Source organism: Pseudophryne corroboree, chromosome 12, assembly GCF_028390025.1.
Source record: "Pseudophryne corroboree isolate aPseCor3 chromosome 12, aPseCor3.hap2, whole genome shotgun sequence".
Taxonomy (NCBI): Eukaryota; Metazoa; Chordata; class Amphibia; order Anura; family Myobatrachidae; genus Pseudophryne; species Pseudophryne corroboree.
The window spans coordinates 139,965,226-140,109,404 of record NC_086455.1 but is presented as its reverse complement, the minus strand read 5'-3'; the positions used below and the strand labels follow the sequence as shown (position 1 = coordinate 140,109,404).

Genomic DNA, 144,179 nt, shown 5'->3' with positions numbered 1-144,179 from the left:
TATTGTTTACAAATACATTTTGTGATCAATGGGCACTTTTCAATTTGATGACAGTTGATGACACCCTGTTTAGACCGGGAGAATGGACATTCTCTGACTTTTCACTGCGCTGTATTGAATAGCCCGGGAGCTAATTCCCACCGCTATTCAACTGTCATCGAATTGAACCGTGCCCAATGTGTACATATAATCACAATATTACATTGCACTAATGTCCTTGTAAAATTAGTTCCGCTGAGTAATAGCAGATATCCATGTGAACAAAGTCACGGGCAAACGTTAGTGTGTGTGTGTATAAATTAAAATATAATTTGTTTTAGCAAGGATTGCTGTAGCAGTAACATAAGGCACGCACAGTCTTTTTGAGGGGTTTCTGGGGGTGCGTAGTCTCTAAAGATTGGCTTTCATTTCTTACAAAGCAGAGAACCCCCCACCCTGACAGATGCCCGTACCACTGCTGTCAGCAGCACGAGTATGTACAGGGTGCTAGGGGCAGTGGCGTAACTAGGCATTTTAGTGCTGTGTGCAAGAAACGACAGTGGCGCGCCCCCCATGTAAGATAGGGGCAGTGCGCGGCGTAGGCGCGCCAAAAATTTATAGGGGCGTGGCCACACAGGAAGGGGCGTGGCCACAAAATAATAGCAATTCATACTACGGTGCACAGTAGTCTACATTATTCAAATTACGCTGCACAGTAGCGCCACTACACCAGGTAGAGCCCCTTTTATACATTACAGCAGACAGCATCCCCCTTTTTACACATTACAGCAGACAGTCTCCCTTTTAACACATTGCGGCAGCCAGTCCCCCTTTTTACACATTGCGGCAGACAGCGTCCCCTTTTTTACACATTACAGCAGACAGCGTCCCCTTTTTTAACATTACGGCAGACAGCGTCCCCTTTTTTACACATTACGGCAGACAGCGTCCCCGTTTTTACACATTACGGCAGCCAGTCCCACTTTTTACACATTGCGGCAGCCAGTCCCCCTTTTTACATATTGCGGCAGCCAGTCCCCATTTTACACATTGCGGCAGCCAGGCCCCCTTTTTACACATTGCAGCAGCCAGTCCCCCTTTTTACACATTGCGGCAGCCAGTCCCCCATTTTACACATTGCGGCAGCCAGTCCCCATTTTACACATTGCGGCAGCCAGTCCCCATTTTACACATTGCGGCAGCCAGGCCCCCTTTTTACACATTGCGGCAACCAGTCCCCCTTTTTACACATTGCGGCAGATGGTGTCCCCCTGAGAGAGAGAGAGAGAGAAAGAGAGATACATACTTACCATGTCAGGCTCCTCATGCAGCTCCCATTTGGAGGATACAGGGGTGCCTCCAGGTAAACTAGCTCTCAATCTGGATATGTTTTGTATGTGCCATTATCATGTGGCCATACATTAAGCAATTGTATAACCCATAGTGGATGTTATTATTATTATTATTATTATGCTGTGTATGGGTTCGGGGAGTGGTACCCCCCGGGTCTGGTGGGGCTGGGCCACCTTGGGGTAGCATGCCATATTATTTATTTAGCACTTATGTAACACTACTATTTTTTCACTAATATTACCCTTTTGAGTATTTTATTAACACCCTTATTTTTGTAGCACTTTCTAACCCATAGCTTCTGCTTCTTTCTTAACACATTTTAACACTTTAGTATTTCAATGGTGTGCTGCCCTAGGGTGGTCGGCCTGAGCCGACTTTGTGGGGTCCAAGCCCTGGACCTATGCTTAGATAGGGACCTCCAGTAATAGAGCAGCCGTGAAGTGGCCTGGAGGCTTATCATATCTTTTGCAAAACATATGTAACGAAGAGCTCTAAATTTCCTATTATTACATAGTATATAGCTCTTCTTACTAACAGCCAGCAGAGTGCGTGGGAAAAATCCCTTTTGTATTTCTTGTCTAGAGTAACCCCCTCCCGCAGCACCTGGGGATTGTTACCAGCTTGATTAGAGCAGTTTTCCACTATTTATTGCAGTTCAGAGAGGCATAGATGGAGCCAGCATTAGGAGGGCATGCTGGGTCCTGTGGTGCCATTTGGAGGATACAGGGGTGCCTCCAGGTAAACTAGCTCTCAACCTGGATATGTTCTGTATGTGCCATTATCATGTGGCCATACATTAAGCAATTGTATGACCCATAGTGGATGTTATTATTATTATTATGCTGTGTATGGGTTTGGGGAGTGGTACCCCCCGGGTCTGGTGGGGCTGGGCCACCTTGGGGTAGCATGCCATATTATTTATTTAGCACTTATGTAACACTCCTATTTTTTCACTAACATTACTCTTTTGAGTATTTTATTAACACCCTTATTTTTGTAGCACTTTCTAACCCATAGCTTCTGCTTCTTTCTTAACACATATTAACACTTTAGTATTTCAATGGTGTGCTGCCCTGGGGTGGTCGGGCCTGAGCCGACTTTGTGGGGTCCAAGCCCTGGACCTATGCTTAGATAGGGACCTCCAGTAATAGAGCAGCCGTGAAGTGGCCTGGAGGCTTATCATATCTTTTGCAAAACATATGTAACGAAGAGCTCTAAATTTCCTATTATTACATAGTATATAGCTCTTCTTACTAACAGCCAGCAGAGTGCGTGGGAAAAATCCCTTTTGTATTTCTTGTCTAGAGTAACCCCCTCCCGCAGCACCTGGGGATTGTTACCAGCTTGATTAGAGCAGTTTTCCACTATTTATTGCAGTTCAGAGAGGCATAGATGGAGCCAGCATTAGGAGGGCATGCTGGGTCCTGTGGTGCCATTTGGAGGATACAGGGGTGCCTCCAGGTAAACTAGCTCTCAACCTGGATATGTTCTGTATGTGCCATTATCATGTGGCCATACATTAAGCAATTGTATGACCCATAGTGGATGTTATTATTATTATTATGCTGTGTATGGGTTTGGGGAGTGGTACCCCCCGGGTCTGGTGGGGCTGGGCCACCTTGGGGTAGCATGCCATATTATTTATTTAGCACTTATGTAACACTCCTATTTTTTCACTAACATTACTCTTTTGAGTATTTTATTAACACCCTTATTTTTGTAGCACTTTCTAACCCATAGCTTCTGCTTCTTTCTTAACACATATTAACACTTTAGTATTTCAATGGTGTGCTGCCCTGGGGTGGTCGGGCCTGAGCCGACTTTGTGGGGTCCAAGCCCTGGACCTATGCTTAGATAGGGACCTCCAGTAATAGAGCAGCCGTGAAGTGGCCTGGAGGCTTATCATATCTTTTGCAAAACATATGTAACGAAGAGCTCTAAATTTCCTATTATTACATAGTATATAGCTCTTCTTACTAACAGCCAGCAGAGTGCGTGGGAAAAATCCCTTTTGTATTTCCCCTCCCTGCACCTATGGTAGCTACGCCCTTGTATATAATACATGTAACTGTGACAGGGAAGGTGGCCCCTCTCAGCTCTGGGCCCCATAGCAGCTGCACTCCCTGCACCTATGGTAGCTGCGCCCTTGTACATAATACATGTAACTGTGACAGGGAAGGTGGCCCCTCTCAGTTCTGGGCCCCATAGCAGCTGCACTCCCTGCACCTATGGTAGCTACGCTCTTGGTTGGCCCCCTCTGCATGATAATGGCATATTGCAGTTGGTGATTGGTCCACAAAGCACCACCATGGCCCCCAAGCTGGCACTCTGGTCCTCCCTTCCAGGATCTCTCAAGGAGGAGCAGGTATTTTGAATGCATTGATAACCTATCACTTGGACTACTCCAACTTCCGTTATCTGCCCTACCAGTGTCACACATTTACCCTTTACAGTCTATAATCTCCAAGTTCATCTCTCTCATCACTACCTGTCATCCTCATAATTCTCATGACATGCTCATTTATTTAAAGTCAAGCATTACCCTTAGCTGTCACTTGCTATATTCCATCTCCTACAGTATTTCTCCATATGTTCCTGAATGTACTCTTTCTTCGATCAAAGCTAATTCTATTCAACATCATTTTCCACCACTGCTAACCTGCGCAATAAATCGTTCTTGGAATTCTGTCTTGAACAGCATCTAAATGTAACCCTGTTCATCTTCAATTCATGGTTTTAAATCGATAGCACTGCCACAATCGCTGGCTGTCACTGTATGCACCAGCGAGGGTATACTCCTCTAACCTTAACTTTACTGCTCGCTGTATGTCTCCCACTCAGGGGCGTAACTCCCAGAGGCAATGGAGGTGCCTGCCTCCGGGCTCCAAGCCTAATGGGGCACCTGCATGTACAGCATCACCTGTGTGGTTCATGGCGGGATCCAAGTGCGACCGCTGCTCTTCCAATAGAGCTCTGGGCACATCCGCTGCTGAATAGTTAATTGGCTCTATCCCAGTAGCCCTGCTAACACCTGCAATAGGGGACAGGACGTCTCCCATCTGGTACCGCTCAGCCTGTGATGCAGCAAGCGACAGTGCATTTTCCTCTGCTGCTGGACTGTGAGATGGGACCCGCCGTGACTGCTGATTCTTCATGATGCAGACAGATAATTATTGAGTCTGACCCTGATCCACTGGCTGTTGTCACATAGCGTAGCCAGAGCCCTGCCAATTCACTGCGGGTTCCAGGCCTTGTAGACCAACTGAGAGTGCTACAGTATCTACATACATATACACACACACACACACACACACACACACACACACACACACACACACACACACATTTGTCTTCCACTTTTTTTTAAGGGGTGAGGCTTCAAATTGCCACACGAGGACTGGGATGAACTTATGCCCCTGCTCCCACTATTCACTTAGATTGTGAGCTCTTATACTTTTTATTCCCTGTTGCACTAGCAGTCTATATTTTGTATTGCTCGTCTTCAGTAATTTGGTTTAGCAATAAGACAATGTATGGTATCATATATAAATGTATTCATACTGTACATGCAACATAGACATGGCTCCATTAACATGGTGACCCAGCAGTGACTTACCTTTTTCCAATGGCTACAGCATGGCTTTGGGGTCCCAGCAGTCAAGTGACTGTGACTTATGGATCAGACTTCCAATCTCCAGGGTCTGGAGAAGTATTTCTCCCCTAACATCTACACTTCTCTATAGTGTCTATCCCTAACCTTCCTCCCACAGCCCAACCCTAACCTTCCTCCCCCGGCCTAACCCTAACCTTCTTCCCCCAGCCCAACCCTAACCCTCCGACCCCAGCCTAATCCTAACCTTCCTCCCCAGCCCAACCCTAACCTTCCTCCCCCAGCCCAACCCTAACCTTCCTCCCCCAGCCCAACCCTAACCTTCCTCCCCCAACCTAACCCTAACCTTCCTCCCCCAGCCCAACCCTAACCTTCCTCCCCCAGCATAACCCTAACCTTCCTCCCCCAACCTAACCCTAACCTTCCTCCCCCAGCCCAACCCTAACCTTCCTCCCCCAACTTAACCCTAACCTTCTTCCCCCAGCCTAACTCTCTTGCATAACCTTACTCTATTGCATAACCCAAAATCTCCCACCCGCAGTCTACCCCTAATGTTGACAATCTGACAATGTTGAATTCTTGAGAATGTCATCAAGTTGCCTATGTCGGCATTGTAACTGTTAATATTATGTGTCAACATTGTCATTGTCAACCTTTTGCCTACATCCAATAGCTACTAGGTGGCATACTTCTAACAGTCAGCTGGGAGGATCTCGCGGAACCTTTTCACTGGGGGTTATTTACTGTAGATGTTGTTGGAGTTCCCTCCTGATGCGCAAAGAATCGATTATCGGTACTTTAGACAGGATCCGTTCTGTGCATGCATGAATGGGTCCTGCGACATAGGTGTCAGGGCCGACTGTTTTGTGAACCCGTTAACCCTGGACCAACCGAAGGTGTAGGTGCTGGAGTATGGTGAAAACAGGGAGGACGAAGAAAATTCCGTTTCATATATTTATTAAGGACAACAATTCCAATAATGAGTTAAATGACAATCATTAGTCACCGTATGTAAACAGACGTACTGCAATGAATGGCATAATAAGCAGGAAAAGTATTATAGATGCATTGTAGAAATGTTCATACAACTGAGTATGCAGGCTTGAGAATGAATAAAGAATTGTCCATATGAAGCAATGATTGGTGCCAAACTGTAAGGGGTGTTAACTGGATATTGTAGACATAAATGAATAACTGTAGAGACTTGTACTGAAGCTTAAAGGTTAAACTGGAAGGCTGTGATGAATTGTCCTTGGATGAAGCAACAATGAAGATACAATAATGCTTACAGGTTGAAGATAACACTTGAAGCACTGTGTAGCTGCAGCAGAAAACAATGGTGAAGAATGAGTTAAACTGGATGATGAGAGAACGAGAACCAGGATTAAGTAGAACCCTCCACAGACTGTGTGATTACAGCAGGCAGTCACTGAACAGGAAAATCTCTCACAGGACTCCGGGAATCCACTTGTTTGCCACTTGGAGAGCGATTAACTGACAGTACAGCAGGGAGCTGATGGATCTCTGCAGGCAGACCCCTGGGAGCGGAGGCGATATCAGGACCACTGGAACCACACAGGATATCATGGAGAGAGCACAGAACTAGGGCATAGAGTAAATACAACAAAGCACTGGCTCAGAGTAACATAATCCCAGCCTACTTAAAGGCAGCACAAGCACGGGATTGGCTAACACTTACCCTCAGGTGTTTCACAAGTGCTCACAGGTGCTCATTTGGTCTCCAACATGGCCGCCTCCTATACTGCAGACACACAGCGGTGCCTGCTGCCATTCGGTCCCCACACTCCCGGCTCACAGTACCTGCATCACCTCTGCCGCTGACCACACCGCATCCCCACACGGCCGCACAGCACCGCGAGCAACCACGCCGGCAATGGATGGACCCCAGAACCCGCAGTGGTGAGTGATTGGTTCGTGAAAATAGGAAGCAAATAGCAGCAGACTGTCAGTGATTGACAGTCTGTTGGCATTTGACAGGTGGGAAGGGGGAGGCAAGAGCCTTCCTATGTGAAAATGGAGGCCTGTCGCTGCCATTTAGGGGAGGGAAGAGGCCAGAGATCTGTTGTAGGATGGAGATTTCCTGGCCTCTGTGACTGGCGGCTTGCACGGCACCATGGGTACCACAAGCCATCCAATGGTGAGTCCAGTGATCCAATGGTGCGTCCCAGGATGAAAGTCGGATCACCACTGCAGAAGGAGGCGTCTCTGCATGTAATAGAATACAATTCTGTCCCAAAAAAAGCATGCTTCTTATACATGTACTGGATGTTGGTTTGGCCACATCTCCAGATACCTCCAACTCCAAAACAGCAACATTTCTGTGTCAGGCTGCAGCATACTGTACACTTCCTCCTGATGGTAGCATATAGATGTGGCTGGACTATGGGGGTTATTCCGAGTTGTTCACTCGCTAGCAGATTTTAGCAGCATTGCACACGCTAGGCCGCCGCCCTCTGGGAGTGTATCTTAGCTTAGCAGAATTGCGAACGAAAGGTTAGCAGAATTGCGAATAGAAAATTCTTAGCAGTTTCTGAGTAGCTCGAGACTTACTCCTACACTGCGATCAGTTCAGCCCGTTTCGTTCCTGGTTTGACGTCACAAACACGCCCTGCGTTCGGCCAGCCACTCCCCTGTTTCTCCAGACACTCCCGCGTTTTATCCTGGCATGCCTGCGTTTTTCCGCACACTCCCTGAAAGCGGTCAGTTTCCGCCCAGAAACACCCACTTCCTGTCAATCACACTCCGATCACTTCAACGATGAAAATTCTTCGTCCGGACGTGAGTAAATCTACTAAGTTTTGTGCTAAAATACTTAGCGCATGCGCACTGCGTACCATGCGCATGCGCATTTTTGCCTTAATCGCTCCATTGCGAAAATAGGCAACGAGAGATCAACTCGGAATGACCCCCTATGTTAGCAGTAAGTACCAAGGTCACAACACCCTATTTGTACACAATAAAATAATGTCACGTCATACAGACAAGTGAGAATAGTGTCTAAAAGAGACGCAATTATAAAAATAAAATGGAATGGAATACAAACACGCCCTTACATCCATTGTTTATCCCTTTATAAATCCAATGGAAATCGTTTTCCTTCAGTAGCCCAAAAAGAAATGACAATTAAGTAATGCAAAAAAAAGACATCAAAGATCTGATATACTGTAATATAGCCTTAATAATGAATTATTGTAAGTACTGGTTGCTGGAGGGGTCAATACACAAACAGCCAATCAGAAGCTGCTAGATCGTGTGATTGGTGTTGTCACCATCATATATCATCATTATAATGTGTATTTTACACCAAGACTATGAAATGCAGAAATGTAAATACAGCATCATTTTGGTGTGCATAATCAAAACAGAAATGTTGATACTGTATATTGCACAAAGATTGGTGCACATCCAAATCTACATCAGCCCTTCATGAATACATACAAATAAACAGATGAACAATGTTCTCTGTGTGCAATAACCTGTCATATGTTTTAGAAAGCTATTGTATAAAAATACATTCAAAATAAACCTTATGGTATTTATAAGTATACTTGGCAGGATAAGGATTGGGTGTCTAGCTTTTTCTACATGCAACTGGAAGCATCTGTTCTCCAGTCTAAGTTTTCAAGTGGGGGAATTGGTATAAACGTATGAAAATGGAGGATGTGGTCACATGACACAGGGTGTAGTAGTCATGCATCAACGGGGAGTGACCAGTACTTGCCACATGCTTTACTGCATGGCAGTCATAACAGCCTTGTATGCCCTGGGCAAAGCAATGCACTGGGGCCCCTACACACCAACATCGGAACCAATTAAAAAAAATAACATGCCCCTCCTGCAGTCCTGCAGCGTCTCTCAACTTACTTCTATACAGTGAGTGGCTGTCAGCACTCTAATTGGTGGATAGCTCCAGTCATCCACCAATCAGCATGCTTATAACCATTCACTGTCTGGCTGCAGGCTAGGAGGCAGGTCAGAATGCTGCCTCACCGAACTGATTGTGTGACTACTACCTACTCCTGCTCGAAGGCCCCTTATAATTGTGGGGACCTGGGCAGCTGCCCAGTGTGCCTATACTGTATGTTAAGATGACCCTGCTTTACTGCCCCAACCCACACACCATCCATTAAATTCACCTTTTGAATGTTGTATGCATAGTACAACAGCATATATGGGCTGTACTAGGAATGAGAATCAAAAAGATAGTATTGTTTTAATATTTCCACCATTGATTAAAAATATTGACTAAGCAAAAACATTGGTTACGGAATATTAATTTTAACATACAATACTTGAAAATCAATATGTACACTAACCAAAGTGTGAATCAGTTATTATTTTCTTTCAGACACTGTCTCATACTGACTGCTGCTGTCACATTCTTTTCGGATGGTGATGGTCATACAGTGCGATATCATATACGAATGTATGATTTCGATGTGTCATTCTTACATATTTTCATTACTATTACTATATAATACGCTACCCCGTGAGTTGAATGTAGCATCAAATTATCATATTATCCGTCGGAATCGTGTGCACATCGTACCTTGTTTTTGCATATATACAATACATCATATGATGGAAAATGTGATCAGTGTCATTTGAGTGACATTTTCCAGGACACTCCCACCCTCGATCTTGCTGATGCGCCGCCAAGGAGAGCTGACGAGCATAGGAGACAGTACAGTGGTATGTATTTGTTTTTAATGCACACTGTCCACCAATGTTTTCTCAGGCCTAAGACATACAGTACTTGCCTACTTTTGAAAAATAGTTTCAGGGAGATTCCAGGTGGCAGCGGACTGTGCCGTTGAGGGGTGCGTCTAGCGCCACCCAAATAGCTTGTCTAGCTCCACCTATGGGCGTATTTATTACCACTCAGGGGTGTGTGTCCTGCAATGGCAGGTGAAAACTATAGCACTAAAAGCAAAAAAAAAAGAGTAAAAATATAGGTACACTATATAACGTGTACATTTGTGAGAAGAGACAGAGAAATAGAAAACCTATATACACTGGTGCGGGATTGATATATATTACACCCACATATACAGTAAATACATATTATACCCATTCCACACAGAACCATAATAAATTACATTAAACACAGCCCCTCTCCCACTTATTACACCCAGTACCAGGGCCAGCCCGAGGCTAATTATTTTGGTAAGTGAATATATACTTCGCTGCCCCTGGAGTACTTTTGCGCACACCAAAGGCGCATTCCTGAAAAAATAAAGGGGGTGTGGTCTCACAGAAAAGCCCAGTTGTAGTGCTCCTCACATGTTATGACCACATCAGTAGTGCCCCTTACATGTTACGCCCACATCAGTAGTGCTCCTCACACGTTCTGGCCACATCAGTAGTGCTCCTTACACATTACGCCCACATCAGTAGTGCTCCGTATACATTACGCCCACATCAGTAGTGCTCCTTACATATTATGTCCACATCAGTAGTGCCTCTTACACATTACGCCCACGTCAGTAGTGCTCCTTACACATTATGCCCACATTAGTAGTGCTCCTTACACATAACACCCACATTAGTAGTGCTCATTACACCTTATGCCCACATTAGTAGTGCTCCTTTCACCTTATGCCCACATTAGTAGTGCTCCTTACACATAACGCCCACATTAGTAGTGCTCCGTACACATTATGTCCACAGTAGTAGTGCCCCTAACACATTATACATTACTTTCAGGTGTGAGGACACTTGATGGTACTGGGAGCCTTGCCCGCTGACTCGAGGGGTGCCGCCCACTGCTGCCACTGCTAGCATATGCATGCAGGCTCAGCGGAGTGCTCAGGTCAGGGACTCCTCACAAACCACCCGCCGCAGTCCAATGTCAGTGTGACATTGCAGCCAGCTAAGCAAAGGAGCCACGGTTTGCTCACAAACACAATAACGCTCTGCAGGCAGCTATGACACAGACTGCCACTTTCCCCGCCAGAGCTAATTTCTGCATGTGGCTGACCGGGACTGGGTCAGGGCGCCCTACTCTGGTGCATACCCAGAGTATCTATAGAACCGTCCCTGTCCAGTACACACTACATTATACACAGCATACAGTACACAGCCCCCCCATATTACACCCAGTACATTACATTAAACACAGCATACACAGATCCCCTCCCCCATATTACATTATACAGAGAATACAGTACACTACACAGCCCCACATATTACACCCAGAACATTACATTAAACACAGCATATACAGATCCCCTCCCCCATATTACATTATACACAGCATACAGTACACTACACAGCCCCCCCATATTACACCCAGAACATTACATTAAACACAGCATACACAGATCCTCTCCCCCATATTACATTATACACAGCATATGTGGCACCCCACTGCTGGGGGACCCATGTGGAGTACCACTGGTGACTGTAAGCAGTAACTGTCCCCGGGCTACTTATAAACTTAATACACTGGACGCGGGACGTGCATTTCCAATCTGGTTGCTAGACAATCCAGGTGATACAGGGGAAGGTAACCTGGAGGGTGTAGAGACCCAGAGGGGACCGAAGACGTCTGGAGAGTGAGCGCGGGAAGACTAGGAGTGGTGCATTGGCTGGTGCCGAATGGCTTATCATGACCAATCTGGTCATTTTGGCATCCGGAAGCTAGAAGCCACACTATGATGTCAGTTTTATTGGGTGAATATGAGGGAGTATATCGAAGAATGAAACTCGAGTTGCCCAAACTGTGATATCAAGAGGAATACCCCTCCCTTTCGAGCACCTGAATGATATCACTAAGCTAATTGAGCATCTACCAATATATATGTTTGTTGTGAGAGGCAGAGAGGTTCCTGCATTAGGAGGAGGTGCAGGCCCTGACATGCCACATTGAGCATTATGGGGTTGCTCCAAGGTAGGTAGCTCTTAGCTTAGACATATTGTAGTAAGGAGCCATTATCATGTGGCTCCTTGCTGGTTAATCTTAGACCCAGATTGGGGTAATGGAGGTGTGAGGTGTGAGGTGTGGTGCCTCTGGACTGGCTGAGCTGGATGGCCTTAGTGTGGCATACCTTTACATTCTATTAACACTTTTCACTTATTAACTTTTTAACACTATTTCTCTATTTTAATTGCATTTCATTTTTGTATCACTTTCTCTATAGCTTCGGCTTCCTAAATACTAATTTATTAACACTATAGTTTTTTCACTGGTATGCTACGCTGGGCTTTCTGGCTTATGCTGGTGTTTTGGGGTGCCACACCCTGCACCTAGATAAAGCGCTAGGGACCCCAAATATACAGAGATGCCTTGATGCGGCTTTGGGGCTTATTCACACATTTGCGCAAATATGTGTAACGAAGATCTCTGAATTCTATTATCATGTGGAATTTATATCTGGTTACGGTTATCATTCAGGGTGCTGGGGGAAACAAATGCCTTTTTTTCTTGCTTAGAAATACCCCTCCCTTTCGAGCACCTGAATGATATCACTAAGCTAATTGAGCATCTACCAATATATATGTTTGTTGTGAGAGGCAGAGAGGTTCCTGCATTATTATTGTTTTTTTTTCCTTCAATAGCTCGCTTCCACCCCACCATGTGTTTTTCCTGTAATGTTTACCTCCACTGATTGCACACCTTTCCATTGTGCCCTACATGCAGGGTACATCATACTACTACATAAGCATCAGTTTTCCCATATATGAACTTGGCCCTTGTATGGCTCACCTCACACAGTGTAACCTTCAAAGTGCGCCCAACATGGCTTCCCCATATGGTACACTTGTGGATGGGATGAAAAATACATGGACCTTGTGGTTTTGTTGGAACCCTACTCTAAACTGTAGGACTCTGAAATCACCCCCATTTTGTGTCATCTCTTCTAGGGGTGGACTATTCCACCCTGGGTAATCCTACGCTGAGCGCCCAAGATGGCTGCCGCATTTGGTACCTGTGAGGGTGGAATACACAACCCTTGGAAGTTATTACCCAAAATGCCTACACCAATCCTGCATTATGCTTTCTGTGTGCTTAAGCTTTTCTTTTATGTCTGTGTGGCTTATCTATTGTTGTATTACTTAAATCCTCTGTATCATGTGTATTGTTTTTGATGTCTGTAAAGCGCCTTGAGTCCTGTTGGAGAAAGAGCGCTATATAAATAAAATTATTATTATTATTATTATTATTATTAGGAGGAGGTGCAGGCCCTGACATGCCACATGGAGCATTATGGGGTTGCTCCAAAGTAGGTAGCTCTTAGCTTAGACATATTGTAGTAAGGAGCCATTATCATGTGGCTCCTTGCTGGTCAATCTTAGACCCAGATTGGGGTAATGGAGGTGTGAGGTGTGCTGCCTCTGGACTGGCTGAGCTGGATGGCCTTAGTGTGGCATACCTTTACATTCTATTAACACTTTTCACTTATTAATTTTTTAACACTATTTCTCTATTTTAATTGCATTTCATTTTTGTATCACTTTCTCTATAGCTTCGGCTTCCTAAATACTAATTTATTAACACTATCGTTTTTTCACTGGTATGCTACGCTGGGCTTCCTGGCTTATGCTGGTGTTTTGGGGTGCCACACCCTGCACCTAGATATAGCGCTAGGGACCCCAAATATACAGAGATGCCTTGATGCGGCTTTGGGGCTTATTCACACATTTGCGCAAATATGTGTAACGAAGATCTCTGAATTCTATTATCATGTGGAATGTATATCTGGTTACGGTTATCATTCAGGGTGCTGGGGGAAACAAATGCCTTTTTTTCTTGCTTAGAAATACCCCTCTCTTTCGAGCACCTGAATGATATCACTAAGCTAATTGAGCATCTACCAATATATATGTTTGTTGTGAGAGGCAGAGAGGTTCCTGCATTATTATTATTTTTTTTTCCTTCAATAGCTCGCTTCCACCCCACCATGTGTTTTTCCTGTAATGTTTACCTCCACTGATTGCACACCTTTCCATTGTGCCCTACATGCAGGGTACATCATACTACTACATAAGCATCAGTTTTCCCATATATGAACTTGGCCCTTGTATGGCTCACCTCACACAGTGTAACCTTCAAAGTGCGCCCAACATGGCTGCCCCATATGGTACACTTGTGGATGGGATGAAAAATACATGGACCTTGTGGTTTTGTAGGAACCCTACTCTAAACTGTAGGACTCTGAAATCACCCCCATTTTGTGTCATCTCTTCTAGGGGTGGACTATTCCACCCTGGGTAATCCTACGCTGAGCGCCCAAGATGGCTGCCGCATTTGGTACCTGTGAGGGTGGAATACACAACCCTTGGAAGTTATTACCCAAAATGCCTACACCAATCCTGCATTATGCTTTCTGTGTGCTTAAGCTTTTCTTTTATGTCTGTGTGGCTTATCTATTGTTGTATTACTTAAATCCTCTGTATCATGTGTATTGTTTTTGATGTCTGTAAAGCGCCTTGAGTCCTGTTGGAGAAAGAGCGCTATATAAATAAAATTAGTATTATTATTATTATTATTAGGAGGAGGTGCAGGCCCTGACATGCCACATGGAGCATTATGGGGTTGCTCCAAAGTAGGTAGCTCTTAGCTTAGACATATTGTAGTAAGGAGCCATTATCATGTGGCTCCTTGCTGGTCAATCTTAGACCCAGATTGGGGTAATGGAGGTGTGAGGTGTGCTGCCTCTGGACTGGCTGAGCTGGATGGCCTTAGTGTGGCATACCTTTACATTCTATTAACACTTTTCACTTATTAATTTTTTAACACTATTTCTCTATTTTAATTGCATTTCATTTTTGTATCACTTTCTCTATAGCTTCGGCTTCCTAAATACTAATTTATAAACACTATAGTTTTTTCACTGGTATGCTACGCTGGGCTTTCTGGCTTATGCTGGTGTTTTGGGGTGCCACACCCTGCACCTGGATATAGAGCTAGGGACCCCAAATATACAGAGATGCCTTGATGCGGCTTTGGGGCTTATTCACACATTTGCGCAAATATGTGTAACGAAGATCTCTGAATTCTATTATCATGTGGAATTTATATCTGGTTACGGTTATCATTCAGGGTGCTGGGGGAAACAAATGCCTTTTTTTCTTGCTTAGAAATACCCCTCCCTTTCGAGCACCTGAATGATATCACTAAGCTAATTGAGCATCTAGCAATATATATGTTTGTTGTGAGAGGCAGAGAGGTTCCTGCATTAGGAGGAGGCGCAGGCCCTGACATGCCACGTGGAGCATTATGGGGTTGCTCCAAAGTAGGTAGCTCTTAGCTTAGACATATTGTAGTAAGGAGCCATTATCATGTGGCTCCTTGCTGGTTAATCTTAGACCCAGATTGGGGTAATGGAGGTGTGAGGTGTGGTGCCTCTGGACTGGCTGAGCTGGATGGCCTTAGTGTGGCATACATTTACATTCTATTAACACTTTTCACTTATTAATTTTTTTAACACTATTTCTCTATTTTAATTGCATTTCATTTTTGTATCCCTTTCTCTATTGCTTCGGCTTCCTAAATACTAATTTATTAACACTATAGTTTTTTCACTGGTATGCTATGCTGGGCTTTCTGGCTTATGCTGGTGTTTTGGGGTGCCACACCCTGCACCTAGATATAGCGCTAGGGACCCCAAATATACAGAGACGCCTTGATGCGTCTTTGGGGCTTATTCACACATTTGCGCAAATATGTGTAACGAAGATCTCTGAATTCTATTATCATGTGGAATTTATATCTGGTTACGGTTATTATTCAGGGTGCTGGGGGAAACAAATGCCTTTTTTTCTTGCTATCAAGAGGAAGCCCCCTGCAGATCAGCAAGCGACCCTGCACCCCATTGTGATGCATCATCTGCTAGAGTTGGTCTCCATCGACCATGTGAAGCTAGAGCCTAGTCAGAGTGGCTACCAGTATGCAATCACAATTACTGACCACTACTCCAAGTTTGCGGTCGCCCTCCTTGTTAAGGACCTGACAGCATCGACGACAGCTGAACATCTATGGAGAGCTATCGTGAGACCCTATGGCTACCCAGAGAAAATATTGACAGACCAAGGGTCTGCCTTCGAATCACGCCTGTTTCAAGAGCTGTGCGATCTATATGGCTGCTGTAAATTACAAACGACTACATACCACCCCCAATGTAATGGAGTGTGTGAACGGATGAGCCAGTCCCTCATTAATATGCTGAGGTCAATACCCACAGAGAAGAGACGAGATTGGTCCAATCTCCTGTCCGAGATCACGTTCCTATATAACGATACGGAGCACAGCACAACTGGATATACCTATTCTACCTCCTGGTTTTTAGAGGATGATTGCCTGTGGATGTCCGGCTATTCCTCCCGGAGGAAGTCATCGAAGGGGATATGCCTCAAACGGATTGGCTGCTGGAGCATCAGAGACGACTTAAGACTGCCTATGCCATCGTTAACCAGAGTACTGAGCAGGGGCAGAGGCGACAAGCTGTTGATTATAGCCACCATGCACAGGCCGAATCCCTTACAGTTGAAGAGCTGGTGTGGAAGAAGCAAAATCATCACAGTTGTAAACTCGATGGGCATTGGGAGACTACCGCTTACTAAGTCATCGAAATTCCATATCTAGAAAGAGATGTGTATAGAATTGCAAGCCTTGAAAACAAAAGGTGGATGGTTGTTCTTCGCAACCAGTTGAAGAAATGCCTGTCTAGCCATAATGAGGTGGAGAGGCCAAAGCCTCCATCGGCAGAGAGGTCAAGTGCACCTGAGCCCTTATGCAGCAACGACCCTATATCTGAGATGTTGAATGTTTTATGGCCAGTATGGGGACTACAACACCCTACTGTCATGTCTGAAACTGTATCCCCTCTGTACTAGAAATTGATCATGCTGATGTGATAGATGTGAGTTCTGTGTCAAATGTCCTAGTTCAAGATACAATGGGGTCAGCTGACACTAGGGAAGTAACGGAAGCACCAGAAGTGAGGAGGTCAGTCCGCACCACGCGGGGCCAAATGCCAGCCCGTTATAAGCGCTAATGTGACTTCATTTGTTGACTACTTTATTTGTGTGCCGTAAGGCATGAAGACTTGCCTCCTTTCAGGAGAATTTGTGGCACCCCACTACTGGGAGACCCCTGTGGAGTACCACTGGTGACTGTAAGCAGTAACTGCCCCCGGCTACTTATACACTTAATACACTGGACGCGGGACGGTGCACTTTCAAACTGGTTTCTAGGCAACCCAAGTGATACAGGGGAAGGTAACCTGGAGGGTGTAGAGACTCAGAGGGGACCGAAGACGCCTGGAGAGTGAGGAAGACTAGGAGTGGCGGATTGGCTGGCGCCAACTGGTGACATCAGATGCTGGAAAAGTGTGTGAGGAGAAGAGAGACGGAGCCTGAGAAGAAGTGAGGAGAGAGGTGCGGGACTTGCGTTCCCCTGACCCCCGCATCTGTGACCCAAAGTGAGCTGGTGGTAAGAGTGACGAGTAGTAACGCCTACCCCACTGCCTAAGGCATTTCCCGGTGACCAGCTGAGTATGGCAATGCGGCTGCGCCCTTACTGGCCCAGGAGAGGGAGAGGAAAAGCTGCACTTGAGCGTGGCAAGAAAGGGGAGTGACTTTGGAGCCGGAGGTTAAATATTCCGAAGTAAAACCATGGCAACTTGTGGCCACCAATAAGTTTACAATCATCTGCTTTGTATTGAGGAGATAGGTATTGAGCCTTGATTAGCCCAGACCTCGCTGTGGATAGTGACTCTGCTTACCCCAATAACGGATAAAGCCGGGCTTGTTATCCAAGGTGACTTTTGCACATTGATTTGGAATAAATCATTCTTGAGGAAACACTACCAGAACATCCTATGGATAGGTCGGACTCTTGAATTCACGTCCTTAAGTGACAGAATAAGAGGGTACCTGGTGTTAGGGTGATACACTGCATGCAGTCGTGGGTCATTCTTTTGTATTGATATTGTGTGAAATTTATGGTGTTATTGACAATCAGTTAACTGACTCCTGTGCTACTGTTACGTTGAGTCAGGATCAGCATGACTCCTTCCTCTACTATACAGGTGGAGTATAATTTAGTGCCACTTTACCTGATGCGTCACCTGACCTTGCCTAACAGTATCAATAGCATCACAAAGGAAAAGAGTATGGTTACAGAAGAAATGTTGATCTCATGTGTTATGTGATATGGAATATTGAAACATGTTTTGCTACACTAAAGTACTTACCTGATATGTGCAATTGTCCCAGGGTCAGTCTACCTAAGGCTAAAGTTTCTACAACCCCTTATTGCTTAAAATAAATTTGAAGCAGTTAAGCATTTGTCGTCGGTTATTCATCACGAATACACGAGCCAAGGTGATACTTACCTCTCTGCGAAGAAAAGCGGTCAACATCGGTCAAGATACATGCGGTAAGACAAGAATCTGTAGTATCCCTTCCAGAGTGTCACACATACAGTACATAACACAGTCCCCGCCCTCATATTACATTATACACAGCATACAGTACATAACACAGTCCCCGCCCTCATATTACACCCAGTACATTACATTAAACACAGCATACACAGATCCCCTCCCCCATATTACATTATACACAGCATACAGTACATAACACAGTCCCCGCCCTCATATTACACCCAGTACATTACATTACACACAGCATACACAGATCCCCTCCCCCATATTACATTATACGCAGCGTACAGTACACTGCACAGCCCCCCCCATATTAGACCCAGTACCACATTACACTGCATTATATACAGCCCTACTGCCCCCATAGTATACCCAGCACTAGATTACATCACATTATACACACATTATATTACACCCAGCCTCCATTTTCCCACGTTACCCCTAACACTCAACTGGGTATGTTGTTCATTCCAGTAAAGGTTGGGAGCCGACCCCGGGACAATGTGGAAGGCAGTACAGTGCAGACACCCCCAGTGAGAGGCAGGAGACGGAAGCTGAGGCTGCTGCTGCTGGGCTGATCCACACTGCAGCCCAGAGTGTGGTGGGAGGGGCTAGTCACAGGGAAGCAGAAGCAGAGCCCTGCTGCAGTGTGCAGTATGACCACCACTACACAGTACACTCACCCTACACACAACCCTGCGGTGGCCGGCCCGGAAGTCTCCTGTCCTGCCCCCCCCCTCCCATCTCTCTGCCGTCCATATTTTCAGGCAAGGACGTTTAAAAACTGGGAGGGCTGTCACGGTATCCAGGGCAGCGGGAGGCTCATCTAAAAATCGGGAGCTGGTAGGCAAGCCTGGCCTAAGAGGATGTATTTTTGGACAGCACCCTCTGATCACCACTGTCCACCAATGTTTTTTTGCAGTACTGACACACCCAGATATAGCAGTTTACATATACTGCAAGTGTGCACCCTTGTTTTGCACGGCCATATACTGTATGCACATACGGTAGGCCAGTTTTTTTTTACTAGTATATTCCTAATTGTTTGATTTTTATGCTGATGTTTTCTTTGCAAATGTGATTTTGCTACCGTACCCCAAATGCATATGTACTTTTCATGTGGTCTCATTTTGTATTATGGTTTTCAAATATAATTTTTCTACTATACCCCAAATGCATCTGTGCTTCACATGCAGTATTGTTATGTATGCTGACTTTCACATGTCATTTTGCTACTGAACCCCAAATGCACATTACCTGCTAGTGTCTTCTCAAGTGATTTTTCTATGCTCAAGTGGTGCAAACGGGATTTTACATATACTGTCTGCACCCCATACTAGTCAGGTACATATAAGTTTCATTTATCAAATATAGATTCCATTCACACAAAGGAGACTGTTTGTTAATTTTTATAATATATTTTTTTAAATTGTCCTTTGTGGCAGTGAAATTAGTTGGCACATTTCTATACATAGGCAATCATCTACATTTATATAAATTGACACCTGTAAAAACCAATAAACTTTATTTAGAAACAAAAAAACTAAAATACAGTTTTAAATTTGTTCACGCTAGGGGGTTGCCAGAACACCAGTCTTTTTAGGGCCTCATTATTTTTGGCCCACACTTTTCTAATTTTGTAATTTTGTAATGATGTCCATTAATATAAAAAGTCTCTTTTATTTTTAGATATGTCACTGGATACAGAGCACGATTTTATTACTGGCTTCATTGACCTATACCGACAGCATGAATGCCTGTGGCTAGTTATATGCAGAGATTATGTCAAGAAGGTGAAGTGCACCCAGGTATATGAGGAGATTGCTGTATACATGACGTGGCATCCGTCCTCTGGGTGTACAAAAAGATTCAAATTCTCTGGACTGTTCCAGAAGGAACATAAGAAAATAAAAGAAGCAGGGAAGGAGGACATCTACTACACAAACTTCTGGTACTACGACCAGCTCATGTTTCTCGTCCATCAGGAACCGGTCCAGAGATCGTTTGCAGTCATGGCCGAGAGTGAGGAGGTCGGTGCCGGGGAAGAGGATATTGTTGAATCGCCTAATGCCTCTTCAGTAAGTACAGTCCCAACAAACTGATGCACCAAACAATTGTTCCAAAGTCCCCTCCACTTCCCCTTCTCTTTATCGTATGTACTCCTCCTGCCATGGCACCGCACCATCCCCGTTGAAGTAGGTCATATAATCCTCTCTGACCTTTTTGGACAGAGCAGTCCCGGTTTCAGCAACTGGTGGTAACGCCACTGAGAAGAATGGTGCAACCTTTTCTGGATGGTCTGGGTCTTCAGCCAAAGCTGTGCCCACTGTCCTTTGCTGGGTGGCTTTCTTGTGTAGGAAGTTGTGCAGGACACCAAATGCAGTAACGTCCCAGTAATCTTCTCCACCTTCAAATTAATTGCCCTGTGAAAGATCCGGAATCGGTTGCTCAGGATCCCAAAGGCTTTCTCTACAATGCGCCTCGCCCGAGACAGCCGGTAATTGATGACCCACTTCTCTTTATTGAGGGACCTTTGCGGGAATGGCTTCATGACATGCTTGTGAAGGGCAAAGGTCTCATCAGCAACAAAGACGTAATTTAGGCAGTGTTTCATTGCCTCTCTATACGACAAATGCAGGGTCTTGGTGGTGGGCTGGTCATAGAATGATGTGTTTGTAAAGGAGCCACTGTCAGAGGCACAGGCATTCTTCCCCACATCTATGAACAGAAGCTCATAATTGGCATTCACTACTGCCATTAGAACCACACTGAAGTACCCCTTGTAATTATAGTAGAATGACCTGCCATTGGCAGGTGGGGTAATGCGAATGTGCTTGCCATCGATGGTTCTCAAGCTCATCCGCAATGGCTATCCACTCTTCTGTTCTTGTAGGGAACTGTAAAAGAAAAGATTACAAAAAATCTATATTAATGCATGTATTTGCTTTTCTTTTCTCTTTTAACAGACACCTATCATCCCCAGCCCTCCTGAACTGAGTCCCTCAATGATTCAAACCATCCCCCTGCCCAAGAGGCAGCACCAGAAAAAGACAAACACACAAGAGGAGGACCCACAGCTTATACAAGCAAGGTCTGCTTTACTAAAGACCTCCGATGAAAGTGATTCTTTTGGCTAACATGTCAGCAAAGCTCATAGAGCCATGGACAGTCAACATAAGTTGCTATTTGAGAGACTCACATCGGAGCTTATTTTTAAAGGGTGCAACTGTCTTGAGACAAACATCACATCTGGACCCGCTGTTCCACACCCAGCTCCACTACTAGCCCACCTCCCCCCTACTATTACACTCAAGCATACCCCCAGACGTAATTACCACCAATGCCCGACTACACACCCACCTCTTAACAACCAGCTCCCCCACCAGAACCCTCCTACCAACCTGCTCCCCCACCGACATGCTCCAACACCCACCCCCTCCTACCAACCTGGTTTACAAACAACCTTCTCCTATCAAAGTGCTCCCCCCAACCGCGTCCACAGCGCCCCCCCACCACAATGATACGCATGCTGTAGGTGCAGCTCAATGGAACCAGGCCATTGAGAAGGCACCTGCAGCATGCGTATCGTGGTCCAACCTGAAATTTGTGCCAACAACACCGAGCAGCCGAACGCAGCATATTTATCAAGGATTGGGATACTTGTACATACTTTTTACAAACCAAACATTTTTGGATACCAAATATGTGCCATGTTGGCAGTTTAACCTAGTTTTAAATTTTAAAAGTATTGGCTAGCATTTTATATAGCAATATATATATTTATGCACATTTTAAGCAGCCGTGCTGCCCACAAACTTAAGAAAAAAAAAAGTTACAAAAATATTTTTCACTGAGGTTTAAAGTCATAATAACTTTAATAAATGGTATGGTGTGGTTTTTTTTTTATTTTATTAACCTTACAATAACAGAATTGCAGCACCTTGACGATAGTCTTGCAGGCAGAGGCGGATTTAGACCTCACAGGGCCCTAAGCAAGACATCGATTTTGGCACCCCTTCCTCCAACAATTCATATTACTACTGTTTATTGGCCTAATTCATTATTGCATGCTGCGCCTGATGTTCACGTAAGTGAACGATTACTGTCAGACTGCGCATGTGTCTAGGTGCCTTTGTGATCTCGCTCGCAGTAAGGGGTGTGTGTGTTGATCTCTACAGCTATTGCTATGAAATAATAAAGTGAAATTGTAAAGCATCTCCAAAGAGTGCAGAGAGTTGGGTATTAGGACAGGACTGTGAGTAATGAGAGGGGGGTTTTAGGACAGAGCTGCGAGTGCAGAGAGGTGGGAGGGTTAGGACAGGGCTGTTAGTGCTGATGGGGGAGGTGGGTTATTAGGACAGGGCTGTGAGGGCAGCGAGGGGGGGTATGACAGGGTGGTGAGTGCGGGGTGGGGGTGTTAGGACAGGGCTGTGAATACAGATGGGGAATTAGGACAGGGCTGTGAGTGCAGATGGGAAGGTATTAGGACAGGGCTGTGAGTGCAGCGGGAAGGGGTTATGACAGGCTGTGAGTGTCCAGGGGGGGTAAGGAAAGGGCTGTGAGTGGGGATGGGGAATTGGGACAGGGCTGAGTGCAGATGGGAGGTATCAGGGTGTTCCTGTGATGTCAGAAAGCAGATTTCAATTTAAAATAGTGACAGGTACAACGTATATTTTACAAATAGAAGCTGGCAGTGCATGCATCCATACTGGGACTTGTAGTTCCACCTCCATAGCAGCTAAAATTGTGCATACCAGCATACCAAATAAGCTGCTCAGTACATGTGCCTTAGTATCAGCAATGTGCTGTACCTCTGTGCCCATGGGTGCTTGCACTCTTCCCATTCGAATATATTACAGGTGCACAGTCAGATCCCCTGGGTCTTACCCAATGCATGGTCGCACATCCTATCCTGCTGTCAAGCCCCAGTGGACAGCTGGATGATGATTCCTGGTCCAGTTAGGGAGACTGTTGTAATAGCCGGCTTGTATGCTCTCGGTCAGGTTGATTAATGCATTTCCCCACCTTTGACCAGTCTCAGCGGCTTCCTCAGAATCCAGTGTGACGGCTATTACAACAGTCCCCCTAACTGAGCAATTATCAGGAGCTCCGTATTACATAATATAGCGGTACACTGATGGGATCGGTAAACGGGTCACTGCTGCCGTGACATGTCTTACAGAGAAGCATCCTGCGGGGAAGTGCTCTGCCGCTATCTCACTGCTCCTGGGACACCATGCTCCCAAGGCAGCAGCGGCACAGAACGCGCTGTACCAGCTGCCAAATTGCGGGCAGCAGCATGGATGAGGTACCCAGGTGCCCGGCACTGTGGCTACAAAGGCGGCAGCCAGGGAAGGGGAGCTCGGATTAGCTCCTGATTGTGCCCATGCCGCGGTAACCCCGAGCCCAGCGACAGTGAGCGGGATGGGATGGCAGAGATGCCTTGGTGAAGCGCCGGTCACAGGTCACGGCTCTCCGCAGAGCCGCACCGGGTCCTTGTGCCTGCCTGGTAGTACCATTAAGTGTAAAGGGCCCCATACACTACAACGATATGTCTGAAGCTGAAGTTGGATGTATTTTCCCTTGAACTCCCCCGGGACCTTCCCGGGAGTGATTCCATACGATTTGGTACTTTTGTGATATTTTTGCATAAGATATATCACATTCGATTGATGAAGCTGCTATGCATCGCATGCAATATATCGTACGGCATACAGTTGTACTATGAGATATATCTGATGGGCTGGATAGAGGGCTATGGGGGCTGGGAGTGTCCTGAGAATGACAGTCAAACTTCCCTGTGATATATCACATGCACACTTTTTTAATCCGATTCCATCCAATTCCGATATATCATTAGTGCAGCACCAACAACCTAGGGGATCCTATCCGACAGCCACGGGGACGTGCATCAGATTGGATATGATCTAAAACACATACGATTGTACACAATTTCATACAATATATCAAACGGATATATCGGAATTGTATGAAATCGTGTAAAATCGTCCTAGTGTATGGGGCCCTTTAGACACATCTGACAGGGGCTAGAACACCAGCAGTCGTAGGCGGGTGGGCAGCGGGTGAATTAGCTGACACTACTGGCACTGGTGTAAGCAGTAATGGATTTACCGCCAGGAAATGCAGGCCCCAGGGACTGGCTAGGCCCTGGGCGACGGTTTGCGTTGCCTAGCGGTAAATCCACTACTGCTTTCAGGTGTCAGGGATAATGCGCCCCAAAGCATGAGCAGAGATGCTGGTCCCAAACTTAAGGTCTTCAAACAACCATACAATAGGCAGGTAGCGCAGCAGAGCCACGAGCCTCTGTTCAACAGGGATGGCCCTCTGGAAATTGGTGTCCTGCCTCCGGATATATAGGGGGTCAGCAACTCCTGGAAGGTGGCGTCGTCTGTTAGGAAATGAGGTCTGAGACAATTAATATAGCTATGCCTCATTTCCTGTGTCAAATATGTACGTTTTATACCCATATCCATATACATCCAATTCATCTGTTTGTTTATTCTCCATAACATATCCATTGCTGCTCACCCAATACTGTGTTTAAATCAACCTTGATATTGTTAATATATGCAATTGTGTTATGTTATGTTATGTTATCTGTTACCCTTTAGATAATGTATTTATGTTAGACCTATAGTTTCCTATTGTTTTCATACACCACAGTGGACACTCAAAGGGTGAGTCATATAAGGTACCATTGTCCTTTTTTGTTTACTCCCTATAGTCCAAAAGTGAGCTGACCAGACAGAGTGATGTAATCACCTTGATTAGAATATGTAGTGTATTCCAATGCTGTAAGATCCTAAGACAAAGAGGTCACACACACCCCTGTAATATGAAGCTTCTGGGGGTTTAAGCAGAGCTACCCAGGGAGCTGAAGGAGAGATTCATTGACGCTAGGCTAAGAAGTGATGTTCTGCCAGGGATCCGCTGTGGAATCCATTATATTGGATTTATCTGGGACTCTGTGTTGCTGGGAGAGATTTTATGCTCCTTGACTAAGAAGTAATGTTCAGTCAGGAGATTGTGGTGGGAACTGTCATGTGGAATTGGATTACAGAAATGTGCTGAGCTGTTATAACCCATTTGTTCAATAAACAACTGTTGGTTTTTCATCTACCACCGTGCCTGAGTGATTTGGAACCTGGTATCTTCATATCGTCCATTCGCAGGAAGTTGCGGTAGTCCTCTGGGTTATTCTCCCTAATTTCCAGCAGCAGGGGCATGTAGGAACGACTCTACCTTTCCAGCAACCAATCCTTGATTCAGCAGGACCTCTCCCTCATCATCCATTGTGGGGCCCTCTCTCTCTCTCCTCACTCAGCTTGAGCACAGCATAGAACATCAGAGCTCTATAGCGACAGGAATCCATCACCATCAGGAAATAGAGCAGTATAATGCTAGGCAGAATAAAGCAATGCACAGTAGCTAGCAATGTGGAGTGTTCAGCAGGGTAGAAACCAAGCTTCACTAGTCACACAGCAAAATAGAAGTGCACTGAGATAAAATGGTGCCTGCTGTTATATCCTCTAGTGAAGCCCAGTCTATTATGTTAATTTAGCTCATATCTGATAGTGATTGCGTGTTTTTTTGTGAGGCATACGACATGTCGTAAAACGAACTGTCATATGGGGTCATACGACGGGTTGTAAGATTGTATGCACATCGTATGTGCATCGTGTGTCCAAAGAAACATCAAATAGTCTGTCCAGGAGCTGCCAGGAGGCTGAAGGGAAATCATGTTATGAATTGCATCGCATGAGGGTCGTCCTGATGTGTTGCCAGAGTTACACTTTAGTTTCTCCTGTCTGACTACAGTGGTGGCCCCAGAGCCCTGCATTTTGCGGGTGATGGCACCGCTCACACACCCCTAGTTACGGCCCTGTTAAAGTTTGAGCAGGGAATGCTTACACGGAGTTGATTTATAACTATATTGATATTGTGCTATGTAAGCATCCTATCAATGACAGTCCACTAATGTGGCTATGAATATTTCTAATTCAACCAATCCCTGTACACAGCTATAATTGCATCAAGTTGGAGATTTTTAAATTTTTGGAGCGCGATAAAGCAGAGAAGTTGCCCAAAGAAAACATAGCAATCAATCAGATTCAAGTTATCATCTTTATCTAGTACATTCTGTAGAATGATAGCTAGAATTTGATCTTCACTTGTTTCTTACATCTCCCCCAGTTACAGAATATTCTGTGTAAAAGATGTGGCTCTGAATAGATTATGGCCCTCGTGTGTGTGTGTGTGTGTGTGTGTGTGTGTGTGTGTGTGTGTGTGTGTGTGTGTGTGTGTGTGTGTGTGTGTGTATATATATATATATATATATATATATATATGTATGTATGTATAGGGTATGTCTTTTTATATATATGTGTGGTACTTCGGGTGTTGGTGTGGGCACAGATAAGTTGGGTGTAGATGGTACCTTAAAGCTGAGACAGGAGTTCCAACAGATCTTCCTCCTTCTAAGTAAATTACTCCACAAGCCTTATGCCCCTCAGGATGTTGCAGAGAAGCTAGCTCCATACCCACAGTAAAATTACATAACGTGATAGCCTCGATTAATAAAATAATAAAGTAGAATTATGAAAGTGGGTAAGAGGTCCAGGGAGGGTCACTGTATGACAAAAATAATGATCACTATATACACTGTAGGACTGGAAATTGCAGCACAAAAGGAATATAGCAATCTCAACAGTCGTTTGCAATACAGTAGTGAATAAACAATGGGAAATTACTTTCAAATATTTAAATAGGCTTCTTAACTGCTGCAGCATCTCTCACTATAACTAGTGAAAATTCAGTTTCTCAATTGCCTCATTACACTATACTTTAAAACACACATCTATATTTTAAACACATTAACATTTGCAAAACACAGATATAACATAATAGCAACACAGATTATTACTCAGTAGATTTAGGAAAAACCTCAAATGTATCAGTATTTTACGCACACAAAGTTCTGTCATTGGTGTACTGTGTTTTGTTGCTGGATAGTTTCTGTCCTATAACATGTATACGTAATCCACAATAGGTAAAAGTAATACAGTGTAGGTTTAGCATCTAAGGCTGGTCTTTCCTGATTCCAGAGAACAATAGCTTTGGTATTCTAATAATGAGGCACAATGGCCCTCATTCCGAGTTGATCGCTCGCTGCTAATTTTCGCAGCGCAGCGATTAGGTTGAAAAATGGCATTTCTGCACATGAGCATGGTACGCAGCGCACATGTGCTAAGTACTTTCACACAAAACTGTGTAGTTTTACAGAAGCTCAAGCGACGCTCGAGTGTTCGTTGTTTGATTGACAGGAAGTGGGTATTTCTGGGTGGCAACTCAGCGTTTTCAGGGAGTGTGCTAAAAAATGCAGGCGTGCCAGGTTAAAACGCAGGAGTGGCTGGAGAAACGGGGGAGTGGCTGGCCGAATGCAGGGCGTGTTTATGACGTCAAACCAGGAACTAAACAGATTGCAGTCATCGCAAGCTAGGAGTAAGTCTTGAGCCACTCTGAAACTGCATGAAATTTTTTAGTTGCAGAACTGGTAACCTTTCGTTCGCACTTCTGCTAAGCTAAGATAAACTCCCTGAGGGCAGCGGCCTAGTGTTTGCATTGCTGCTAAAAGCAGCTAGCGAGCAATCAACTCGGAATGAGGGCCAATAAACAATATCCGTTTGGATGGTCACCCATGTGAAGGTCAACAGTCATTAGGTCGGCCACTATTGGTCGACATTGACATGGTCGACATGCACATGAAAATGGTCGACACAGAGCAGGTTGACACATGAAAAGGTTGACATGGCTTTTTTTTTTAAATAGATTTTTACATTTTCATACTTTACTATCCACATGGACTACGATTGGGAATGGTAACCTGTGCCGAGCACAGCAGTAGCGGAGCGAGGCACCTTGCCTGAAGCATGGCAAGCGAAGTGAGCCATGCAAGGGGACACGGTACTAACTGGGGTTCCTGGTCATGTTACGGAAAAAATGACACCAAAAACAGTTAAAAAAATACATGTCGACATTTTCATGTGTCAACCTGCCACACGTCGACCATTCTCATATGTTGACTATTAGTCCATGTCGACCATGTATATGTCAACCAATAGTGGTTGACCTAATGAATGTCGACCTTAGCATGGTCGACCATTCATACCAGAACCCAATAAACACAGTTCCACTTTCAATATGGCAATTATCTTCAGCACTTTACAGTATAAATAATTCTGTCCCAAAGTACTCATTAATCAGCTTATGCTTCACAAAATCCTCTCTTTACACAGTTAAACTCAGTTACTGTTGCACTAGTTGCTCAATACAGATGTAAAGCATGCTGTCTGCACAAACTCAGAACCTGATTCGCAGATGGATTCAATGTCGAATTTAAACATACTGAAGCGCAGCGTTTTTTTTTTTGCCACTGTGGATGGGTCTAAGTTGCAATGCAAATGTGCTGCTATGGTTGCAGTGAAGTGATAACAGGGGAGTGGTGACTCAAATACAGGCGTGTAGAGATTGTTTTGGTGGCATGTCATAGACTGAAACTGCGATACTGAACACAATTACAAGGTCTCAGGCGTCTTACGTATAACGGCCACATAGGCAAACCCAGGGAGGTTCCGGTTGCAAGGAAACCCCCCTCCTTTTGGCCAGTGGCACAAATTATGACAATAGCAATAGTATTTAATCTGATTACTATAGCTGCCACCACAAAATGCAGTTTAAGGGATGGAGCTGCTGCACATGGCCCAGTAGTAGCAGCTTCTTCTACCAAGTTTGTTGTGAGTGTGGATCTGAGCACTTAATCAGTGCACTGGACCAGAGAGTAGCTACCCGGAAGAAGAGACAGGCGCCTTACCATGACGTGGGAGAATGTGTGCTTAGAAAGTGCAGTTCTGTCTCCTACTGGTTCTTTTATGGTTGTGTATTTATATTTTATGGGACGTTTAATCTTTTCCTGACCACCTATGTTATTTAAATTAGTTAAATATGTTTCCTATACTATGAACCATCTATAGTGTTCATTATTAATACTGTATTCCATATACTATCCAGTGTATAAAAAGACGAATGTGTACATTTATGTCCGGGGTCGTTACCATGTTCTTCTACTGCTTCCCTAGACTCCCGAACTGCTGCAATGTCCAATAGAGTGAGAGATTGTGGATTGCACTTGGAAACCCCCCTCTAGAAATCCTGCGTTTGTCCCTGGGCCATGCTGCTTGACCATAGAGTTTCTCAGACAGTTAGTGATTGACTGATGTGCGTCTGCTGGTAGCACCTTTGTACATAAGTGGTGGTTTAGAGACGTCTTCAGTGGGAGTCTCAATACAGCTGCGACATTAAAATTTACTCGCACAGCTGCTTACAATTTTACAGCTGCAGTGGCATTAGTGTACAGTACATCTCTTAATTATTCCCTTAGTCTCTTGCACGAGTCAGTACTTTAAATATGCTTCTTAATATCCTTTCAGCAACTCTCAGCAGATCTCAGTATCTCTCAATAAATCCTAGTATCTTTTAATAGTTCCCAGTTTCTCTCATATACTCTGAATAATGTTAAACAGTTGTCAGTATCTCTGAAGGGATTTCTCCTTTTTACAGCTTTTGCTCAAAACAGCCTCCACGGATCTCAGCTGTGGAATCCGTAATTACATTTATCTATACACCAATTGCATATTAATTGCACAGGTAGTGTGAAACTGTGGGTGATTTGTGAATTCATCGAACGACTCGAGATAGCTGTCCACTAATATTTTCTGTATTACCTGTGCTTTTGTCGTTGATTTTAAATCATTTTTTAACATATACTAATAAATGCTAAGTATTACTAACCATAAACTGCAAATAAGGTAGGTGAGTGCACCGCCAAAAGAGTACATACCCTTTTCCTTCATATCCCAGTGAAGTATATTTCTATACTCTACAAGGAGCATCTCCACAACTAAGACATCATACACCACACCAGGTATTACTATTTACACATGTTATATTAGTGGATATACCTACAGAACCTTTCTCTTTCAATTCAATAATGATTGGTTTGCTTAAGACACCAGTGCGCTGGTCCTCTCTTTACCCTTACCCCTCTACAATGCACCTTTACAATGGATGCACGCAAACAAGTAGGTGAATGCTCATGTGACCCACTGGTTTTTGCAACCATTTAAGTTTGAGGTTCAACACCACCCTGGGAAATTCCACCTAAATGCAGACACTCTCTCAAGGAAATTTATGAACCCCTATCCTACAGACAGCCATGTGGTGAAGATAGGGGAGGGGGGAGGAGAGGTTGAAGATGAGAAACTCTGGAAAGGGGTAGAGAAGGGGTGCTGTTCTTTCAATTTTGAAGGGATGTAAATATTATGTGTATTTCATCTGATACACTAAGTTTCCTTGATCTACAGTCCTCAATATTGCCTGTTTATTTGCGCTTCAATGCTGAGAAATACAGGCAGGTACTTATCATGCAGTACCATCAGGGAGGCATCTGATTGGCTCTAAATTTATTCTGCAGCAGGACAACAACCCCAAACATACACCCTATGTCATTAAGAACTATCTTCAGCGTAAAGGAGAACAAGGGTTCTTGGAAGTGATTATATGGCCCCCACAATGCCATGATCTCAACATCGAGTCTGTCCGGGATTACATGAAGAGACAGAAGAATTTGAGCAAGCCTACATCCACAGAAGATCTGTGGTTAGTTCTCTAAGAGGTTCGGAACAACCTCCCTGCAGAGTTCCTTCAAAAACTGTGTGCAAGTGTACCTAGAAGAATTGATACTGTTTTGAAGGCAAAGGGTGGTCACACCAAATATTGATTCAATTTAGCTTTCTGTTCTGCTCATTTTCTTTGCATTTTGTTAATTGATATTAAAAAATAAGATTTTACTCACCGGTAAATCTATTTCTCGTAGTCCGTAGTGGATGCTGGGAACTCCGAAAGGACCATGGGGAATAGCGGGCTCCGAAGGAGGCTGGGCACTCTAGAAAGATTTATGACTACCTGGTGTGCACTGGCTCCTCCCACTATGACCCACCTCCAAGCCTCAGTTAGGACACTGTGCCCGGACGAGCTGACATAATAAGGAAGGATTTTGAATCCCGGGTAAGACTCATACCAGCTACACCAATCACACCGTACAACTCGTGATACTATATCCAGTTTGACAGTATGAAAACAACTGAGCCTCTCAACAGATGGCTCAACAATAACCCTTTAGTTAGCAATAACTATTTACAAGTATTGCAGACAATCCGCACTTGGGATGGGCGCCCAGCATCCACTACGGACTACGAGAAATAGATTTACCGGTGAGTAAAATCTTATTTTCTCTGACGTCCTAGTGGATGCTAGGAACTCCGAAAGGACCATGGGGATTATACCAAAGCTCCCAAACGGGCGGGAGAGTGCGGATGACTCTGCAGCACCGAATGAGAGAACTCAAGGTCCTCCTCAGCCAGGGTATCAAATTTGTAGAATTTTGCAAACGTGTTTGCCCCTGACCAAGTAACAGCTCGGCAAAGTTGTAAAGCCGAGACCCCTCGGGCAGCCGCCCAAGATGAGCCCACCTTCCCTGTGGAATGGGCTTTCACTGATTTAAGATACGGCAGTCCAGCCGCAGAATGCGCCTGCTGAATCGTGTCACAGATCCAGCGAGCGATAGTCTGCTTAGAAGCAGGAGCACCCAGCCTGTTGGGTGCATACAGGATAAATAGCGAGTCAATTTTCTTGACTCTAGCCGTCCTGGAAACATAATTTTTCAAGGCCCTGACTACGTCCAGTAACTTGGAATCCTCCAAGTCCCTAGTAGCCGCAGGCACCACAATAGGTTGGTTCAAGTGAAAAACTGATACCACCTTAGGGAGAAACTGGGGACGAGTCCTCAATTCTGCCCTATCCATATGGAAAATCAGATAAGGACTTTTATATAACAAAGCCGCCAATTCTGATACACGCCTGGCCGAAGCCAAGGCCAATAACATGACCACTTTCCGCGTGAGATATTTTAGATCCACGGTTTTTAGTGGTTCAAACCAATGTGATTTTAAGAAACTCAACACCACGTTGAGATCCCAAGGTGCCACTGGAGGCACAACCGGGGGCTGAATATGCAGCACTCCTTTCACAATGTCTGAACTTCAGGTACTGAAGCTAATTTTTTCTGGAAGAAAATCGACAGAGCCGAGATCTGTATCTTAATGGAGCCTAATTTTAGGCCCATAGACACTCCTGCTTGTAGGAAATGCAGAAATCGACCTAGTTGAAATTCCTCTGTTGGGGCCTTTTGTGGCCTCACACCAAGCAACATATTTCCGCCATATGCGGTGATAATGTTTTGCAGTTACATCTTTCCTGGCTTGAATCAGCGTAGGAATGACTTCCTCCGGAATGCCCTTTTCCTTTAGGATCCGGCGTTCAACCGCCATGCCATCAAAACGTAGCCGCGGTAAGTCTGGGAACAGACAGGGCCCCTGCTGCAGCAGGTCCTGTCTGAGCGGCAGAGGCCATGGGTCCTCTGATATAATTTCTTGAAGTTCTGGGTACCAGGCTCTTCTTGGCCAATCCGGAACCACGAGTATCGTTCTTACTCCTCGCCTTCTTATTATTCTCAGTACATTTGGTATGAGAGGCAGAGGGGGGAACACATAAACCGACTGGTACACCCACGGTGTTACCAGAGCGTCCACAGCTATCGCCTGAAGGTCCCTTGACCTGGCGCAATATCTTTTATAGCTTGTTGTTGAGGCGGGACGCCTTCATGTCCACCTGTGGCCTTTCCCAATGGTGTACAATCCTTTGGAAGACTTCTGGATGAAGTCCCCACTCTCTCGGGTGGAAGTCGTGTCTGCTGAGAAGATCTGCTTCCCAGTTGTCCACTCCGGGAATGAACACTACTGACAGTGCTAACACATGATTTTCCGCCCATCGGAGAATCCTTGTGGCTTCTGCCATCGCCATCCTGCTTCTTGTGCCGCCCTGTTGGTTTACATGGGCGACTGCCGTGATGTTGTCTGATTGGATCAGGACCGGCCGGTTTTGAAGCAGAGGCCTTGCCTGACTCAGGGCATTGTAAATGGCCCTCAGTTCCAGAATATTTATGTAGGGAAGTCACCTGACTTGACCAAAGTCCCTGGAAGCTTCTTCCCTGTGTGACTGCCCCCCAGCCTCAAAGGCTGGCATCCATGGTCACTAGGACCTAGTCCTGTATGTCGAACCTGCGGCCCTCTTGAAGATGGGCACTCTGCAGCCACTACAGTAGAGATACCCTGGTCCTTGGAGACAGGGTTATCAGCCGATGCATCTGAAGATGTGATCCGGACCACTTGTCTAACAGGTCCCCCTGAAAAGTTCTTGCATGGAACCTGCCGAATGGGATTGCTTCGTAGGAAGCTATCATTTTTCCCAGGACTCGCGTGCAATGATGCACCGATAACTGTTTTGGCTTCAGGAGGTCTCTGACTAGAGATGACAGCTCCTTGGCTTTCTCCTCCGGGAGAAACACTTATTTCTGGTCTGTGTCCAGAACCATCCCCAGGAACAGTAGACGTGTCGTAGGAAACAGCTGTGTCTTTGGACTGTTTAGAATCCAACCGTGCTGTTGTAGCACTTTCCAAAATAGTGCTACCCCGACTAGCAACTGCTCCTTGGACCTCGCCCTTATAAGGAGATTGTCCAAGTACGGGATCCTTAAAAACTCCCCTTTTTCGAAGGAGTATCATCATTCCGGCCATTACCTTGGTAACACCCTCGGTGCCATGTACAGTCCAAACGGCAGAGTCTGGACTTGGTAATGGTAATCCTGTACCACAAATCTGAGGTACTCCTGGCGAGGATAGTAAATGGGGACATGCAGGTAAGCATCCTTGATGTCCCGGGATACCATGTAATCCCCCTCGTCCAGGCTTGCAATAACCGCCCTGAGCGATTCCATCTTGAACTTGAATTTTTTTATGTATGTGTTCAAGGATTTTAAATATAAAAAAGGGTCACACCGAACCATGCGGTTTCGGTACCCCAAACCGTGTGGAATAGTAACCCCGTCCTTGTTGAAGTAGGGGCACCTTAAGTATTACCTGCTGGGAATACAGCTTATTAATTGCCTCTAGCACAGCCTCCCTGCCTGAGGGAGTTGTCGGCAAGGCATATTTGAGGAAACGGCAGGGGGAAGACATCTCGAATTCCAGCTTGTACCCCTGAAATACTACTTGAATGAAACAGGGATCCACCTGTGAGCGAGCCCACTGATCGCTGAAATTTTTGAGACGGCCCCCCACCGTACCTGGCTACACCTGTGGAGCCCCCGCGTCATGCTGTGGACTCAGAGGAAGCGAGAGAAGAATTATGATTCTGGGAACAGGCTGACTGGTGCAGCTTTTTCCCTCTTCCCTTGTCTCTGTACAGAAAGGAAGCGCCTTTGACCCGCTTGCTTTTCTGAAGCCGAAAGGACTGTACCTGATAATACAGTGCTTTCTTAGTCTGTGAGGAAAACTGAGGTAAAAATATTTCTTCCCAGCTGTTGCTGCGGATACGAGGTCCCAGAGACCATCCCCAAATAATTCCTCACCCTTATAAGGCAGAATCTCTATGCGCCTTTTAAAGTCAGCATCACCTGTCCAGTAACAGGTCTCTAATACCCTCCTGACAGAATGGACATTACATTCATTTTGGATGCCAGCCGGCAAAATATCCCTCTGTGCATCCCTCATATATAAGACGACGTCTTTAATATGTTCTCATGTTAGCAAACTAGTATGTTTGACAGGGTCACCGACCACGCTGCAGCAGCACGCTCTGCAGGTTTCAGTCTAGTACCTGAGTGTGTAAATACAGACTTCAGGATAGCCTCCTGCTTTTTATCAACAGGTACCTTCAAAGTGGCCGTTCCTAAAACGGCAGTGCCACCTATTTTGACAACCGTGTGAGCGCCTTATCCACCCTAGGGGATATCTCCCAGCGTAACTTATCCTCTGGCGGGAAAAGGTACGCCATCAGTAACTTTTTAGAAATTACCAGTTTCTTATCAGGGGGAACCCACGCTTTTCACACACTTCATTCATTCATCTGATGGGGGAACAAAACACTGCCTGCTTTTTCTCCCCAAACATAAAAACTCATTTTTAGAGGTTAATGTCAGAAATGTGTAACACATTTTTTATTGCCGGGATCAAGTCACGGATGTTCCTAGTGGATTGTGTATATGTCTCAACCTTGTCGACACTGGAGTCAGACTCCGTGTCGACATCTGTGTCTGCCATCTGAATGAGCGGGCGTTTTTGAGCTCCTGATGGCCTTTGAGACGCCTGGGCAGTCGCGGGCTAAGAAGCCGGCTGTCCCACAGCTGTTACGTCATCCACCCTTTTATGTAAGGAGTTGACACTGTCGGTTAATACCTTTCACCTAACCATCCACTCTAGTGTCGGCCCCACAGGGGGCGACATCACATTTATCGGCATCTGCTCCGTCACTATATAAGCCTCCTCCTCAAACATGTCGACACAGCTGTACCGACACACCGCACACACACAGGGAATGCTCTGACTGAGGACAGGACCCCACAAAGCCCTTTGGGGAGACAGAGAGAGAGTATGCCAGCACACACCAGAGCGCTATATAATGTGGGGATTAACACTATAACTGAGTGAATTTTCCCCCATAGCTGCTTGTACTGTATATACAATATTGCGCCTAAATTTAGTGCCCCCCCTCTCTTTTTAACCCTTTGAGCCTGAAAACTACAGGGGAGAGCCTGGGGAGCTTTCTTCCAGCTGCACTGTGAAGAGAAAATGGCGCCAGTGTGTCTGAGGGAGATAGCTCCGCCCCTTTTCCGCTGCCTATTCTCCCGCTTTTTTCTGGATTCTGGCAGGGGTATTTACCACATATATAGCCTCTGGGGCTATATATTGTGGTATTTTTGCCAGCCAAGGTGTTTTTATTGCTGCTCAGGGCGCCCCCCCCCAAGCGCCCTGCACCCTCAGTGACCGGAGTGTGAAGTGTGTATGAGGAGCAATGGCGCACAGCTGCAGTGCTGTGCGCTACCTTGGTGAAGACTGATGTCTTCTGCCGCCGATTTTCCGGACCTCTTCTTGCTTCTGGCTCTGTAAGGGGGACGGCGGCGCGGCTCCGGGACCGAACACCAAGGACTGGGCCTGCGGTCGATCCCTCTGGAGCTAATGGTGTCCAGTAGCCTAAGAAGCCCAATCCGGCTGCAAGCAGGCGAGTTCGCTTCTTCTCCCCTTAGTCCCTCGCTGCAGTGAGCCTGTTGCCAGCAGGTCTCACTGAAAATAAAAAACCTAAATCTATACTTTCTTTCTCAGGGCTCAGGAGAGCCCCTAGTGTGCATCCAACCTCGGCCGGGCACAAGATCTCACTGAGGCTTGGAGGAGGGTCATAGTGGGAGGAGCCAGTGCACACCGGGTAGTCATAAATCTTTCTAGAGTGCCCAGCCTCCTTCGGAGCCCGCTATTCCCCATGGTCCTTTCGGAGTTCCCAGCATCCACTAGGACGTCAGAGAAAAACCTATTAACACTTCTATTTATGAAAGCATTCTTACTTTGCAGCATTTTTTTTGCGTCGGGCAGAACTTTGACCCAGGGAGCCTGTTCTGGGCCTTTCACTGGATGGATTTGAAAGAAAACTTTACAGTGGTAACATTGGATCCCAGAAGACCAGTGACGTGCGGTGGGGTGAGGCAGAACCTTTCCTGTCATACTAACGTATAGACCAGAGTTTTGACTAAATAATGTATATGAAAAATACAAATATTATATTAGAACTATCTTCTTTGTATTATTCTAATCATTTTTATAGTCAAAACTTTGGAGTAAAAAAGACTATAGTAGGTGAGGCACTGCCTACCTTTTCTGCACATCAAAACTCACCAAATTTTTAGCAGTTTATACCGCTACACCTCTGTTTAATGCCCACATGTACCCTTGGGATCATATATTGTGTGTAAATCTGGCTCTGGTACTAGCCAGTGTCTTCTCAGCCATTTACCTCACTGCACGTCCCTGCAGAAGACATACTAGGGGGTTGGGTTCCCAGTTGGACCTTACCTCTCACATCCTGGGTCCCTGTGTACTCAGCTGATGGTTTCAGAGATGAGATTAAAGGATCGGACTGCCACACTAAACGAGAAGGATGAATATAAGATTTCCTCATATATCGCTAAAACCGAGTGTTGACGAGACCTGCCCAGAGGCGTGGAGTCTAACCCACCGTAAGGTTTTCACTAGTGACCCCCTCCTATGGGGATTTGGGTTTCCGATAGGCAGGTCGTGGCTCCCTGGACAGGCACCGGAAATAGCTGAGGAATCCTATGAAGAAATAACTAGTGGCAGACTGATCAGGAGAGAGTCTGATGAAATTGAAGGACTATAGTACTCAATACTTGGGAACTGGAGAACTTGAAAAAACACTAGAAGAAACAAATATGGTTAATCGAAGGCATGAGAACTGCTGAACTTGAAATAACTTTAATAAATAATGCTTGGCCTATGGCACACGGTACTTAAGAACAGGTGAACTTGGAAACACTTGAAGAAATGATTGATGCTTGACCGATGGCACACGGAACTTGAGAACAGGTGAACTTGGAAACACTTGGAGATGTCCGATAGTAATTGGCACTGGAGAACACGTAGAGAAATCCGATGGTAATCGGCACTGGAGAACACGTAGAGAAGTCTGATGGTAGTCGGCACTGTAGAGCACGTAGAGATGTCCAATGGTAATTGGCACTGGAGAACACGTAGAGATGTCCAATGGTAATTGGCACTGGAGAACACGTAGAGAAGCACTAAGTGATAAACACGTAGAAATGCTCTGGGAAACACGTGGAGATACAGAGTGGAGCCTGCAACCTAGAGCAGCAACACACAGAATCATGCACTGAAGGAAGACAAAGTTGAACAGGCCCCTTCCTGTTCTTGGAGACCAGATTTATACCATTAGGTAAGCTGCCATTGGAGGAAGGAGTCAGCTGAGGATAGTAGCACTCCTATTGGTAAAACAGTCCGGTCAGCTGATCAGGTAACATGGCTGCTGGAAATAATACACAGAGAGACCTAAATGATGTACACAGTATCTTGCCAGCTTTCACACAGACGAATCCTCACACAGGTGGTTTAATTAGAAGTGAGCAACACAACACATGCTGCAGCTGAAAGCTGAGAACTGCATGGCACCTTGCCGGACTGAGAGAAATCCCTGCAGATCAAAGACCAAAAACAAGACTAAACAGTCACCTCACTGGTGTATTAGAAGAGCTATTAAGCTACTAATTGTTTTTAATATGTTGACAATACATCCAACTCATTGACAACTTAATAACGGGAAAATTTAAATAATTGAATGTGTATATCACAGTATGGGGGCATAAGATTAAGTGGCAGGTACAGGGGGTGTAGTCACACAATTAATTACAACATCAGTGCAATGGGGGGGTGGGGGATGATCACATCAAACTGCACCATCATACATCTCCTCACTCATCTCAAAATATCTCCCTACCAGACCTCTCCGCTCTGCACAAGATCTGCGTCTCTCATCCACATGTATTACCTGTTCCCACTCAAAATTACAGGACTTTACCCGGGCTTCACCCACTCTGTGGAATGCACTCCCACGCACAATAAGACTCTCCTCTAGTCTCCAAACCTTTAAACGTTCTCTGAAAACTCATATCTTCAGACAAGCCTACCAAATTTCAGACCCACACACATAACCTTCACAGATTCCCTATCAAGTTACATCCCCTCTGTACAGTCCACATAAACTCACATTTTGTCTTCCAACATTGCTGGGTGATCATATCATATACAACCCATTAAGAACCTAGCAACCTGGGGAACCATTATGTGACAAGTAGCATCTATCCTTGTGTATCAATGCCTATTTCCCTATAGATTGTAAGCTTGCGAGCAGGGCCTTCCTACCTCTGTCTGTCTGTCTGTCTTTACCCAGTTTTGTTCTATAATTGTTGTTCTAATTGTAAAGCGCAACGGAATATGCTGCGCTATATAAGAAACTGCTAATAAATAATAAAATAAGCCCTTAAAATCTGGGAGCCTCTAATACATTCTGTGAGATTAGTATAGATTCAGCAGTGAGGTAGAGCTTAACTAAAATGCATACATTATAATGCCATCCGAATACAACCCCAAGTTTTGAACCTTACCACTAACATAGAACCACTTGGCCCATCTAGACTTATTGTAGAAGCTTCTACTGTCACTTAGCATATTTGTTTTCTTTCCATAGATTCTGTTGATATACAAGAGCGCCACATTCACTTTTTATCACCACCTAGTAGTGCTGGGGGTGGGGGTGTGGCCATGCCTCAGGCAGGTGTGTTCATGCCCTGGTGGACTTGTTTTTTTTTATATATATTTTTTTTTTTAAAGAGGACACCTGCCTCCATAGAATGTGTCAGTTCAACAATCTCCAACCAGGAGTCCTGATCGTGGAACCATGGGGAAGTCCTCCAAACTTGGGACTGTCACAACCAAAGCAACTTGCTTGAGAGCTATGGTAAATGCATTTGATGCACATACAATAAGGTCAGTGTTCTTATCCTCTGCCCTCAAGAAACACTAACAGTCCAGGTTTTAAAGATACCCATGCTTGAGCACAGATGGTTAAATAAAAATAACTAAGGTACTAATCAAATCACCTATGCTCAAGTATGATTATCGTTAAAACCTGGAGTGTTAGTGTGCCTTGATTGAGTACAGAGGTTGGGAAACACTGGTTTAGATCATGGGCGCAGGTGGGATGTAAGTGTCCGCCTCCTCTCCTAATATCAGGTTTCAGACAGTACACTCAGATGATACATCGTTAGTTTATTACATGGTCAGTTAGCTGGCAGAGCAAGGACATGGATTAACAGATTAGAAGATCATGCACTGTGATATTCTAGGGTGCAACCACCAGAAGAGCATGGGGTGGAGCTGTGAAGGTCCCACCTTCCCTGTGTAAGTTATGTGTGTTATATACATTTATCCCCATTGGTCAGTACGTAGGGGCCCTTACAAACCTTTGCTATGGGGCCTATAAATATCTAGTTATGCCCCTCGTGGTATCCATCTTGTCTGCATATAAGCCCTCTATAATGGTGGGCCACATTCCTTAACAATGGCCCCTACCACTGTGTTCCCCTGATGGACCCTTCATGTCCCAGTTCGACACTGCAACATAACATTAATCTAGAGTTTCAATTAAATGTTTTGTTAAGGAGCTAGAGAAACCGGTTCCGGTATGAATGGTCGACCATGTTATAGTCGACAGTCATTGGGTCGACCACTATTGGTCGACATTGACATGGTCGACATGGACACATGGTCGACACATGAAAATGATCGACACATGAAAGGTCAACATATGAAATGGTCGACATGAGTTTTTTAACTTTTTTTGGTGTCGTTTTTTGCGTAAAGTGACTGGGAACCCCAATTAGTGCACCGCGTCCCCTCGCATGGCTCGCTTCGCTCGCCATGCTTCGGGCATGGTGCCTTCGCTCCGCTACCGCTTCGCTCGGCACACTTTACCGTTCCAATCGTAGTCCATGTGGATCGTAAAGTATGGAAAAGTTCCCCAAAAGAAAAAAAAACTAAAAAAAACTCATGTCAACCTTTTCATGTGTCGACCTTTCATGTGTCGACCATTTTCATGTGTCGACCATGTGTCCATGTCGACCATGTCAATGTCGACCAATAGTGGTCGACCTAATGACTGTCGACCATAACATGGTCGACCATGTGAATAATACTGAGAGAAACCACCATGAGTTTAAGAAGGGCAAAGTTTATTCAGGTGACTGAAGCATCGAAGCTTGTAGACTGGGAAAGAGCGCTCTTGAATAAAATCACGCAAAGTAGAGAAATGTAAAAATTATTTGAAATGAACATTGCTATAAGTACATATCACACTGCACAAAAGGTCTAGGAATAAAAGGCAAACAATGGGGTTAAACAGAATTAGGAGTGGAGGGCACCAAGGGAAAAAAGAACATTTAAATTAAAGCCTGAAAATGAATTACAGAAATACAATGAATTTGGCAGCAAACGTATGTTAAAAAGGAAATCAGGTTACCAAAGATTAAAGTTGAAATAATGAATAGCAAAAGATAGTCATTTTAATCACACAGTGTTTTTAAAATATATAAACCGCCAAAATATTAAACAATGGTAAATTAGGAAAAATAATTAAAAAAAGATAAAGGGAACACTGATCTTTTAAATGTGATTTGATTTAGTATTCACAAAGGAGGAAAGAATACTGGAAATAAATTGTGTAACAGGCTCTGTATAGCTTAGCATTTTTACTTGTCTAACTGAGGAGTAGGTGTAAATAGACGTAAGTCTATTTATGAAGCTGTCACCACACAATGTAACCCCAGAAAATATTTAGATCTCTCCGGAGCAAGGGCGTAGCTACCATAGGTGCAGGCAGTGCAGCTGCTATGGGGCCCAGAGATGACAGGGGCCCACCTTCCCTGTTATAGTTACATGTGTTATATACATTTTTCATCATTGGGTGGTACATAGGGGTCCTTTCAAACTTTTTCCTTGGGGCCTGCAATATATCTAGGGATGCCCCTGGACATGCTCATTTTAGTGTGGTATAAAATGAACTGGAGGGCATTTTAATGTTATGTAATATGAACCGGGGCACTGTAATGTGGCACAATATGAACAGGGAATTGGGGGTATTGTGCGGCATAATGTGTACTGTCAGCTCTGAAATGTGTCATAGGGTGAACTTAAGCACTACTACGATTCATAAAAGAAACTAGGGCACTACTATGGGGCATAACATTAAATAAGGCTCTACTATGGTTCAGAAAATGAACTAGGGCACTATTACAGGGCATAAACTTAACAACTGTTGCAGAGAAGTGTCTCTCTAGAAGCATTGGGATGGGGGCCCCTTCAAAATGTTGCTATGGGGCCCACAAAAATCTGGCTACGCCCCTGCTCCGGAGTTAAACATATTTACACTGCTAACCACCGTCCTCATAGACCTTTATAGTAGTGATGAGCGGGTTCGGTTCCTCAGAATCCGAACCCCCCCGAACTTCACCCATTTTACACGGGTCCGAGGCAGACTTGGATCCTCCCGCCTTGCTCGGTTAACCCGAGTGCGCCCGAACGTCATCATCCCGCTGTCGGATTCTCACGAGATTCGTATTCTATATACGGAGCCGCGCATCGCCGCCATTTTCACTCGTGCATTGGAGATGATAGGGAGAGAACATGTGCAGCGTTCTCTCAGTTGTGTTCAGTGTGCTGCAAATATCTGTGCTCAGTGTGCTGCAAATATCTGTGCTCAGTGTGCTTTCAAATATCTGTGCTCAGTGTGCTGAAAATATCTAGGTTCTCTGCCTGAAAAACGCTCCATATCTGTGCTCAGTGTGCTGCAAATATCTGTGCTCAGTGTGCTTTATTGTGGGGACTGGGGACCACCAGTATTATATAGTAGGAGGACAGTGCAGAGTTTTGCTGACCAGTGACCACCAGTATTATACGTTCTCTGCCTGAAAAACGATCCATATCTGTGCTGCATTGTAGTATATAGTAGGAGGACAGTGCAGAATTTTGCTGACCAGTGACCACCAGTATTATATCAGTACGGTACAGTAGTCCACTGCTCTACCTACCTCTGTGTCATCAAGTATACTATCCATCCATACCTGTGGTGCATTTTAGTTGTTGTGCACAGTATATATAGTAGGAGGACAGTGCATAATTTTGCTGACCACCAGTATATAATATATAGCAGTACGGTACAGTAGGCCACTGCTCTACCTACCTCTGTGTCGTCAAGTATACTATCCATCCACACCTGTGGTGCATTTTAGTTGTTGTGCGCAGTATATATAATAGGAGGACAGTGCATAATTTTGCTGACCACCAGTATATAATATATAGCAGTACGGTACAGTAGGCCACTGCTCTACCTACCTCTGTGTCGTCAAGTATACTATCCATCCATACCTGTGGTGCATTTTAGTTGTTGTGCGCAGTATATATAGTAGGAGGACAGTGCATCATTTTGCTGACCACCAGTATATAATATATAGCAGTACGGTACAGTAGGCCACTGCTCTACCTACCTCTGTGTCATCAAGTATACTATCCATCCATACCTGTGGTGCATTTTAGTTGTTGTGTGCAGTATACATAGTAGGAGGAGAGTGCAGAATTTTGCTGACCACCAGTATATAATATATAGCAGTACGGTACAGTAGTCCACTGCTCTACCTCTGTGTCGTCAAGTATACTACAAAAGTTCAGTAAAATGACCCAAAAATCAAAATTAAAAGCGTCTGATGAGAAGCGTAAACTTGCCAATATGCCATTTACGACACGGAGTGGCAAGGAACGGCTGAGGCCCTGGCCTATGTTCATGGCTAGTGGTTCAGATTCACATGAGGATGGAAGCACTCATCCTCTCGCTAGAAAACTGCAGTGCCACTCCTAGATGGGCCAGGTGTTTGTGTCGGCCACTTGTGTCGCTTAGTTTAGTCCCACAGCTACCTCATTGTACCTATTTTTTTCTTTGCATCATGTGCTGTTTGGGGACTATTTTTTAAATCTGCCATCCTGTCTGACACTGCAGTGCCACTCCTAGATGGGCCAGGTGTTTGTGTCGGCCACTTGGGTCGCTTAGCTTAGTCACACAGCTACCTCATTGCACCTCTTTTTTTCTTTGCACCATGTGCTGTTTGGGGACTATTTTTTAAATCTGCCATCCTGTCTGACACTGCAGTGCCACTCCTAGATGGGCCAGGTGTTTGTGTCGGCCACTTGGGTCGCTTAGCTTAGTCAGACAGCTACCTCATTGCACCTCTTTTTTTCTTTGCATCATGTGCTGTTTGGGGACTATTTTTTAAATCTGCCATCCTGTCTGATACTGCAGTACCACTCCTAGATGGGCCAGGTGTTTGTGTCGGCCACTTGGGTCGCTTAGCTTAGTCATCCAGCGACCTTGGTGCAAATTTTAGGACTAAAAATAATATTATGAGGTGTGAGGTGTTCAGAATAGACTGGAAATAAGTGGAAATTATGGTTATTGAGGTTAATAATACTATGGGATAAAAATGACCCCCAAATTCTATGATTTAAGCTGTTTTTGAGGGGGTTTTGTAAAAAAACACCCAAATCCAAAACACACCCGAATCCGACAAAAAATTTTCAGGGAGGTTTTGCCAAAACGCATCCGAATCCAAAACACGGCCGCGGAACCGAATCCAAAACCAAAACACAAAACCCGAAAAATGTCCGGTGCACATCACTACTTTATAGAGACAGTGGCCTGAGTCAAATGAAGAAGCGCTGAAGTCTCAGCTTTTCTGTTCTAGTAACGCCATCTCAAGATGAGGTTAGCTATGCCAGCCAATGGAGAAGAGAAAAGCTGGCGAGACTTCGCTGGATCCCCACAAGGCAATATTATGAAGGGCATGCATGCACAGGCTGATGGTCGCCATGAGAAACCCATTGCTGAGGAGAAGAGTTTTTTCTTATGGCAACTAGTAAATTGCAGTTCTTTAACAAAATGCAGTTAAAAATACATAAAGATAGTTACCCCTGTCCAAAGCCCAGCAATGTTAGATAGACCCCTATGATACAAAAATCTGGCCCAGGTGGCTTCTGCTTAGTAGTCATTTATCCAATGGTCAAAAGGGTTTGTTTTTACTATATATAGGCCCCCATTTATCAAGCCTTTGAGAGTGTGAAATAGCATGGTGATAAAGTACCAGCCAATCAGCTCCTAACAGTTTGTGTTTGAAAAATTACATGTAGTAGCTGATTAGCTGGTACTTTAACCCTGTGCTATTTATCACTCTCCAAGGCTTGATAAATCTGGGCCATAGTACTCATGAGTTACTGCTGGTGATAATCCCATTGGTGCAACAGCAGTCCATGCTTTTGCATAGTATATAGCAGCTTTATGAATAATTATATCAAATACAATATTAACCCATGAGACCCATCTAGCAGAGACTTCCTCTAGGTCACTGCAATTTCCAGGAATACCAGTAATTATCACTAGCAGAGACTTCCTTTATGTCACTGTGATTTCCAGACAGACCAGCCACAACCAGCAGACACTTCCTCTATCACTGTGATTTCCAGGAATACCAGCAATCATCACTAGCTAAGACTCCCTCTACTTTACTATGATTTCCAGACAGACCAGCCATCACCAGCAGAGACTGCGTCTAAGTCGCTGTGATTTCCAGACAGACCGGCCATCAACAGACTTCCTCTACATCACTGTGATTTCCAAATAGACCTGCCATCGCCAACAGATGCTTCCTCTACGTTGCTATGATTTCCACACAGACCTGCCATCACTAGACTTCCTTCACATCACTGTGATTTCTAGAAAGACCAGCCATCACCAGATTTCCTCTACAGCTTTGTGATTTCCAGACAGACCAGACATCACCGGCAAAGCCAGTTGTCGACCTGAGCATCCAAGTCATTGTTGAAAGTAGTAGTTTTGTTCCGAGTTAGATGACCAAGCAGATCTGCCTTCCAAGCCTTGACAGTTTCTTAAAACACACATACTGTACTTCCTGCATTTATAGTTTTACAACATTCTTTGCAGCAAAATATAAAAAAAGTGTTTAATGAAAAGAAGGAAGTTGAATTCCATGATTAGAGTGCAAAGATGGTAAAATGTTGTGTTCAACTTCTTGTAAAGATGTAGTATTCATTTACAAGTGGCTATAAGAATTTCCTGTTGATATGTCTTATTGTAGTAGAACAACAAGCGCAAGCACAGTTTAGGCCAGACTGTTTATCCTTAAGCAGGTTTGAAGTTGTATTCAGGATAACAGCTGTTGCCAATGGTAACTGAGTGTAGTAAAGAGTAATCTGTTACGTTACCAGAGACAGTGGTAATGAGAGCACTAGTGGTGATACCATACCTCCCAAATGTCCCAATTTTGATGGGATAGTCCCATTTTTCTAGGACTGTCCCGCTTTCCCACCCATGGATCGCAGTGTCCCAAACTGGGTAATGGTGCAGAGGCACTGGAGTTGTCGTGGATTTCAGGTAATTTCAGGCCTCTTTGGAGCCACTGTGATGCTCTAACACAGTAAAGAACAAGATGGCTCATTTACATGTCAGTGGCCATCTTGGGATAGGGCATGAAGCCTCCCTAGAGAACATCAGAAGATGAAACTAAAGAAAGGCAATTAAGAACAGTTTACTGAATGGCCAAGGAACATGTTATAGAAACAGTATTTTGGTCCCTGATAGTGCTGCAGGTAGCTATAGCCTTTTTTAGTTTTAGCTTTTGAAGTTAAAGTGTGCGGTTACATTCTGCAGTGGTTCTTGCATATGTTAATTGCTTAAAAGTTTTCACACGTTCCATACAATTTTATTTCTAACAGAAAGCTAATGGAATTAACAAGCTTCCTTATCAGCACCATTCCTGTGACTCTGGCAGAAACAGTAGGAGAAAATCTGAAAGAACTCCACAGTCTTTAGCATCAATTGTGATGAATCCTGTGATATAGCAAACCGCAAATAGCTATTACTGTGTGTCTATCTATCTATCTATCTATCTATCTATCTATCTATCTATCTATCTATCTATCTATCTATCTATCTATCTCTTACTTATGTTACCAGCGAGGGCTTTGGGAAAACAATAGAAGCGGACATTGCTACTATTGAGGATGGTAAAGCTAATATAATTGTTATTCCCATACTTCATACTTAAAAACATGACATTGATATTGAAGTGGTGGGTCTTGGCACAGGCAGAGCTTCTGTCATGATGGGAAGAAGAAATGGTGTAGGGGTAACGGTGCGTACACACGGTGCGATTTCGGCTTATGGCCGATATTGGCTAGAAACTACCTGGAGGCATGAGCCTCCGATCTAGCCAATATCGGCCCTGCCTGCACAGTCTATTTTTTCTTACAATGCCGATCCCGTGGGAGCACGCATCGGCATCGCAAGAGCATACACACGTTGTGATTTGCACTAACTTTTCTTACGATTTCATAAGGGCAATTTCAGTGGCGTCACTAGGGTTGGTGTCACCCGGTATGGTAACTCATGGTGTCACCTCCATGGACCTCCTTCTGTATCACATAACTTTAATAATAAAATATTACATTACAGCACGCATAGCCTCCCCTCCCCCATACTACTCCGTACACACAGCACCCCATATTACATTACAGTACACTCAGTACCCCCATACTGAATTACAGTAAACACAGCACCCCCTCCCCCACAGTACAGAGAGCACCACCTCACCCACACTACTCCACAGTACACACAGCACCCCCTCCCTCACACTACTCATTTCACACAGCACCCCCTCCCCCACACTACTCAGTACACACAGCACCCCTCCCACACACTACTCCACAGTACACAGAGCACCCCCTCCCCCACACTACTCAGTACACACAGCACCCCTCCCACACACTACTCCACAGTACACACAGCACCCCCTCCCTCACACTACTCATTTCACACAGCACCCCCTCCCCCACACTACTCAGTACACACAGCACCCCTCCCACACACTACTCCACAGTACACACAGCACCCCCTCCCCCACACTACTCAGTACACACAGCACCCCTCCCACACACTACTCCACAGTACACACAGCACCCCCTCCCCCACACTACTCAGTACACACAGCACCCCTCCCACACACTACTCCACAGTACACACAGCACCCCCTCCCCCACACTACTCAGTACACACAGCACCCCTCCCACACACTACTCCACAGTACACAGAGCACCCCCTCCCCCACACTACTCAGTACACACAGCACCCCTCCCACACACTACTCCACAGTACACACAGCACCCCCTCCCTCACACTACTCATTTCACACAGCACCCCCTCCCCCACACTACTCAGTACACACAGCACCCCCTCCCCCACACTACTCCACAGTACACACAGCACCCCCTCCCCCACACTACTCAGTACACACAGCACCCCTCCCACACACTACTCCACAGTACACACAGCACCCCCTCCCCCACACTACTCAGTACACACAGCACCCCTCCCACACACTACTCCACAGTACACACAGCACCCCCTCCCCCACACTACTCAGTACACACAGCACCCCCTCCCACACACTACTCCACAGTACACAGAGCACCACCACCCTACTCCTCAATAAACACATTACCCCCTCCTCCTCAGTACACATAGCCTCCCCGTCCCATATTATTCCCCCATTGTACCTGGCTGTCTTGCTTCTTCCTATACAGAGCAGGTAGCCGGCATAGCACAGCACAGGTAGTCCAGAGACTCGAGCGATGAGCAGGAAGAGAGGAGGGCTGGGCACACAGACGGACGGACCCTACGTGTGTGGGGTGACGGCTGCAGTGCCGGCTGGGATCTTTTGCTTTAGTTCAGGTGCGGGGCTGACAGCTGCATTCCCGGCAATTCCGCTCCCCCCTGATAGGAGCTGTTCTCCATTTGCGGCAGTTTGTGAACTGGTCCGCAAGGAGGGTGGGCTGCTCAGCTGAACGGGGAGTGTTCTGGCCTCCCGGCAGACCAATCCGCTCCTGGTACTTGCTGGGCCGGTCTTGCAGGAGGTGGCTGTGTTACTTTGAGTCGGCGGGGGTGCGATCATAACTGCAGTGCTTGGTGCCAGGGAGGAGGAGGAGGGGGTGTGGATGCAGGTGTCACCCACCTCATGGCGCCACTGGGCAAATTGCACCGTGTGTACGGGGCTTAAGGCTGTTGTAGGAACGTGCAATACTCTGTGCGGCCCACAGAGGGCGTGATTTAGATGTGAACGCAATACTGATGTGTGCCGTTCTGAGCATTTTTTTTAAATGCGCATGTGTTACAGTTGTACTGCGCATACACCAACTTAGATTACTGATGACGGTCGCAGTAAGGTCGCAGTGTGATAAGCAGGGAGCATTTTTAGGAGGTAACAGGGTGGTGTTGAGTGAAATGCAGTCATGCTGTGACCATTTTGGAGGCGTCTAAACAATCAAAATAATGACACCTATGGCGTTGGCATCTAAAGGAGCAAAGATCTTACAGAAAATACGTCACCAAACTTACAGTATATAAATATACAGATGCAAAAGAAGTAACAAGCTTGGGGTCATGTCTGAGCTTGTGACTGCGTCTTCACATACAGTCATAGAGGCTCTGGCATATTAGTTCCAATAGACATTCAGAGCAATCAAAGGGTTGCTCAGATGATCGATGCTGCTACCGATGTTTGACCGATGGTGCACCATAGAGTTGCAGAGATGTTCGATGCTGCAACCGATGGTGCATTTTTTTAGGCAGCAGTGGATCAAAGAAGCCGGCAGTGGGCGGTTTCTACACAATAAGCCTCCTGCTGCTTTTACATATTCTAGCACAGCCTCAGCCTGCAAAGATGCTGCCAGTGTTCCATTGCGTCCATCCCTGAATCTGCCCAGAGACTCTTTAGCCCTCTTTCAGGCAGCCAAATATAGTGCTGAGGTGGAACACATAGAATGGACACTGTCACAGGCGGATCCTGTTTTCAATAACAGTCCTGTTAGGGGATCATGGGTCTGTGTACTAAAGCCTTGGAGAGAGATAAAGTACCAATCAAATAGCTTTTAACTGCTGTCTTTGAAAAATGACAGTTAGCAGCTGATTGGCTTGTACTTTATCTCTGTCCACTTTCTCTCTCTACAAGGCTTAGTACATACATAGACCCTGCAGTCTTTTATGAGAGCCTTTAAAGACATTTATTCATTGCGGACTCTTTATCATCACCTGAGGGACACTAAATGGACATCATATAGATCCTCCAGCGGAAAGCTCCTAAAGATTGTGCACAGTTTGAGGACACCCCTAGGGCACTTCCATCTTGGAATATTGCTGCATGCTCATTCATTGGGGACCACATCTTGTTGGACAACGTCAGCCATTCTTGTGCCTACAGGAGGAATCCAGAGAAGGTCCTAAGTCCATATGGTGAATATTACAAGGAGTCAGATATGCAATGCACTTTTAACACATGATACCTGTTTAAAATCTTTTAAAATTATTATATATTAATAAAAACAATATTTTATACTTACCGTTTAGCAATATCTATTAATTCATTTTTAATATATTAGCGCTGGTCATTTTCCATAATATTATTTATGAGAGTGAGTCGCAAAATAAATGACAGCAGACATTAAATTAAAAGAACCAAAACAGATGGCTGAGCCTCTATGTAAATGATGCTAAAGCCATAGAGCTACTAGTACAAATGAAAGTACCTAGTATTCTTGCTCTTCTTTCCCTCATTTTGAGGCCCATAAAGAAACTTAAAACCTTTGCTCTCCCTTAAAATATGGCTGGCAAATCCATTGTATAGTACTGTATCTTGCAAATGTGCAATTGGGCTGTCTGTGTTATGTAATATTCATCTAAATGTGATCAATTTCCTCTCCAGACCTCTTCCCAGTACGGTTCATTAAATCTCCAGTGAAAAGATAAAAAGTCAATAGGTTGACCCCCCAAATAGTTGACACGCAAAAGGTCGGCATGGTCAAAAGATCAACATGAAAATTGTCAACACAAAAAAGGTCAACCAAAGGTTTTTTTGGGAGGGTTTGTGTCATTTTAAGGACCGGTTCTACACCTTGTGGCGCCCAGTGCGAAAGTTTCCACTGGCGCCACCCCCCCGCCGCAAAACAGCTAGTTCGTGAAAAATAGGGGGGAGGCTTCATAGGGGAGGGTCGTGGCCACAGTTATGCCCCCAGTAGCTGTGCCCCCAGATTTGCCTAAAGTAGTTGTGCCCCCCAGTCAATTTGCCCCCACTAGATTTGCCCCCTGTAGCTGTGCCCCCTGTACTTGTGCCCCCCTGTAGATTTGCCCCCAGTTGCTGTGCCCCCAGTTAATTTGCCCCAAGTAGCTGTTCCCCTGTAGCAGTGCCCCTAGTAGTTGTGCCCCCTCTAGCTGTGCCCCTTGTAGCAGTGCCCCCTGTAGTAGTGCCCCCAGTAGCTGTGCCCCCAGTTGATTTGCCCCCAGTAGCTGTTCCCCCTGTAGCAGTGCCCCCAGTATGTGCCCCATGTAGTTATGCCCCCTGTAGTAGTGCCCCCTGTATGTGCCCCCTGTAGTAGCGCCGCTTTGAAACACAAAAAAAACCAAAACTATACTTACCAGCCTCGCTCCTGCTTCTGGACCGCTGCTGCTGCTGTTTCCGGGCGCCGGCTCCTCTCAATGGGAGAGACGTCATAACGTCTCTCCCATAGCAGTGCCGCACTGACACTAGAGGTCGGCTGCAGCGGGCACACACGGCGCTCGCTGCAGCCGGGGAGCAGGGAGGGAGGGAGGATTAGTAGCGGCTCTTGCCACGGCGGCGGCGCCCTCAGGGTAGCGGCGCACCGGGCAAAAAGCCTGCTTGCCCGTGGCAAGAGCCGCTACTGGTCATTTTGTATACTGTATTTTGCCATATCTGAGCCAAAATAGCTCACCACGCTTCGGACATGCTACTATTCCCAGTAGTAGTCCACATAGATTTTAAATAATGAAAATGTTGAACAAATGTAAGACAAACTTGTGTCGACCATTGTCATGTTGATATTTTGAATTTGAACCTGCCTACTATAAGCACTATCTCCATTTTACTTGTTGACCCTTTGACCCCATTGACCTTTTAAACATTTCAACCTTTTGCATGTCGATCATTTGGGGTCAACCTATTGACTGTCTATCTTTGTATTGTAGATACCGGATACCACATCTCCCTTTCTCTCTGTTCTGTCCAGGTCCCCCATTACCATTATCACCTCCAAAACCTCTCTGTCACTTAAAGTGCAGTGACGTGCTACATGAGATGATTACATCATGGAGAAAACCAGAGAGGTGGCCACTACTTAGTGCTGCTGTGAGGCAACGGCTCCAGTTTCAGGTGGGACCAGGTTACAACCGGATACCACAAAGAGACATCAGCAAGGAGACATCGGCCCTCATTCCGAGTTGATCGCTAGCTACCGTTGTTCGCAGCTCCAGCGATCAGGCAAAAAAAAACGGCAAATCTGCGCATGCGTATGGGGCACACTGCGCACGCGCGTCGTACTTTCACAAAAGCCGATGCAGTTTTACACAAGCTCTAGCGACGCTTTTCAGTCGCACTGCTGGCCGCAGAGTGATTGACAGGAAGTGGGTGTTTATGGGTGGTAACTGACCGTTTTCGGGGAGTGTGTGAAAAAACGCTGGTGTGCCAGATAAAAACGCAGGCGTGGCTGGCCGAACGCAGGGCGTGTTTGTGACGTCAAAACAGGAACTAAATATTCTGAAGTGATCGCAAGCTAGGAGTAGGTCTGGAGCTACTCTGAAACTGCACAATTTTTTTTTGTAGCAGCGCTGCGATCCTTTAGTTCGCACTTCTGCTAAGCTAAGATACACTCCCAGAGGGCGGCGGCTTAGCGTTTGAGGGCCATCATGTGAGATGCATTGGGGCGGTAATGTGTTATTAGCAATGTAATACCAAAATATCTGACAGTCGCCCCTGCTGGTGTGGGATCTTAGGCTGCAGCCTATTCAGCCTACTCTTTATTTTAACAATCTTAACAATCTTATATATCGATATAATCAGATATATCAGGCGCAAAATATTATACTGTGTCACAGTGCCATATTAAGTTCCACATGGGCCTGGAGCTGAAATTTACAAAGGACCTATTATATATGACCGCCGAGGATGTGACTAGTGATGTGGTGGGGCATGACCTGTAGCACCCACTATTACACTCTCACCGCAGCACCTGTTACTACACTCTCACCGCAAAACCTGTTACTACACTCTCACCGCAGCACCCGTTACTATACACACACGGCAGCACCCCTTACTACACACACATTTGCACCCGATACCACATTCACACCACAGAATACATTACCACACTCGCTCCGCAGCACCCCTTACTACACACACAGCAGCAGCAGCCCTTACTACAATTACATGGCAGAACCCCTTACTATACTCACATAGCAGAACTCCTTACTGCACTCACACAACAGCACCTCATACTACAGACACACACAGCAGCACCCCTTACTACACACACACGGCAGCACCCCTTACTACGCACACTTGCACCCGATACCAAACTCATACCACAGAACCCATTATCACACTCACTCCGCAGCACCCCTTACTACACACACATGGCACAACCCCTTACTACAATCACACACAGCAGCACCCCTTACTACACTCACACGGCAGCACCCGATACTACACACACACACAGCAGCGCCCCTTACAACACACAGCAGCACCCATTAACTACCCCCACCTAGCACTCATAAGCCATTCATTAATGAATTTCAACATCCCAGTACCCACTAACTCATTTACCTCCCCACACAACCACATATACACGCACACAGTACACACACACAAAGTCCACCCACCCATATGTACTCACACTAGACACATAAAGTACACCCACCCACCACATACAGTATAGACCAGAGGTTCCCAAACGCAGTCCTCAAGGCACCCCAATGGTCCTGGTTTTAAATGTATCCATGCTTGGCCACAGGTGACCTAATTAGCACCTTAGTCAATTTGATTTAACCATCTGTGCTGAGCCATGGCTATACCTAAAACCTGGACTGTTGGGGTGCCTTGAGGACAGCGTTTGGGAACCTCTGGTATAGACACACAGTACACATATAAAAGTACACACACCCCCACCACTACATATACACACTCAGTACACACACACACACAAAGTACACATACCACATCTACACACACATGAAGTACACACACACCTCCTCCACCACCACACATACACACACAGTACACATTACATACACACACATAAAGTACATACGAACTCCCCCACCACCACATCATACCTCCCAACATTTGGATTCCTGAAGCAGGGGAGAAAGGGGGCGTGTCTTCGCGTGGATGACTCAATCGCAAGCCACACCTTCAATTTCCGTCATAGTGGGGGCATGGTTAGTGCTCTGTGAGCTGCTGGGCATGCCCCCAGTCCCTCTGCCACACTGGAATAGACGCTGTGGGCATGCGCATAGTGTCTGGTCACCACTGTGAACTGAGCAGCGAGTGATAGGGAGCCTGCCAACTGGTAAAAAGAGGGAAAAATGTATTCCTTAGGATGTATGGGGGGACGGTCACTCGATTTTCTGGGGCCTCCCAGCCATTCCGGGAGAGTAGGCAAGTATGATTTTAAATGTTTCTTGTTTTTGTCATGTACTGTCTATGTATACCGGTATTAGGACCACCAGCATTATATAAACCATGTAAACTGTAAATAATATTGTGTTTTTATGCTTTAAAACATAATAAATTGGATTATACCAGATTTTAAAAGTAGACTGAATATGTGATATTATTCATTTAGGATAAACCCTGGGAGTTATATATGCTAAGTATCCAATTTCTAAGGGCAAGTGGAACCCCTTCCCTCCTCAGCTGCTACTCATATAACAAATAGGTATTAGTGCAGCCCTCCCAAACATAGCATATACACACAAACCTCCATCACCACATATATACACACACTACACACCACATATACACACACACAATACAAACTACACACACTGTATACCCCCACATATATACACACCAGCACATATACACACACATGCCCCCACCACCACATATACACACACAAATCCCCACCATCACATATACACACACACCCTCACCACCACATATACACACACACATCTCCACCACCACATATACACACACACAAAGTACACACAAACACCCCCTCCACCAGATATACACAGTATACACTTTACACACACAGTACACACTACACACACACACAAAGTACACACATCAACCACCACATATACCCACACTCCCACCACCACATATATAAACACACGCACACACAGTACACACACCACCACATATATACATGCACACACAGTACACACTGGTGGTCATTCCGAGTTGTTCGCTCTGTTTTTTTTCGCATCGCAGCGATTTTCCGCTTATTGCGCATGCTCAATGTTCGCACTGCGACTGCGTCAAGTAAATTTGCTATGCTGTTAGGATTTTTACTCACGGCATTACGAGGTTTTTTCTTCGTTCTGGTGATCGTAATGTGATTGACAGGAAGTGGGTGTTTCTGGGCGGAAACTGGCCGTTTTATGGGAGTGTGTGAAAAAACGCTACCGTTTCTGGGAAAAACGCGGGAGTGGCTGGAGAAACGGAGGAGTGTCTGGACGAACGCTGGGTGTGTTTGTGACGTCAAACCAGGAACGACAAGCACTGAACTGATCGCACTGGCAGAGTAAGTCTCGAGCTACTCAGAAACTGCACAGAGAAGTCTTTTCGCAATATTGCGAATCTTTTGTTCGCAATTTTAAGAAGCTAAGATTCACTCCCAGTAGGCGGCGGCTTAGCGTGTGCAATGCTGCTAAAAGCAGCTTGCGAGTGAACAACTCGGAATGAGGGCCACTATACACACACCCACCACTACATAGTACACATAGTACCCACACCACACACAGTACACACCACCACATATACATACAGTACACACACATTCAGTACACACACCACACAAACAGTATACACACATTAATCAAGAAAACACTTGCTAAGCTTCCTGCAGCAGCAGCTCCCCGTACAGTCTGGGGGCGGAGCTTAGCTAAGTGGCAGCAGGACCCCCAGTGAAGGAGAGACTGGAGGAGGAGGGGCAGCCAGCAGACTGCCTGCACGGCACCATGATATGTCAGGCGAGAGTGCTGGAGGCGGAGACATGGGAGAGAGGAGGCAGCTGGCAGTTTTTTTCGTGTCAACGCTGTCAGTTTGCTGTGGGCCTATTTACAATGGGGGGCCTGGAGCTGCAGATTCATCCGCCCCATTGTTAATCCGGGTCTGCCCACTCTCAATTTTTGAGGGTTTGTAGAGTTACAAGTGATGTACAGGAAATGAAGAGACAGATATTATGATGGAGAACATTATATGGAAAGGGAAACCCTAGAAACCAGCTATTAACCACTTGCCTGGCATGGTGGCATCATATGCGACCACACCAGCAAGTGCTTTATCTGACCTGGTGGCACAGGATGTGACTAGTCAGACAGACAGTGTTAGCAGCTGCAGGGAAGAGAAACTTCATGTTTTCACCTAATTCACTCATAAAAACCCGACAATCTCTGAGCGTCTTTTTGGGGGAAAAAGTGACAGTTAAGGGCTAAAGGCTCAGTACACAAATGGTTCAAAGCAAGTGCATATATATATATATATATATATATATTCATGAGTGTGCTGGTTTAAAGAGAGTGTATGTGTGTGTATATATATATATATAGATAGATAGATAGATAGATAGATAGATACACACACACATATATATCTACATATCTACTGTATGTATAGGCCACCATACACCATACAACTCTTTAAACCAGGACACTCATGAAGTGTGTGTGTGTGTGTGTGTGTGTGTGTGTGTGTGTGTGTGTGTGTGTGTGTGTGTGTGTGTATATATATATATATATATATACATATTTATTTGTATACTTAATTTTTCTTAAAACTGGGTTTATGTGGTTTTGTTTAAATCTCCCAGAAGGATATGATGTAGGAAGGTTGCATGTAATTGTGCATCAACACGGATATCTACACCTGTATGGACTGATGAAATAAACAAGCTGGACATTTCTCCAGGCTGGTGCTGATGGCTGGTGATGATGTCAGTCAGCCAGTACACTGTGACATCACAAACACTGTATAATCGGCTGCTGCTGCCTCTGGAACCTCACTTCTCAATACGAGTTGCTTGGTGAAGGAGCTTTGAAGAGAGAGAGAAATTCAATATAGCGAATTATCAGCCTGAGACTGAAGATGTCTCTAGGTGAGAGGAGACCGCCCGGCCTCACTCTAATAAAAGAGGCGGACATGAACGATGACATTTACCTTCAAATGGTCACTTACCACGCTGTGACGTTCAGCACAATTGTAACATCGTATGTCAGTGCTGAAATGGAAGATGCCCCAAATGTGGTATACTACAATGGGGAGGAAGAAGAGGAGGAGGAAGAGGATGATGCCACCAGTGAGACGTGCTCCGATGGTTATTATTACCCAACCGTCTATACTGGTGATGATAATGATGAGGATGATGGCAGAGAGGCAGATACACCTGATGGGGATACAGATGACACCAGTGCAGAAGAAGACATCTGCAATACTGAGACCTTTGACACCGTTATCATACTCGATGACAGCGATGAGGAACACATCATTGAGGCAGATTATTACTACCCTAAGGTGACATTTTATGTGTGGGATGGATGGCTGAAAAACACCAACAAGAGAACATCTCCAGCCAAGAAAAGACCTCCCGGCCTCATTCACATAAAAGACACTGAGCCACAAATAAATGATTGGCATGACGTTCTGGACAACACCACCCAGAAAACATCTCTAGGTTGGAGAAGGCCTTCCAGCCTTAATCTCATAAAAGTGGCCGAGACACATACAAACATCTGCCATGAATGTCCTTACACCACCACCCAGAAAACATCTCCAGGTGAGAAAAGACATCCCGGCCTCACTATTATACAAGAGGCCGAGCCGCACACAAGCGCCTGCCACACTCCTGACAAAACCACCACTGGTGCTATAAATTATAAGGCCAAATACAATGTCAGGACCTGGATACAGAGCAAGCTGGGGAGGAGATGTAAGGAGGAAGACACTGAGAACGCCCACAGCACAGAGAAAACATCCAAGAGAAATGTCTTCCAGTGGATAAGAGCAAAGCTGGGCAGAAAACCAAAGAGATCCGACTAACACGCTTACAGCGAGATACTTACATCAGCTCACCATCTTCCAGATGTAAGTAACAACGGACTTATTATTTACCATCCTCATATACCAACTGTTTAACATCACAGAATAACATCTATAAGTTGTACTATACTATATTGTACTATAACAACATCTAAATACAACTATAATATAACAACTTATAACATCTATATACAACTATAATATAACAACAATAAACTAAAATAACAACTACAATCGTGTTTGAGTGTTTATGCTTTGTGACTGTTACTACCATGTATGCTGGTATAGGCTCCAATTGCCACTATGTTATTTGGGTATAAATACAGGAGTCTGGTAAGGTGACAGGGTGATGGGTATGTGAGGGGCATGGTACAATGGGGTGGTCTTCAGTATGCCGGCTGTCGGGATCCCGGCGCACAGTATACCGGCGCCGGGATCCCGACAGCCGGCATACTGACACTTATTCTCCCTCGTGGGGGGTCCATGACCCCCCTGGAGGGAGAATAAAATAGTGTGGCGCGCGTAGCGCGCCACCGTGCCCGTAGCGTGGCGAACCCGCAAGGGGCTCATTTGCGCTCGCCACACTGTCGGTAAGCCGGCGGTCGGGCTCCCGGCGCCGGTATGCTGGGCGCCGGGAGCCCGACCGCTGGCATATCGTAGTGAACCCGGTACAATGATATGGGCGATTGCTGGGATTACAGATAACGCTTATCACCCCTTTACAAAAAGTACAAGGTAAACTTCAAATGGTTAGAACTCTCCAGCTTGGAATTCTCTAGCTTTCTATGCAAGGGCAGATAGCTCAATGAATAGTGTGTCCGACTGCAATGTCATAGGCAATGGGTTTGTATCCTGGGCACATCAGCATCCTGAAATGTAATGAAGGACAGTGCGACTGAACAACAAGGAGCTCTCAAGTCAAGTCCATAAATGCTGTATAGGTATTAGCGACAATAGGGGTGGGGATAGGAGACAGGGGCGGTCAGTAGATGCTGGGCTTCAAAAAGGGAGGAAACTGCAAGTGAAATTAATTAGATCATTTATAATTGACAAGTGCTGTCAACAGCTCCCCCTACCCTGCAGCGCTATGTGCGGAGCACACACCTAGTTACGGCCCTGGGTACAGGTGTATTCTCACTGACACATATTGGAGCCTTGTGTAGGTGAGGGGCATGGTACAATGATATGGGAGATTGCTGGGATTACAGGTAACGCACTGCGGACAGCACCGTGCAGGATATACAGGTACGTGGGACACATGTCAGGGTGGTGTAGGTGTATTCTCATGAACACATAATGGAGAATTTGGTAACTGGAATAAGCAGGTAACTGAAGCATTCCCCCTGATTTATGCTATAACACGGTCACAGCACCTATGGTGCTACGGGGAACACCTCTATAATGACATAAAGCAGCCAATCTGAAGAGGGAAAGGCCTGCAGAGAGGGAGGTATGATGGACAGGAAGATAGAGTAATGGACAAGCCTACACACCCAGAAAGTGGATGGTCCCAACCTTCTGGATGGAACTGGTCAGTCGCTGATCCCTTTACTTTCCACTGGGACTCCTCCATACCCCCGGTTCTCCACACCTGAGCATTAGACTTGCATTGCTTCCACTCTGAGCTCTTCATCTGCATGCCTGGAAGAGAGACACCAGCCGTCAGGACATCACATCATATAAGCCCCACAGAGAGCAGCATGGACATAGTATGGAAGAGGTAATACATATATCACAGAATTGCTGGGGCTTTTCAGATGGACACGGACAGTGCACCCACTATTCAGCAGAACAACCCCCCACAACTAATAGAGATAGAGGGGCCACATGCCCAGACCCCCAATGCAGTTATATAGCACCAGCATGCACTGTTGCCCTGTACAACTCTCACCATCCTGGTGCTCCAGTTCCGCTAACTTCCCTCCATTTTCACTAAGGCCACAGCCCCCTACTCTAGTTCGCTCATTCTCCTCCCTTATCATTTCAGACCACCTATTGTACCCAGACAGCTCTCCCTTCCACCCGCAATCACCCCCATTCCCCTCCCTCTAACAACCCCACTACCAATCACCTCACCCTCCATTATCGCCAATTTGCCTCCTTCATCCACCCACCCTCTATTACCCCAACTTTCATTACTTTTACACTTCTGTCCCCTGTACTAACCTCAATGTATAATTACCCTTTACCACTCCACTACACCTCCCATCCTTCTATTATCTCTTCATCCTTTATTACCTCCATTCCTGTTCCAGACACCTCTCCCATACCCTAAGGAAACCATCATCCGCCTTACTCTATTACCCCAATGTACTCCCCTCTGATACTCCCATGGCTCCACTCTTACCACCTATGTCCCGCTGTCTCAATTTCCCTTATTCATCTTTCATAAAATCCAAGACCCATTCTCTAGTTCCTCCATTACCCTTCCCTGAAGTTACAGAGCCCAATTCCCTTCTACTACTGCTCCAATCCCATTTACCCCACACCTATTATATCATTCTCCCTCCATTACCCCTCTAATACCACACTGCGCTTTCTGCTGTTTCAATCCCATTTACCCCACAACTATTATATCATTTTCCCCCCTTTACCCCTCTAATACCCCACTGCTCTTTCTGCTGCTCCAATCCCATTTACCCCACACCACACCACCTCATCCTCTCTCCATTACCACCTCAATTACAGTTTAATGCCAAAAAAATGCAAAATCATGCACTTGGGGTCTCAAATATCCAAAGGCTAAATATAGTATTAATGGCATTATACTGGGAACTACTGAGGAGAAAAGGGATCTAGGAGTCACTATCTCAGGTGACATAAAGGATAAATATAGTATTAATGGCACTATACTGGGAACTACTGAGGAGGAAAGGGATCTAGGAGTCACTATCTCAGGTGACATAAAGGATAAATATAGTATTAATGGCACTATACTGGGAACTACTGAGGAGGAAAGGGATCTAGGAGTCACTATCTCAGGTGACATAAAGGATAAATATAGTATTAATGGCACTATACTGGGAACTACTGAGGAGGAAGGGGATCTAGGAGTCACTATCTCAGGTGACAAAGGATAAATATAGTATTAATGGCACTATACTGGGAACTACTGAGGAGGAAAGGGATCTAGGAGTCACTATCTCAGGTGACATAAAGGATAAATATAGTATTAATGGCACTATACTGGGAACTACTGAGGAGGAAAGGGATCTAGGAGTCACTATCTCAGGTGACATAAAGGCAGGTAAGCAACGTAACTAATTTGACTAGAAGATTTCACTTCGCGCTCACCGATACGGGCATATTGTTGTGGGCAGCAAGATTGTAAGATGGGGCTTCCCAAAACCTCCCTATAAAATACTAACCGTGAAATGGATTGTAACTGCGCCTGTCAGGCAATGAATATATGGATGTGCTTGAAAGACTTGTAAGAGAGGGAAAAAAAAATATTTACTAAGTTCGTTATCGACAGACAATTCTAGATGTCACAAATCACATAACAATCACAGTTGGCTCTTGATAAAAGAAATAGGGAAATTGCAATAGTAAGAACTAAATGAGAAAAAGAAAAGATGGGGGGTTGCTGGTACTTGTAGTGTCCCTATAGAGGGAGTGTGATTAGTCTTATGTCCACTAGAGGATGGCACCCCACCTCTCTGTGTATGAAGTGTCTAGTGTAATGAAGGGAGCCCCTAAATAGTCCCAAAACGTGTTACGGTCTCTATTGGTCCGACACTCAGGTGGTGGAGGGGGGGGGGGGGGGTGTAAACAGAAGCCGGGTGACGATGGTAAATACCTCCAATGATTGTAAGGGCTGCCCCTATGTTGTACTATGGGTGGGGGGACTGTTAGCAGCGGTTCAAATATAAGAACTCCGGACACACTGACCTCACCGGGGTCCGGGTATGATCAGGATGACACTGCGTGACAAGCGCCCTAATGATCCCCAGGATTCAGTGCCAGTATTAGGAGAGGAGGGGGGGGGGGGGGGGGAGTCAACAGCTTCGAGGCCTGTGTAGGATGGTCCGCCAGGCTTGTCTCCTCTCCTTACGGAGTCTTACCTGTTCCTACGTTCTGTGTGTCTCAGCGTCCACCTGCTTCTGTTCTCCTCGCGTCTCCTACAGCTGCTGCTGTTTCCTGGTGGCTTCTGGTTAAGGCTTCTTGTCATGTGGTCGCCGCTGCTGCGGCTCCGCGCTCTCCTCGTACACCGGTGTTTCTGAGGGAACCTGAAATAAGTTCGGATAGAGCTCTGATTAGTGGTGATTCTGCTTGCATGCAGGGGCTGGTTCTCCTACACGTATCCACCCATTGGGGTCTTTGTCAGGGAGTCTGTAATGGCCATCTTGATAAAGACCCCATCTTGACCGGGGATTCTGGGGATCATTAGGGCGCTTGTAACGGAGCGTCATCCTGATCATACATGGACCCCGGTGAGGTCAGTGTGGCCGGAGTTCTTATATCTGAACCTCTGCTAACAGTCCCCACACCCATAGTACAACATAGGGGCACCCCTTACAATCATTGGAGGTATTTACCATCGTCACCCGGCTTCTGTTTACACCCCCCCTCCCTCCACCACCTGAGTGTCGGACCAATAGAGACCGTAACACGTTTTGGAACTATTAAGGCGCTCCCTTCATTACACAAGACACTTCATACACAGAGAGGTGGGACGCCATCCTCTAGTGGACATAAGACTAATCACACTCCCTTTATTAGGGACACTACAAGTACCAGCATTTCTTTTTCTCATTCAATTCTTTCTATTGAAATTTCCCTATTTCTTTTATCAAGAGCCAACTGTGATTGTTGTTATGTGATTTGTGACATCTAGAATTATTGTCTGTCTATAACGAACTTAGTAAATCATTTATTTTTTCTCTTTTACAAGTCTTTCAAGCACATCCATATATTCATTGCCTGACAGGTGCAGTTACAATCCATTTCACTGTAAGCAATGTAACACAGCAATGAGGAAGGCTAGTCAGATGCTTGGTGCATAGGGAGAGGAATCAGCAGCAGAGAGAAGTAATAATGCCACTGTATAGGTCACTGGTGCGGCCTCATCTAGAATACTGTGTCTAGTTCTGGAGGATATAACTTCAGAAGGATATTATTACATTAGAGACTGTACAAAGAAGGGCAACTAGTATGGTGCATGGCCTACATCACACAACATACCCAGAAAGACTAAAACATCTCACTATGGGGGGTCATTCCGAGTTGATCGCTCGCTAGCAACTTTTTGCAGTACTGCGATAAGGTTAAATCTCGGCAAAACTGTGCATGCATAAGCACCGCAACGCGCAGGCGGGTCGTACGGGTACAAAGAGGATCGGTGATGGGTGATGGATTTAACGAAGAATCCATTCGCACAGCGGAACGTAAGGTGATTTGACAGAAAGAGGGCGTTTGTGGGTGTTAACGGACCGTTTTCTGGGAATGTTTGGAAAAATGCAGCCGTGTCCAAGCGTTTGCAGGGCGGGTGTCTGACGTCAATTCCGGGACCAAAAAGACTGAAGTGATCGCAGCGGCTGAGTAAGTCCAGAGCTACTCAGAAACTGAAAAAAAAAAAAGTTTTTGTGCCGTCGGCTGCAAAAGTGTTCGCACACTTGCAAAGCTAAAATACACTCCCCCATAGGCGGCGACTATCTGAAAAAAGTTGCCAGCGAGCGATCAACTCGGAATGACCCCCTGTGTGCAGTGTGGAGCAGAGAAGGGAAAGGGGGGACATGATAGAGATTGTCACATATATCAGGGGTAAAACAAGGTCCAAAAGGGAAACATTCTCCAAATGAAGAGAAGTAATAGGACACGAGGACATGCACTGACACTGGAGGGAGGGAGGTTCAGGGGAAATTTGAGGAAATATGACTTCACAGAAAGGGTAGTGGATAAGTGGAATAGCCTCCCAACAGAGGTGGTAGATGCTAAGACAGTAGAGCAATATAAACATGAATGGGATAGACATAAGGATACCCTTACACAGAAATAAGGATCAAATAGGTCACCTGGTCACCCTGCCAGCTCCATACGTGCAGTGAGATAGCAGTGTTACATCATATCAGCGCTCCCGGTCACCCTGCCAGCTTCATACATTCAGTGATATAGCATAGTTACATCACATCAGCACTCCCGGTCACCCAGCCAGCTCCATACGTGCAGTGATATAGCCGTATTACATCACATCAGTGCTCCTGGTCACCCAGCCAGCTTCATACGTGCAGTGGTATAGCAGTGTTACATCACATCAGCTCTCCTGGTCACCCTACCAGCTCCACACATGCAGTGATATAGCTGTATTACAATACATTAGCGCTCCCAGTCACCCTGCCAGCTCCATAACGTGCAGTGAAATAGAAGTATTACCTCCCTCTCTCCCCGCTCCCCCGGCTGCAGCGAGCGCGGTGTGCACCGCTGCAGCCGGCGTCGCTACCTGACGCTAGAGGTCAAAATTGACCCTAGTGTCAGTGCGGCGCTGCTATGGGAGAGATGTCATGACGTCTCTCCCATAGAGAGGAGCCGGCGCCCGGAGGCAGCGGCAGCAGCTGTCCAGAAGCAGGAGCGAGGCTGGTAAGTATGGTGTATTTTTTTTGTTTAGGCTTTCAAAGCGGCTACAGGGGGCACAGCTACAAGAGACACAGCTACTGGGGGCAGATCTACAGGGGGCAAATCTACACGAGGCACAGCTACTGGGTGCAGATCTACTGGGGGCACTGGTACAGGGGGAACAGCTACTGGGGGCAAATCAACTGAGGGCACAGCTACTGGGGGCACTACTACAGGGGGCAAATTAACTGGTGGCACAGCTGCTGGGGACACAACTACAGGGGGATAACTGAGGGTTCACCCCTTCCCTATGAAGAAGCCATGCCTCACGGCGTGCACCAACCTCTGTCTGTGCAGCAGCTATTTATCCCGGCTTTACTTAGCAATCAGCACCAGCCAGATAACTCAGTCACGATCTCCCGGGCTGTCTTCCAGAAGCTAAGCTTGACTGCTGCCAAGGGCAGATTGGGATGGAAAACCAGCTGAAGAAACCTCTGTAAGCAGCCCCAGTGGAGGCGGGGTTTGCTGAGGGGGTCAGGATCCAGGGCTGGTTCTAGACCTTATGGCACCCAGGGTGTACGATTCCTTTGGTGCCCCACTTTTCCCCATTTAAAACAGGGACAGTGCTCGCTGATGACGTGTGCAAATAATGTAGGGGAGGGGCTTCATTGGGGAAGGGGCATGGCCACATAATAGTACCAATTCACATTATACCACACCGTAGTCTCCATCAGTCACATTACACCACACAGTAGTACCCCTTATACACGCCAGGTAGAGCCCCTTATACACATTACGCCAGGTAGAGCCCCTTTTATACATGTTGCACTAGGTAGAGCATGTTATACAAACTGCACCAGGTAGCCCCTTATACACATTGCACAAGTAGCCCCTTATACACATTTGCACCAGGTAGCACATTATACCCATTGCACCAGGTAGCACATTATACACATTGCGCCAGGTAGCCCCTTATACACATTGCACCAGGTAGCCCCTTATACACATTGCGCCAGGTAGCCCATTATACACATTGCGCCAGGTAGCGCCTTATACACATTGCACCAGCAAGCCGTCACTCACCATTTGGCACCTGTGGTCCTCCAGCTCTATGTTCTTGTCATATTTCCACGGTGGGGTATGGGCAGCGTGAAGTGGCCAGGATGGTAGGCGGCCGGCCGGAGCAGGAAGTGACTAGGGGCATTTTGGTGCAGGCAGCAGATGGGTGCTGATGGCGCTGGCGGAATGACTGCGGCCTCAGGCTGCAGCGTCCAGGGTGCCCGCCCTGATAGCCCGCACCCAAAACCACCACTGGCAGGATCCCCTGAGCTGGACGAACAGTGACCCTCCACGCCCCCACCCCAGCAGTCAACAGTCCAACACTGCTAACAAAGTACCTCCCAGTGCACCTATGGGGGTCATTCCGAAATGATCGTAGCTGTGCTAAATTTAGCACAGCTACGATCATTCACACCGACATGCGGGGGGACGGCCAGCACAGAGCTAGTACGCCCCGCATGTCAGTGCCGGCCCCCCCGCAGAAGTGCAAAGGCATCGCGCAACGGCGATGTCTTTGCACTTCAAGAGTAGCTCCCGACCAGCGCAGCTTTAGCGTGGCCGGGAGCTACTCATCGCTCCACGGCCCGCAGCGGCTGTGTGTGACGTCACACAGCCACTGCGGCCCGCCCCCCGTTTGGTCCTGCCACGCCTGCGTTGACTGGACCTCGCCCACGAAACGGTGGCCAAACGCCGCCGTTCCACCCCCTATCCTCCCCCACCCAGTGACCGCCTCTGCCTGTCAATCAGGCAGAGGCAATCGTAGCGGGCCGACGCCCTTTGGCCGCCTGGCATGCGCCAGCGTACTGCGGTGCCGACGCATGCACAGTTCTGACTTGATCGCACCACTGCGATAAACTGCTGCGTGTGATCGGGTCAGAATGACCACCATAGTGCAGCAGAATGCACAAGGACCGAGCGTCCACAGACGTGCAGATCGCCCACCTGAGCATAGCCTCCAATGTGACCAACCCAGAGTCTGTGCACGCAACTATTCCCAGCAACATGCCCATCTTACCACACACACAAAGCCTGCCCCCCACTCCCTACACACACAGCCTGTTTCCCTGTCCCCACACACACACAGCACCCCACCTCCACCCCCTACACAGCCTGCCCCTCCAGTCACCATACACACACACTCACCTTGTTCCCACAGCCCTCCCACTCTCCCCTGTTTCCCCCAATCACTCATCACTGGGCTTTGCGGACACAGCAGGAGCAGACAGGCAGATCCAGAAAAGGTGGGGGCGTGGCCTAATCACGGCCTTGTGACCACGCCCCCTTTGGAAGAAAAAAAACCTACCATTAAGTAAGCAGTAAGCACCACTAGCTGGCTCGTCAGAGGGGTCACGGGATTGAAACAGCGGTTAAGTCGCTGTCACCATGCGTCCCTGGAGGCAAGTACACTGCTGTGGTGCACAGGAGAGGGGAGGCGCGAGTGGCATGTCTCACAAAGTGTGAGGTCACGGCGCAGGGGAGGAAAAAACACATTTTTCAGCGCAGAGAGGGCTTCTGAGGCTTCTCTGGTGCTGCTGACTTGCTGTGATAGGAAAAATATTTTTTCCTGTTTCCAGCAGCAGGGGATGCTGTGGGCCTATTTTCATGGGGTGGCCTGGAGCTGCAGCTCCACCCGCCCCATTGTTAATCCGGCCCTGCTGTGTCAGTTTTCAGTGGCGCACCCAGGGGGGGGGGGGGGGGGGGGGGTTTCCGAGCACCCAGAAACCCCCCTCCACAAAAAAAAAAAAAAAAAAATCTTTTTTTTTCTTTTAGCTGCATGAGTATTATTAATGGCTGTCTAGCGTCCTCTGCAGCCTGCTGTCTTCCTGGTGGCACTTGTAAGAGCAATAAAAGTTTATTTCTCTGATGTCCTAGTGGATGCTGGGAACTCCGTAAGGACCATGGGGAATAGACGGGCTCCGCAGGAGACTGGGCACTCTAAAAGAAAGATTAGGTACTATCTGGTGTGCACTGGCTCCTCCCACCATGACCCTCCTCCAGACCTCAGTTAGATTTCTGTGCCCGGCCGAGCTGGATGCACACTAGGGGCTCTCCTGAGCTCCTAGAAAGAAAGTTTATTTTAGGTTTTTTATTTTACAGTGAGACCTGCTGGCAACAGGCTCACTGCATCGAGGGACTAAGGGGAGAAGAAGCGAACCTACCTGCTTGCAGCTAGCTTGGGCTTCTTAGGCTACTGGACACCATTAGCTCCAGAGGGATCGACCGCATGGAACTGGCCTTGGTGTTCGTTCCCGGAGCCGCGCCGCCGCCCCCCTTACAGAGCCAGAAGCAAGAAGAGGTCCGGAAAATCGGCGGCAGAAGACTTCGGTCTTCACCAAGGTAGCGCACAGCACTGCAGCTGTGCGCCATTGCTCCTCATGCACACTTCACACTCCGGTCACTGAGGGTGCAGGGCGCTGGGGGGGGGCGCCCTGAGGGCAATATATGACACCTTTGCTGGCAAATCTACATCATATATAGTCCTAGAGGCTATATAGATGTAAAATTACCCCTGCCAGTATTCCAGAAAAAGCGGGAGAAAGTCAGTTGAAAAAGGGGCGGGGCTTCTCCCTCAGCACACTGGCGCCATTTTCTCTTCACAGTGCAGCTGGAAGACAGCTCCCCAGGCTCTCCCCTGTAGTTTTCAGGCTCAAAGGGTTAAAAAGAGAGGGGGGGCACAAATTTAGGCGCAATATTGTATATACAAGCAGCTATTGGGAAAAATTCACTCAATATAGTGTTAATCCCAAAATTATATAGCGCTCTGGTGTGTGCTGGCATACTCTCTCTCTGTCTCCCCAAAAGGCTGTGTGGGGTCCTGTACTCAGTCAGAGCATTCCCTGTGTGTGTGTGCGGTGTGTCGGTACGGCTGTGTCGACACGTTTGATGAGGAGGCTTATGTGATGGCAGAGCAGATGCCGATAAATGTGATGTCGCCCCCTGTGGGGCCGACACCAGAGTGGATTGATAGGTGGAAGGTATAAACCGACAGTGTCAACTCCTTACATAAAAGGCTGGATGACGTAACAGCTATGGGACAGCCGGCTTCTCAGCCCGCGCCTGCCCAGGCGTCTCAAAGGCCATCAGGGGCTCAAAAACGCCCGCTCCCTCAGATGGCAGACACAGATGTCGACACGGAGTCTGACTCCAGTGTCGACGAGGTTGAGACATATACACAATCCACTAGGAACATCCGTTACATGATCCCGGCAATAAAAAATGTGTTACACATTTCTGACATTAACCCAAGTACCACTAAAAAAGGGTTTTATGTTTGGGGAGAAAAAGCAGGCAGTGTTTTGTTCCCCCATCAAATGAGTGAATGAAGTGTGAAAAAGCGTGGGTTCCCCCGATAAGAAACTGGTAATTTCTAAAAAGTTACTGATGGCGTACCCTTTCCCGCCAGAGGATAAGTTACGCTGGGAGATATCCCCTAGGGTGGATAAGGCGCTCACACGTTTGTCAAAAAAGGTGGCACTGCCGTCTTAGGATACGGCCACTTTGAAGGTACCTGCTGATAAAAAGCAGGAGGCTATCCTGAAGTCTGTATTTACACACTCAGGTTCTAGACTGAGACCTGCAGATAGTGCTGCTGCAGCGTGGTCTGTAACCCTGTCAAACAGGGATACTATTTTGCGAACATAAGACGTCGTCTTATATATGAGGGATGCACAGAGGGATATTTTGCCGGCTGGCATCCAGAATTAATACAATGTCCATTCTGTCAGGAGGGTATTAGAGACCCGACACTGGACAGGTGATGCTGACCTTAAAAGGCACATAGAACCTTATAAGGGTGAGGAATTGTTTGGGGATGGTCTCTGGGACCTCGTATCCACAGCAACAGCTGGGAAGAAAAATTTTTACCTCAGGTTTCCTCACAGCCTAAGAAAGCACTGTATTATCAGGTACAGTCCTTTCGGCTTCAGAAAAGCAAGCGGGTCAAAGGCGCTTCCTTTCTGCACAGAGACGAGGGAAGAGGGAAAAAGCTGCACCAGTCAGCCAGTTCCCAGAATCAAAATTCTTCCCCCGTTTCCTCTGAGTCCACCGCATGACGCGGTGGCTCCACAGGCGTAGCCAGGTACAGTGGGGGGCCGCCTCAAAAATTTCAGCGATCAGTGGGCTCGCTCACAGGTGGATCCCTGGATCCTTCAAGTAGTATCTCAGGGGTACAAGCTGGAATTTGAGGCGTCTCCCCCCCGCCGTTTCCTCAAATCTGCCTTGCCGACAACTCCCTCAGGCAGGGAGGCTGTGCTAGAGGCAATTCACAAGCTGTATTCCCAGCAGGTGATAGTCAAGGTGCCCCTACTTCAACAAGGACGGGGTTACTATTCCACACTGTTTGTGGTACCGAAACCGGACGGTTCGGTGAGACCCATTTTAAATTTGAAATCCTTGAACACATACATAAAGAAATTCAAGTTCAAGATGGAATCGCTCAGGGCGGTTATTGCAAGCCTGGAGGAGGGGGATTACATGGTATCCCTGGACATCAAGGATGCTTACCTACATGTCCCCATTTACCATCCTCACCAGGAGTACCTCAGATTTGTGGTACAGGATTGCCATTACCAATTCCAAACACTGCCGTTTGGACTGTCCACAGCACCGAGGGTCTTTACCAAGGTAATGGCAGAAATGATGATACTCCTTCGAAAAAAGGGAGTTTTAATTATCCCGTACTTGGACGATCTCCTTATAAAGGCGAGGTCCAAGGAGCAGTTGTTGGTCGGAGTAGCACTATCTCGGGAAGTGCTACAACAGCACGGATGGATTCTATACATTCCAAAGTCACAGCTGGTTCCTACCACACGCCTACTGTTCCTGGGGATGGTTCTGGACACAGAACAGAAAAAAGTGTTTCTCCCGCAGGAGAAAGCCAAGGAGCTGTCATCTCTAGTCAGAGACCTCCTGAAACCAAAACAGGTATCGGTGCATCACTGCACACGAGTCCTGGGAAAAATGGTAGCTTCTTACGAAGCAAAATTCCATTCGGCAGGTTCCATGCAAGAACCTTTCAGTGGGACCTCTTGGACAAGTGGTCGGGATCGCATCTTCAGATGCATCGGCTGATAACCCTGTCTCCAAGGACCAGGGTATCTCTACTGTGGTGGCTGCAGAGTGCTCATCTTCAAGAGGGCCGCAGATTTGGCATACAGGACTGGATCCTGGTAACCACGGATGCCAGCCTTCGAGGCTGGGGGGCAGTCACACAGGGAAGAAATTTCCAAGGACTTTGGTCAAGTCAGGAGTCGTCCCTACACATAAATATTCTGGAACTGAGGGCCATTTACAATGCCCTAAGTCTGGCAAGGCCTCTGCTTCAAAACCAGCCGGTACTGATCCAATCAGACAACATCACGGCAGTCGCCCATGTAAACCGACAGGGCGGCACAAGAAGCAAGATGGCGATGGCAGAAGCCACAAGGATTCTCCGATGGGCGGAAAATCACGTCTTAGCACTGTCAGCAGTGTTCATTCCAGGGAGTGGACAACTGGGAAGCAGACTTCCTCAGCAGACACGACCTACACCCGGGAGAGTGGGGACTTCATCCAGAAGTCTTCCAACTGTTGGTAAACCGTTGGGAAAGGCCACAGGTGGACATGATGGCGTCCCGCCTAAACAAAAAACTAGATATTGCGCCAGGTCAAGGGACCCTCAGGCAATAGCTGTGGACGCTCTAGTGACACCGTGGGTGTACCAGTCGGTTTATGTATTCCCTCCTCTGCCTCTCATACCAAAGGTACTGAGAATAATAAGAAAACGAGGAGTAAGAACGATACTCGTGGTTCCGGATGTGCCAAAAAGAGCTTGGTACCCAGAACTTCAAGAAATGATATCAGAGGACCCATGGCCTCTACCGCTCAGACAGGATCTGCTACAGCAGGGGCCCTGTCTGTTCCAAGACTTACCGTGGCTGCGTTTGACGGCATGGCGGTTGAATTCCGGATCCTAAAGGAAAAGGGCATTCCGGAAGAAGTCATTCCTACGCTGATAAAAGCCAGGAAAGAAGTAACCGCAAACCATTATCACCGTATTTGGCGAAAATATGTTGCGTGGTGTGAGGCCAGGAAGGCCCCAACAGAGGAATTTCAGCTGGGTCGTTTTCAGCACTTCCTACAGTCAGGGGTGACTATGGGCCTAATATTGGGTTCCATTAAGGTCCAGATTTCGGCTCTGTCGATTTTCTTCCAGAAAGAACTGGCTTCACTGCCTGGAGTTCAGACATTTGTAAAGGGAGTGCTACATATTCAGCCCCCTTTTGTGCCTCCTGTGGCACCTTGGGATCTCAACGTGGTGTTGAGTTTCTTAAAATCACATTGGTTTGAGCCACTTAAGACTGTGGATTTGAAATATCTCACGTGGAAAGTGGTCATGTTATTGGCCTTGGCTTCGGCCAGGCGTGTGTCAGAATTGGCGGCTTTGTCATGTAAAAGCCCTTATCTGATTTTCCATATGGATAGGGCAGAATTGAGGACTCGTCCCCAGTTTCTCCCTAAGGTGGTATCAGCTTTTCACTTGAACCAACCTATTGTAGTGCCTGCGGCTACTAGGGACTTGGAAGATTCCAAGTTACTGGACGTAGTCAGGGCCTTCAAAATTTATATTTCCAGGACGGCTGGAGTCAGGAAAACTGACTCGCTTTTTATCCTGTAGGCACCAAACAAAATAGGTGCTCCTGCTTCTAAGCAGACTATTGCTCGCTGAATTTGTAGCACAATTCAGCTGGAGCATTCTGCGGCTGGATTGCCGCATCCTAAATCAGTAAAAGCCCATTCCACGAGGAAAGTGGGCTCATCTTGGGCGGCTGCCCGAGGGGTCTCGGCTTTACAATTTTGCCGAGCTGCAACTTGGTCAGGGGCAAACACGTTTGCTAAATTCTACAAAATTGATACCCTGGCTGAGGAGGACCTTGAGTTCTCTCATTCGGTGCTGCAGAGTCATCCGCACTCTCCCGCCCGTTTGGGAGCTTTGGTATAATCCCCATGGTCCTTACGGAGTTCCCAGCATCCACTAGGACGTCAGAGAAAATAAGATTTTACTCACCGGTAAATCTATTTCTCGTAGTCCGTAGTGGATGCTGGGCGCCCATCCCAAGTGCGGATTGTCTGCAATACTTGTATGTAGTTATTGCCTAACTAAGGGTTATTGTTGAGCCATCTGTTGAGAGGCTCAGTTATATTTCATACTGTTAACTGGGTATAGTATCACGAGTTATACGGTGTGATTGGTGTGGCTGGTATGAGTCTTACCCGGGATTCAAAATCCTTCCTTATTGTGTCAGCTCTTCCGGGCACAGTATCCTAACTGAAGTCTGGAGGAGGGTCATAGTGGGAGGAGCCAGTGCACACCAGATAGTACCTAATCTTTCTTTTTTTTTTTTTTAAATAACGTTTTATTGGTTATATAAGCATATAAACAGATAGATACATCGTTGTAACAATAGAAGGCATATAAGGAACTAGTGAGAAATAATAATCAGGATGGAGGGGCACACAATAGACATATCAATAAGTAGCTGTGACGCTTGCCTCCAAATAGCCGAATTACCTAGTTGCTACAACTATTCTTTAAAGTTAGTAGAGGGGGTGAAAGAGAGAAAGAGCATGAAGAGGGAGAGGGGGGGGGGGGGAGGGAGGAAGAGAGAAGAAGGGTCGGCCAGTCCGAGCCACTTATAGAAGCCAGATTCAGGTGTAAATAAGGTCTGATTGATGTCTCAAATATTCAAAGTCAAACATATAGAATGAAACACTAAGTATTAGATGTTAAATGGTTGTCAATGGTGGTTCAGCGTTAAAATGCAAGGTCCATGGTGTCCATGTCTCAATAAAGGAGGTAGGGGAGTCTCGGAGAGAAGCCGTGATTCGTTCTAACTTATATGTGTACCAAATTGCGTTAATAGTAGCGGCCATGGTGGGAGGGGCCACAGATTTCCAATTAGATGCTATTAGGCATTTGGCTGTGTTCAGAATGTGTTTAATTAGGGCTCGTTGGTGGTGCGAGGTGTCAGGGATGGGGCGGGAGAGCAGTGAGTAAAAGGGTGAGTCCGGCATGGTTAAGTGCGTAACTTCTAAAACCAATTTATGAATTTGTCCCCAATACTGGCTAATTTTTGGACAAGACCACCAAACATGCACCTAATCTTTCTTTTAGAGTGCCCAGTCTCCTGCGGAGCCCGTCTATTCCCCCTGGTCCTTACGGAGTTCCCAGCATCCACTACGGACTACGAGAAATAGATTTACCGGTGAGTAAAATCTTATTTTTAATTATAGTACATATATATATTTCCCTCATGTGCTTATCCATTCTTACTTTAATAATCTTCAACTGCATCAACTCCAGCAGTCTTCTACCACCTGATACTTATTCCAGTGTCATCTGCTGATGTAACTATGTGTATTTACCCTGTACTTGTCCTATACTGTCATCAACTGTAAGTTGTTGTTTTCCTGTTTGATTATTCATGTACTCTGTAATTGGGCGCTATGGAACCCTTGTGGCGCCATATAAATAAAGGATAATAATAATAATAATATATCCATGTGCATACATATATACACATGTATATACATACATACATATAAACACACACACACACATGATATATATATATATATATATACGTGTGTGTGTGTATATATATATATATATATGTACTGTATGTGTGTACACACACATATATATATGGATATATATATATATATATATATATATATATATATGTATGCATGTTTAATATGCTATGTATATATGTATATGATTATGTATGTGTCTGTATGTATATATATATATATATATATATATATATATATATAATATGTGTGTAGATATGTGTGTGTGTATATATGTATATATATATACACACACACACTAGTTTTACGGACCCATCATATGCTGGGTCACCTCAGTCCCCACCCCCGTGATTGGCTCCGCCCAGTTCTGGAAACCCCCCCCATGCAAATCCTGCGTTTGCCACTGAGTTTTATCAGGATTAAAAAACGTGTGCTTATCACTCTTTTTTATTTTTTATTTGTTTGCAACTCCCAATAGATAACCTGGAATTATTTACACTTAAACATATGTAACAACAAGAGAGCGCAATATAGGGGGTCATTCCGAGTTGATCGTAGCCGTGCTAAGTTTAGCACAGCTACGATCGTTAACTCAGACATGCGGGGGGACGCCCAGCACAGGGCTAGACCTAGTCCGCCCCGCATGTCAGTGCTGCCCCCCCCCTCCCCCCCCCGCACAAATACAAAAGCATCGCACAGAGGCGATGCTTTTGTATTTGAGGAGTAACTCCCGGCCAGCACAGCTCCTGCGGCTGGCCGGGAGTTGCTTGTCGCTTCCGCTGGCTGCAGTGGCTGCCATGCCTGCGTTGGCTGGACCGCTCACCCTAAATGGCGGCTTAACGCCGGCGTTCAGCTCCCTCCCGCCTAGCGACCGCCTCTGTCTCAGAGGCGATCGCTAGGTAACGAAAGCTGCCATTCGCCAGCGCATGCGCAGTTCCGACCCGATCGCTGCGCTGCGACAAACTGCAGCGAGCAATCAGGTCGGAATGACCCCCATAATACACAAACAAATTTACTAATAATAATAATTAAAAATCACAATAATGCATATGATAAAATACTATGTAGAATATGTCGTTAATATCTGCAATAGGTCCCAGTGACCATTGGTTTTAGTGCATATACATCATCTCTGTATATATGTTTTAGCATCCACACTCGGCTGTTATATATTCCAATGAACAGTTCATTTGATATTTAGGTTTGTATAAGCCACCGTGGCTATATATCCAGCTCGCGCTGTACTCAACCTCTCACACTGTGGGGCCAGATGTACTAAGCCTGAAAAGTGATAAATATCACTGTGATAAAGCACCAGCCAATCGGCTCCTAACTGCCATGTTACAGGCTGTGTTTGAAAAATGACAGTTAGGAGCCGATTGGCTGGTGCTTTATCACAGTGATATTTATCACTTTTCAGGCTTAGTACATCTGGCCCACTAACTGTTAGCTCTCCGCTGTTATGTTGCCTCCTTCCTTTGGATATACCTGTGTGTAATCCGTCTTCCTCGATCAGGAGCTGGCACCGGAAAGAGGGGTAGATGTATCAAGCTTGGAGAAGTGATAAAGCAGTGATAAGTGATAACGCACCAGCCAATCATCACGGTTCGAAATATTACAGTTAGGAGCTGATTGGCTGGTGCATTAAATTTATCACCTTCCACTTATCACTTCTTTATCACTTCTCCAGGCTTAATACATCTGCCCCAGAGTGTGCAGATCCGCGGGCGGCACTGGGGAGGGAGAACGCGGCTGTTATCGGAGATGCCACAGTATATGAAGTCCAGTATTAGGGCACCTCACTAGGGCACCCACGGTCTGAGTTAGCAGGTGTGTTCACAATGGGCCTAGGGGGTCATTCCGACCCAATCGCTCGCTGTAGTTAATCGCAGCGCAGCGATCGGGACATTACTGTGCATGTGCCGCAGTGCGCCGGCCCATGCCAGCCGTCGTTGCCTATCGATCGCCTCTGAGGCGTGGCTGGACCGTGTGTGGGTGGGGGTGTGACATCACGCAGCCGATGCGGGCCGGGGAGCGACTCCCAAAGTGCAAAAGCATTGCTGCTGTGCGATGCCTTTGCACTTCTGTGGGGGGGGGGGGGACCAGCACTGACATGCGGGATGGGATAGCCCTGTGCTGGGCACCCCCCCCGCATGTCTATGGACATGATCGTAGACCTGCAAAATTTTGCAGGGCTATGATCAACTCGGAATGACAACCCTAATTTAGAGTTGAAGCAGCAAAATTGTTAGCAGTTGGGCAAAACCATGTGCACTGCAGGAGAGGCAGATATAACATGTGCAGAGAGAGTTAGATTTGGGTGGGGTGTGTTCAAACTGAAATCTAAATTGCAGTGTAAAAATAAAGCAGCCAGTATTTACCCTGCACAGAAACAATATAACCCACCCAAATCTAACTCTCTCTGCACATGTTATATCTGCTTCCCCTGCAGTGCACATGGTTTTGCCCAACTGCTAACAAATGTGCTGCTGCGATCAACTCTGAATTACCCCCAATGTGTTTAGACAATGGGGGTAATTCAGAGTTGATCGCAGCAGCAAATTTGTTAGCAGCTGGGCAAAACCATGGGGGTCATTCCGAGTTGTTCGCTCGCAAGCGGATTTTAGCAGATTTGCTCATGCTAAGCCGCCGCCTACTGGGAGTGAATCTTAGCATCTTAAAATTGCGAACGATGTATTCGCAATATTGCAATTACACACCTCGTAGCAGTTTCTGAGTAGCTCCAGACTTACTCGGCTTCTGCGATCATTTCACTGCTTGTCGTTCCTGGTTTGACGTCACAAACACACCCAGCGTTCGCCCAGGCACTCCTCCGTTTCTCCGGCCACTCCTGCGTTTTTTCCGGAAACGGTAGCGTTTTTTCCCACACGCCCATAAAACGGCCTGTTTCCGCCCAGTAACACCCATTTCCTGTCAATCACATTACGATCGCCAGAACGATGAAAAAGCCGTGAGTAAAAATCCTAACTGCATAGCAAATTTACTTGGCGCAGTGCGGACATTGCGCATGTGCATTAAGCGGAAAATCGCTGCGATGCGAAGATTTTTACCGAGCGAACAACTCGGAATGACCCCCCATGTGCACTGCAGGTGGGGTAGATATAACATGTGCAGAGTTAGATTTGGGTGGGTTATTTTGTTTCTGTGAAGGGTAAATACTGTCAGCTTTATTTTTACACTGCAATTTAGATTTGACTTTGAACACACCCCACCCAAATCTAACTCTCTCTGCACATGTTATATCTGCCTCCCCCTGCAGTGCACATGGTTTTGCCAAACTGCTAACAAATTTGCTGCTACAATCAACTCTGAATTAGGCCCAAAGGGGGTCATTCCGAGTTGATCACTAGCTGAAAATGTTTGCTGCGCTGCGATTAAGTAAAAAAATGGCACTTCTGCGCATGCGTATGCGGCACAGTGTGCACGCGCGACGTACTTTCACAAAGGGCGATGTATTTTTACACAAGGTTTAGCAAAGCTTTTCAGTCGCAATGGCCGCCGCAGAGTGATTGACATGAAGTGGGCGTTTCTGGGTGTCAACTGTCCGTTTTCAGTGAGTGCTCAAAAAACACAGGCGTGCGGGAAAAAAAAGCAGGCGTGGCTGGCCGAACACAGGGCATGTTTGTGACGTCAAATCCGGTACTGAATGGTCTGAAGTGATCGCAAGCGCTGAGTAGGTCTGGAGCTACTCTAAAACTGCACAATTTTTTTTTGTAGCCGCTCTACGATCCTTTTCGTTCGCACTTCTGCTAAGCTAAAATACACTCCCAGTGGGAGGCGGCATAGCATTTGCACGACTACTAAAAACTGCTAGCGAGCGATCAACTCGGAATGACCCCCAATGAACTAAGTTGCTTGCTATTGTTATATGTTAAAATATCCTTAACAATGCCTCTTGTTTAAATTTATATTGTAATTGTTGTTATTTTATACTAAGGTGGTTTATTGTCTATACACAATATAAATTAATATACAAAATATTTTCTTATGTCTATACAAATTTGTTATGCCTTTAAACCTTTTAATAACGGAAGCAAAATTTACTAATAGCAAAAATCTATTAATAACTAAAAATATATGAGATAAAAATTTACCATTATTTTTTTTTTATTATCATTATTCATTTTTTTTAATATGGTTTCCAAAAAGACAATTCCTAATTCCCACAGCAAATTAATTTGACTGCTTATGCAATAATTTATTGTACAGACTGCATTTAATTACACATTCACAGTAAAAGGGGGAAAAAACTAAGGATTTCAGATAGCTTAGGAAAGCAATTTGTTTAGCAGAATCTCAGTGTGACTCTCATACAGTATTATAGGGTATATGAGTTCCAGACACAGCACTAGCTGTTTATCAAGAGATGATTCTGTTCTAAGAGAAACAAGCTGCACCCCAACAGCATTTGCCTTTATAACAAAATGATTGACTGGAAGATATTTTTCCTTATACTCCTTTTCCATCTGTAGCACGGGTCGCAGCCGGGAGCCTGACACGGCTGCGACCCGTGCTACAGCCCCCTTTCCCACAGCGCTCACTAACCCGGCATATTGCCGGGTTGGTGACGCTGCTGCTGACACGGCAGGGGCGGCGCTGGGAGATCACATGATCTCCCAGCAACGCCCTTCCATTCACTGTGAACGGGAGCCGTGTCGCCTCGACACGGCTTCCGTTCACACTACACAGCTGACCGGGTTGAACAGGTGTTCAACCCAGCTAGCTACCCAGGTTGGATTCCCGTATCACTTGATCCGGGAATTTGCAGGGGGGGGCCGTTTCCACTAGGAAAAAACACGGGGAAAATGCGCTCCCCCGCGCATTTACCCGTGTTTTTAAAGCTAGTGGAAAAGGGGTATAAGACTGCAGAGCTTCTATTTTTGAACATAATTTAGATAGTGATACAAATAATTTTCACCCAAATTTTCAATGTGAAAATTTATATTTTCACGCAAATTTACTAAAATTCTCTTGCCGGAATAATAGACCATCCTAGCGAAGAGCTGGAAGTAGTCATCATATAACTTCCCCAGAGTGACCAATATCCACCAGTCCCTATTAACTCTAGCACACAGAGGATCAAGTTCCTGTAACCCAATATACCCCCACAAAAGTAGAATAAATGCAAACCCAGGATCGCTAACATTTTAGAAACCCGGTTCTGGATTTTGACAGCCTGGATCCTGAACCCAGTTTTATGCTCTACCATATTGGCCAACCAGACACACATGTAAATCATGAACTATTGTAGTATTTCTGATGAGGCCTTCCAAAAGACTGATAGGATTGGGCATTCCTATCATAGAAGGCCCAGTGGGTTGGATCTAATTACCCTAATAAATCATTCCTACTAAACATGGAACAGTATGTTGAATCTTCTCTATGACTTTAGGAGTGAAGGGAAAATGGTAATTTATATACTGTGGCACCTGTACAGTACCACATAGTATTTTGTGTAGTGTTTCCATCACCTTAGTGCAGTGGTTCTCAAACTCTGTCCTCAGGACCCCACATGGTTCACGTTTTCCATGTTACCCAGCAGCTGCACTGTGTATCACCAACTGTCACATCTTAAAAATCTACAGGTGACCTGCAAAATATGGACCGTGTGGGGTCCTGAGGACCGAGTTTGAGAACCTGTGCCTTAGTGCCAGGAAAGTAGTTTTTTTGTTGAGCTGTACACAGGACCTCAAAGAGAGTCAGCAAGTGGGGAGGTCTTAATCTTGTCAAAAGGTGCTAATGTGTTTGTAAATCCAGATATTTTGTGTCCTACTAAGTGGTGACAAGTTTTGGACCTGCTACATATATGTGTGGCAAGGTGCATTATAGCATGGACTTTCTCTGGGGTCAATTTTGTCATGCCTATTCCCCGCGAAGCATGCGCCTTATGTCTCTATTGGAAAAATGTGGGTGGTGCCAATTCTCTTTCTGGCACAGGGCACCAAAAAGTCTAGTTACAGCTCTGTCGTATTTATAATGGGTGCACCCATTTTTTCCAATACTTAGCCTCCATAGGCCTGCATTGCATCAGCAGTGCTGCAGGAATCACTAGGAAAATGGTGTATCTGCTATTTTCCCAGCATTTTGCACATGAACAGTAAGAAAATCTCTGAGAAAATGGGCGCCATAACATGTTCCCGGTGACCTGTGCATGCATACTAGGGACATCTGGGACAGCGCTTGGGTCCCCTAGTGCCCAGAGTATACAATGCTGCCAGCAAGAGAGGAGGGAATGCAGACGGACTCGGCACATGGGCCTCCTCCTCTCTTAATACGCCCCTGTTGGAAGCATTTGTAATAAGTAAATAATTCTTGGATGTGCATTAATTTAGCTTTTTCTTTTCGGATGTCCCTGCATGTGATTTTCAGCACATATGGGCGAATATTAATTTCTTATTGTTACTAATAGCTGAGATAAAGAAATTCTAATTATTGGGTCTAAAACCGGATAATTAGTTAATATGCCACTTGGTCCCAATAGTTATAATTTCTTATTGTGGAAATAAGAACTCAAGTATCATAAAAAGCCATCCAGGGACTGGGGACTATGGCACAGTGCCAGAGTCTGTATCTCCTGTGCCACAGCTATCTTTCCAATAATATCTCTGGAAAGAAGGCACCACCAGCAGCCCAGTATGTAATACATTTATATTTTTCTGTGCAAGGTAAACACTGGCTGCTTTTGCATGTAGCCCACAAATGATGGACAGCTTTATTTTTACACTGCTATTTAGATTACAGTTGGACACCCCCCTCCCAAATGTAAATCTCTGCACATATTGAAATCTGCCCCACCAGCAGTGCAACATGCTTTTGCCCAGGTGCACAGTTTCTTACTCTTTTCTGCTTTACTTCCAAATGAGAATCAGGACCACCATGGACCAGTCACACATCATATGTCCCTACTGAAGCTCTCTGTAGCTCTCAGTTCTCCGCTCGAAACTTCTCTGGTAGACTATAAAAAGAAATAATATAAAAAAAAAAACTGAAGACTTCTATGATGGACCTAAAATTGGAGTCAACTTGGACATGAGTTATGCTTCACCAGACTCCGTAGAACTTGATTAGAGTAGAAAGTTAGAAACTGAACCTCTGTATTTCCATCTATAGCTTCAATTGTGAAGATCACACAACCTCAGCTTACCATCTCCTAGCCAATCACAAAAAGACAGTAGTGCCCTGAGGCAGTACAATGAATGCTCGCTCTAGTCTTCAGGTTATAACCACCTGTTAAATGGTACTTAATCTAAGGGACATTACAGTCAGAATATAGGGGGTCATTCCGATATGATCGTAGCTGTGCTAAATTTAGCACAACTACGATCATTCACACTGACATGCGGGGGGACGCCCAGCACAGGGCTAGTAGTCCGCCCCGCATGTCAGTGCCGCCCCCCCCCCCGCGCAGAAGTGCAAAGGCATCACACAGCGGCGATGCCTTTGCACTTCAAGAGTAGCACCCGACCAGCGCAGCTTTAGCGTGCTGGCGGGGAGCTACTCATTGCACCCGGCCCGCAGCGGCTGCGTGTGACGTCACACAGCCGCTGCAGCCCGCCGCCCATTCGGTCCAGCCACGCCTGCATTGGCCGGACCGTGCCCACGAAACGGCGGCCAAACGCCGCCGCTCCGCCCCCGCCCAGCGACCACCTCTGCCTGTCAATCAGGCAGAGGCGATCGTAGCGGCCCTACGGCAGTTCTGACCCGATCGTACCGCTACGATAAACTGAGGCTAAAGACATGTTTAAACAACATGATCTCTCTTTTTAACCTGGACAAATATAATAGTAACTAGGCGATTCATCGCGCCCTACGGGCGCTCTTCACACCGTCGTTAGGGGCTTCGCCCCGTTAACCTCTGCACGGCTTTGCCGCGGGTGGGGGAGGGGGCAATTAGCCGGGGTGGTGCGGTTGGGGGTGGGTGGGTGTGAGGGTGCTATGGTTGCAGGGGCGGGTGGGGGAGGGGGTGGAGTGCCACGGGTGGTGGGTGCCGCGGGTGTTGGTGCTGCGGGTGGGGGAGAGGGTGGGAGTGCCGTGGGTGGGGTGCGAATGCGGTTGGTTGCCGCGGGTGTTGGTGCTACGGGTTGGGGGAGGGGGCGGGAGATCCGCGGGTGGGTGGCGCGGGTGTTTGTGCTTTGGGTGGGGGAGGGGACGGGAGTGCCGCGGGTGGTGCGCGTGTTGGTGCAGCGGGTGGGGGAGGGGGGAGGGAGTGCCACGGGTGGTGGGTGGATGCGGTGGGTGCCGCGGGTGTTGGTGCTGCGGGTGGAGGAGGGGGTGGAGTGCCACGGGTGGTGGGTGGATGTGGTAGGTGGCGCGGGTGTTGGTGCTGCGGGTGGGGGAGAGGGTGGGAGTGCAGCGGGTGGGGGGCGAATGCGGTTGGTTACCGCGGGTGTTGGTACTACGGGTTGGGGGCGGGAGTTCCGCGGGTGGGTGGCGCGGGTGTTTGTGCTCTGGGTGGGGGAGGGGACGGGAGTGCCGCGGGTGTTGGTGCAGCGGGTGGGGGAGGGGTTCCACGGGTGGTGGGTGCCGCGGGTGTTGGTGCTGCGGGTGGGGGAGGGGGTGGAGTGCCACGGGTGGTGGGTTGATGCGGTGGGTGCCGCGGGTAGGTGGCGCGGGTGTTGGTGCTGCGGGTGGGGGAGAGGGTGGGAGTGACGCGGGTGGGGGGCGAATGCAGTTGGTTACCGCGGGTGTTGGTGCTGTGGGTGGGGGAGGGGGCAGAGTGCCACGGGTGGTGCGGGTGTTGGTGCTGCGGGTGGGGGAGGGGGTGGAGTGCCACGGGTGGTGGGTGGATGCGGTGGGTGCCGCGGGTAGGTGGCGTGGGTGTTGGTGCTGCGGGTGGGGGAGAGGGTGGGTATGGGGGAGGGGCAGGGTTGCAGCGGATGGGGGAGGGGCGGGGGGTGCTGCGGGTGTGGGAGCTACGGGTGGGAGTGCCGCGGGTGGGAGCGGATGTGGGGGATGCGTTGGGTGCCGCTGGGGGGGGGGGGGGCAGTTGGTGTTGGTGCTGCGGGTGGGGGAGGGGGCAGAGTGCCACGGGTGGTGCGGGTGTTGGTGCAGCGGGTGGGGGAGGGGGGGGGGAGTGCCACGGGTGGTGGGTGGATGCGGTGGGTGCCGCGGGTGTTGGTGCTGCGGGTGGAGGAGGGGGTGGAGTGCCACGGGTGGTGGGTGGATGCGGTAGGTGGCGCGGGTGTTGGTGCTGCGGGTGGGGGAGAGGGTGGGAGTGCAGCGGGTGGGGGGCGAATGCGGTTGGTTACCGCGGGTGTTGGTGCTACGGGTTGGGGGCGGGAGTTCCGCGGGTGGGTGGCGCGGGTGTTTGTGCTCTGGGTGGGGGAGGGGACGGGAGTGCCGCGGGTGTTGGTGCAGCGGGTGGGGGAGGGGTTCCACGGGTGGTGGGTGCCGCGGGTGTTGGTGCTGCGGGTGGGGGAGGTGGTGGAGTGCCACGGGTGGTGGGTTGATGCGGTGGGTGCCGCGGGTAGGTGGCGCGGGTGTTGGTGCTGCGGGTGGGGGAGAGGGTGGGAGTGACGCAGGTGGGGGGCGAATGCAGTTGGTTACCGCGGGTGTTGGTGCTGTGGGTGGGGGAGGGGGCAGAGTGCCACGGGTGGTGCGGGTGTTGGTGCTGCGGGTGGGGGAGGGGGTGGAGTGCCACGGGTGGTGGGTGGATGCGGTGGGTGCCGCGGGTAGGTGGCGTGGGTGTTGGTGCTGCGGGTGGGGGAGAGGGTGGGTATGGGGGAGGGGCAGGGTTGCAGCGGGAGGGGGAGGGGCGGGGGGTGCTGCAGGTGTGGGAGCTACGGGTGGGAGTGCCGCGGGTGGGAGCGGATGTGGGGGATGCGTTGGGTGCCGCTGGGGGGGGGGGGCAGTTGGTGTTGGTGCTGCGGGTGGGGGAGGGGGCAGAGTGCCACGGGTGGTGCGGGTGTTGGTGCTGTGGGTGGGGGAGTGCCACGGGTGTTGGGTGGATGCGGTGGGTGCCGCGGGTGTTGGTGCTGCGGGTGGGGGAGAGGGTGGGAGTGCCGCGGGTGGGGGCGAATGCGGTAGGTTGCCGCGGGTGTTGGTGCTACGGGTTGGGGGAGGGGGCGGGAGTTCCGTGGGTGGGTGGCGCGGGTGTTTGTGCTCTGGGTGGGGGAGGGGACGGGAGTGCCGCGGGTGGTGCGGGTGTTGGTGCTGCGGGTGGGGGAGTGCCACGGGTGGTGGGTGGATGCGGTGGGTGCCACGGGTGGGGGAGGGGGGGGGAGTGCCACGGGTGGTGGGTGGATGCGGTGGGTGCCGCGGGTGTTGGTGCTGCGGGTGGGGGAGGGGGTGGAGTGCCACGGGTGGTGGGTGGATGCGGTGGGTGCTGCGGGTAGGTGGCGCGGGTGTTGGTGCTGTGGGTGGGGGAGAGGGTGGGAGTGCAGCGGGTGGGGGGCGAATGCGGTTGGTTACCGCGGGTGTTGGTGCTACGGGTGGGGGAGGGGGCGGGAGTTCTGCGGGTGGGTGGCGCGGGTGTTTGTGCTTTGGGTGGGGGAGGGGACGGGAGTGGCGCGGGTGGTGTGGGTGTTGGTGCAGCGGGTGGGGGAGGGGGGGGGAGTGCCACGGGTGGTGGGTGGGTGCCACGGGTGTTGGTGCTGCGGGTGGGGGAGGGGGCAGAATGCCACGGGTGGTGGGAGGATGCGGTGGGTGCCGCGGGTGTTGGTGCTGCGGGTGGGGGAGAGGGTGGGAGTGCTGCGGGTGGGGGGCGAATGCGGTTGGTTACCACGGGTTTTGGTGCTACGGGTGGGGGAGGGGGCGGGAGTTCCGCGGGTGGGTTGCGTGGGTGTTTGTGCTCTGGGTGGGGGAGGGGACGGGAGTGCCGCGGGTGGTGGGTGGAGACGGTGGGTGTTTGTGCTACGGGTGGGGGAGGGGGCAAGAGCAGTGGCGCCACAACGTGGGAGCGGGGAGTGCGGCCCGCACCCGGGTGTTACCCTCTGAGGGGTGACACCAAAGTGCCGGCTCCTGTCACAGCGCAGAAGCCAGCACTGCAGATTCAGCAGTGTCCCCCGAACCACAACGTGCCGAAAACGGGGGTCGGGACGCGAAGCCACGCCCCCTTCCGCGAAGCTGCGCCCCCTTTTCGCCCGCGACCGCAGCGGGTGTTAGAAAAGTGAAGACTCTGGGCGGGAGTGCTGCGGATGTTGCTGCTGCGGGAGGGGGAGGGGACGGGAGTGCCGCGGGAGGGGGGCAGATGCGGGTGGTTGCCGCGGGCGGGAGGGAGGGGGGGGGGCGAGTCACTGTTCAGCATGTCTCCCTGACTCAGTGGCAGCCGCAAGACTGTGAGGCGGGTAATGTGAGATCCGCTCACAGTCAGCGGCTGCGGTGTCACCACTCACCAGGGGCAGTACGGGGAGAAGGGAGACAGGGGACTGGGCGGAGATCAGGAGGGGACTGGGCGAAGAGAGGGAGGGGACTGTTCCTGGCCAGATCTGTGCCTGTGACTCCGCCCAGCGTTACGGCCAGCACAGAGTCACAGAGTTGGGCAAATATATAGGAGATTGCCGTAGGAAGACTCACATCTTTTGCCAGTAATGATTTATTATAAGAATATAATAAGAGGTGCATGTCACTCCCCCAGAAACCTAATCACATTCTACAGCAGGCATTGACAACCAATGGCTTGTACATCATTCCAAACATAGGTCTACAAAATGCATCTCACAATAATGCAATACAGCAAAAATAAGATTTTACTCACCGGTAAATCTATTTCTCGTAGTCCGTAGTGGATGCTGGGGACTCCGTAAGGACCATGGGGAATAGCGGCTCCGCAGGAGACTGGGCACAGCTAAGAAAGAATTAGGACTACCTGGTGTGCACTGGCTCCTCCCACTATGACCCTCCTCCAGACTTCAGTAAGGATACTGTGCCCAGAAGAGCTGACACAATAAGGAAAGGATTTTGAATCCCGGGTAAGACTCATACCAGCCACACCAATCACACCGTATAGCTCGTGATATTATACCCAGTTAACAGTATGAACATAACAGAGCCTCTCAACAGATGGCTCAACAATAACCCTTTTAGTTAACAATAACTATATACAAGTATTGCAGACAGTCCGCACTTGGGACGGGCGCCCAGCATCCACTACGGACTACGAGAAATAGATTTACCGGTGAGTAAAATCTTATTTTCTCTAACGTCCTAGTGGATGCTGGGGACTCCGTAAGGACCATGGGGATTATACCAAAGCTCCCAAACGGGCGGGAGAGTGCGGATGACTCTGCAGCACCGAATGAGAGAACTCAAGGTCCTCCTCAGCCAGGGTATCAAATTTGTAGAATTTTGCAAACGTGTTTGCCCCTGACCAAGTAGCAGCTCGGCAAAGTTGTAAAGCCGAGACCCCTCGGGCAGCCGCCCAAGAAGAGCCCACTTTCCTCGTGGAATGGGCTTTTACAGATTTAGGCTGTGGCAGGCCAGCCACAGAATGCGCAAGCTGAATTGTGCTACAAATCCAGCGAGCAATAGTCTGCTTTGAAGCAGGAGCACCCATCTTGTTTGGTGCATACAGGATAAATAGCGAGTCAGTCTTCCTGACTCCAGCCGTCCTGGAAACATAAATTTTCAAGGCCCTGACTACGTCCAGTAACTTGGAGTCCTCCAAGTCCCTAGTAGCCGCAGGCACCACGATAGGTTGGTTCAAGTGAAAAGCTGATACCACCTTAGGAAGAAATTGGGGACGAGTCCTCAATTCTGCCCTATCCATATGGAAAATCAAATAGGGGCTTTTACATGACAAAGCCGCCAATTCTGACACCCGCCTTGCCGAAGCCAAGGCCAAAAGCATGACCACTTTCCACGTGAGATATTTTAAATCCACGGTTTTGAGTGGCTCAAACCAATGTGACTTTAGGAAACCCAACACCACGTTGAGGTCCCACGGTGCCACTGGGGGCACAAAAGGAGGCTGAATATGCAGCACTCCCTTGACAAATGTCTGAACTTCAGGCAGTGAAGCCAGTTCTTTTTGGAAGAAAATCGACAGAGCCGAAATTTGGACCTTAATGGAACCCAATTTTAGGCCCATAGTCACCCCTGACTGTAGGAAGTGCAGAAATCGACCTAACTGGAATTCCTCCGTTGGGGCCTTCCTGGCCTCACACCACGCAACATATTTTCGCCATATGCGGTGATAATGTTGTACGGTTACATCTTTCCTAGCTTTAATAAGCGTAGGAATGACTTCCTCCGGAATACCCTTTTCTTTTAGGATCCGGTGTTCAACCGCCATGTCGTCAAACGCAGCCGCGGTAAGTCTTGGAACAGACAGGGCCCCTGCAGCAGCAGGTCCTGTCTGAGCGGCAGAGGCCATGGGTCCTCTGAGATCATTTCTTGAAGTTCCGGGTACCAAGCTCTTCTTGGCCAATCCGGAAAAATGAGTATAGTTCTTACGCCTCTTCTCCTTATTATCCTCAGTACCTTGGGTATGAGAGGAAGAGGAGGGAACACATAAACCGACCGGTACACCCACGGTGTCACTAGAGCGTCCACAGCTATCGCCTGAGGGTCTCTTGACCTGGCGCAATATTTTTCCAGCTTTTTGTTTAAGCGGGGCGCCATCATGTCCACCTGTGGCCTTTCCCAACGGTTTACAATCAGTTGGAAGACTTCTGGATGAAGTCCCCACTCTCCCGGGTGGAGGTCGTGCCTGCTGAGGAAGTCTGCTTCCCAGTTGTCTACTCCCGGAATGAACACTGCTGACAGTGCTAACACGTGATTTTCCGCCCAACGGAGAATCCTTGTGGCTTCTGCCATCGCCGCCCTGCTTCTTGTGCCGCCCTGTCGATTTACATGGGCGACCGCCGTGATGTTGTCTGACTGGATCAGAACCGGCCGGTTTTGAAGCAGGGGCTTTGCTTGACTTAGGGCATTGTAAATGGCCCTCAGTTCCAGAACATTTATGTGTAGGGAAGTCTCCTGACTCGACCAAAGTCCTTGGAAGTTTCTTCCCTGAGTGACTGCCCCCCAGCCCCGAAGGCTGGTATCCGTGGTCACCAGGACCCAGTCCTGTATGCCGAATCTGCGGCCCTCTCTGAGATGAGCACTCTGCAGCCACCACAGCAGAGACACCCTGGTCCTTGGAGACAGGGTTATCAACCGATGCATTTGAAGATGCGATCCGGACCATTGGTCCAACAGGTCCCACTGAAAAGTTCTGGCATGGAACCTGCCGAATGGAATCGCTTCGTAGGAAGCTACCATCTTTCCCAGGACTCGCGTGCAATGATGCACCGACACCTGTTTTGGTTTCAGGAGGCCTCTCACTAGAGACGACAGCTCCTCGGCTTTCTCCTCTGGGAGAAACACTTTTTTCTGGACCGTGTCCAGAATTCGGCCATTACCTTGGTAAATACCCTCGGTGCCGTGGACAGGCCGAACGGCAACGTCTGGAATTGGTAATGACAATCCTGTACCACAAATCTGAGGTACTCCTGGTGAGGATGGTAAATGGGGACATGCAGGTATGCATCCTTGATGTCCAGAGATACCATGTAATCTCCCTCTTCCAGGCTTGCAATAACCGCCCTGAGCGATTCCATCTTGAACTTGAATTTTTTCAAATATGTGTTCAAGGATTTCAAATTTAAAATGGGTCTCACCGAACCGTCCGGTTTCGGTACCACAAACATTGTGGAATAGTAACCCCGTCCTTGTTGAAGTAGGGGCACCTTGACTATCACCTGCTGGGAATACAGCTTGTGAATTGCCTCTAACACAGCCTCCCTTTCTGAAGGAGTCGTTGGTAAGGCAGATTTGAGGAAACGGCGGGGGGGGATGTCTCGAATTCCAGCCTGTACCCCTGAGATACCACTTGAAGGATCCAGGGATCTACCTGTGAGCGAACCCACTGATTGCTGAAGTTTTTGAGACGGCCCCCCACCGTACCTGGCTCTGCCTGCTGAGCCCCAGCGTCATGCGGCGGACTTAGCAGAAGAAGCGGGGGAGGACTTTTGTTCCTGGGAAGTGGCTGTATGCTGCAGCTTTTTTCCCCTACCTCTGCCTCTGGGCAGAAAGGACGCGCCTCTACCCCGTCTGCTCTTTTGGGGGCGAAAGGACTGCACCTGATAATACGGTGCTCTCTTTGGTTGTGAGGGGACATGTGGCAAAAATGCCGACTTCCCAGCTGTTGCTGTGGAAACTAAGTCTGAAAGACCATCCCCGAACAACTCCTCACCCTTATAAGGCAAAACTTCCATGTGCCTTTTGGAATCTGCATCCCCTGTCCACTGCCGGGTCCATAACCCTCTCCTGGCACAAATGGACAGAGCACTTATTTTTGATGCCAGCCGGCAAATATCCCTCTGTGCATCTCTTATGTAAAAGACAGCGTCTTTAATATGCTCTACGTTAAGCAATATAGGCCCTCATTCCGAGTTGATCGGTCGGTATTTTTCATCGCATCGCAATGAAACTCCGCTTAGTACGCATGCGCAATATTCGCACTGCGCCAAGTAATTTAACAATGAAGATAGTATTTTTACTCACGGCTTTTTCATCGCTCCGGCGATCGTAATGTGATTGACAGGAAATGGGTGTTACTGGGCGGAAACACGGCGTTTTATGGGCGTGTGGTTGAAAACGCTACCGTTTCCGGAAAAAACGCAGGAGTGGCCGGAGAAACGGGGGAGTGTCTGAGCGAACGCTGGGTGTGTTTGTGACGTCAAACCAGGAACGACAAGCACTGAACTGATCGCACAGGCAGAGTAAGGTTGAAGTTACTCAGAAACTGCAAAGTAGTTTGTAATCGCAATATTGCGATTACATCGGTCGCAATTTTAAGAAGCTAAGATACACTCCCAGTAGGCGTAGGCTTAGCGTGTGTAACTCTGCTAAATTCGCCTTGCGACCGATCAACTCGGAATGAGGGCCATAGTGTCCCTGTCTAGGGTGTCAATGTTCTCTGACAGGGAGTCTGACCATGCAGCTGCCGCACTGCACATCCATGCTGAGGCAATAGCTGGTCTCAGTATAATACCAGTGTGTGTATATATAGCTTTTTGGAGAGCCTCCTGCTTTCTGTCAGCAGGTTCCTTTAGGGCGGCCGTATCTTGGGACGGCAGTGCCACCTTTTTTTATAAGCGCGTAAGTGCTTTATCCACCTTAGGGGGTGTTTCCCAACGTGACCTATCCTCTGGCGGGAAAGGGTACGCCATTAGTAATTTTTTTGAAATTACAAATTTTTTATCAGGGGAAGCCCACGCTAGATTACACACACATCATTTAATTCTTCAGAAGGGGGAAAAACTACAGGTAGTTTTTTCTCCCCAAACATAATACCCTTTTTTGTGGTACCTGGGGTCACCTCAGAAATGTGTAAAACATTTTTCATTGCCTCAATCATATAACGAGTGGCCCTATTGGACATTACATTAGTCTCTTCGTCGTCGACACTGGTATCAGTATCCGTGTCGATATCTGTGTCTGTCACCTGAGGTAGCGGGCGTTTTAGAGCCCCTGATGACCTTTGAGACGTCTGGGCAGGCACGGGCTGAGAAGCCGGCTGCCCCACATTTGGCATGTCGTCAAATTTTTTATGTAAGGAGTCGACACTTTCGCGTAATTCCTTCCACAAGTCCATCCACTCCGGTGTCTGCCCCGCAGTGGGTGACAACACATTTATAGGCACCTGCTCCTCCTCCACATAAGTCTCCTCATCAAACATGTCGACACAGCCGTACCGACACACCGCACACACACAGGGAATGCTCTGACAGAAGACAGGACCCCACAAAGCCCTTTGGGGAGACAGAGAGAGAGTATGCCAGCACACACCAGAGCGCTATATAATACAGGGATTAACTAAATTATATCCCCTATAGCTGCTATATATGTAATTTGCGCCTAAATTTAGTGCCCCCCCCCCTCTCTTTTTTACCCTTTTCTGTAGTGTAGACTGCAGGGGAGAGTCAGGGAGCTTCCTTCCAGCGGAACTGTGAGGGAAAAATGGCGCCAGTGTGCAGAGGGAGATAGCTCCGCCCCTTATTTGCGGACTTTTCTCCCGCTTTTTTATGGATTCTGGCAGGGGTATTTATCACATATATAGCCTCTGGGGCTATATATTGTGATATATTTGCCAGCCAAGGTGTATTTATTGCTTCTCAGGGCGCCCCCCCCCCCCCCCCAGCGCCCTGCACCCTCAGTGACCGGAGTGTGAAGTGTGTATGAGGAGCAATGGCGCACAGCTGCAGTGCTGTGCGCTACCTTGGTGAAGACTGATGTCTTCTGCCGCCGATTTTCCGGATTCTTCTTGCTTCTGGCTCTGTAAGGGGGCCGGCAGCGCGGCTCCGGGACCGAACACCAATGGCCGGTTCCATGCGGTCGATCCCTCTGGAGCTAATGGTGTCCAGTAGCCTAAGAAGCCCAAGCTACCACTAGTTAGGTAGGTTCGCTTCTTCTCCCCTTAGTCCCTCGCTGCAGTGAGTCTGTTGCCAGCAGATCTCACTGTAAAATAAAAAACCTAACATATACTTTCTTTCTAGGAGCTCAGGAGAGCCCCTAGTGTGCATCCAGCTCGGCCGGGCACAGGATTCTAACTGAAGTCTGGAGGAGGGTCATAGTGGGAGGAGCCAGTGCACACCAGGTAGTCCTAATTCTTTCTTAGCTGTGCCCAGTCTCCTGCGGAGCCGCTATTCCCCATGGTCCTTACGGAGTCCCCAGCATCCACTAGGACGTTAGAGAAACAATGGTTCTAAAAAATCAAATAAAAAACAAATCCGGAAAGCCCAATAGCCAAGCATATTAGAGCATAAACCTCAATGTTGTTAAATTAATCCAGGTAATCCTGCTGTAGAAAGCTCAGCGCATATAAGAAAAGACAACAGGAAAACCACAAATTGTGGAACACAGCACTTTAATCTTGCTGTAAAACATTAACATCTTCACTTACAGCAGGGAGGTGAGCGATGTATGTAAACAGATGACCACAGAGCAACACTGAGTTCAAAGCTCCGTAAAACGCTCGAAAATAATTTTGATACAAACAATACACAAGAGGCTCCCTCAAATACACTGGTATTCTTCTTGAAGAAACAACATAATAAGGTCTGTTTATGTGCATTACTTTGATGTTTCCTTTCTGTAGAGTTAACTGGGTAAAAATATCTAGATATGATTGAGGGATGTGCTCTCCCTCTACAGCTATTTAGAAGTGGGGCAAGATCTGGGATGGTAAAGCATCTCTGCATCCCTGTGAAACACATATGTGACTGCACCAGGTGACCTCCCTTTATCTGAGTTCATTTTCTAAAGGACCAAGGGGGTCATTCCGAGTTGTTCGCTCGCTAGCAATTTTTAGCAGCCGTGCAAAAGCTATGCCGCCGCCCACTGGGAGTGTATTTTAGCTTAGCAGAAGTGCGAACATTTTTATCGTAGAGCGGCGCAACATTTTTTTGTGCAGTTTCAGAGTAGCTGAAAACCTACTCAGCGCTTGCGATCACTTCAGACTGTTTAGTTCCTGTTTTGACATCACAAACCCGCCCTGCGTTCGCCCAGCCACGCCTGCGTTTTTCCAAACACTCCCTGAAAACGGTCAGTTGACACCCAGAAATGCCCACTTCACGTCAATCACACTGCGGCCACCAGTGCGACTGATATGCATCGCTAGACCCTGAGCAAAACTACATCGTTCGTTGTGCCCGTATGACGCGCGTGCACCTTGCGCTGCATATGCATGCGCAGAACTGCCATTTTTTAGCCTGATCGCTGCCCTGCGAACAAATGCAGCTAGCGATCAACTCGGAATGACACCCAATATGCAAGTGCTGGAAGACCGTCCTGCATTAATTCTGTAGGCTGCTGAAAGGTTGTTTTCACATAATAGTTTATAGTTTTTACAATGCAAGGATGCACTGATAAAAAAACCTTAAAAAGGAACAAAGAAATACCAGGATGGGGATCCAAGTGTCAAGAGCAGAGAGCATAGTGATGTGATTGATGTCATCATGGCCTTGGAACCAGCCCCAGAGCAGGGCTCACTGTCAAACATGTGTTATAATGAGAGGAAGCGGGGCCATTGGCACAACATCGTACAGCTTCTGGGGTGCTCCGGGCAGCTTTACACACTGCAGGGTGTGTAACCGGATTGTCCTCTGGAAGCTCCAAGCAGCACTGTAGCACTAGCCTCACGGTACTATTGCAGGTATTCTGATAGCCATATGCAGGTTCCATGGAGCAGCGATGGTGTTCCATGAGCAACTCCCCTCCCTATGGCCCTGCTAGGATCCAACAGCATAATACCGTGAATCACGGAAATTGCATGAAGTCATGATAATGCAAGTTCCCTACATGCCCACGTCACTTGGGAAGTAGGTGGGATCCAGGGATTTTGGAAGGACTACCGAAAATGTGCCATTCCGGCAGGGCAGGTAAGTATGTGTTAAAGATTATACAGGACCTGTGTACCCATTTATACAGCAAAGTGATTGAAAGTAAAAAAAAATAGAACGGCAGCTGCTGCATTAACGCCCATTAGTGTGTGAGATGCATAGGAGGGCAGACATAAGGCCAATAAAAACTGTTGCGGCTTTCAAATAAAACTGAAGAACTCTAACATATATATATTTATAAAACTTTTATGTACCAAATAGTGGGCCTTGCTTACGAAGCACAAAAATCCCTTAGTGGGGTTGTGCGCCTAGTTTTCTGTCAAAGGGCATGGAGTTATAGCTTCTCAGCCTTCTGGCCAAGACCAGATGTATATGCCTATGTATGCTGATGGGGCTTAAAGGTGTCCCCAGTAGGCGATGGGCCGTCACCTGGTCCTCTGGCCTAGAGGCCAGGTGCCTGAAGCCCGAGGTGCTATAGTCCGTGGTGCCGCCTGAGCCAGGGGTGCCTGAAAATGCACTGCTGATATATGGGTTTGGACTGTCAACAGGATCTACTGTTACTGTCCACAGGGGGTCATTCCGAGTTGATTGCATGTAGCAACTTTTTGCTGCCCGTGCGATCAACTAGACGCCGCCTATGGGGGAGTGTATTTCTGCATAACAGGGCTGCAAATGCTTGTGCAGCCCTGCTAGGCTAAAAAAGTTTCCTGTAAAAGACCAGGGTAAGAGTTACTTACCCTGTGCGATCGATTAAGCAATGCAGGTCCCGGAATTGACGTCAGATATCCGCCCTCCAAACGCCTGGACACGCCTGCGTTGGACTCACCACTCTGCAAAAACGGTGAGTTGCCACCCGGCTCCGCCTTCCTCATGTCAATCTTCTTGCGGTCCCTGCTGTGACCACTTTCCTCGCTAGCGGCGTCGCTGCCTGGCAACGGCCGTCGCCATGCAACGACGCGCCTGCGCAATGTGGCCATCGCGCATGTGCAGTTCCGACCCGATCGCACGGCTACGAGGAAGCATTTCCATAGCAAACTTTCACACAGTATAGTTTTCTGCACCTTTTAGTTTAATGAACCCCATTATAAGTGTAGGACCTACATGTGTGCTCCTTACAGACAGTAATGTATCTTGCAGCTTTTGTACTCTGTGTTTGCTGCAACACTTTTTGTGTCTCTTCACTCTGTGCTGCTGGAGCTGTGTCTTTACATGGGACCGAGATGCTGCCTCCGTATTGCTCTGTGACAATTTTCGCTGTGTGCCTGGGGAACTTGTATATAATCTTGATACTTTAACTTGTGTGCTTGGACCTCCTTTTTATATGTGTGTGCTCTGGGTGCCTTTTCCACACTTGTGCTTACAGGTGCCTTTTATAACTATGTGCCCTGGGCCCTTAACCCATTGGAAATATGTGTGTACAGCCGTGTCTTGGCAGAGTATTGAACACACCAGCAGAATTGTATCTGACCCAATCACAATTCCAGTTGCTTAACCTGTTTACTGAGAAGTGAAGGTACAGCCGTACTCACTGTTACACTGGTTGAGGCATGAAACAAAGTGGGATTCTCACTCCTCACCGGTTTGTGATTGTCTTCTGAATGCAGGTAGAAGAGCAGAGTTCTGCAACAGCAATATTGTGGGTAAAAGCAGCAGATCTCTTGGAGCGAAGGGGGAGACTTTTGTCTCCTACTATGTCACTCTACACAGTAATAAGATGGCGCAGTGCATGCACAGTAGTAAATCTGATGGACCTTTTGATAAGAGACTGAAGCATCATCCCTGGAGGAGCCACCTTGGAGAATGAGCAGTAAAAAAATGGTGAACCTGTTGGTGAACAGAGGACCAAGCAATTACCGGCATAGCGGCTCCCAGCCTGACCAAATCCGGACTACCACCTCAAGGATAAAAATAGGAAAAGGAAATGGACTTTAAACCGACTACTACGAAGACCAAACCAAGGAGACAGGAAACAGAACCAGATATTTGTTCCGAAAAGTGCCCAGAGACGATGATGTCAGGGAGTCCCAAAACATAGGGCATGAAAACAGCTTGCACTCCCAGTAAGAGAAATTGAACCTAGGTGGACTTGAACCCAGTCCTTGTACAGCAAAAGTTGATGATACACACCCTGAGCCATCAACAACACATGAACTCTCTTAAAAATGCGGAGAGAAAAAACACTAAAATTAGGAAAGAGACATTCGGTTTTTATGCCCCGCCCTAATACACTTATGGAGCCAACACATAGAGTGGCTGAGACTCCCATTCCAGAAGCACACATGGAACAGACTCAGTACCAAGGCAATTTCGAGAGCAGCTAAGATTCCGACTGCAGAATCAGAAACATTTGGCAACGATGGACACAGGGCCTGATTCATACCTGATTGCTGCTGTGCGTTTTCACAGGTGGGGAGTTTGACTGGGGCGGTACACCTGTCAAACCGTAACGCAGGTGTACTAAGGTGAGCTCAGGGAGGACAGAAACCTCCCATGGAGCAGATCAGGTCAGTTCAGGTCATAACTCCTCCCGTGGAGCACCTCCCGTGGGGCGATCAGGTCATAACTGCACATGCACGCGCGTCGGACAACAACAAAGGGCATCGCCGGTCAGCGACGGGATGATGTGAAAAATCCGATCGCAGGTGTTTGCAAGGTGATTGACAGGAGTAGGACGTTTGTGGGCGGCAACTGAGCGTTTACTGGGAGTGTCCGGAAAAACGCAGGCGTTCCCAAGTGTTTTCAGGGAGGATGTCTGACATCAGCACCAGCCCCGATCAGCCTCTACTCATCGCACTGTAGGAGTAAGTCCTGGGCTGCGCAGAGACTGCACACAGTTGATTATTGCAGCTTGGAGTACACATGGCATCGCACACTTGCACGGCGAATTTACACTCCCCCTGGAGGCGGCGACTTTCTGAACGCAGGACAGCAAAGTTAGCAGCCCAGCGATCAGGTCTGAACCACCCTCACAATTGGCCTGTGCTAGTCCATATTGTATGTTCCAGAATAGAGTAGAAAGAACTAACCCATGTAGATGACCAACTCAAAAAAACCCAATGCTAGGGCCATCCTGGTCTCTGCAGAAACCAGGCTGGAGACGAACAAGGAGAATGGACATCCAGAAGGACAGCTACCAATTCCTGTAAAGAGAAACCCTGGCAAAACCACTGTAAGCAGAGCTGAGCCTACCGTGGAGTACAACAAAAAAGCAAGTTCATAAGTCTACAGAGGAGCGGCAGGATGCACAACTCGGACTCGGACCAATGGAGAAATGGACATTGCAATCGATGTAGAATCTCTGTCCAGTCGCACTGCAAAAAAACCACCAGCTTAAAACCCAAATGGAAAAAAACAATCCTGGGCCTTCATATAAGAACCCATGGGCACAGTGATACCACACCACAAAAAAACACAGGCTAAAAGTCCTGAAAAAACTTGTAGCTTGCTGTTCTTTGCTTCCAAAAGAGGACTTGACAGCCAGTGAAAATGCTTCTGCTAAATGTAATACACAAATTAGATTAGGAAGAAAATCACCACTGCAAACTTGTTTTCGTAGGACGTGGGCGCAGACACCGTGAGGGAAAGACTCTTATCACTCATAGGGGGTCATTCCGATTTGATCGCACGCTGCAACTTTTTGCAGTCCGTGCGATCAATTAGACGCCGCCTATGGGGGGAATGGATTTTTGCATAGCAAGGCTGCGAACGCTTGTGCATCCCTATTATGCAAAAAAAGTTTTGTGCAGAAGTAGACTAGGGTAAGAGTTACTCACCCTGTGCGATCACTTCAGTGTTGCAGGTCCCGGAATTGACGTCAGACATCCACCCTCCAAATGCTTCAACATGCCTGTGTTCGGATCTCCACGCCCTGAAAACGGTTAGTTGACGCCCGGATCCGCCTTCCTCCTGTCAATCTTCTTGCGGTCGCCACTACGACCACTTTCTTTGATGGAGGCGTCGCTGCCTAATCACCGTTGGGGCTGTCTATAGTAGCCCCAACTTCAGGGGTGTCCCCAGCAGCAGGACCTGCTTGTTTGGAGGTTCTAGCAGGGGAGTGCAGCTACTTATATACCCTTGGCTGAAGACCGATGCTCCTCTACTGGAGTTGGCTACCTTCTTTGACCAAACAAGCAGCTTTAGGAGTCACGCACATGGAGCGGTGTGGGAGATTGTGGACACCTGCCTAGCCAGCCGAATCAACCCTAGTGATTAATGGGAAACAGAACGACCGTGGCATCCTGATATTGAGAATCCTGACACAGGCTATGTAAGTATACTTACCAAACCAACCCCCAATGCCTCTCCAACTCTAACCCTCCCTTACCGCAGACTAAACCTATCTCCCCCCACCCCCCCCCCCCCCTCTGCAGCCTAACCCCCTCCAGAGGTGCCTATACCTAACCCCCCTTCCTGTGGCTTAAACATAACCCTCCCTCCCCCACAGCCTAACTCTAACCTTCCTCAGGTGTGGCTTAACCTAACCCCCCATCCCTGCAGCCTAACTCTAATCATCCCTTTCCCAGAGCCTAACCCTAAAACTACCCCCACGGCTTACCTGTCTGCAGCTCCGGCAAAGCCTCATTTGGGATCCCAGCACCGGCATTGTGATCCTTTTTGGAATGCCGGCACCAGCATTCCAAGCAGTGTCGGGATTCAGGTATTGGTATTTCGATTGCCAGTATCCGGACCGCCTGGATCCTGACCGGATCCGGTGGGGCATACCTACTGTCACCTTACTGTAGGAGCGGCAATGCTGTGGAAAAAAACCCCCACTAAGGAAGCACGGTGTATAGTTAGTCTACTCAGGTAATCTGCAAGTTCCCCACTAGTACTGGTTATTGCGATCACATGGTGAGAAGTAAATCCACACTCAAAAACAGCTCATGACAACGTATGAGACTTCATTACCTGTGAAAACAACCACTCAGTAGAACTTTGACCACAGTGAACAACCTCATTATGGAAAAACAGCACAGGCTCAAGCTAAACTGACTGTCTATACCAAGTGCACGCTAGCAAACCCAGTGTAGAAGAAAGGACCAGTGATCACATCGGTGTATACGGGTGTGACACAAGCCAAGTGAGGGTGACTAAAATTAATCTCTCTGTCAGGATTGAAAACCAGACTGTAACGTCCAGAACACTGGTGCCGATGCTAAAGCAGGTGAACCAGTTGAGCACTCATGTGTTTTAGAGTAAACCATAATATACACACTGTATTTGGTATAGCAGATCCATAATCTAAAGAATGTAGGTTGGGTGTGCACAGTATGTTATCATACAAAACACTGGTGATAACCCTCAATAGAGGATCCTTGGTACAATGCCATACCAGACAATTGGATATCAGGTGTAGGACCTCGGTAAGTTGACTATGCCTATTTCCCAATGCTTCTGTGTCTATGCCCTTTGTATATACATAATAACACAAGCAGTCTCATGAACTCAGAATGAGAATAGTACACCCCACGCGCTGTCCCCTATATTAGCTACAGGATAGTGGGGCTGACCCTGACGAACCTCCCATAGGGAGATCATGCAAAATATATAAACTGCATGCCTGGCTCATCTGAGGGATAGTTCAGTTGCAGATGTAGCCACGCTCACCTGTCAGGATGTGCACTACCGGCAAGGCTAGGAGTACCTGCGTCTTTTGCCACCCCATTCATTGTGAACAGACAATATATACAGGGAACCACCAACCAGTATACTTAGCCTTTCGAAAGAGGTCGAGAAATTGGTATTTACCTTCTTCCTTGCGACATTCAAAGGCAGGAAAGGTTACTGTCAGCACAGGAGCGAGTCGGGTCTTGAAACCAGCTCCTCCCAAGCCCTGTCTTTCTACCCCTGGGCACAAACACAAGTGAAACATATTAGAAACTTTGCAATTACAGTAAATAAAAAACTGATCTAAAGTACAGTGCTGCAGATCAACCCTAATGAAAACAGCTCAACTTTCATGGGCACTTAAACACTGAAGACAATGGTCTGGAGAAGGGAGGAGCTTAGAGCGGAGGAACTACTCTCTTAAAGTTTTACAGTACTAGTCTAAATAAGTGACAGCTGCTTAGGGCCCACAAGCAACCTCATGGTTCAGTGTCCTCCAGATTGGATGAAGGAGGAACTGACTATTGAACTATTTGGATAAAACTGAAGAGGGTTAAACCTCAAGGCTGTGTGGCAGGATAGGTGCAGGTCATCTGTTTGCATTTAGCTTATAGCTATCGGAGGGGCATGATATTTTGTTGTATGTTTAAGGCTTGGGCTGGTAGGCCTAACCCTCTTTGTTTGGTGATTTGCCACCAGCCCCATTCACTTTTTATGGTTTTGACCTTTATTGTTGTTGTAGTGTTGGCTATTTTGGTCAGGGAAAGAACAGCAGGCCTACAATCCAGGTGAAATATTATGAATTTGATGTGCACTCACCTTCATTGACTGGTAATTGGCTGTTACAACCCTAACGGGACAGCTTCACCACCCTGATGGGGTAGTAGTCAAGGTAGAAGGCTGCGTTGGATTATTTTTAGCTTTAGGCACCCTTAAGAGGTATCCGCCTGCAATGCAATGCATGAAGTTGATGTTGGTGTAGCCTATTGATGGATTGCTCTGGTTCGGGCCATTGCCAGCACACAAGTTCTCTTTTATTAATTGTTTTAAACAAATAAATAACTTTTTCTGCCAAAATGTATGTCTCTGGGACTTTATTAGTTTATCTAGTATTGAATTAACTTGACACACACATATCTCAGCCATCAGCCAAGAGATCACATAAAGAAACAAGAAAAAATGTAATGTAGGCAATAAGCTAGTGTGTAATTTTGTGTGTGCAACAAACACTGTATCCTACCATAGGCAAACGCAGGGGGAATTTCTGGTTGCCTGGAAACCCCCCTCCTCTTGGCAAGTGGGTCAAATTATGACAATTGCAAAGGTATATAATACAATTATACCCCTTTCACATCGCACTGAAAACCCGGTACCGACACGGCATATTGCCGTGTCGAAACGGGTCCGTGTGCGATGTGAAAGGTCCTTTGTTGAAATAGCGGGTCGCCTGACCCGGTAATTCAACCCGGTAAAAAAGAAGGGTTCTTACCGGGTTGATTACCGGGTCAGGCGCAGTGTGAATGGGAGCCGTTCCGATGCGAATCGGCTCCCATTCACAGCATAGGCAGAGGCGGCGCAGGAGATGAGCTCATCTCCCGGCGCCGCCTCCACCCCTGCCCCTGCTGCTGCTGCGCCCTCCGGTGCTATGGCAACCGACCCGGTATATTGCCAGGTCGGAAAGCCAGCAGAGGAGCGCAAATGCCGGATCCCACCCAGTAAGTACACGTTTCTCTTACCGGGTAGGATCCGGCATTTGCGATCTGAATGCAGCATTACTAGAGCTGCCGCCACATCATGCAGTTTAAGCTGCTGCACATGCCCAGGTGTAGAAGCTTTTCCTGCTTCTGAGGCCTCAATCAGTGCACTGGACCAGAGAGTAGCTAGCAGGAAGAAGAGACAGGAACCTTACCATGAGCTGGGAGAATGTGTGCTTAGAAAGTGCAGTACTGGTTCTATTATGTTTGTGTTTTTATTCATTATGGTATGTTTAACCGTTTCCTGACCACTTACATTATCTTATTTATATTAAATATGTTTGATACAGCCTATACTATAGACCATCTATAGTGTTAAATATTAAGTGTATTCCATGTTCCGCAGAGTGGGAGGTAGAGGATTGCATTTGGAAACCCCTCTATAGTAGAAATCCTGCGTTTACCACTGCCTCCACCTAGTAAGACTGGAAGGAAGTTATATTTAGCCGACCATTGCCGTGCAGCACTGGGTGAACATTTTTGGCTTTAGATGCCCTAGATTTGAATGTCCAGACTGATGGCAAAAGTTTTAGAGGTCTAGTTGTGGTGGATGATTACAGGTGTAGAATTGTATAATAGACAGCAATACAATTAAACAAATTGTCATAGTACAGGTTGAGTCTCCCTTATACAAAATGCTTGGGACCAGAGGTATTTTGGATATGGGATTTTTCCATATTTTGGAATAATTGCATACCATAATCAGATATCATGGCGATGGGACCTAAATCTAAGCACAGAATGCATTTATGTTTCATATACACCTTATACACACCGCCTGAAGATCATTTAGCCAATATTGTGCTATAACTTTGTGCATTAAACAAAGTGTGTGTACATTCACACAATTCATTTATGTTTCATATAAAACTTATACACACAGCCTGAAGGTCATTTAATACAATATTTTTAATAACTTTGTGTATTAAATAAAGTTTGTGTACATTGAACCATCAAAAAACAAAGGTTTCACTATCTCACTCTCACTCAAAAAAGTCCGTATTTCGGAATATTCCGTATTTCGGAATATTTGAATATGGGATACTCAACCTGTATAATAATATATGCAATAGTTGGAGAGAGACAATTGTAGAATAATAAAAGAGATATTACTAGGAGGAATATATGTGAAAATGAAAAGTATGTAATGGAATAGTAGAATGAAAGGCTGAGATACGCAGAAGTAATAAATTATACAGTGCATAGGTGATGGTTTCATGAATAATAATGGAAGCTATGAAATAAGTGAATATAATGAAATGAGTTAGGTAAGACAAACTATTGATGGGCAGTTTTACCAGCTGTACAGTAAGTCTTTTAGATTTTAAATAATGTTTGGGAATTTAAATAGAAGTGCGTAGGAGTAAATGAGATAATGGAACTGAATGAGGTCAAAGAGATATATGGAAATTAAATATGTGAAATGTAGTTATGTTCAATGTCATCACTTTCCTACAATATAGATAATGGGTAAGTGTACTGGCAGAGAACAAAGTATGAAAAAAAGCAAATGAATTAAAGGAAAGTAATTATATTTATTATTTTAATTATGTTTGGGTGTTGATATAATGGTGAAAAACAAAATCATATACAAACAATAATGAAATTGTTATCCATGTGGAGGGGAAACTTTTCTTTTTGTTTCTGGGCCCCCCATTTCCCTAGGGATTCCAGCCCTAGGCTAACCAATTTGGGGATGGTTGCCATTGTGGCTGAGGGACCCCATGCCATATGTCCCCCTGCTATAGCATCAGGTACCTCAGCCGCTGATGGTTATTGGAAAATAGGGGGAGTCCGATGCCATTTTTTTCCGGGAGTGGCGAGGCCAAGGACTGCATCACAAAACACAGTTTCCTTGGCCTCACAAGGCAAGCCTGAATAAAAACAGGCTTAATCAGTCTGCCATTGCGATGTTCATCCTGATCTGTGATTGCATTAATCGCAGTGTTACTATTGCAAATGCAGGAAGGAGGTGCTACGCTGGGAACAGCTTTGCATATGCAATCCTTACTGAATTAGGCACTGTGGGGGTCATTCTGAGATGATCGTAGCTGTGCTAAATTTAGCACAGCTACGATCATTCACACTGACATGTGGGGGGACGCCCAGCACAGGACTATCCCACCCCGCATGTCAGTGACACCCCCCCCCCCTGCAGAAGTGCAAAGGCATCATACAGCGGCAATGCCGTTGCATTTCAAGAGTAGCTCCCGACCAGCGCAGCTTTAGCGTGCTGGCCGGGAGCTACTCATCGCTCCCCGGCCCGCAGCGGCTGCGTGTGACATTGCGCAGCCTCTACGGCCCGCCCCCCCATTCGGTCCGGCCACGCCTGCATTGGCCGGACCGCGCCCACGAAACGGTGGCATATGCCGCCGTTCTGTCCCCCCCCCCCACCGGCCCAGCGACCGCCTCTGCCTGTCAATCAGGCAGAGGTGATCGTAACGGCCCAACGTCTTTGGCCGTCTGGCATGTGCTGGCGCATGCGCAGTTCTGACCCGATCGCACCGCTGCGATAAACTGCAGTGTGCGATCGGGTCAGAATGACCCCCACTGTACGATGGGATGATTAAACTTGATGATTAGTGATTATGGGTCAATGAAGCATACCCAAACTCGCAGCTACATGGTGCAGTGGACGCTTATAAAGATTTCTTTAACTTTCATCTACAAACATAGAGATGTAAAGCACCATACTCGTTGTTTACAGAGCTGTGATCCTCATATCTGGGTAGCTTTCTTGGGGGATATGATCATTCCTCTCTGGAGATCTGTTGATGAGAAGGAGTGATGAAGAGTCAATTCACCTAATGATCACTGATGAGGAGTGCCTCTAGCTCTCTCTGTTTGTAGCAGGTGAATATTTAAAGAAACCTTTATAAGCATCCACAGCAACGTATATCTGTGAGTTTGGGTATGCTCCATTGAACCTTAAGGTGACTCCACTGTACTTGTCTGCTGACGCTGATCCTTATGAATAGAAGTTATAAGAACACTTGGGGGTGATCTTCTTCCATTTCCAAAACATACTACATCATGATGTTTTTTTGTTATTTATTTTATTCACATATTGGATCCATCATTGAGAGAGGACATTATTGAGGACCTCGGGATTTGCAATCAAAATAAAAAGGATTGTTGGATTGTCAGACATATTTATGTATATTATAAATATATATCTTGCTCATGTTTTATGGGTCCGACCTGACGCCATACCTGTAAAATTGTTTCTATGTTCTATTGTTTATTGAGGGTTTCGTGTCCCTCCCTTTTTCAGGTGGCTGCATAAGTGTTTGTTTGTGCCTTGGGTGTCTGATCAATCTCTACAGACAAATGTACCTCTAGCCAAAACAGATAAGTCTCTGATTGCTGATTGTAGTTGTCACAGATAGACTGAGAATTTGGAACTCTCATCTACATACTCAGTAATGACGCATTCATAAATCATTGAAAGTTCCTCTCTGCTTCTACCACACTCAGCACAAGAGGCTGAACTACAGTAGTAACACTCACTAGGTCCTGTAACAAGGAAATTGAGTAAACATTTACACTGACACTTTCTCACCACTGTAGGAACTTCTATAACACACAAGTGGAAGATTTTATAGCACAGGGTTAGGGGCGTAGACTAGCCAATGAAACCACTAAGCAAGCGGCCACTCCTCCTACAAAGGGTGACTTACACATGAATTCACTTTTAGTACCAGTTCATCCAGCACTAAGGGTGTGTACACACGGTGAGATATTTTCTTTCGATTTTGACTATATAGTCAAAATCGCAAGAAAAGTTAGTGCAGATCGCAAGGTGAAAGTCGATCCCGATGCGTGGTCCCACCAGGTCGGCATCGCAAGAAAAGATAGACTGTGCAGGCAAGTCAATCCTTGCTAGATCGGTGTACTATCTAGTTCATCTCAAATGTCAATGACATCTCACATAAGCCAAAATCGTAAGCACACATAGTCCATATCTCAAGAAAAGTTAGTCAAAATCTGTGCTATCTGGGCTCCGGGGAGTTCAAGGGAAATCGCAAGTGAAAATCGGGCATAGGAAGGATCTCACCATGTGTACACACCCTAACACTGATAAGGTCATTTAATTGAAACAATACCATCAGCCTATGAACGCTTCATATGGGAAAGCAGCCAATGTAGCCAATTACTTTTAGGACTATAGGTCAACTATAATGGTACGTTGTAGCCCCAAGGGATCTTCATTTGCATATTGCTTCTTTAGCTCATGGAGGTTATCATGTAGGTAAGGAAGCAATAATTAAAAACGCTAAACCGTATTGGTATGCCTACGGTTCTCTGTACAGGCAGCTGCTAGGACTGGATCCTGCATCATCTGCTTTCCAACTAGCCCAGGAAAACCTATGTCATCCAAAAATCTCCTATCTACTGTTCTCACATGGATCCAGTGAGTATAGTGTGAAGACCTCATCACCATGTGTAATATTTACATTTAGTCTAGCTCTTCCTCTGGTGCAAAAGTAGATCAGGGTACCTTCCTGAACAGAAACAGTACCTGGTCAAAGATTTAAATTATACATATTTAGAACACATTGAGCCACACTTAATAACTGTACAAAATGGAAAAGCAGGAAATCCATGGCTTACCAAATCAACCCCAATGTAAAATTTGATTGGTGTTAACAGTTGACTGCACTGTATTAAACAGTTTAGAATAAAGTAGCAAAATATGAAGGTTTAATGGGATCATAAAGAATAAACTGAGTAAAGATCTGAGTGATACTGGTCGGCCATTGCTATAGGCCTTGTCTTTGGTTTTTACAAAGCTTCAGAAGCACTCGCAGACCACCAATAAATCTTTCACCCTATGATAAGCCCACAAGAGACTTTAAAACTTTCACAGGAAGTGACTGTTCAATACCTTATGAAAATGCACGGGCATATTAATGGGTGCTGTGTGTGCTGCGCGTATGGGCACCAGGGTCTATGGGGCCCACACCGCACACCCTGCACCTATTATTTGTAATACTGACCTTCCGGAATCCCACGGTGAAGCAGCAGCGCTGCAGAAATCACTCGGAAACTAGCACGGCGCCATTTTTCCGGTGTTTTGTGCATGCGCAGTAGGAAAATAATTGGGAAATGGCTGCCGCGCCATTTTCCCGGAGATTTGCGCTTGCGCTCTAGACTCCGGGACAGCGCTATGTTCCCCTAGTGCCCAGAGTCACAGCGCTGCTTTCGGCTAGAGAGGAGGTGACCCTGACAAAGCCTGCACATGGGCCTCCTCCTCTCTAGATACGCCACTGTGAAAATGAGTAGTAAGATTAGGGAAGAGCAAAAGACTTTGAAACTAATAGAGCCTGATATTTCTGTATAGTGCTGCGGCATATGTATATGCTATATAAATAAGTGTTAATAAATAAATAAACCAACTGGGAAATGCCATCGTATCGAGCCAGGAGATAATGTTACGGTTTGGAATTTTTGGTTGCTTAATAGATGGATTGAAAGGACCATATCAAGTGTTGATGACCACGACCACATTACTGAAGGTTGCAATAAATAAAGCCATATACACACTGGGCGATAATACTGGACGATATTAACAATAACAATCATTTTTGAAAGTTTTATCGTTCACATCGTCCAATATGTATGCATTAACGATGAACGTTAATCTTGTTGTCGTTCATCTATGGTCTACTGAACATGCAGCCCAATTCTGACTATATTGTTGAGCTGCATGTTCGAGGAATGCAGGGGATGACGTCACTGAAAGTTATTGTTCAGTAATATCGTTCAGTGTGTATGTGCGCTATACCATTGAATGATATATCGTTCAACGATATAGTGCTAATCGCTCGTTAGGGGGGTTTAGTATGAAATAGCTACAATCAAAATCCCGACGGTCAAAATACAGAGAACAATTGACCGACTGTCAAAATCCCAACAAGGTCAAAATACCGACATTTAAAATGTTGACAGGTCAAAAAGTTGACATGAGTTTTTCATTGTTTTTGTGTGTTTATTTCGACATAGGTTGACATGGACACCGTATAAGTGTGCCGTGTCCCCACGCATAGATCACTGCTCTCGCCATGCTTCGGGCACAGTGCCTCGTTTTTCTCGGCACACTAATGTCGGTATTTTGACCGTGTCGTGATTTTGATCTTGTCGGCATTTTGACTGTAGGTCAATGGTTGTTAGTATTTTGACCGTCGGGATTTTGATTGTAGGTCACTTGACCGCATCCCATTAGGGGAAGTTGCCCAGTGTGTATGGGGCTTAGGGATTAAATAGGGTTGAGGTTACCTAAAGAATAAAAAAAGGGTCAGACTAGATGGGCCAAGTGGTTCTTATCTGACATCAAATTCTATATTTCTATTTTGCAGAATGAGACACATGGAATCACACTTTCCTTTGTAAAAAGACTGCCAGCCTGGCCAAGGAAGACATAAAGTGAAAGGTAAAAGACACTGACTTTGATATTATACCTATTTTCCAGACTCAAAAAGAAGACAAACCATTGCATGAAAAAGATAACCTGGTCCTCTAGCTGTAAGTGGAACTATGTCTCACATCCATACAGGTGGTCACACCTCAGGCCAATCAAGAGCCTCAAGCCAAAGAACTTCGTTCCCTACCGCTGCAGCTCTCACATAGTGTCCACCAAGGTTCACATTACATTGCTTAACACAAAGGCCCATGGTGACAAGAAGACCCCCATGTTACTTCCTAAGGATAGTGAATGAGAAATGGAAAATCATTTGTAATAGTTATGTAGAAGGTTAGTGGATTCTTCCACTGATAACAGTAGATAAAGAAGAACACTTACATATCAAGGTTGAATAGAGTTAGCCCCAATAGAAGAAGCATCCAACCTAAATATTGTGGAATCCTCCAGAGATAATGTGCGTTAAGCTGTGCGAAGATCATCCTCGTCACTTTTAGACAATACTGCCACACGTAAGGCTATTAAGACAAAATCCCCTTTTTAAGGCTTTGTGTTGAATTTTTATTTTAGAAGACATTAAGGTCTTTGTATGTATATATATATATATATATATATATACAAATATATTATAGAAAATAAAAATGGCTTCACCTATGGAAGTCCATTGGCACCCCCTCTGTCCCAGCTCCTCCCCCATTGCACATGTACTGGTCAAGGACCTCACAAGTGCATTTGGGTAAAATACCTGGAAGTCAGTACTTCATCAGGACAGACCTACATCTAAAGAGCTGTTCTGGTGGGTAAGTACTGTATACATGCATACCGACATTAAAACCACCTGTATGCATGCGAGTACGAGTCGGATGTATTGCAATCTAAGTGCAATGCATGACACATCCCGCTCTAAATAACATAACTTGTGCAAACATGGACAACCTCTCTAATGTGTTTTACTATCTCCCAAATACAAAATAAACCCATTTGCAGACAGTACAGTTAATTCAGCCTTACAGGTAATGGTGGTCATTCCGAGTTGTTCGCTCGGTAATTTTCTTCGCATCACAGCGATTTTCCGCTTATTGCGCATGCGCAATGTTCGCACTGCGACTGCGCCAAGTAAATTTGCTATGCAGTTTGGAATTTTACTCACGGCATTACGAGGTTTTTTCTTCGTTCTGGTGATCGTAATGTGATTGACAGGAAGTAGGTGTTTCTGGGTGGAAACTGGCCGTTTTATGGGAGTGTGTGAAAAAACGCTACCGTTTCTGGGAAAAACGTGGGAGTGGCTGGAGAAACGGAGGAGTGTCTGGGCGAACGCTGGGTGTGTTTGTGACGTCATACCAGGAACGACAAGCACTGAACTGATCGCACTGGAAGAGTAAGTCTCGAGCTACTCAGAAACTGCAAAGAAATTTCTATTCGCAATTTTGAGAACCTTTCGTTCGCAATTTTGCTAAGCTAAGATTCACTCCCAGTAGGCGGCGGCTTAGCGTGTGCAATGCTGCTAAAAGCAGCTTGCGAGCGAACAACTCGGAATGAGGGCCAATATGCCATGACTAGAGAGACAATAAGGAAAAATCAATAGAAAAAGGAGAGACAAGAGCAAATACCTGCTGGAACTGAAATGTTTATGTTAGTTTGTAGAAGAGCGTGAAGTTAATTACTACCTCAGGCAGCAGAATTGTTAGGCACGCCTGTTGTAACAGTTCAAATAAGTCCCATTGTCTATTTATTCTATTATACTGTACATCTCTGCTACCATAATCCAAAGGATCAACCAGAACTAGTTAAAATTTTACTTGGAGGGTTTATCCTAAGGTATGTAGTTCATTTCTGTATCAAACCCAACTTTGGCTCGTCTGACTGGTAGACGTGCTTAGTCCTGGAGATGTTGTAGAGATAAGATTAATAATAACTGGCTCACTTACAGTAGTGAAAATGTCTTTTTTTGTCGGAGATATTTCAGAATTTAGAAACATTTACAATTTGGACAAGTATGTTTCTGTTCAGACAGGATAGATTAGCGGGAATGGACAGGGTACACAGGAAAATCATGGTGAGCTAAATTACTTCAGGAGTGTCACTTCAGAAGCAAAGCCAGGAGCTGGGAAAGTAAAAGCTGCATTTTACAGAGGAAACTCTCAGGGCACGTAAGATTACACAGCGTGACACTGACTGCCATTCATAGGTAAGGAGACCCCCACAAACACACAGCAAGGAGGAGATAGCGACTGCTTTCACTGAATAGACAGATATATACTATAATAAATTAAAGATACTTCCACACAGAGACTGTAATAAAGAGATACTGTAGCATAAAGAGAGGTTCTGCTTTATAAAGACACAGGTCACTTCGGAGAATAAAAGTGTGTCACAAAGGATTGAGAATATTGCTGGACACAGTTTAAAGAGGAAAAAAAAGAGCATTGTAACAAAAGATTTCAAGGCTTTGGTATTTAATACGCATTCCCAAACTCTCCTGGAACTTCAGGGGATTTTGGGGAGTCCCCATGGTTTCCCAGGAGAGCAGTCGCCCTCCTGCATCACAGCCATTTCCTAGTGAAATGGGAGGCATGCAATTCAATTCCCAGCTAATTGCATTGTCATGGTGCAACGCCTCTGTGGGATGCTCAGGGGCGAAAACACAAAAAAAAAACGAGGAGGGGGTGGGGGGTGCAAGACAATTATGAAGAGGGGGGATTCAGATGGAGGGGGAGGGGTGAAATTTATGATTAGATGTTCGCAGTTGCCAGCATGTAGCCCCTGATGGATGGTGTTGTGGCAATCCAATACAGAATACCAGACCGAGCTGTCTCGGTATACACACCTAATGCTGCCTTCTTTATATAGCGGCTCCCATCCTAAAAGGATATTGTAGTAAAAGAGATTAAAGAATATTGGTGCACAATTAAATGTCACCTCAAGGGCCCCTCATGTAACCACCATGCCAGACAAATTGATGGTATTCACAATGCTGAGATTAGCCTATTATTACATACACCTTATTAGAAAATACTGAGTAGTAATTTCATCATTCTTTCCATCTACAGTAGCTTATAGTGTTGATTTCTATAAAGTTGGTAATACTATGTACAGAAATTGTGTTTACCATGGAGGACACAGAATTAAATAACAGGCGAGCCAATGTTCAGACTTCTACTAAATTTAGATCCCATATGTTTTTGGGGATCCGGTCTGAAGATCGACAGTGTCTAGGTCGACAATGTTTAGGTCGACCACTATAGGTCGACAGTCACTAGGTCGACATGGATGGAAGGTCGACAGGGTTTCTAGGTCGACATGTGCTAGGTCGACAGGTCTAAAGGTTGACATGAGTTTTTCAATTTTTTTTTCTTTTTTTGAATTTTTTCATACTTAACGATCCTCGTGGACTACGATTGGAACGGTAAAGTGTGCCGAGCGAAGCGGTAGCGGAGCGAAGGCACCATGCCCGAAGCATGGCGAGCGAAGCGAGCCATGCGAGGGGACGCGGTGCACTAATTTGGGATCCCGGTCACTCAACGAAGAAAACGACACCAAAAAAAAATAAAAAATCCTCATGTCGACCTTTAGACCTGTCGACCTAGCACATGTCGACCTAGAAACCCTGTCGACCTTCCATCCATGTCGACCTAGTGACTGTCGACCTATAGTGGTCGACCTAAACATTGTCGACCTAGACACTGTCGATTTGATGAACCACACCCATGTTTTTGTGCCATAAAGATACAATTTGCAGTATTACAGCAGCTTGACTGTCAGTGTCCCAAAATCCTATTAACACTCGTACTAATAGAGTTCTGAGTTTGTCTAATAGGATCCATAATGAATCTTCAGTTACTCAACAAAAACTCTTCAAGTCTCGAAGATTGAGTCTACCTGCCATCCTCGGATTCAGTTATTGTGCTGTGCATGGCTTGGACATACACTATGTAGACAAAAGTGGACACCCCCCTCCCCCCGCGCAAGCAAACCAGTGTGCTCCTGCTGCATACATGTGTTCATGAAGCAGGTAGAGGGGCACTGCTTAGATAAGTGCCCCACAGATATGAAATGGCTTGCCGGAAGGAGTTGACCGTGTTGAAATGGGGAACATCATAGGCTGCGCAATGTCATATTTCCAGGGCCATGCTCATAGGCGTGCGCACAGGGGGTGCCTGGTGCGCGCAGGCACCCCCTAATGTCCAGCACCCCTCACCCTGGCTGCTGCAGCGCAGTGATCGCTGAGCCTGCAGCTCATTCCTGTGCCTCCCCATAATGCTGCACCCGGCGCTCGCTAATGCTGACATTGCTTAGTGTACACTGTACTTTATGTGCCGGCCTGCCTCACAGGGGGACACTGACATCACATGATGACGGGATGATGTCATACCGCGCTTCCGCCCATGCTCTCCTCCCTCCTACTGTGTGACATAATGTGAATTTCAGCTCATACTGTGTGGCGTAATGTGAATTTCGGCTCATACTGTGTGGCGTAATGTAAATTCCGGCTCATACCGTGTGGTGTAATGTGAATTCGGCTTATACTGTGCGGCGTAATGTGAATTTTGGCTCATACTGTGTTGCTTATGTAACTCTAGTATGGGGTTTACAGGGACTAACGGATCACGATCTATGGTGGGTAGTATAATATAGTATAATACTGACACCTGATGACTGATATAACTTTGTTATACATGTGTAAAGATATTGATATATATGGTACATCATTACTGTATAAATAAATGCAAGTATTTGCTATATACCAAGGATGTATGCATGTTGTAAATGTAAATGCTACTGTAACTAGGTATAAAAAGGGCACAAGGAGATTGGGGGAAATTCTTCTAGAAGCCCCCGTGCTAAAAGAAAGTGTCCGTGTGCAGAGAGGGGAGCGAGCCTGCAGCCCGCGGGGATAAGGAGACGGTTAATCCAAGGGGGGAAGAAACGAAGCTGACCGGCGCGAGGGAGAGCGTGAGAGAGGAGAGATGGTGTGTGACGCAGGAGGTGAGGGGGAGAGGGACGGAGAGCTACAGGCATCCCGGGAGCGGCGGTGTTACCGGAGAAGCTGCTGGGCCGCAGCAGTGCCGCATCTTACAGTATCTCTGAGGAAGGACAGGTGACTGCTGGCCATAGCCTGCACGCCGCTGGGAAAGACCGGAGAAGTTCCGGAGGCTGATGTGAGCGAGAGTGACTTGAGTGATCTCAGCGCTGGCCAGAGCCGCATCTTGAGCCACATCTTGATCGGAGGAACTGCCGGGGAAGGCTGGAGATGAACGAGAGAGCTGTGTGGCACTCGAGGATCCCACCTATAGCCGATAGCCCAGGTGAGAGGGGTGTGTCGGAGGATAGAGGCAGACAGAGAGGCGAACCACAGCTAACGGAAAGGGAGCCAGAGAGGAGAGGGAAAGAGCTTCAGCAGGGCCACCTACTAAACACACACACACACAGGCTTAATCGCCATTATCCTTCCCGAGTGTATTGAGCATCCATAACAGCATATGTGGAGGTAAGGGGAAGCTTCAGTCTGACCGAAAGCAGTGAAGGAAAAGCAAATAAATATTGCTAGACAGAGACGGTCGCACCTGGTCCCTAGCTAAGACTGTTGGGAGGAGTGTTCCCGCCAAGGAGGCAGTCAGTCATCCAGCGCAGAGCAGGGGGAGTGGCAAGATTTAAGATAGCCAGACCGAAACCACTAATTCCAGGTATGGATTAAGATAGGGGTTCAGCTCCAGCCACTGTGGAAAGTAATACGTCACCCCTTCACCCCCTGATTGAATTACCGGTCCTCTTTCTCCGGGCCCAGTCACCAGCATTTTCACACTGGGAGCCTATACGGTTCTCCACTACTGACTTGAGATCTAAGGACACCGGGTCTCCGCAGCCAGGACATATACCATTGGTCTAACATTTAAAGCAGACTGAGTAAAGTCCCTAGGGAGGCTGAATCCAGAATTGATGGTACTGTTTATAACTTTCATTAATTATTGGTAGGAAGCCCTGAATTTATATATATATATATATATATATATATATAGTCCAGCACAGACTCGGCACTCCCATTAACAAACAGACCTTGGTCCGGTGCCCTCATAACTGCATTGCAGCAGTGCATATAGAGTTCTCATCAGCGGCACACAGGACACAATCACAGAAGCATTAGGTGATGGTCAACGTTTCAAACCTTTACTGGTTTTTCGTCAGGATACAAATAGCATATAAAAACAAGTGACTTACCTATATACCCGCCACCATACACGTGTGGGACCCGCTCTCCGGCGCCAGATGCAGCTTCCGGGTTCGGGCGCCCGCCCATGACGTCAACGCACGTCCGTGCGCTTGTTGTCATGGGGATTTAAAACACCACTGTGACAGTACACTGAAATACATATACCGAATGAAACATAAATCAATCGATCACAAAACACTTAAAGAGTTGTTATAAACAATATACTGGTTGTTTTACAGAAAACAGTACAGAGTACAGGAAGCACTAATCATATTCATGGTCACTAGGGTTATTGTATTTCCAAAGTTACTACCACTAGATTTAAATTACATGGAGCAGCAAATCCGTCACTATATTAAATTAATTCAAGTAAAGCAAGCTAGTGGTAACATCTCATTTAGCCCCCTAGGTGCTATCACATCTAATTTATTAATCCAAAAGGATTCCTTCCTCAGGAGCAGTTTACCCCGATCACCTCCTCTACGTAGAGGGGGGATATGATCTATCATGCGATATTTCAGGCTCGTTAGGCTATGTTTAGCCTCAACGAAATGCCTCGCCACTGGTTGATCCTTGGTCCCACCTGCCAGAGCTGCCCTAATTGCCGACCTATGAAGGGTCATGCGCTCCTTGAATTTCCTGATAGTTTTGCCTATGTATGATAGCCCACAAGGGCAAATTAATTGATAGATTACATAGGTACTCTCACACGTTAGGCGATGTCTAATATAATATTTTTTACCAGAATGTGGGTGACAAAATGAATCACCTGTCAGTAAAAAACCACATGTGGTACAGGTGCACTTGAAGCAACCATTTTTGGCCTGGGGTAAAAAGGTTTTTACATTGCTAGGTATTGTGCCGGGTAAATCTGTCTTCACGAGGATGTCTCTAAGATTACTCCCACGTGAATAACAATGCATGAGAGAGTGATCAGAGATTCCCAAGTCACGATCACTTTTAACTATCGTCCATAGTTCGCTAGAGGTTTTTTTGGTGATAAAAGATCCTTCATTGAATTTGTTAACCCATGTTATTTTATTAGATCTACTTTGGGACTCTTTCTTTTTAAGTAGATCTTCTCTATTGAACGAAAGAACCTTATTTTTTGTATCTACCAAGAACTTCCGTTTATATCCTCGAGCAGAACATTTGTCGATAAATGAATCAATCTGAGTTATAGCGGATTCCCGGTTAGAATTAATTCTATAGATGCGAATCATCTGGGAATAGGGGAGACCCATTTTCAATGATCTAGGGTGGCAGCTACTGTAGTGTAGCATCGAATTCCGATCAGTGTCTTTAACAAACACTGTAGTAGAGTTTTTATCATCCAGCTTACCAATAGATACATCCAGAAAATTAATATTAGACTGACTCATAGTGTAAGTAAATTTTACTGGGGAACCGCTACTATTGTGATCCTCCATAACCTTTACAAATTCCTTTCTAGTACCACTCCAAAAAATCAATAGGTCGTCTATAAAACGGGTATAAAAGAATATTTTGGACTTAATTGCAGTGTCCTGAAAGAAAATCTGATCCTCTATGGAAAACATGTAGGTATTTGCATACGCCGGTGCCATGGCAGAACCCATGGCACACCCGGTTGTCTGCAGATAATACATGCCCTCTACCATAAAGAAATTCTTAGTCAACAAGATTTCAAGAAGATTAATTATAATATCAATGTGAGCAATATCCAGAGCACCATCCCTGCTTAGTAAACCCCTGGTGGCGGTTAAGCCATCACTATGCGGTATAACTGTATACAAGCTTGATACATCCACCGTAATAAGCCACAATTCATCTGGAAGAGGTGGTAATAACAGAAGTTTGTTCAGCACGGATGTTGTATCTAGGAGAAAGTGCTCATGTTTTTGTACAATTGGCTGCAATATGGAATCAACAAACACAGCAGAGGGTTGAAACAAGGAACCACGAGCTGAGATGATGGGGCGACCTGGCGGGGGGTTGATACCCTTATGTATTTTAGGTAACGTATACATAATGGGTGTAATAGGGAATTCAGGAATCATAACCTCCATCATCTCAGACGTGATAAGCTTAGAATCACATGCCCAGAGTAAAACCTGCGTCAATTCTCTTTTAAATGTAGCAGTCGGATCACCCCTGAGTTTGACATAAATATGCTGATCATTTAGGTGTCTATATAACTCCTTTCTATAATCATCAAGATCTTGTAACACAATGCCACCGCCCTTGTCCGCTGAGCGGATAATTAACTCTTTATTATCTGATAAAGAGCGGAGTGCAAACTGCTGCTCTTTAGTGAGATTATTGTGATAAGGCACTTTAGTTAAATTTTCTGATGACTCTAAGTCCAATAATCTCATAAATGTTCGAATAGACGCATTGGATGAATTCGGTTCAAATGATGATTTCTTACGGAATTGTTTCAATTTTTCTGGAAAAACATGGTGAGTATCATCGTACTTGGTCACTGCACTTTTATTTTTGTTGAAAAATTCTTTCAATTTCAAACTTCGCTGCAGCTGGTATTTCTCAGCCTTCCACCTTAAATCATCAAACGGGACAGACGGGATAAAGGATAAACTTTTTATCAAGACCTGTTTCTCAACATCACTCAGATCATACGACGACAAGTTGAAGATCATTTCTTCTTGTTTTTGACGATTGGAGGCTTGTTTCCACTCGCTGCTTCTTCGCCCTTGTACACCCCGTCGGTTGAATCTCCTATGCCTGCCTTGGTTCGGGTTGTTACCCCTAAAGGGATTTTTTGCCCACGTCTTCTTGAGGTAGATGGTCTTGGTGCATCCGAGTCACTCCTAGATGAACCAGGATCATTGGAGGAATCCGTGTCTAATTTTTCAGGGAATCTGTTCCTCCTGAAGAATGTTTTTTTCCGCTCATTTCTGTTAGCATTAGGACCTCTACCACCAGAGAGCCATTGGTAGACCTGGTGATTTTCATAGTCCTGTTTGACTTTATTAAGCTTTTCCCTTTTAAATTTGATCAGATCTTTTTTGTGTAGTGCCACTTGTTGATTTAATTTATTAATCCAGTCCTGGTCTTTTTCTGACTGTAATGTCTCTAGATGGAGATCCTCATACGCGGAGATTTTCTCTTTTAAACGTGATTCCTCCTTTTTTTATTGATCAATAACTAGAAGTATCAAATCAAATGAGCATTTGTTCATAATTCCCGTCCACTTCTGGCAAAAAATGGGATCATATCTGCCTATGGTCGGGCAGTTTTTTACACGGAACCCCCGTGGGATCTGCTTAGATCTGAAGTAGTCACTTAAACACACTGCATGCAAGTGAAAATCTATAGCCTTTTTCTTCAAAAAGAGAAGCTCTTTAAAAATTAAATCTGCTGGCAGTGATTCTGTTGCATCACACAGTTGTTCCTTCACAAGAATCCCATCAGTCTCAGCCTCAGAATAACTGAATATTTCATTAGCTGAGATCAGTAAAGGGTTAAACAGATCAGCGTCAGTATCCACTTTTTCAGCCATATTCAATGAAAAATATTGCAGTGCAATCAACTGATCAATGCTTCAGATTGGTAGATGACACTTTCAGTGTCAACACAGAAACAGGCATCAACTTCCACACATAGAGAGATGCCAGCAAGTATCCAGATAAATAATAATAAACAATGGGTGCCTTAGTCAGGTAACTTCCACAACGCAGTTATGTTACCCTAATAGTCCAGCACAGACTCGGCACTCCCATTAACAAACAGACCTTGGTCCGGTGCCCTCATAACTGCATTGCAGCAGTGCATATAGAGTTCTCATCAGCGGCACACAGGACACAATCACAGAAGCATTAGGTGATGGTCAACGTTTCAAACCTTTACTGGTTTTTCGTCAGGATACAAATAGCATATAAAAACAAGTGACTTACCTATATACCCGCCACCATACACGTGTGGGACCCGCTCTCCGGCGCCAGATGCAGCTTCCGGGTTCGGGCGCCCGCCCATGACGTCAACGCCCGAACCCGGAAGCTGCATCTGGCGCCGGAGAGCGGGTCCCACACGTGTATGGTGGCGGGTATATAGGTAAGTCACTTGTTTTTATATGCTATTTGTATCCTGACGAAAAACCAGTAAAGGTTTGAAACGTTGACCATCACCTAATGCTTCTGTGATTGTGTCCTGTGTGCCGCTGATGAGAACTATATATATATATATATATATATATATATACAGAATCCAATATTTAGTCCTATTCCACAGCTAGAGACTCAGAATCTACAGTTCAGTGAATTTTAATATAGCAGAATCTATAATTTCTGCAACCTGCCATTATATTCTATCTAATGAAGCCGTACCCCTGAGCTAAGGCACCATAACTGAAAAAGACGGTAAAATAAGGAGGATCATCTATTGTCCAGTTGCCCAGAGAAATTTAATCGTAGCTGAACTAGAGATATTATAGCGGCAATCGGTCGTTACGGATTTACAAATCGCCTGGTAGAGAAGCAAGAGGTGTTCATCGCTCTGATTCTGGCATCCTAACTCTAAGTAGTTGTACTGGGCCCCAACTGTGCACCAACGTTCTAGTCAGGTATACCTAACAAGTGAACTCAACTCCAAATGCAGGTTACTGGTATAACTTTGAATAGATGGAATAGAGTGACCGTATGATAATTTAAAGGTCTGTGGAGTAACAAATGTATGTTGAAGTTTATTTTTTCTTCTTAGCTAGTTATATATTTTTTTGTAGTGCATGCAACTGTATTGTACAATAGGCCAAGCCAGGGAATAGTGGTAAGGAAGTATTACAGGGTAATACAGGTAATACCAGGTCCTACCATTGTTTATTATATGCGATTGGATAAGTTGTTCTTTATCATCCTGTGGTATAAAATTGTTGAATACTGTGATTCCCAATAAAATTTACTTACCTAAAGGAGTGGTCGTATGAGCCAGATGAACGCGGGTGGGACCTGAAAGACAAGAGACCGAGTGGATTACGAACCCTAGTGGAAACAGAGGTAATAACTGCCAAATCAAATTTTTTACACTTATCACAAACAATACACCTGATTGTTATCGGGATACCATCCATTGCCCTCAGTGCTTTCAGTCAGCACATTGTCCCTTACAGGGAGGCTTTCCCAAGCAAGCCAGGGTAAGTAGGCTTGGGTGGAGGCACAAAATCTTGCAAGGATTGCCCACTTAATAGGGCCCCCAAATAGGAAAGGGGCTACACTTAATGTGAATTTCGGCTCATACTGTGTGGTGTAATGTGAATTTCAGCTCATACTGTGTGGTGTAATGTGAATTTCAGCTCATACTGTGTGGTGTAATGTGAATTTGGCTTATATTGTCTGGCGTAATGTGAATTTCGGCTCATACTGTGCAGTGTAATGTGAATTTCAGCTCATACTGTGTAGTGTAATGTGAATTTCGGCTCCTACTGTGTGACATATTGTGAATTCCGGCTCATACTGTGTTGCTTAATGTGAATTTCGGCTCATACTGTGTGGCATAATGGGAATTTCAGCTCATACTGGTTGGCGTAATGTGAATAAGGGCCACTACTGTCAGTAGCTGGTGAGCATGGGGACATGTGTGAAAAATGCTGGTGTCCTGCATATATAGATGGCATAGAAACAGGAAAATATGGCTCTGATGGCACATATGTAAATTTTAAACTTTAATTGTGTTATGTTTAAAGCTCAAATGTTTGGCCCCCTAAGTTTCCTGTACTTCTCAGAGTGGCCCACTCAAAATCAGGGTTTAGGTGCTGGGGGTCCAAGGGGTGGGATGGGGAATGCATATCAAAATTAGATTAAGCCATATGATTTTACTAATAGAATGTAAAATAGTGCTAGACATGCCCAAAAGGCGGTTATAGACCCACTAATAAAATTAGCTGCGCACGCCTATGGCCTTGCTTGACTGGCATACAGACAATTTGGTAACCCGGATGGACTGGCCAGCTCAGAGTCCAGATCTTAACCCAATGAGAACCTCTGGGATGAAATGGAGCGACAGGTGCATTCTAGACCGCTTTGTCCTTCTTCAGTGTCGCAGTTGGTCTCTGTACTTTAAGCGGAATGCCAAAACATACCACCTGCTGTTGTTCAGGAACATGTAGACCATTTGCCATGAAGTGTGTCTGCAGTAATCACTGCATGTGGTGGACCGACAAAGCACCGATGTCAATAAAATCTTGTTGATCTATATGCTGTCTGTGTCCAATCACTTTTGTCTATATAGTGTATTTGAGCCTCTGTCCATCCACTTTGCTTCTAATCGACCACCACTAAGACACCACTGACTTCAACTGAAGAGATGGAGAGTGTTGAAGAGGGGAGAAGTGAAAGAAGGAGGAGTCAAGAGGAAAAGTGTTAGGGGACAGAGGTAAAAAAGGGTAACTGGGGCAAATGGCAGAAGATGGTGGAAAGTATTGATATAAGAGGGGCAAATACAAAAGGGGAAATAATTGACAGACATATAAATCAGAGATAGACAAACACTAAGGTATGAGGCAAAGAGACAGATCAGAAGACAAAAATATACATACAAAGTTGAGAGACAGATATACAAAGAGATTGAAAGAAATGAACAGACATACAAAGAGTATACAGAAATGCACACATACAATGGGGGGCAGAGGCACAAATGGTGGATCAGAGGGAGAGAAACTGACACAGAGGAAAGTGAGGGACACTGATATAGAGGAAGGGCACAGAGGCAGGTGCAGAAAGTGGAAGGGCAAACATGCTGGCAAAAATGGAAGGGTAGGGAGGCTGGTGCAAAAAAGGTGATGACAGAGGCTGGTACAGACAGAGGATGGCAAGTAAGGCAGGAGCAGACAAAGGATGGGCAGAGAGGCTTGTGCAGATAGAGGTAGGGTAGAGAGTCTGGCAATATTGGGGAAATGCAGAAATGTTGGCACAGGTAGTGGTTGGGCAGAGCCAGTAACAGAGCAGAAGGCTGGCATAGTTAGAAAAATCCAGAAAGGCTGACATAGACAGGAACATGAAAGAGAGTGTGCTAGAAAAGGACAGGAATATGTAGACAAAATCTTTGTCTTCAGTTCTTGTTCCTTGTGCCAGGGGAAGAAGCAGGAAAGTTCTTGGGAGCCTCAGGCTGGTACAAGAGGAGATGAGGCTGCAGATATTGTGGAGGTAACTAACACCTCACAAACCTGCAGATGAAAAGCACTACTGGCAGTATGGCGTGGTACTGGCACAGATTGGATTAAAACTGCTCGAATTTCCCCTGGAAAACCACCTTGTCCCCAAGCCATAACCTGGCCGGTAGCTTGGCCTATGGATGTCCATTGGAAGGGTGGGACTGAACTGTTGTCGTGTTACTGCCATTCTTACATGCCTGAAGATGCCATGAACCATCATTTGTAAATCATTTGATGGTATGAGCCAGTGATGCATGTGCATGATGCACTGCCACTGGCCTTTTGGTGTACATCACATTATAACAAAACAACCAATGATGGCAAACATCACACTCATGAAATCAATGGAAAAACCATTATCATTGGGCTAAAAACACGAATGGCAATAAACCACTGATTGCTGATGACTATCCTCTAGCTTGGCTGACCGGGCATGGCCACATCAGTCACCAGTACATCCATTCCAACAGGGATCACACGGGGCACAGTAGCTGTGCTGGCCAAATGTGTGCAATGCTGTTATTGGGGCAGAGAGAGGCGTACCTACAGTGGGGTAAGGAAAGGAGGAGAGGATCATCCAGATCAATGATGCACACAGGAAGTGTGCACCGGGCTCTAGTCTCCATATTAGCTCCTTTAGAGAGGCTTCAATCCCTAACCAAGATGGCCACCCTATGCACTTCTGAGCACACACATTGGTGGTCATTCCGAGTTGTTCGCTCGCTAGCTGCTTTTAGCAGCATTGCAAACGCTAGGCCACCGCCCTCTGGGAGTGTATCTTAGCTTAGCAGAATTGCGAACGAAAGATTAGCAGAATTGCTACTAAAAATTTTCAAGCAGTTTCTGAGTAGCTCCAGACCTACTCCTAGACTGCGATCACCTCAGTCCGTTTAGTTCCTGCTTTGACGTCACAAACACGCCTTGCGTTCGGCCAGCCACTCCCCCGTTTCTCCAGCCACTCCTGCATTTTTACCTGGCACGCCTGCGTTTTTTAGCACACTCCCGGAAAACGGCCAGTTACCACCCAGAAACACCCACTTCCTGTCAATCACACTACGATCACTCGAGCGATGAAAAAACGTTGCTCGAGCTTGTGCAAATCTCCAAAGTTTTGTGTTAAATTACTGAACGCATGCGCGCTGCGTATCATGCGCATTTTCCACCTAATCGCTTCGTTGTGAAAAACGGCAACGAGCGTACAACTCGGAATGACCACCATTGTCATCTTGTTACAGTGTTAGAGTGTAAAAGTAGGACACTGATGTGTTGCACTTAGCCTGGATTTGCCACTGCTTGAGAGAGAGAGAGTGAGAGAGAGAGAGAGAGATTCTGTTTGTCTCATAAAGTGATAAATAGGCTGGACTGTAATTGCTAACAATTGATAGAATGAGACGCAGAAAATAATTCCAATGAAGAAGTAAAATAGCCGAGTCTTGACATCCCCCCAAAAAATGCTTAAAATGAAAGGGTATCTAACATTCCATAGTAGAAGACACCCGATGGATGGAAAATGAAAGACTATCTGCTGTCTCATGTATAAAAGACTGGGATAAAGAATGTTAAAAAGAAAACAGAAGAGTACAGAAACAGTACCATGAGAAATTGTAGAAAAAGTACATATCTGAGGGATAGAGACACTATTCTGGCAGGGACAAAGTGAACAGCAGACAAGAGCTATCGCAAACAATTCCCAATAGTAACGATGAACTGCAATTCCGCCAAACAGCAGCATCATTACACTGATAGAGAGCTGTTAGGTTAATAAAAGCGTTTACCCAATCAAAAGGCAAACTGCTTCCTTTCTACTGCACAACTACCAGAGAGAGGGGGGGGAGAGCACTGAGCAAAAAAGGGAAAGAGCATTCTAAAAAGCCCATTACTATACGCAGGTTATTAGCGGCAGTGTGTCCATGGACCTGAGGCAGCACAAAATAGGCCTCTTAACTGGCTCTCCACAAAACCTTTAACACAACAGCACACACTTTACGCCCTACAATCCACACTCTGAGGACTAACCCTTTCCTCCGCTGACAGAATCGTTCTGTTCCGAGTAAAGATGACCGCAGTGGATTTGGATATCAGGTGATCTAATGGCCTGAACACAGAAAGCAGGCACTGACCTCATCATTTTCAGGTTGTCAATTATACCCCTTTCATACCTAAAACTGCGGGTCTTACCCGGGAATACGGTCCCAGAATCATACAGGGGCATTCCCGGGTAAGACCCCTTGCATACTGCAGTCAGCAGCCTGGCATATTGCCGGGTTGCTGACGTCAGTAGTGACGCGGCGGGGGTGGCGCAAGAGATCACATGATCTCTAAGCGCCGCCTGCTACATAGAGAGTGAATGGGAGCCGGGGCACATTGACCCGGCTCCCGTTCACACTGACCAGGTACCCGGGAAGATCCCGGGACCAACCCTGGAAGATAGCAGGGTTGAAATGCGGGGGCAGGAATTCCGGGATTTTGTCCCTGTACCCTTCCATACTGAGAAATTTCCCGGGTTGATGCGCGTTCATGAGCAATAACCCGGGAAATTTTGGCTGGTGTGAAAGGGGTATAAGTGTCCCACCCCGAAACCTTCCTGTGCCAGTCTCATGGATGCAGTGAAAGCAGCAGTATGTGGAGGGAAGCATTATACATGTGTCACTTTGTACAGATGCGTCCTCATGCTCTACGGCATAAGATGCCTAGTGTGACTTAGACGTTCCGCCATGAGTAGCGATTCCCAGACTTTCAGACTTAATTGACATAGTAGCCGCATACCAAGCTGCTTCTAGTACTAGGTGTTCAGGATTAGTGTTTCTGTCACAGAGGAATTGATATAAAGTCGCAGATTAAGCATAACTACTGGATGCGTGGGGTGATGCATGGCACAGCTCACTTGTATCTAGGGAGGCCAATCCTGAGCCATTTTTTAAATCCCGGGATTTAAGATTGAAAAATGGTCAATCCCGGGATATCCAGGATTAGCTAGGAAAAAAGAAATACGCCCCTCAGGCTCGGCTGTCCGCAGTGCTGTCCGTGGGTCCAGGCAGCAGGTGGCGGTGCTGTCGGCATGTCTGGCTGGCGGTGAGGCTGGGTGGCAGGAGGCAGGTGCGGGCATTCCCGGCGGCGGCGCAGCTTGCGCTGTGCAGCATGGACTCTAACACCACGTCACACTGCGCAGTTCGTACAGCCGGGGACAGGGAGAGGCAGGCAGCATCTGAGCCGTAAACTGAACTGGCTCAGACGCTGCCCAGCATATAAAAAAAGCATTGGCCTGAACCCCAGCCAATTTTATGTCAACATCCCGAGATCCCAACCATCCCGATGTTGGGATTGGCCACCCTACTTGTATCTGAGCTGGGGACCGAATGTGTCAAGATCATATGTGATACACCTACCCCCCTATCCCATGCATACAGATGCGTCTTCATACATCTAGCTTCAATATGCCATGCAGAGCAAGAGACTTGGTGTGAGTGAGCAGCCAGGTCCCGTGCAACTCTGCTAGCATTGCTGACAGATGGGTGCAGGTCAAGAGGGAATGGGCCGTGTACCCCATTGCTGGACTGTCTGACAATTCAAATAAGGTTCCAGCCTATACTGTACATTGCTCAACTTAGCAGGGGCAGAAGCAGTTATTGAAGAAGACACATTTACATATGCAGAGGGGGAAGACAAGGAAGACCCATATATATTGCTTGCAAAGAGATTTGTATGCCTGTTAAAAACGTAATAATGGACAGACACACACTTAATTCTATGAATCAGAAAACTGGGGAAAATATACAACACATATGTGTCCACTCTGAGACTGTTAGCAAACGCTGCAACCACTGCAACAAGCTCAACCACTCTGCAAAGTGTTGAAGTTCCAGGCATACCATGACACACAGTGAGCCACATGTGACGCAGGGAGAATGACAAATGCATAAAGTCAATCACATGGGCCACACCACACATTACTGAGACCATATACAGTATTGTGAGAGCATAGAACTCATTGCAAAACAAGAAGAGATTTTCACTGACCTGTGTGATAAAAATAGTGGCAGAACCTTGAAGATTAAAACTGACACCGGTGCCAAATGCAACGTAATGTCCAGGACCCTGATGCAGCAAACTAGCCCTCAGGCAACAATAGAACACACAGACACTGTAAACTTGGTGGCATATGTAGGTCAAATTATCAAAACCGTAGGCACCATCACTATCGAATACACGTGTGCACCAAAGCTTTTTCACATAGTAGATAGTGACGTTAGACCACTGCTCGGGCTGCCTGACAGTGAGCGTCTTGGGTTGATACATCTGGGGCCGGAAGTACACCTGATACAGCAAGATACCCCAGAGTTCCGTGACTTTAAGGACTTATTCACTTGTGACACCATTGGCAAGCTACCTGACAGTGTGTGCACCTTGGCGGGTTCCATTCGCTGTGAAAGACAAAGTCCTAGCTGAGCTGGAGCACATGACCGCACTTGGCGTCATAACCCCTATTGAAGAAGCAACCCAGTGGGTATCTGCAATGGTAGCTGCTGTAAAAAAAAGACGGGATTGTAAGGATCTACATAGACCCCATGCACCACAATAAAGTATTACTAAGACCCCGTCACCCATTGAGAACTGTAAAACAAGTCATTGCTGACATGCTGGAAGCCAAGGTCTTCAGCATATTTGGTACCCTACACTGAATGTTAGGACACTGCAAGCTCCCCCATTTTGTGTCATCTCCTCTAGGGATGGACTATTCCACCCAGGGTAATCCTACGCAGTGCGCCAAAGATGGCTGCCGCACCTGGTACCCTGTGAGTGTGGAATACACAGCCCATGGAAGTTATTACCCAAAATGCCTACACCAATCATCCATCATGCTTTCTTTGTCTTTTTTGTCTGTGTGGTTTATCTTTTGATGTGTAATACTTAAATCTTCTGTATTATGTGCATTGTTTGAGTTCTAGTTGGCGCCGCGGATGGCTGCCTCGGTGCTGCTCTGCCAAGCAGCCTTCGTTTGTAGTCTTACATGTATAATATGTCTAATGTCGAGTCTATTGTACAGTTACAATGGGGGTAATTCCAAGTTGATAGCAGCAGGAATTCTGTTAGCAATTGGGCATAACCATGTGCACTGCAGGGGAGGCAGATATAACATGTGCAGAGAGAGTTAGATTTGGGTGTGGTGTGTTCAATCTGCAATCTAATTTGCAGTGTAAAAATAAAGCAGCCAGTATTTACCCTGCACAGAAATAAAATAACCCACCCAAATCTAACTCTCTCTGCAAATGTTATATCTGCCTCCCCTGCAGTGCACATGGTTTTGCCCAACTGCTAAAAAATTTCCTGCTGCGATCAACTTGGAATTACCCCCAATGTGCAGTATGAACTCATATGTGTAATGTTTGTAATGTATGCTACGTTTTCCCCCCTTCTTATGCCATGTATTCCCCCTTCATGTTGCTGCTTGGCGATGCATTGTACCACAAAGAATTCCTAGTGTACGTGAGTACACCTGGCCAATAAAGCTGATTCTGATTCTGATTCTGATATTAGATGCCAAATGTAGGTTTTGGCAAATTCGTTGGACAAAGAATAGTCTTTCGTGCTTTTATGATACCAGCTGGGAGATATGCCTTCTTACGCATGCCATACGGCCTGACTACTGGCAGTGAGGTGTTTCAAAGGTGTATGCAATAATTGTTTGCAGGATACCCCTGTGAGATTATAGTCGACAACATCCTCATCTGGGGCCGTAATTTGCAAGAGCATGATGAGCGTTTCTGCCAGGAACTGGAAAGAATACGAACAATCAACTTAAAGCTCAAACCAGATAAGGGCAGATTCAGAGTGGCTGAAGTTCTGTACGTGGGTCACCTCCTCACAGATCAAGGTGTTAAACCCGACCCTCACAAAACGGCGCCCATCCAGCACATGCCCCTGCTGGTGGACAAACTTAGTTTCCAATGTTTCTTAGGGATGACTAATTCGGTAATTAGTCATCCCTATGAAACGTTGAGAACGTTAGAAAATTGGGTCTAAATTCATCCCCAATTATAGTGAAATTACTGCACCACTGTGACAACTTCTACACCAAGATACAGAGTGGTATTGGCTGGAACCATCATATATATGGGGTAATTCCAAGTTGATCGCAGCAGGAATTTTGTTAGCAGTTGGGCAAAACCATGTGCACTGCAGGGGAGGCAGATATAACATGTGCAGAGAGAGTTAGATTTGGGTGTGGTGTGTTCAATCTGCAATCTAATTTGCAGTGTAAAAATAAAGCAGCCAGTATTTACCCTGCACAGAAACAAAATAACCCACCCAAATCTAACTCTCTCTGCACATGTTATATCTGCCCCCCTGCAGTGCACATGGTTTTGCCCAACTGCTAACAAAATTCCTGCTGCGATCAACTTGGAATTACCCCCTATATATGATGCAGTTTGTGGATAGGTTTACTGTAGGTCTGCAGTGAGACACAAGGCAGCACATGCTTGTAGGGCACCCATCCATATAAATACTTCTCTAGCTTAAACAGCTCCCCATCTCTTGTATAAAAAAAATTATATAAAAAGGAAAAAGAATGCCTAAACAGGCTCACAAAAAAATGTAATTTATGCACAGGCGATAAAGCAATCACCAATTTGTGTCAGCGGAGAGTTCGCAAACAACCATTCACAAGTGGTTGGCTTGTGCCTCTGCACTCTGCACCTGCTATTGACCACCCATAAATGATATGATAAGTGTACGTGAACCTTTTTCCAAGCTTCTTTCTGTTCACAATTACACAAATATTTCCATTTCTGTCATTGGCCTATGTTACAACACCACGGTCTTGCCCCATTTTACCCACAAGGGGGTCTACTGCCCATTGTTCTGGGCATACACAGAGAGACGTCACATAAGATATGCTTTGTCAACTGGACTAGTGGTAACTCTGCATTAGAACAGAAAAAAAGCTTGAAAGGGTAGAAACACTGGCGTATTTATAATAGTGATGTGCACCGGAAATTTTTCGGGTTTTGTGTTTTGGTTTTGGGTTCGGTTCCGCGCCCGTGTTTTGGGTTCGAACGCGTTTTGGCAAAACCTCACCGAATTTTTTTTGTCGGATTCGGGTGTGTTTTGGATTAGGGTGTTTTTTTCAAAAAGCCCTAAAAAACAGCTTAAATCATAGAATTTGGGGGTCATTTTGATCCCATAGTATTATTAACCTCAATAACCATAATTTCCACTCATTTTCAGTCTATTCTGAACACCTCACACCTCACAATTTTATTTTTAGTCCTAAAATTTGCACCAAGGTCGCTGGATGGCTAAGCTAATCGACACAAGTGGCCGACACAAACACCTGGCCCATCTATGAGTGGCACTGCAGTGTCAGGCAGGATGGTCCTTCAAAAAAATTGTCCCCAAACAGCACATGATGCAAAGAAAAAAAGAGGCGCACCAAGGTCGCTGTGTGACTAAGCTAAGCGACACAAGTGGCCGACACAAACACCTGGCCCATCTATGAGTGGCACTGCAGTATCAGGCAGGATGGCCCTTCAAAAAAATTGTCCCCAAACAGCACATGATGCAAAGAAAAAAAGAGGCGCAATGAGGTAGCTGTGTGACTAAGCTCAGTGACCCAAGTGGCCGACACAAACACCTGGCCCATCTAGGAGTGGCACTGCAGTGTCAGGCAGGATGGCCCTTCAAAAAAATACTCCCCAAACAGCACATGACGCAAAGAAAAAAAGAGGTGCAATGAGGTAGCTGTGTGACTAAGCTCAGCGACCCAAGTGGCCGACACAAACACCTGGCCCATCTAGGAGTGGCACTGCAGTGTCACGCAGGATGGCCCTTCAAAAAAATACTCCCCAAACAGCACATGACACAAAGAAAAAAGAGGCGCAATGAGGTAGCTGTGTGACTAAGCTCAGCGACCCTAGTGGCCGACACAAACACCTGGCCCATCTAGGAGTGGCACTGCAGTGTCAGGCAGGATGGCCCTTCAAAAAAATACTCCCCAAACAGCACATGACGCAAAGAAAAAAAGAGGCGCAATGAGGTAGCTGTGTGACTAAGCTCAGCGACCCAAGTGGCTGACACAAACACCTGGCCAATCTAGGAGTGGCACTGCAGTGTCAGGCAGGATGGCCCTTCAAAAAAATACTCCCCAAACAGCACATGACGCAAAGAAAAAAAGAGGCGCACTTGCAGGGGGCGTGCAAATGGTGGAAGGCACAAGCTCTTCCCGTCCAGTGTTGGGAAGGTCAGGCATCGCAACCGACACAATTGGACTCTCCTTGGGGATTTGTGATTTCGAAGAACGCACAGTTCTTTGCTGTGCTTTTGCCAGCTTAAGTCTTTTCATTTTTCTAGCGAGAGGCTGAGTGCCTCCATCCTCATGTGAAGCTGAACCACTAGCCATGAACATAGGCCAGGGCCTCAGCCGTTCCTTGCCACTCCGTGTCGTAAATGGCATATTGGCAAGTTTACGCTTCTCCTCAGACGCTTTTAATTTTGATTTTTGGGTCATTTTTTTACTGATCTTTTGTGTTTTGGATTTTACATGCTCTGTACTATGAGATTGGGCATCGGCCTTGGCAGACGACGTTGATGGCATTTCATCGTCTCGGCCATGACTAGTGGCAGCAGCTTCAGCACGAGGTGGAAGTGGATCTTGATCTTTCCCTATTTTTTTAACCTCCACATTTTTGTTCTCCATATTTTAATGCGCACAACTAAAAGCCACCACAGGTATACAATGTAGATGGATGGATAGTATAGTATTATATTACTTATGGAGGACGAGTGACGACACAGAGGTAGGTACAGCCGTGGCCTACCGTACTGCTATATATATATATAATATACTGTATAATAATAATAACGGACCTGGTGGACACTGTCAGCAGACTGCTAAACTAGTATGAAGAAAAAAAAAGCCACCACAGGTATACAATGTAGATGGATGGATAGTATAGTATTATATTACTTATGGACGAAAAAGTGCACTGACGACACAGAGGTAGGTACAGCCGTGGCCTACCGTACTGCTTATATATATAATATACTGTATAATAATAATAACGGACCTGGTGGACACTGTCAGCAGACTGCTAAACTAGTATGAAGAAAAAAAAAGCCACCACAGGTATACAATGTAGATGGATGGATAGTATAGTATTATATTACTTATGGACGACGAGTGCACTGACGACACAGAGGTAGGTACAGCCGTGGCCTACCGTACTGCTATATATATATATAATATACTGTATAATAATAATAACGGACCTGGTGGACACTGTCAGCAGACTGCTAAACTAGTATGAAGAAAAAAAAAGCCACCACAGGTATACAATGTAGATGGATGGATAGTATAGTATTATATTACTTATGGACGACGAGTGCACTGACGACACAGAGGTAGGTACAGCCGTGGCCTACCGTACTGCTATATATATATATAATATACTGTATAATAATAATAACGGACCTGGTGGACACTGTCAGCAGACTGCTAAACTAGTATGAAGAAAAAAAAAGCCACCACAGGTATACAATGTAGATGGATGGATACTATAGTATAGTATTATATTACTTATGGACGACGAGTGCACTGACGACACAGAGGTAGGTACAGCCGTGGCCTACCGTACTGCTATATATATATATATATATATATATATATATATAAAATATACTGTATAATAATAATAACGGACCTGGTGGACACTGTCAGCAGACTGCTAAACTAGTATGAAGAAAAAAAAAGCCACCACAGGTATACAATGTAGATGGATGGATAGTATAGTATTATTTTACTTATGGACGACGAGTGCACTGACGACACAGAGGTAGGTACAGCCATGGCCTACCGTACTGCTATATATATATAATATACTGTATAATAATAACGGACCTGGTGGACACTGTCAGCAGACTGCTAAACTAGTATGAAGAAAAAAAAAGCCACCACAGGAGTGTTTTTCAGGCAGACAAACGTATACTGGACTGGTGGTCACTGTCAGCAAAACTGTGCACTGTACTCCTGCTATAACTGCTCCCCAGTCCCCACAATTAGGCAGTGTGAGCAGTGCACTCAGCACAGATATATGCAGCAGTGCAGCACACTGATACCCCTTTTCCACTAGCTCAAAAAACACGGGTAAATGCACGGGGGCGCACATTTACCCGTGTTTTTTGCAAGTGGAAAAGGGTAAACCCGGATCAAGTGACCCGTGAATTCTACCCGGCTATCTACCTGGGTAGGACACGGGAATGATCCGGGTTGGGATGTAGTGTAAACGGGAGCCGTGTCGATGCGACACGGCTCCCGTTTACACTGTATGGAAGGGCGGCGCTGGGAGATCATGCGATCTCCCTTCGCTGCCCCTGCCGCGTCACTAGAAGCGTCACCAACCCGGCATATGCCGGGTTGTGACTGCTGATGGGAAAGGGGCCGAGCACGGGTCGCAGCAGGGGGCAGCTCCCGTGTCAGGCTCCCGGCTGCGACCCGTGCTTGTAGGTGGAAAAGGGGTATCAGTGAGCACAGATATGGTGGAGCGTTTTTTTTCAGGCAGAGAAACAACGGATTAAACTCACTGGTGGTATAATCAAAACCCTGCACTGTACTCCCTAACAGCTGCTCCCCGTCCCCAATCCTCCCCACAATTATAACTAAGTCACTCAGTCTTGAAGTTCGGGCAGGTTCGGATCCCGAGGATCCTAACCCGCTCATCACTAATTTATAATGGGTGCAGTGTGTGCATTGCAAACAGGCCCCCGGGGGTCCAAGGGGGCCCACACCGCACACCCTACACCCATTAATAGAAATACTTACTCTCCTGAGTCCTGCGGCGCTGCAGCAGCGCTGCAGAAATTATTTGCGCATGCGTAGTAGGAAAATCACTAGGAAAATGGCCGCTGCACCATTTTCCCGGTGATTTGCACATGCGCTCTAGGCTCTGGGACAGCGCCAGGGTCCCCAGAGCTGTACAGCGCTGCCGGCTAGAGAGGAGGGGGCCCAGACGGAGGCTGCACACGGCCTACTCCTCTCTAGAAACGCCCCTGGATAGAAATAACCCAAAATAGCTGTAGATATTGCCTACAGTACGTGCAGTACTGTAGTAAATGAAGTGTATTCTATGGAGGGGAATTTTACCGGTACTCCAGGGATCTGTACTTGTGGCCTAATTCAGACCTGATCGAATCAGCAAGTTTGTTCTATGATGTGCAAAACCATGTGCACTGCTGGGAGGGGGGGGGGTGCAGATATAGGGGGTCATTCCGAGTTGTTCGCTCGCAAGCTGCTTTTAGCAGCTTTGCACACGCTAAGCCGCCGCCTACTGGGTGTGAATCTTAGCTTCTTAAAATTACGAACGAAAGATTCGCAATGTTGCGATAAGACATCTCCGTGCAGTTTCTGAGTAACTCGAAACTTACTCGGCATCTGCGATCAGTTCAGTGCTTGTCGTTCCTGGTTTGACGTCACAAACACACCCAGCGTTCGCCCAGACACTCCTCCGTTTCTCCAGCCACTCCTGCGTTTTTCCCAGAAACGGTAGCGTTTTTTCACACACACCCATAAAACGGCCAGTTTCCGCCCAGAAACACCCACTTCCTGTCAATCACAGCACGATCACCAGAACGAAGAAAAAAACGTGAGTAAAATTCCTAACTGCATAGCAAATTTACTTGGCGCAGTCGCAGTGCGAACATTGCGCATGCGCACTAAGCGGAAAATCGCTGCGATGCAAAGAAATTTACCGAGTGAACAACTCGGAATGACTCCCATAATGCAGAGACAGTTAGATTTGGGTGTGGTGTGTTCAAATTGAAATATAAATTGCAGTGTAAAAAGAAAGCAGCCAGTATTTACCCTGCACAGAAACAAAATAACCCACCCACATCTAACTCTCTCTGCACATGTTACATCTGCCCCCCCCCTTCCCCCCCCTCTGCAATGCACATGGTTTTTCCCATTAGAGAACAAATTTGCTGCTGCGATCAGGCGTGAATTAGGGCCTTAGACTAGTACCCATTAATACCTATGAAGGTGACATTGCAGATGGCATTAAAGGGAAAGTTTGCAATTTTGCAGAGGACACAAAGTTGTGCAACAGAATAGACACACCGGGAGGAGTAAAACAAATGATTGAGGATCTAGGAATGGTCAAGAACTTGGCAATTACAGTTTAATGGAAAGAAATGCAAAATCATACACTTGGGTCTCAAAAATCCAAAGGCTAAATATAGTATCAACAGTACTATAATGGAAACTACTGAGGAGGAAAGGGATCTACAGTAAGAATCACTATTTCTAATGACTTAAAGACTGGGAAGCAATTTATTTATTTAATACCAGTTATTTATATAGCACACATATTCCGCAGCGCTTTACAGAGAATATTTTAGCTATTCATCAGTCCAATGTAACAAAACAATGGGAAAGGCAAGTCAGATGCTTGATTGCATACTGTAGGTAGAGAGTAATGTCACTGTATACAGTAGGTCATTGGTACGGCCCCATCTGGAATACTGTGTCCAGTTCTGGAGACCATATCTCTAGAAAGCTATAAATACATTGGAGAGCGTACAAAAAAGGGCAACTAAAATGGTGCATGGCCTACATCACAAAACTTACCCGGAAAGGCTAAAAGATCTTACCATGTATAGTTTGGAGCAGAGGAGGGAAAGGGGGAACATGATAGAGACTTTCAAATATATCAAGAGTTTTAACAAGGTCCAGGAGGGAAACATTCTTCAAAGGATGAGAAGTATTACAACTCGAGGACACACATTGAGACTGGAGGGGGGAAGGTTCAGGGGAATTTAAGGATAAACAACATCACAGAAAGGGTAGTAAATGAGTGGAGTAGCCTCCCATCAGCGGTGGTAGAGGCTAAGGGGTCATTCAGACCCAATCACACGCTGCATTTTTTGCAGCCATGTGATCAGGTCTGAACTGCGCATGCGTGTGACCCGCAATGCGCAGGAGCACCGGCTGGTGGCGGCAGTGGCCAGCGACGAATCTAACGAAGAAAGCAATTGCACCGGCGATCGCAAGAAGATTGATAGGCCGAAGGCATTCGTGGGCGGCAGCTCACCGTTTTTTGAGAGTGTCCAGACAAACGTAGGCGTGCCCAGCCGTTCCAGAGGAGGATTCCCGATGTCACCACCTGTCTGGATCGTCGCAGCGGCTGAGTAAGTTCTGGGCTGTGCAGAAACTGCACAAACTTTTGTTTGTGCAGCTCACTGCACAGCAGATTGCACCCCTGCAAAGCGTTTACCCCCTCCCCTGTAGGCGGCGATTACCTGGTCGCAGCAGTGCAAAAAATAGCCTGCGGGCGCTCAGGTCTGAATTGGGCCCTAAGTCAGTAGAGCAATTTAAACATGCATGGGATAGGCACATGAACATACTTACAAAGAACTAAGGATCAAATGGGGTTGAGGTTACCTACACTAGTGGAATTAATTCTGGACACTTTCAATAAAAAAATATTATATTTGATATTTATGCAGAAAATTCATATTCTGCTATACCAAATCAATACTTTAATGTTTTTATTTTAATCTATGATGTTTCTACTTAATATTTTAACATGATTTGTTATGTTAATGCTTTTAATTTTTTTATAAAAAAAAATATAAACCTTTGTTAGTTACACCATGCATTTTTCGAGTTCAAATTTTCGTGTACTAGCAACACATAATGTCGTGTGATTTAAATCAACCAATTATGGGATGCATGGGGAGCGATCGTTACAAACTATTTCATCATTGTTTTAGTCAGCTATTGTGTTTTGAGAAGTGAAGACGTGAGTTTAACTGATTTTTATGATTTTAACTACTTTCAATGTGTGAATAATGACTAAGATGGCTCAGAATACCTCAAAACGTGTTGATTGGTCACCTGGGAAGGGTATACCTATGAAGAAATTGCAAAGAGGTTGTGCGGTGGGACAGGTGTAAGGAAAATCTGCATAAGGGTTGCGAGCAGTGGATTGACGAAATCAGCCGCATCAACTGGGAGAAAGCCCACACTTACAAAACAAGACGAGCGTAGAATCTGTCGCCTGGTCCTGCAGGACTGTCCAAGGTCTGCAAATAGACATCAACAACATAATGAAAACATCTGGTGTCCAAGTTTGTGACCGAACCATCCAAAAATAACTGTGACAATGGTTTGCGAGCTAGGACCCAGAGAAAGAAGCCGTAGAAAGAACCCTCTTTACATTATTTCAGTATCACTCGATGTATTAAAGGGCTTTTGGAGCAGTTTTTGTGAATAACTACTCCAAACCCTTTAATGTTCTTTTTTTTTAATGGTCGAATTTACACACAAAAAAACAAAACAAAAACAAAACATAGCAGTGTGCCATGTGATATTAACACCAGCTCAGGCGTAATCACAGGGAAGTACTGCGATAAGCAGTCTTTTGCGCAGCTTTCTCTGCCCCCCCTCCCCCCCCCCCGGCAGAGAAAGCTGTGTGACACCGAGCTCCGGTGATCAACTCTTGTGTGTGTATAGACTATATCTATCTATCTTATATAATATATCTATATATACACATAATATATAATATATATGTCATTATCTCAGTAGGGGACACAAAAATGCTGGATTTTGAATTTTGGATGAGGGATACTCCACATATATATATATATATATATATTTGTACACACACACACACACATATATATATATATATATGCGGCAATATAGGACGAGCCGCACACATCAGTAACAAAGACCAATTTCAGGACTGCCAGGCTTATAATAAGAATTTACTTACCGATAATTCTATTTCTCGGAGTCCGTAGTGGATGCTGGGGTTCCTGAAAGGACCATGGGGAATAGCGGCTCCGCAGGAGACAGGGCACAAAAGTAAAGCTTTTACAGGTCAGGTGGTGTGTACTGGCTCCTCCCCCTATGACCCTCCTCCAGACTCCAGTTAGGTACTGTGCCCGGACGAGCGTACACAATAAGGGAGGATTTTGAATCCCGGGTAAGACTCATACCAGCCACACCAATCACACCGTACAACTTGTGATCTAAACCCAGTTAACAGTATGATAACAGAGGAGCCTCTGAAAGATGGCTTCCTAAACAATAACCCGAATTAGTTAACAATAACTATGTACAAGTATTGCAGATAATCCGCACTTGGGATGGGCGCCCAGCATCCACTACGGACTCCGAGAAATAGAATTATCGGTAAGTAAATTCTTATTTTCTCTATCGTCCTAAGTGGATGCTGGGGTTCCTGAAAGGACCATGGGGATTATACCAAAGCTCCCAAACGGGCGGGAGAGTGCGGATGACTCTGCAGCACCGAATGAGAGAACTCCAGGTCCTCCTTTGCCAGGGTATCAAATTTGTAAAAATTTACAAACGTGTTCTCCCCTGACCACGTAGCTGCTCGGCAGAGTTGTAATGCCGAGACCCCTCGGGCAGCCGCCCAAGATGAGCCCACCTTCCTTGCGGAATGGGCCTTAACAGATTTAGGCTGTGGCAGGCCTGCCACAGAATGTACAAGTTGAATTTTGTTACAAATCCAACGAGCAATCGACTGCTTAGAAGCAGGTGCACCCAACTTGTTGGGTGCATACAGTATAAACAGCGAGTCAGATTTTCTGACTCCAGCCGTCCTTTAAATGTATATTTTTAAGGCTCTGACAACGTCCAACAACTTGGAGTCCTTCAAGTCGTCTGTAGCCGCAGGCACTACAATAGGCTGGTTCAGGTGAAACGCTGATACCACCTTAGGGAGAAAATGCGGACGCGTCCGCAGCTCTGCCCTATGTCGAATGGAAAATTAAATAAGGGCTTTTATAAAACAAAGCCGCCAGTTCAGATACTCTCCCGGCCGAAGCCAGGGCCAGTAACATAGTCACTTTCCATGTGAGATATTTCAAATCCACATTCTTTAGTGGTTCAAACCAATTGGATTTGAGGAAATCTAAAACTACATTTAGATCCCACGGTGCCACCTTAGGCACCACAGGAGGCTGTATATGCAGTACTCCTTTGATAAAAATCTGGACCTCAGGGACTGAGGCCAATTCTCTTTGGAAGAATATTGATAGGGCCGAAATTTGAACCTTAATAGATCCCAATTTGAGACCCATAGACAATCCTGATTGCAGGAAATGTAGGAAAACGACCCAGTTGAAATTCCTCCATCGGAGCACTCCGCTGCTCGCACCACGCAACATATTTTCGCCAAATACGGCGATAATGCTTCGCGGTGACTTCCTTCCTTGCCTTTATCAAGGTAGGAATGACTTCTTCTGGAATGCCTTTTCCTTTTAGGATCTGGCATTCAAACGCCATGCCGTCAAACGCAGCCGCGGTAAGTCTTGAAAAAGACAAGGACCCTGCTGAAGCAGGTCCCTTCTCAGAAGTAGAGGCCACGGATCGTCCGTGACCATCTCTTGAAGTTCCGGGTACCAAGTCCTTCTTGGCCAATCCGGAGCCACTAGTCTTACTCCTCTTTGCCGTATAATCCTCAATACCTTTGGTATGAGAGGCAGAGGAGGAAACACATATACGGACTGGTACACCCAAGGTGTTACCAACGCGTCCACAGCTATTGCCTGCGGATCTCTTGACCTGGCGCAATAACTGTCCAGTGTCTTGTTGAGGCGAGACGCCATCATGTCCACCATTGGTTTTACCCAACGGTTTAATAGCATGTGGAAAACTTCTGGATGAAGTACCCACTCTCCCGGGTGAAGGTCGTGTCTGCTGAGGAAGTCTGCTTCCCAGTTGTCCACGCCCGGGATGAATACTGCTGACAGTGCTATCACGTGATTCTCCGCCCAGCGAAGGATCCTGGCAGCTTCTGCCATTCTGTTTCTTGTGCCGCCCTGTCTGTTTACATGGGCGACTGCCGTGATGTTGTCCGACTGGATCAACACCGGTCTTCCTTGAAGCAGAGGTTCCGCCTGGCTTAGAGCATTGTAGATTGCTCTTAGTTCCAGAATGCTTATGTGAAGAGACTTTTTCAGGCTCGACCACACTCCCTGGAAATTTCTTCCCTGTGTGACTGCTCCCCAGCCTCTCAGGCTGGCATCCGTGGTCACCAGGATCCAATCCTGCATGCCGAATCTGCGGCCCTCCAATAGATGAGCCTCCTGCAACCACCACAGAAGGGATACCCTTGTCCTCGGCGACAGGGTTATCCGCAGGTGCATCTGAAGATGCGACCCTGACCATTTGTCCAACAGATCCCTTTGCATGGAATCTGCCGAAAGGGATTGCTTCGTAAGAAGCTACCATTTTTTCCCAGGACTCTTGTGCATTGATGTACAGACACCTTTCCTGGTTTTAGGAGGTTCCTGACCAGGTCAGATAACTCCTTGGCTTTTTCTTCGGGAAGAAAAACCTTTTTCTGAACTGTGTCCAGAATCATCCCCAGGAACAGCAGACGAGTTGTCGGCATTAATTGGGATTTTGGAATATTCAGAATCCATCCGTGCTGCTTTAGCACCTCTTGAGATAGTGCTAAACCCATCTCTAGCTGTTCTCTGGACCTTGTCCTTATTAGGAGATCGTCCAAGTATGGGATAATTAATACGCCTTTTCTTCGAAGAAGAAATATTATCTCGGCCATTACCTTTGTAAAGACCCGAGGTGCCGTGGACAAACCAAACGGCAGCGTCTGAAACTGATAGTGACAGTTTTGTACAACGAACCTGAGGTACCCCTGGTGTGAGGGGTAATTGGAACGTGGAGATACGCATCCTTGATGTCCAAGGATACCATAAAGTCCCCTTCTTCCAGGTTCGCTATCACTGCTCTGAGTGACTCCATCTTGAACTTGAACTTCTTTATGTACAGGTTCAAGGACTTCAGATTTAGAATAGGCCTTACCGAGCCATCCGGCTTCGGTACCACAAAAAGAGTGGAATAATACCCCTTCCCTTGTTGTAGAAGAGGTACCTTGACTATCACCTGCTGAGAATACAGCTTGTGCATGGCTTCCAAAACCGTCTCCCTTTCTGAGGGGGACGTTGGTAAAGCCGACTTCAGGAAACGGCGAGGTGGCTCTGTCTCTAATTTCAACCTGTACCCCTGAGATATTATCTGCAGGATCCAGGGATTTACCTGCGAGTGAGCCCACTGCGCGCTGTAATTTTTGAGACGACCGCCTACCGCCCCCAAGTCCGCTTGCGAAGCCCCAGCGTCATGCTGAGGCTTTTGTAGAAGCCGGGGAGGGCTTCTGTTCCTGGGAAGGAGCTGCCTGTTGCTGTCTCTTCCCTCGTCCTCTGCCTCGTGGCAGATATGAATAGCCCTTTGCTCTCTTATTTTTAAAGGAACGAAAAGGCTGCGGTTGAAAAGTCGGTGCCTTTTTCTGTTGGGGAGTGACTTGAGGTAGAAAGGTGGATTTCCCGGCCGTAGCCGTGGCCACCAAATCCGATAGACCGACCCCAAATAACTCCTCTACGCATCGCCTGTCCACTGTCGTGTCCATAAAGCTCTTCTGGCCGAAATGGACATAGCACTTACCCGTGATGCCAGTGTGCAGATATCTCTCTGTGCATCACGCATATAAAGAAATGCATCCTTTATTTGTTCTAACGACAGTAAAATATTGTCCCCGTCCAGGGTATCAATATTTTCGATCAGGGACTCTGACCAAACTACCCCAGCACTGCACATCCAGGCAGTCGCAATAGCTGGTCGTAGTATAACACCTGCATGTGTGTATATACCTTTTTGGATATTTTCCATCCTCCTATCTGATGGATCTTTAAGTGCGGCCGTCTCAGGAGAGGGTAACGCCACTTGTTTTGATAAGCGTGTTAGCGCTTTGTCCACCCTAGGAGGTGTTTCCCAGCGCTCCCTAACCTCTGGCGGGAAAGGGTATAAAGCCAATAACTTCTTTGAAATTAGCAGTTTTTTATCGGGGCACCCCACGCTTCATCACATACGTCATTTAATTCTTCTGATTCGGTAAAAACTACTGGTAGTTTTTTCACACCCCACATAATACCCTGTTTAGTGGTACCTGTAGTATCAGCTAAATGTAACATCTCCTTTATTGCCAAAATCATATAACGTGTGGCCCTACTGGAAAATACGGTTGATTCGTCACCTTCACCACCGGAATCAGTGCCTGTGTCTGGGTCTGTGTCGACCGACTGAGGCAAGGGGCGTTTTACAGCCCCTGACGGTGTTTGAGGCGCCTGGACAGGCACTAATTGAGTGTCCGGCCGCCTCATGTCGGCAAACGACTGCTTAAGCGAGTTGACGCTATCCCGTAATTCCACAAATAAAGGCATCCATTCTGGTGTCGACCCCCTAGGAGGTGACATCCTCATATTTGGCAATTGCTCCGCCTCCACACCAATAACGTCCTCATACATGTCGACACACACGTACCGACACACAGCAGACACACAGGGAATGCTCTATACGAAGACAGGACCCACTAGCCCTTTGGGGAGACAGAGGGAGAGTCTGCCAGCACACACCAAAAAGCGCTATATATGACAGGGATAGCCTTATGATTAAGTGCTCCCTTATAGCTGCTTTTATATTGATATATTGCCATTTATTTTGCCCCCCCTCTCTGTTATACCCTGTTTCTGTAGTGCAGTGCAGGGGAGAGACCTGGGAGCCTTCCTGACCAGCGGAGCTGTGACAGAAAATGGCGCCGTGTGCTGAGGAGATAGGCCCCGCCCCTTTTCCGGCGGGCTCGTCTCCCGCTATTTAGTACATTTAGGCAGGGGTAAATATCTCCATATAGCCTCTGGGGCTATATGTGAGGTATTTTTAGCCTTTTTAAAGGTTTTCATTTGCCTCCCAGGGCGCCCCCCTCCCAGCGCCCTGCACCCTCAGTGACTGCCGTGTGAAGTGTGCTGAGAGGAAAATGGCGCACAGCTGCAGTGCTGTGCGCTACCTTAAGAAGACTGCAGGAGTCTTCAGCCGCCGATTCTGGACCTCTTCTTGCTTCAGCATCTGTGAGGGGGCCGGCGGCGTGGCTCCGGTGACCATCCAGGCTGTACCTGTGATCGTCCCTCTGGAGCTTCATGTCCAGTAGCCAAGAAGCCAATCCATCCTGCACGCAGGTGAGTTCACTTCTTCTCCCCTCTGTCCCTCGTTGCAGTGATCCTGTTGCCAGCAGGAATCACTGTAAAATAAAAAACCTAAGCTAAACTCTCTAAGCAGCTCTTTATGAGAGCCACCTAGAATTGCACCCTTCTCGGCCGGGCACAAAAATCTAACTGGAGTCTGGAGGAGGGTCATAGGGGGAGGAGCCAGTACACACCACCTGACCTGTAAAAGCTTTACTTTTGTGCCCTGTCTCCTGCGGAGCCGCTATTCCCCATGGTCCTTTCAGGAACCCCAGCATCCACTTAGGACGATAGAGAAAAGATGTTACAAATAGATAGAGCCAGAAGCCAGCAACATCCAATTCAATAAAAGGGTAATTTTACTGCTGCATATAAAAAATATTTTGCAGTGCATATCAAATAGATAAAAAAACAGAGACTGGTAAATACATCTCTTAACCAACAATGTGGTAATTAATAGTAGGAGTACTTATATAACAGTGTCAGGGTGGTAGGCAAACACCAGTCATCCTAATAGAAGCAGAGTACAGCTGTTTGCCTACCACCCTGACACTGTTGGATAAGTACTCCTACTATTAATGACCACATTGTTGGTTAAGAGAGCCCCTGAGGAAAACAGTGTTGGTTGAAACAGCTGTTGGACCACAGCTATCAGATTGTGCTTCACGTGGATTTTACTTGAAGAATAAAACTCTTTTCACGTTCATCTAAACCAGGAGTGCTGGTAATTTATTTTTCTAAATTGCTGAAAAAGTGAGTATAATTGTTATTATCTTTTACCTTGCACCACCATCTTGCCAATGATTTACAATAGCTTTGAGTGCTGTCTTTTTCCAGAACATAACTATCTATCTATCTATCTATCTATCTATCTATCTATCTATCTATCTATCTATCTATCTGTCTGTCTGTCTGTCTGTCTGTCTGTCTGTCTGTCTGTCTGTCTGTCTGTCTGTCTGTCTATCTATCTATCTATCTATCTACATATATATATACACATACACACACACACACATACACTAGTTTAACGGACTCGGCATCTACTGGGTCACTTCAGTCTCTAACCCCATACTTGGCCCCTCCCATTTCTGAAGAAAAAAAAACACGCAAATCCTGCGTTTTCCCCCGAGGCCTCTAGAATCATGGGGCCTGAGCAGCTGCTCAGTGTGGTCATACGTTAAGATGGTACTGGCCATGCCTCCCTCTCCAGCACTAGAGCAGGCAAGATACCTTGGGGACCCTGGAGTAGCCCATCCCTATGAGCACTGTGTGAGTGTAAAATTGTTGGATGTCACATTTTCATATTTTGGCCATTGAGTCCCCCCCACCTCCTTCGCTGATGCTAGACATTTTACATTAGGTGTTCCGGCATAACATTTAGATCCACCAGCATCAGTGGTGCAAGTAGAAAAAATGTCTTACGCGCAAAAAAAAATGGGTGTGGCCAAATGTCACATGGGGCGTGGCCAATGAAAATGGGGGCGTGATACACATATGGGGGGAGGGGCAGATACACATCTGACCCCAATAGTGCCAGATACACGTTGCCCCACAGTGCCAGACACACATTGCCCCACAGTGCCAGATGCACATTGCCCCACAGTGCCAGATACACAAATGTCCCCAGAGTGCCAGATACACAAATGTCCCCAGAGTGCCAGATACACATTGCCTCACAGTGCCAGATATACATTGCCCCACAGTGCCAGACACACATTGTCCCACAGTGCCAGATGCACATTGCCCCACAGTGCCAGATACACAAATGTCCCCAGAGTGCCAGATACACAAATGTCCCCAGAGTGCCAGATATACATTGCCTCACAGTGCCAGATACACATTGCCCCACAGAGCCAGATACAGAAATGCCCCCAGAGTGCCGTACATTGCCTCACAGTGTCAGATACACATTGCCCCACAGTGCCAGATACACAAATGCCCCCACGGTGTCAGATATACATTGCCCCCCGTGCCAGATACAGAAATGCCCCTACAGTGCCAGATATGCTCCCAGTGCCAGATATCCCCCAGTGCCAGGTATATATGCCCCCCTGTGCCAGATATGCCCCCAGTGCCAGATATCCCCCAGTGCCAGGTATAACATGCCCCCCCAGTGCCAGATATCCCCCAGTGCCAGGTATACGTTTCCCTCCCCCCTCCTCCCCTGCTCACCGCTGCCGTCTGTCTGTGTGAGGGGAGGAGAGCGCAGCCTGCGCCTCTCCTTCCCCTCAGTCTCCGGCGGGTGTCTCAGTTTAATTCAGCGCCGATCCGTGAGCCAATCAGAGCGTACCCACCCGTACCCGCCCACTTGCACCACTGACCAGCATATACTGTAGCAAAGAGGAAGGCGGTGTTGAGGGGATCATTGAATCTACTTAGAGCTTTGTTTTACAGTGTAACAAATTTATTTTTAAGGTATTTTCCACTTTTAGAAGCATTATTTGTTGGCATGTATGACCTTGTAGAAACCTTTTTTTTTTTTTTGTTGCTCACTTTGTGTTTATTAGCTATGTTTTTATATAATCAGAGTTGTTTATTTTAGTTGTCCTCGGGATAAAATATAAAGTTGTTTTTTTTTAAAACAGAGCCGTGCCGTGTGCCAGGGCAATGACAAAAAAAAAAACAACCTCTGCCTGATATTATTAATAGTTGGCCGTAATTCACAGAAAAAATATGCAGCAATGTATCTAGTGAAATTTGCAGGAATGCATATACAGTACAAGCCAGCGAATTCAACAAACCTGAAGAGGGAGAACCCTTAATCCACCACTGATCTCTATACTTAATGTACTGTATATTTGGTAATTCAGTGAACTGGGAAATGGAACTGTTTCAATCAAATATTAACGACTCGGCAATATGTAGAAAAAAAAAATTGTTAAATAACCATACCACGGTATGATTGATACTGCCAACATTTTGGAGGATCCGATAGGTACAGTGGGCATGCCCATAAGAAAGCCCCTTGGTCACACTGCACATTGGCATGACCACATAAAAGGGCTGATTCAGCTGTGACTGCTTTAGCGTGTTTGCCTAAAGCTGTGTACACATGGCGCGAAGAGTCGCACAGCGACATTGATGCCGATAAAGTCAATGTTGGGCTGCCTGCACAGTCTATTTTTCCTTGCGATGCCAATTCCATGGGAGCGCGCATCGGCATCGCAAGGACTATACACACGGTGCGATATGCTCTATATTTTCTTATGATTTTGACTATATAATCAAAATTGTAAGAAAAATCGCACCGTGTGTACACAC

At 46.5% G+C, this 144,179-nt stretch overlaps 1 protein-coding gene and 1 long non-coding RNA gene across 2 annotated transcripts; both read left to right on the top strand.

Annotated features, from left to right (window-relative positions):
• The first annotated feature begins 16,312 nt into the window (after positions 1 to 16,312).
• Positions 16,313 to 21,860, top strand: LOC134979977 (uncharacterized). The gene is made up of 3 exons (XM_063946578.1): positions 16,313 to 16,490; positions 20,044 to 20,432; positions 21,321 to 21,860. The coding sequence occupies exons 1-3, from the start codon at positions 16,313 to 16,315 to the stop codon at positions 21,489 to 21,491; spliced, it is 738 nt and encodes a 245-aa protein (XP_063802648.1). The 3' UTR covers positions 21,492 to 21,860.
• A 52,102-nt stretch (positions 21,861 to 73,962) lies between these two features.
• Positions 73,963 to 118,778, top strand: LOC134980491 (uncharacterized). Its single transcript, XR_010190415.1, has 3 exons — positions 73,963 to 74,049; positions 107,444 to 107,517; positions 118,621 to 118,778. It is a non-coding gene; the product is annotated as an uncharacterized LOC134980491 (long non-coding RNA).
• The last annotated feature ends 25,401 nt before the right edge of the window (positions 118,779 to 144,179 follow it).

What these genes read in the sequence shown, in the direction of transcription:
- LOC134979977 (XM_063946578.1), top strand. Translation starts at nt 16,313, where the DNA reads ATGCCTCAAACGGATTGGCTGCTGGAGCATCAGAGACGACTTAAGACT. An exon ending in GAAGCAAAATCATCACAGTT is followed by an intron (nt 16,491 to 20,043) that starts GTAAACTCGATG and finishes TTTTATTTTTAG; the next exon opens with ATATGTCACTGGATACAGAG. An exon ending in AATCGCCTAATGCCTCTTCA is followed by an intron (nt 20,433 to 21,320) that starts GTAAGTACAGTC and finishes CTCTTTTAACAG; the next exon opens with ACACCTATCATCCCCAGCCC.